Source organism: Lethenteron reissneri, chromosome 25 (genome assembly GCF_015708825.2).
Source record: "Lethenteron reissneri isolate LAM-NWPU_2019-01 chromosome 25, ASM1570882v1, whole genome shotgun sequence".
Lineage (NCBI taxonomy): Eukaryota > Metazoa > Chordata > Hyperoartia > Petromyzontiformes > Petromyzontidae > Lethenteron > Lethenteron reissneri.
In genome coordinates this window covers 10,141,420-10,285,598 of record NC_083803.1, presented here as the reverse complement: position 1 = coordinate 10,285,598, position 144,179 = coordinate 10,141,420, and the positions used below count along the sequence as shown (strand labels likewise).

The window sequence follows — 144,179 nt, the reverse complement described above, 5'->3', positions numbered from 1 at the left end:
AGCGTCATTCTGAACAAAAAAACACAATTCAACGCGGTTGCAAATCGCCAAAGCAATTATTGCTGTTTATGAAAAAGTCAGTCAAGGGTTATTTCTATCTGGTGATGTAAATGTAGCCAAATGCAAGGAGATATTACCCAAAAAGTGTCTGATTTTATTTTTTAAAACATTGTTTATTGCATAGTCTTAACATTTGACTTAGAGAAGATTTTCACAACAAAAGTGTTGAAAGTCAAATGTCTGTCTTTATGGCTCATTTCCTGAGTCTCTGCTGCACGGCTGACTATTGATGCAACTAATTAATTCAATATCCGTAACTCAGTCTGCATGCTGATTTCCCTGTTCCCCTTCACAAATGCAAATCAATGTAATAAAGCAGATCCTATATTTTTGCATTCAGTAAAGCACGAGCATACAGGTAAAGACGCAGCCCTACAATGTATTCATCACACTACTGCTGGTTGAATTGCCTCCACTCGAGCAGGTTCTGAAGAACCCCCTCTTGTGGGTATTTTTGGCCTACTCTTTCATATTGGCCAGTACTTCTTGGAAGAGGTGGAGATTACCTGCACTGTACCCCACCACACACAACCTGCCGCGACGACAGAGGTGGGGGTGGCAATTTAAGAAACTTGGCCATTGTTTCAATTGCCGCTCCGGCAAATGAAATCGAACCGGTGATATGTGTTTGCTAACTATCCAGTGTGCTAACCATAATTACCATGGCAGCATAGAATATATAATTATACAGCATTCACATTTTATTGTAGTTCACTTGAATAATACAAGTTATTCATTTATCTAGAAAATGCTTACTTATTCTCAAGACCCATTGTTAACAACGTGCGTCTTTGGGATGTTTAGTCAACTCATTGTAATAATCTTTTTTGCACATAGCCATGAATATCACTTATGTACACGCTGGTGACACCGCGTTACCACAGCAACATCATTCCACGTGGGGGTTACCCTGAATGATTCCTCGGTAGACTATTTGTGCGTCTATGTGCATTTATGTGCATATGGGAGCACCGCAGTGTAGATGTGTTTATGATCACTATGCAAGACATTCTCGCAAATGTGCACATTTCACAAATGTGGAATTTTAACACGATTGTGTGGATATTTATGAACCGGAAAAAATAACATTTGAATTAAAATAATGCTTTAACTTCAAATATTGTGTTAGTTTTCATAAACTCGTCCATGCTATTGTGCCTGAGAATTGTTATGATGAGATTGCTTGTAAAATCTGTATGGGTTTTTTTTATTTGTTAAGAATTGATTTCGAATTCGTAAGGGATTTATTTAATTTCCATATATATTCATGCATATGTATATTAAAATAGGCTCTTCTCAGATTCCTATGCTATTGGCCTTAGATATTGGTGTCTTGTTATTTAATACGAGCACTATAATTTTGAGACATAAAAATTTGTCTATGATGTATGATAAAGAGTAGTATGTAGAGAATTGTGACTAAGAGATTTAACACTTAAAAGTCATCACTTCAAGTGCCTAATGCAGTCTTTGGATGCTTTTATGTAGATAAGTACTGAACAAACGACCAGGTAGTAGGTTATAAGATATTAATACACCCTTGTTTTGGTTTACATTTAAATGTAAATTACACCTCTGGGGAGCGTATATGTGTATACAAAGCAAATCGATTTGCTTGCAAAAGTTTACGATGGAAAATGCAAGAGGGGAAGATCAGTTTTTATTTGAGATTCTTATGCTCGGCAAGAGCAGACCTTGACGAAAACACAATCACAATTCATGTTTTTTGAAATGAAATGGATAGCATCAGCCAAATCCTTTCATGCGGTACCAGTTGCCAAATCTACCATCAGACGCAACAAGGTTTCGCAAGGAATTTCACGCGCTTGCAGGTTGATCCGAAACTATGCTAATAAAAATACCATAATAATTATGACCATTCGCCAAGCAAAAGCAATTAACGATTTCTGCAAATATATAAAGATCTGTTTACCCATAAATGAGTTTTTTTGGATTAGATGTGTCGTTAAACCCACCACCACCCGACACATCCAATTAGTAAGGTTCGTTGCGTAAATGAAACATGCTAATTCGTTACATTACAAAACATGAAAAATCAATGTTTTTTGTCTTCTTTTTCCGTTTCGTTTGTATATTTTCGAATTTATTTTGCATCCTTTTTATTGTTTGGTCCACTCGCGTACATTTAATTAATTTTCGGGGGGGGGGGTGGAATCATTGAAGCAGCGGTTCGTGCGTTGTGCACTGAACCCCATGCGACTTGAGTTACATTTATGGCTACGAACAACATCATCAGCGGCGAATGATAACTGAACGATTTTTCGACCTTCCCCTACCTTCAACAATCCACACTGACCAGTGTGGTGAAGTATGGCAAATGAACCCCCGTGACTGACACTGTGTGCGGAGGCCTTCATCAAGCAGTGGTTTTGTCAAGGGTTTTTAATCATCATAATTTAATAATTGTATATTCCTACGTGTGACATTTGATGCAGTAATGGTAAGCATTATAATCACCATTAATTCATTAATCGATGCACTGTTTACTGGCCTAGAATATGGTGCTTATAAAAAAAGATGCAAATGTAAACGATCGATAGCAGGCAATGCTTGCTCGTTTGGAAGGCAGTAATGACGTGTGTTGTCTTATTATTCTCTGGGAAGAGTGCGCCTCCATAACCCATGGGGGGGGGGAGGGGGGCACTGAGCCCACAGAGGCAAAACACTCCTCCTTGACTCACGCATGCACTTTGCTTGGGTTGTGCGTAAACGCACGGCAGTGACTCAGCGCGTAAGGGGGAATGCGTATATAGAGTTTGCCTAAGCAACTGACAGATAATTGGCGATATTAATTTTAACGTTTCTGCCCATTAGTGGCTGCTGAGGTGACAGTGTGTGACATTCTAATGTGAAGTCACTTTAAAAAGAGGCATCATAGCGTCCCACGATTGTTTGACCGTATTACATTAAAAAAAACATTGCGGTATTAAAAGTGTCGAATATTAAAATAGCGAGACTAATTCTCGCAAGACGAACATCTTACTTTTGCACCAATAAGCTAACATTAAGAGGCAGCTTTACATCTTGAGTAATTATGTAGTCTGATTAATGCATCAATTTATTATATTATCATTTATTATTTAGAAAGAGCCGCTACTCTTGAGATAGTGTTAACTTCGCGGCGAGGCCATCCATGAGACGCACCTCGCTTTTACCAATTTGTGCCTTGCATTTTAACAAACACGCTGTCGTCTGCCCAAGCGAGGGCTCCTGTGGAATAGCAATCTGCCGAGTTCACAACTTTCATCTCTGAATTGCTGATGTTCTTATGCATAGCAATACCTTGTTTGAATATCATCAATATTCCTCGTCTTTCCTGACATTTATCAAAGAGACAGTCTGGCATTTCGTTTCTGAAATTAGTCTTACATAAATTAATCAAATACTTTAGCATGCTAGGAGAGACAATTTGACAATTTTTTTTTGGTCTCCGTCACCTGTTTCTCTTGTAATAGCGCATTGGGAATGGCCGTCTTGATGGAATTTGGCACTGACCAATGACTGCTGGCAATTAATTGCCAATTTCCATGCATATGCGGTTCACCCACCGTGCATAAGGACCACCAAGCGATGCATTGCAACATAGTACCGTTGATTAGAACACAGCGGTGTAAATCTCGCGCATTTGTGGCATCACAGCCGCGTCACTCAGCATGATACTGCATTAATGTAAAAAAAGGCATTGTTGAATTCAACAATTATTGAGCCAGAGGATTACATGCTGTTGAATACATATTGGGTCAATTTGGTGTTGAATGATAATAATAACTATACTCTCTGTTTGTAATATAATTTGAATGAGAGACACATTTTTTATAGTGATGGTCATAAAAACACAAGTACATTTATGGCGTCTTTAAAAGGCAAAAATTATGGATATTAAACTATCGAAGCTTAATTAGCCTAAGTGGCAAATTACATTATTTTTTATATATATACAAATTGTGAAGTATTAATTGCTAAAATCGGAAATTATATACTATGCATACAGCTTTTGCAATGACAAATAAGCTACTAAAAACTTGGTGGTTAAACATGTTAGCTGGACGTGGAAGGAATAATTCACTGTGTAACACGATGTTTGTTCCAGGGTAGTGTTATTTTCGAATTGCTTATGCCTACAAAGTATATAAAATGGCTATTATTCCCCACAAACTTTGCTTTTGTGACCAGGACTTTATGTAAAGGAATAACACAAATGCACACCACGTTTTCTCATTGAAAATAGGTCAATTTTTAAATATCACTGTCCTGGTCACAAAAGCAAAGTTTGTGGGGAATAATAGCCATTTCTGTACTTTTGAGGCATACGCAATTAGAAAATAACACTTACTACCCAGGAACATTTTTTTTTAGACAGTGTAATTAATGTATCAATGAATATTGACTAAAGTTCATGATACATGCAATAAATCACGTGTAATAATTGATGCCTTGATTCATATGTTATTTGTAATTGGGTCACGTCACTTTTGCAGTCACTAGAGGCTGCTACATTCACCAATATACATAAATGGAATGACATCGGTTTACTAATTAGTATTTTCAGCAACAAGAACAGGTACAGGACAATGTAGGACTGGTTACACGGTATCTAAACGACCACCACAAACGTGCCTAAGAATAGAAGGCCCCTAGTTATGATTTAGGGAACAGCAGAACAGCAAGAGATAGGAGAGGGGAAAATATGGAAGGACAGAGGGAGACGGGGAAAGAAAGGGAAATGTCAAGGGTGATGTCAGAATATTTAAGGTCAGGTCAAAGGGATTGATCCTCGATTCGAATAGTGACCCTGAATCACAAACGTTCATGGAACTGTTGACCCCTATTGTTATCTGTCTGCAAACTAACGCTGCAGAAAAAAACTTAGAGCTTGTGACAATGCAAACAATATGATGTTGTCAGTTTAACACGGAGGCTTTCACGACCAATATTATCCATAATAGAGGTTTTTAGGTTAGCCCGCGTAAATATGTATTATATATTGAAACATATTACGTATATTTTAATACATATTTAAATATAACCTCTATTATGGATAATATTTGTCGCGAAAGCTTGTGTTAAACTGAAAATATGATGTAGTGCTGACATTTCACTTACAGTGAACATTTCTTCTAAAATATTTCACACGGTGGTCGTTCATCCAAGCACTATCCAGGCTCAACCCCTGGCTTACCTTCACAAACCCGCACTAATCGGTGTGGTGAAGTATGGTGAAATAACTCCCATGACCAGCACTGCGTGAAGAGTCCCTCCTCATGTAGCAGTGGATTGAACAGTGAGCTGTACATGTATGTTTGAGAATAGCCAGTGGCATGTATTGTAAACAAACGAAGGTCAGTGTCGCTTCTTCTTGGTTCTTTCGGTAAAGTCACGTAGAAGGGAAATAATAAAATAATAAAAATTTAACATAATAAAATACAATTCTCACGACGTTTCGACCACAACGCAAGCAGCCGTCCTCAGGTGAAGAGCATGTCTGTCGGAAAGACAGCGTTCTTCACCTGAGGACGGCTGCTTGCGTTGTGGCCGAAACGTCGTGAGAATTGTATTTTATCGTTTTATTTTATTTTATTATTTCCCTTCTACGTGACTTTACCGAAAGAACCAAGAAGATGAATCCCTGCAGTCACGAAAGCTTTAAATCGAAATCAGTGTTGCTTGTTATGTATGTAGTGATACGCATGTCAATATATATAAAAAAAACTATTATGTATTTAATACATGACATTTTATTTTAAATAGGGTATTGTGCAGACTGGCATGCTAACAGCTGAATGGCATTTTTGGTGGCATGTGCTTGGCGAGTGTTTATTGATTAAATTGTCACCAAAAGTGGGTCACTCGGTTGTTGTCGGGACATTGTGAGATTCCGGTGATGAACTGCCACGGGCCATAACAAAGAATATACTTTATGTTTCAAGGAAAAGTAATATTTTACGCTGCAAAGTACGGGAATGAACATTCTTGAGACTGACATTAAAATTACATTGCCTCATAGAGTATTTAATATATAACATCCCGTCCAAGTCTAATATAAATACACTCAATCTCAAATAGGTGCAGTGCTCGAGAAGTGGTTCGCACACTGCATTCTAAACTCGGTGACTTTGAGTTGATTCTCAGGCTAACATCAGCGGTGAGCGATATCTGAATCAGTCCTGGGCTTCTCCATTTTTAAATCCTTTATATTAAGTTCGCATGCTTGCTTGCTTGCGTGCTTGCGTGCTTGCTTGCTCGCTTACGACCATGCAAATCTTTCGGTCGTTTTTTAACCCACTTCCCGTGATCCAATCGAGCTGACATTTTGCACACAGACTCGTTGTGCGAGACAATTAATGTTCGTGAAATTTTTTTCCCAAAATTTTACACTGTTTAGGGAAAACAAATTAAATATTTAATTACCAATTGCTTAATACTGGCAGACAATCATCTGACCCATAGGTGGCAGCCATCTCAAGCCAGAGGACGAGAGGACTCTAGCCGCCACGCATATAAAGGATTTATAGTGAAAAACTTTGTTTTTACGGGTTATACTTATTACCAACTCGCTCTGATCAGAGTCATGAAGTATGGTAACACAACCCCATTACTGACATGGTGTCGGGAGGCCAATTAATTGACAAACGCTGTCTCTTTCACCTCCCTCCTCCTCCTCATGGCTGATACTGGTGCAGAGGAACAGCAATACATTTGTTGAGTGGTGAATGACGACTCGGAGGCAGGTTTGCAGGTCAGGGCTTGCGCCGGTTTGTTAACACAAGGGAGCACCAACTGCACCAGAGGTTTGTGCCCCATACACTGGGCCCTTCACGGGGACCTCGGGCTCTATCTGCTGCTAGCCCGGCTATCTCTGGCTCTCTCACTCGGGTCGGGATGTTGGCTTAACCAACACCGCCCGACCGAGGAGAGCAGCGCTCAACCTGAACCTAGCTGGCTCTTGCAGACTTCTCCTAGCCTTACCTCCTGGCTATCTCTTCAAAACCTCTCCATCTCGGGCTCCCACAACGACCTTTTCGTCACGGGGGGCCCCCCTTAAGTACCCCCAGGTGACATGACGTCATCGCACCTCACAGCGCGTATGACGTCACGTATCCATACTACTCCTCTACACAGTTACATTGAGGTGGTTGAGCCGGATAATTGCGTCATGAGTAACGGAGTGGTGCATTGCTGCAGTGATTCCTCCTCCTTGGTGTTTGTGAATCGGGCATTGAGTCGGTCTATGTTCAGCGGTCTATTCTGGGTGACCACAGTCGCACACCGGAGTTTGTAATTTTCCATTTGTGCATCATCGTGTCCGCATCTTTTGCTGCCAAGGTTTTCGCCAATTCGGTTTAGGGGTGATGGCCCAGAAGATTTGCAAAAATTTGAAGCCAGGGATCATCTGCGTCGGTACCGTCATGAGGTGTTTGTGACTTCTTATGAACTCTACTCGACTTTCCAAACACCATCAAGGTTGACGTTTATTTGTTGGAGGTTAAGCAAGAACCTCTGCAAGATGTTGCCCATATCAGTGTTCAAACAATTCAGTCTGGTTCAACGTAGTTAGTAAACACTGGGCATGGCTGATCTTAGCAAACGTATAAAAAACAGACCAAAGCACATCTCTTATGAACGCAGGATCTGGTATTAACTTTGCATGCACGGGTTCACATTGTTCTCTATATCCAGGTGCAGGCAGTTTCTGTTCTTACAAAGCTCTGTACATTATGCAAAGAATTGTAGAAGTCAATTTTAAAGTTCCTCTTTCCCCTCACTAATTTTTGTTTTAAAAACTCGATCTGGCATTCAACATTATATTTTTTCAAAGGGCAACTTTATTTCTGGAAATTGTTAGCATACATACTGCAGTTCATCTCGGATTTGCTATTCAGTAAGTGCTAACACTGGTCTATTTTTACAGTTATACACGTTTAAACATATAGGCATTCCTAATGTATGCATGCCTGAATAAACCGGAACGTACAACGTGTTACATAAAAAAGTACTTATATCACGATTATGTGATCGTGTTATTACGTTTTTTATCTTATCTGGAATCATATCAATGACGTCTCTTTTGCCTCGAACACAGTATTGTCTTTAATTTGACACGGAAAAACATAACAGCTGGGCCACCGCGAGAACGCTCGTACCGTCTCCCACTCATCAACCAAGATCACAACAACGCATCTCGCAGTCGACTTGAGTCTCGATCCCCCTTTTGGCATTGCGCGGCTGTCACCATGTCACCATCCTAAATTCTCTCCCAGATCTGGAAGAACGCTGGCAAACAGAGCAGAACAGATCGGAACGTCCAGAATAAACACCTCGTTGTAGACCCAAGCATCAACGCACCTCCTGGCTTTTGACATTCATCCTCCCCGAAGACATTGGTTTAACCATCAATAGAAAACTATAAACAAGCCACAGTGCAACTGTGGCCACACAGTCCAGACTAGGGACCATATAGCAAAACTACACAACATCTCTCCTTAAGCCCTCTCATGGCAAGGAGACCTTGACATTGGAATTTAACTCCTGAACATGTTGCCATACACAAGAATACATTTCTTTACTGTTAATAGTAGTTACTATATTGTAATTACCATAATACATTAGTGTTACAATTCATACTACTTGTATTATAGAAGATAGTTTCGATAGGTAGGTCACGTCTGCTGGTGTAAAGGGTGAGTATTCTCACCTCCTCCAAGATGTCTAGCCAGCGTGGAAGAGTAGGCCAAATACCCACAGTAGCGTGAGAAAAAAAATTCAGGGTTCAACCTTTACATTGTACCTATTCATCTACTTGGTTCTTTCGGTAAAGTCACGTAGAAGGGAAATAATAAAACAATAAAAATAAAACATGATAAAATACAATTCTCACGACGTTTCGGCCACAACGCAAGCAGCCGTCCTCAGGTGAAGAACAGGGCTGTCGGAAAGACAGCGTCTGAATGACCTATTTATAAACAGATTGGTATGAACCCTTCTTGCTGTACTGCTTTGTAATAGGTTACATAATAGGTGTGTCTTTTTTGGTATATTAATCGCGATTCATTCACAAAATATTGTTTTACACCAAACATCTTAATAGGGTTATCCAATGCGCACGGTCAATACTTATTATCGAGTCATTACGGGTGTCTCCACTACTGCGTCTGAATTGTCATGCAGCTGCTGCTTTCGTTGGCAACACAGATCAATGTAAAACGAAGGAGCTGCAGACAAGACGGTTTGCTCTGGCGGGATGAAATGTTGAACAAACCTGGTTAACTGTCTGATCCAGTAATGGATGTGCTTTGATCCATATTTCCACCCTAAGGTTATCGAAGTCTGTAGATGTATTATGCTAAGCCTATTTCTGAGTTGCTTCCCCCGCATCGAGAATGCGTGTTGCTCTCTACTTTTCTGCGGAAAGTCATTGCAAGCTGCTTCCGTGACGTAATGAGAGTTTATTTCTTCCAATAAGGCTGCATTTTTCTGAATACGTTTTTAAGGTATATATATAAAAAAAATCATACTCCTAAAAAATATTGTAAATTCGTTTTCTCCACGCCAGGTGTTGCTGGAGGTAGTTCCAGCGGATTGGGTATTAGACCTTTACTCTGCAGTGGATTGACCATGGCTGATGATGATGGTGAATGATTGTTAATGGATGTCCATGATGAGGCCATTTGACTGCCTCTGAGCCTTTACTTTGTCGCCCGTTGTTTTGAGCTGCAACAGCACGGAGTGGTATTGTTGTAGCCGCTGTTGTCGACACTTGCCTCACGGTATGCGGGTGTGAGTCCTTAGAAAGGAAGCGAGTGCGAGCAGTTACTGTGACCGCAAACAATTGTTTCTGGGTGGCATTTCCAATCCTTGATATTGTCCAACTGTAGAATGCTTTAATACTTAATTTCCACAATAAGTGGGGGGAGGGGGAAGCAATGTGTGTTAGCACAGTGCGTGGCTGGGTCAGAGAGCCCTCGTCTCCACGGAAAGCCTGCCCTGGCCACACCAATTCCATGGAGTCCCAGAACTGGGTTTCCAAATTCCCCGAAATCCCTTCTCATACTGAACCATACACACACTTAATAACTATAATAATTAAAATGGAAAAAGCGACCTTAAGCAATCGTTCTCAGGGCACTCAGATCTGGGTCGACCCCTGAACCAGTCACATCGCAATGCGTAAATGAGATGCGTGTGTCGTGGTGTCACGCTCTGGGGCTAAATTCTCAGCCACGTTCGTATTCAAACCGCAATGAAATATATTTCAAATTTAAATGGTCCAACATATTCAACATCTGCATTGGAAGTTGTAAAATAGTAGTCTCGAATTGTCTATTTCTAGATACCCCACTTAAATAAGAGGGATAATTTTCAGTGTGGAATATATATATATTTTAGAACACATTGCTCCCACCAATCCCAATACACTCATTAAATATTTGAACACTCCTCTGCAAGAAAAATTACCATCACTTTTGCTATCCAATCACCTGTTGAGAAGAGAGTCAGAGGGTCATTAGAAATTAGTGGGGTATGTATAAATGGATCACCCTGGATTAAAAGGAAAAATACTTCCTGACATCTGCCCCCTGGCCACGAGAGACAGGAGGAGAGAGGGGTTGGGTGGATGTGCCTAGAGTTTCACGCCTCATTGAACATTATCGAAACTGGGCTGCTATTCCATGACCAGTGCTGGGTCATTTCTTGGCCAGAATAACTCAGATCTTCGAGGTTCGATGTCCAACTGTGAGATCTCTCTGTGGAGACATACGACTGCATCACTGGCAGCAATAGCCATAATAGCTCCTTTAACACATTCCTCCTGCGGAGGGAGCTGGTAAGAACGTTGGGTTGCTCGGTCAATGGCCAGGGTCAACGGCAGCGTGGTGTATTCCGCAAATATGCCCGACTGTGAGGGCGGGCACAAGCCGGTGTGAGTAGGTTAAACGTTGAGTTTTATAAGGGCACCACGGGGTGACCAGCCCCTCCCCACCCAGCCCCACCCCTCCCACCCCCCACCCGGCCCCACCCTCCCCACCCAGCCCCTCCCCTCCCCACCCTCCCCACCCTCCCCTTCCCACCCAGCCCCTCCCTCCCTCCCCACCCAGCCCCTCCCTGCACGACGAACACAATAATCCCCTGTGGGCTGGTGTAATCAGGAGGTTTCTACCAGTATTATTACCGTTTCATCACCATCATCGGTCGTCGTCAATGCTTTGAAGGACTCGATACCTTTCCAAGCCAAAGCATGTCTTGCTCTCCTGCGATGTGATAATGGCAGTTCCCCTTGCGTTTAATTTGTAAATAATATACAGTGCAACTGTCAAGAGTTGTAGGAGCATTACAATACAAGGGATGAAACGCTTTTTAAAAATGGCTTTTCCATATAAATTAACAACTGCTTTCGGAGCTGTATTCTGACACGTTCAAATTAATTTCAAAAATCACTTCCAAAAGAAGCTGCCTCAGATATATGTAAAGCCTTGCGCACACATATCACATTTGTAACCTGTCAGCGAAACTGTTTGATTCAAACTCTCAAGTGGTTAATAATTTCACACTAAATTATATCGAAATTACTGTAGAGGAGTGTGAGCATGAAAACGTAACATCAAATGCAACGAAGAAAGTGTATTTTTATTCCAAAATGTTGAATGTGACACGCCATCATGACACAACTGTAAAATACAATACTCTGAGACAAAAATGCACGTCTCATCATAAGAGAAATACGCCTACGAGTGATTAAAATGTCCACTGAATGACAATTAGGACAAAGATGATGCAATAGCTTTAGCATCCATTCAGCCATAGCACTCAACTGATTGGTGCCAGAAGTTACGGGCTATAAGCTCGCAAATATATTTAATAATTAAAAATAATATAAGCCTTTTGTCAACGTATTTCTGTGCCACTGATCCCCTGATTCTGGCACTCATCAGCAGATAGATACTGTTCATTATGTTTTTACTGATTGCCATTATAATGTGTAGGCATGCATGATTATTAAGATCCATGCCCACACAAAAGGCTTTAACTGCCTCATGTGTGTGGAACTTGTTGCTTTACTCCCTGCCCCCGTTACTTGGCCATGCTAAGAGAATACATTCCTGTTATTTGGCTATTATCACTCACCTGGGGGAAGCGGTGGCACAGTGGATTGCACATTGCACTTTGGTGAACAGAGTCTGATTACCGGCCACTGCTAACATCAGTTGTGAGTGATATCAGAACCGGTCCTGGGTTGCCGCCTTCATTAACACAGACTGGCCAGTGCAGTGAAGTATGGTCAAACAAATCCCATGACTGACATGGCGTGTGGAGGCCTTTATCCAGTAGTGGATTGACAAAGGGGTATAAATTGTTACAATAACTGTTATCAATATCCTCGTTATTTTAGTCTTGGTTCTCGAAAAACAAGGCACATTTTTTGCCCCCCCCCCCCCCGTATCTTTAAGTGTTGGTCAAACATTGCATGTCAAATTCTTGAGCTATATGGATATTTCTGGGGTTAAAATTGTGAGCGCACAGCACAAAATTTGCACCTCCCATGTAAACCAGATGCCGTTCTTGGGACGGCACTAGCCAACAACACTGGGAGCTCTCATTTACAATTGGAAAACATCCAAGCGCCAGATCTATCAGATCTTGGAAAATGAGCGAGGTTGAGCATGGGTAGTGCTTTGGTGAGGAACCACCATGCAGAACAGGTTGCTCTAGGCTGTGGGCCTGCATTGGGACCAGCAAAATCCATTTTTGTACTATATCTTCTAGACCTCCTAGATGATGCTTAGCTTCACCAACCTACAGTGGCCAGGGAGGTGAAGTATGATCAAATAACCCCCCCCCCCCACCAGCATGGCACGAGAAGACCCACATCCAACAGTGGAGTGGCAAAAATGGGCATACAAAAATAATAACAAATTACATTCATAAAGCGCCTTTGAATGTTATGTACTCAAGGTGCTGTATATCAGGATGTTTTTGAATCATAGGCCAAGGTGAGGAAAAACTAAGAAAACAGAGAGAAACCAATTCAGAGAACCAGAAGCAAGAGAGATCTAAATCACGTGTTGACGCGAGGTTTCAACACCACTGCGATCTTCGAATCACAAACAACCCTGGACAGTGGCGAATGGGCGCTCGTTCCACGTCCCGGGAAGCGGTGCAGCAGAGGGCAAGTTGGGGTCAAGTTGCACCTCCCCATTTGTAAGGAGGAGCTGCGTCCGAGGAACCCACCGGGGGCACTGGCCATCGAAGAACTGAAGCCTTCAGCATGGCCACACTTATGGGGGTCAATACATCTGTGAGATAATTTGGTTGCCCCACTGTTGAGAGCCGTATAGGTTGGGATGTACATGTAAATAAGATGCGTGCACTTTTTAAACCAGCCACAAAATGAGAGGCCACCCAAATAAGAAAGCTGTATTTAGATTGGGGGAAAACGGATGAGCTATGAGCCTCTTTTTCACAGATGTCCAGGAGGCGTGGGTCATAAAGGTATAACAACAAACGTAAAAAAAGACTATAGGAGTGCAAAATATAGGAACCGTAAGAGAGTCACTAAAATAAATAAATAAAATTTGAGAAAAAATAAATAAAGGATACAAATTTATCAAATAGATAAATTCCTGTCGATTTTTGAACACTAAATGCAAATGAGAGATCGTAAGTTATTTATACTACATTTAACCACAGATAGATGCAGATGACAACACTCAATGCTTTGCACAGTCGGTCATGTGCTTGCAGTACACACATCACACACAACTTAAGTAAACATTCATTTTTTTCATTTTACCAGGGAAGGCCCACTGAGCTATTTATCTATTTTTCAGAAGCGACCTGGCCACATATCAACGAAGTGGCTTACTCTGAACGCATGTTTCTAATGTGGAGGGAAATACCGGAGGACTTGGATAAAAATCCACGCGACCACGGGGAGAACATGCAAACTCCAAATATACAGGCATCAGAGTCGGGATCAAACCCACGTATACCAGGTGAACCTCACCTGGTATGCAAGAGGTCGTGGGTTTGAATGTTGGCTGGGGGGAATGTGGCCTAAAAATCTAAGCACTGCGTATTTGTCAGCATGAAGTCTAACATTAATGGCAGCTTCTTCTTGACGAACTGAATTCATTCAGCAGTGGATTGAACCGGATTTAGTTCCTGAAGAAGCTCCCAGCACGAGGAGCGAAAAGTCGGACATGCTGAGCAACACGTGGTGCAACCTGACAATAGAGCAGAAAGATATCCAGCACAAGCCACACAAAAAACATGCACAATATAACATGTTTTATAAAACACTTTGAGAAGTGATATTTATGATTTTTTATTTAATTGTATTATGTTGGAAGGTATCAGTGAGGCATGTTTAATATTGGAGTCAGAAAATGTGTTTGCAAGTGGAACACTGCACAGAGTTTACTTTGGGGTTCTTTTTAATTCAACAATTCTCCTCTTCAATCTAAATTCCAATGGGAATATAAGTATTCTACGTACTTGCACACTAATTTTGTTTCATTTTTCAACAAGGTCTTATATTAAATAGATAAGTATAACGATTTTAAAAAGTGTTGAATCAGCCCAATAATTTTCCAAAATATGCATTGAGTTAGTTCTACAGGGAAATTTAGGCCTACATTTTAGCATATGCATACAGCAATAATCTCCTTTGGGTCAAAGCTTTGTCAGCGAGAGTACAATTCAACTAATACAATTTTTAAAAATGTACGGAAATATGAAGTATGAAAAATAATGTGATAACGTTGCTAGGACCATTTACAATAACGTAGTTACATTGAATGAGTCGCTGTAGCGCGTGCAGCAGCTGGGAGATTGTTAGACAACAGAATTATGGGTAGCAGCGCGTTCTACCAGTTGGACCTGTGGGCAAGGTACGGAGCCCTCTGAAGGATCCAGAGGGGGGCGTGACCGAGGGCGGAGCCTGGGCCACGCTGTTCAGGGTATAAGGCGAGCTCCGACTCGCAGTCGGGGTGGTTGCGATCTGGAGTGGAATTCGTTGTGCCGTCGTTGTCGTGATCTTCGTCCTCTTCAAGCTGTGGATCTGGCACAGCATGTTGGCTGTCCCGACCCGGTGTGTAGTTATTCCCCTAAGGCTGTGAAGGCTGGAATAAAAGAGAGTACCTCCTACTAGTGTCTGTGAATTAGTACGCTACAATAAGATAAATAGCAATAATTGGAGGTGTGTGGTGCAACATTTTGGCACTATATATAATAAGTCACAAAACAGTTGTGCTTATTTTTTCTCTCCAAAAGATGAATTTCATCATATCAGGCAGGTTTGCTTGCATTTTCCATTCGATTTTCTTCGCAAAAGCTTAGTTGAAAAATCTATTGTCGGTAGCATTGATATAGTGTTACTTACCAATCTGCCTCGGGTCAATTCACCTGGAATGTGTCCAATTTCAACAGATCTTGGAAGCTAAGCGGGGGTTGAGCCTGGGTAGTGCTTGAATGGGTAGCCACCGTTGATGACAGGTGCTATAGGCTGTTGTGGGGGGCTACGAGGTTGACGGCAGACGGCAGTGTGGAAAAATCCATCGGTCTGTATTTCTGTGCTCCCACGTCGATGGTCCACATCTTCAACTCGTACTGACCAACGAGGTATTAGCACGGTTGGCTATGTACGGTGAGAAAAAAGTTGAACATGCATACATACGAAATATAATCGGATAATCCTCAAAATGCACATGGCATGGGGGAGCCCTCATCCAGCAGAAGATTGTCAAAGTGCTGAATATGTTTTTGCCTGTTTTCTATTCAAATGTATTGGCCAAAAAAAACCCGATTTGAGTCTTGTGTTAATTAGAATGGGTCATTAAAAGGATGTGATGATAGGAAATAATGTATTTTCCTAAAGAAAATCAAGGTTTTATTAGGCTTACTCTGCGCTATCAATAACGGTGAGGTTTATACTTGAATCGGTATGGAGTACTTTAATCGGCTAAATATTTGATTGCTATAAGAATGTAATGGGAATTATGTTGTCAAGGTAACGCCAGGGGCTCGATTACAAATGGATTTTATTTGCTTGTTGGGGTTTTTCGTTCTTTGAATAATTTCCCAAATAAATGTCATTAAATAACGCAGAGTATACAATCGCTTTATGTCATCCTAAAAATAAAAGCAGAACATCACCCGTAATTTATGTAACCGTCTAATAGGTTACATGTACGGGAATGCTCTTGCCAACCGCTAAAATATGCGAGCACATTGCAGCGTTTTGATGAAAGTAATCTTGGTTCCAATTAGTGCACCCTGCTCGTAAAGTATAAGGGTAATTATAAAAAAACACTGGCACACACCTGTGTGCTCTTAAAGACCAGCACATGCGAGTCCACATTGTACAATGGGGCCATCTTGACTGTTTTGTTGGTTCCAGATTACGAAAGTAATGGACGCTGTAACTCGCCACCAGAGAAAAAATAGGTTTTTAAACCGTCAAACACCAGTCTTGTTACGTATTGTTACGTGACGTTATGATATATAGCATAAGGAAATGCAATTTTCAGTAGAAATCACGATGTTTGGTAAGTCATGCCGTCTTGCAGGGGTAAATGAAGTTGGTAATTTTAACGTCAATTTCTTGCTTTCCTAGTTTAACCCTTTGTGAAATTTCTAACCATCGTTTTGAGATCAAAGGAGAGAATCGTGGAAATAGAGAGGAAAATATAAATACATAGTGGCCAAGGATAGGAAATGTTTTCTCCAGACCTTGGCCACTGCCCACGATTGCATTTATTTCAGGGTTGCTGAGCCAGGCATTAATTTTGTCATTTTATATCGGCTGTGGTGGAATAATTCTGTTTGGGCCAGGGACACATCCAGTCTCAGTGACTGCATTCAACTCATTCAATCATAATTCAAACGGACGGAGGAAGGCATTTTAATACTCGTTTGTGACATTTCTATAATATTAAAACGACTGAGTCTCGGATCCACGTATAAAATCATTGTGAAAATTGTATCGGTTTATTTTGTTACAATCATTGTGTGCAGTCAGCAGTAATGAACTGAAAATAACACTGCGGGGTGAAAGGATGAAATTGTGGTCCTGGTGTTTTACAGCTACACATGGTTTGCTCTTTGCTCTTGCACAATTACATGTGGCAGCTTTGTCATTTCAGTTCCTCGTGGTCAAAACACATGGTATCCCCAGAGTTTCAGGAAATTGCATTTAAAATACCACCAATGTGGCAATGGACATTTCTTGTTCTTGCCTATGCTGAATTAAATATATATTGTAGTCATTCTGGAGAAATGAGAAAAAATAAACTTGACACAACCTACAGATGAACGGTCATCTATGTGTTCGATTGGTATGATGTTGAATTATTGTAACGAAGATTGTGCAACTCCTTGCATATTAGATATATGTAATTCGGTGACTGACAGCATGTCCATGCACAATACACCACTTTTAAAATGGGTACATTGTGTAAGTCAGTTTTAGTTGAACTCAGGATTGAATCAAGACCGTGTCACAGAATGTTTTTTTGTGACTGTCAAAAGATTTAATGTGCGCTGTCTCGATCACCTGTTCGACCTGCCCACACCTGCATCCATGTTGGAATACAGTACATTGTGCAAGTGATTGAGCCGTTTGATTGGTTGTCTTGTCTCTGATACAGTACATGGATGCGGTGTGTGATTGTTGTTTGATTTTTCACACTAAAAATGACTGACCGGTAAAAATAGAACAACAAAATATCGCAAATTCATCGGTGACTTATATTTGTGCATTCATTTTACTCGGTGTCGCTTAGCCATTGTTTTTTTTTTAATTTACATCTGCAGGGTGTACATGTGTTTTAGTTTAAATCGCTCAACGTTACTTTTTAGCCAACTGAATCAAACAAAACTCAGTTGTACAATCAAGTGGACAGCCAGGTGGTTCAGTGGTAGAGTGAGCAGCTCATCTGAGCTCGCCACCGTGGTGACCACCTCACCTGGTATGCTGGAGGTCGTGGGTTTGATCCCGACTCAGATGCCTGCATATATGGAGTTTGAATGTTCTCCCCGTAGCCGCGTAGATTTTTCTCCGAATAATCCGGGTTTTCCCTCCATTAGAAACACGTGTTTAGAGTATTTGGCTGCTATAAATGTCCACGTGATAAGCCACTTCGTTGAGGTGTTATTTGTGGCCAGGTCGCTTCTGAAAAATAGCAAAATAGCTCGGTGGGCCTTACCTGTTAAAAAATAAAATACAAATATAATGTTTACTTGTGTGATGTGTGTACTGCAAGCACATCTCAAGAGCTGTTGTGTATATATTGGATGTAAATCAAAGGGAGAATTAGTTTTTTAACAGTGGATAATAACACCAAGTTTAGAGCTACCGACCAGATGTACAGACACTTGTAGTTCATTGATCGGCAGCCATATATGTAATGTTTGTTACCTGTCTTACATGTAGGTCATGCGAAAGTAGCATCTGCCAGGGCGTAGCCCATCCCTAATGATGAAAACATGCCACAAGTTCATGTGCTGAATTTACAAAATGTTGCACAGCTTGTTTACTCTTTATACTTGCAATTGGTTGAACCGAAATGCCAGGCCGAAACTTGTATTCATTTAACACATTCCTGCGGAGGGAGCTGGTAGGAACGTTGGGTTGTTCGGTCAATGGGCAGGGTCAACGGCGGCATGGTGTATTCTGCAAATATGGCCGACTGTGAGGGCGGGCACAAGCCGGCGTGAGTAGGTTAAACGTTGAGTTTTATAAGGGCACCACGGGGTGACCAGCCACTCCCGACCCAGCCCCACCCCTCCCACCCCCCACCCAGCCCCACCCTCCCCTCCCCACCCAGCCCCTACCCACCCTCCCCTCTCCACCCAGCCCCACCCCTCCCATTTTTGGATGCACGACGGACGGACGGACACAATAATCCCCTGTGGGCTGTTGAAACCAGGTGGTTCCTACCAGTATCATACATGATATACATATATATGAAGTGTTTTCATTAGGCATGAAGGCAGCAATCTGTTTAAGATTGTAAGATTTCACAGCTGCCACCCCCGTCGCAAACGACGGAGGTGGCAGCTGAGCGACGGAATGCGTCTGAGAGGACATCGACTGAAGGGATAGTGAAGTTAAAATCTGGTGGGCAGGAGCTGCGGTGAATTATTATTGCATTGCAGGATCATGATGCGTTGCAGGATCATGAGACATGGCGACGGCTGAGGGTGGCCTTCATCCAGCAGTGGATTGATCATGTCTGATGAAGATGACAATTTGATGATTTCATAATGGAAAACACTCGTCGAGTCGATATGAAGACTGGATATTCAGTTTGCCATAATGTTACCTTTCAAGTGCAGCTATGCCTTGCAATCGCCGACCACAAAGACGCAAGTGTCAGAGCTGGGAGTTGACATCGTTGAGCCGCAAATTTGGAGGAGATAGTGTTGCCTCTGATTCAGCTCTGCTGTTCCATCGTAAATAATGTTTGCTTTAAGGCCCTCTTACGTTGTGATGTCTTTTATCCAAGGGGGAATAAAAAAATGGTTGTGCAGACAACTTTAAAGCCTGTGGTCGTGATGATTCCACATAAGAATTCTATGATAGAATTCTAATGCAGCACATTTAAGTACTGTAACCCGTTTTTTATTTACTATCCTGTTCTTCTCGGCTCGTCGAAGGGGATGTTTTGACAGACATTCTGACAGTCGGAAAAGGGGACTGCCTCGCCAGGAAAGACGTCAAAGAATTAATCGACCAAAAGTGACAGCTTTCACAACAATATGGTCTGGCATAGATAAATATTAATGATTTGTTAGTTCACTTTTTTCCCTCCCCAGGTCACACATGGGTCGTGCTGTCCATCTGTCATGAGGGACCGACGCTTCAAAAATGTAGACGAATGGTTTCAAACTCATAGATGTAACAACATCTTGGTACATCTTGATACAATGGCAAATATAAAAAACCCACAACATAATAAGTTTAAATTAATGTGTATAGGAAACATGTATAATGTAGCAGTATACATATACAGTACAATTATACACTTTTCAATTTACAGTTTGGTGAAGGCCTCTTCATGTCACGTCATTCATGAGGTCTGTTTTTTTTAAATCTTTTATATTAAGTTCACTTGCTTGCTTGCGCGCTTACGACCGTGCAAATCTTTCGGTCGTTTTTTAACCCACTTCCCGTTATCCAATCGAGCTGACATTTTGGACACAGACTCGTTGTGCGTGACAATTTATTTTCGTGAATTTTTTTCCATAACTTTACATTTTTAAGATGTTTTATATATTTAATTACCAATTGCTTAATGGTGGCAGCCAATCATCTGACCCATAGGTGGCAGCCATCTCAAGCCAGAGGACGAAAGGACTCTAGCCGTCACGCATATAAAGGATTTATAGTGAAAAACTTTGTTTTTACGGGTTAATTTTTAGTACCATACTTCACAATGCTGGCTAGTGGAGCAGGTGTATTGTTGGCCCATGACCAATTCAGCTATCGCTCGCTGCTGAAGTTACCACGGAGGGGAATTGAACTCGAGTCACCGGGATGATCGCACAGCGAGCAAACTGCTGCTCCGACGCTCTCCCGCCTCGAGGCAAGAGGCGTCGGTGTTTGAGGCTGGGTGCTTGAAGAAAGCGAGGAACTCATGATTGATGATACCAGATTTGCTGTTGGTCTGGCAAAATGTTTTGGCATCGGAAGCATGTGTGCAGGTATGAAGTTGTTTACCCTTATTCGCTTGCCTACACCCAGCAGCTTAATCGCACTTAATTATGAAAATTATGCTTGATTGAAATTTTAAAAGAATAAGCCCCCTAATTAATGAAATTACGAGTTTTATTTGTAATTAAATAATTCATTGGCATGACCTCTATAGTAAACGCGTTCATCAGCAATTGATAATTATGTAGTTAGCCACATTGAAAATATTAAAACTCTTCTGCACAAAATGTGAGTCAATTAAATGCAGAGCCTTAGATGACTGGCAAAAATTTACTTCCGAACCTATTTGTGCTTAATTAGCTCCAGTACCGAAGTTACTGATCCATGCAGATCACCGTTTTTCAGACAAGGTCCCTTTTAGAATCCCATTATACCATCATGCTTCGAAAAGCCCATCAATATTTAGGTCCATGTTAATAAGTAAACAAAATGCTGTCTGACATCGCAACACCATGTCCCTCCCTCCTTCCATCACCCTGGTCATTTATTCTCAATCGACTGTTCAATCAGGAAATCTCATTGCCGATGTGTCCACCTCGGGGTTGTGTGTGGTGGCGACAATTCGTCTTAGTCTCCAATTATGCTTCATTCCATGACTCCATCTCCCATTCTCTCTCAATCGTTCATTGTGTCCCTTATTTGGCTTCTGATTTTCATTTTACATCCAAATATTTAACATTTTAAACTTTTGTTTAACAGTGGATGTGGTTTTTATCCCCTAAGTCATGTTTATTAAATTGTTGGTTAGTGCTGCACAAACGTCAGATTTCTGAAAAATATTTACTTTTGAATTATCTTAACTTAATTATGACTTTTAATTTTGAGATCTGTCAATACATTTTAATCTCGGGGAAAGGCAGTGCCATAAATGATCAAGATTTCACGCTACACATGTAAGGATAAAACTTATGTCTTTGTGCAAAAGTTGTATCTAAATCTGTTTGACATAATCCATTTAATGTATTATAGGCCTATTGATATGAAGTGCTTGAATTACAGCATACTCACGTTGGTATTATATATATGTCAAAAAACAGTATTGTATTTGTTTATGGACAAAGTGATCATTTATTACAAAATCGGTAACCGTTTGATTTCCCAGTGTATTATTTCTTATGACACGTGTCTTTCCATTATCTTCTATCGATCGTGACAATTTTTTTTTTAATATAACGAAAATCGATGACCTGGAAAGCATTACATGCAACTCTTAGCTATCTAATCTCCTCTTGTTTTTGCCCGGCCTCTATGAAATTGTGTGCGATAATTGTACATGCCATTAGACCCCGGCTGCAATTTATTCTCCAACGAGCATCGCTGGTGGCGCCTAATTGCCAGTCTTGTGCTCCTGTAATGGCGTGATGCGTGGCTGCAGACTCTGTGCACTGGTGCAGCAGTGTACAATATTGGCTGCTCATCACAAAAAAAACAGGCTGCAGTCAGCAACGCTGCTTGCTGTGCAGTTTTTATGTCTGAGTTTCCTTTTTGTAACCCCCCCCCCCTCTCTCCGCCCCACATTAAGTTAAGTGACGCTGCACAGTAAATAAAGATTTCATCCATTATGCACCGCACCATGTTTGCAGTCACAGGCTCTCTTTCATATGCCGTTGACTTCAAACCTGGTACGTAAATGCAGTGCTATTGTTCATTGGATGATTTTTTTTTAAAGCAAGCATTCCAAAAAGTTAATAGAGATTGAAGAGGGTGTGAGAATTTAATGGACATTGATTATTATTTCTTGTGAGATGAACAAAGGCAATCCTTGATTTGGCGTAAACCACAATCAGTATAGAGTTTCTGGTAGCACCAAAACTAATAATGGCTATGCAAGTATGCACTACACACAAACATTGTATTAGTAGCGTATACACTTAAAACAAATAATCCCCAATTAGATCATGTGCCTTACATATTTGTTTTTCGAATGATTCCAAGTTTCCAATAAGGATATAACTTGCAGCCAGAATATGTGCTCGCAACATTCACTGGTTCTTGACCAACAATTTACAACGTTTCTACGGTGTACTGGACACTGATTGTTAAACGTATTGGTTTGCGTTGTTTTGTGTTTTGCCTTTGCAGAAACAGGTCTTGATTCCATAATCACCATTTTTTTTTAGCAAAACAAATTTCGGAAAAGCCTTTCAGGAAAGGAAAGGGACGCTTAAACAGGTATTGTTCTCTGCACCACAGGTCTTATCATTCTCTTTCACGAGGGTGCCTTTTGTTAAAAAAATATAAACGGTATCTCTAAATCTGATCAACACTAAAGGGAGTTACTCTATTCTTATTTTTCTCCTGCTATTCTGATGGCCTTCAATGCTAACCAGGATTTCTGGAGCCAGGATGCATTGCGTGAGAAATGCATGATAAGTGTTGATGCCCATACCCCATATCAGATTGTCCATGCTGAGAGGAGCTTTCCTCCTTCACTCTCTCACGTGGCATCAATTATCGGTCTCACCATCACCTGATGCTACAATGAGTCAACTCTTTTTTTCTACAGTTGATACTATGTTTTAACAGCCAGGAAATCTCCAATGGGCATTAAGATAATCAGAAAGGTCTCGTTTAGAATTACGTTTATTTACGAGTAAAGAAACTGGAGTTTCTGTTGAAAACTCACACGTAATTATATATCAGAGATGAAGACGACACAGATGTAGATGCCTTTACTTGCTTTGAAGCAGCTGTTCTCTGTGATGTGAGCTCAGCTACTGTCGTCCCCCTAGCATTTGCTATTTTAAACTTCCTCATTAGGTTTAAATATAGAGAATATTTAAAACACCAGCCAACTTCAGTTTAACACGTCGGCTTTCGCGACCAATTATGGACCAGCCAACTTGCTGACTATGTGGATTCATTTCGTTTTGCAGCATGGGTAATGCAGTTTGCAGAAAAATAGCAGACTCCTAATGGTGGATTCATGCTGTCTGTCGAATGGCAACACCCCGAAACAACCAACATCCCCTTCAGCCGACTCTCATGCCACAATCTCAACTCTTACACAGGTATCTGCCCTGTTAATATAAATATCGTTATTTGCTGTGGACACCATTGTTCTACGGCTGGGTGCATCACGACGGCTCGGCATCTTTACGCTGCACTAATGATTTCCCCACGTTGCAGGGCTACAGTAAGGCCTACGAATCGCTATCAAACTCAGCTATAGCTTTGGCATTCAGCTTTCACCAAGAGCCAGGCACTGATTGAAATGGTGTACGATCAGAAAAAAGCACGATCAAAAGAGCCATTTCTATGCTGAACCCGTGTTTTAGCAATGGACTGTGTGGACAAGGTGCCAGCAGTTTCACAAACGCTTGTCAGTTTAGCCATTCATAAGATTTAAATTGGCACGGAAAATTGTGCTTAATGCGCAAATCTGTCTCGCCACCAATCGGTCAGTGAATGGTAATGGGAAACATTAAAACCGCATAGAATTATCATTCAAGTTGACGGTGGCTTTCATGAATTTTACTCTGATTTCAAGTTGAGTTGTCATGAACAAAGAAATGTTTTTATTAAAAAAAAACGTTTTTTGGAGAGTAATCCTTCATGGGGCTCTCTACGCTTTTGCAAAAGGAACATTGTAAACCAGAAGCTGAACATGTAACTAAGTAGCCATCCATAACGTGGTGGACCTCAGACAATGATGAATGGCAATGAGTGCAAGGAAGCTTGTGCACCCTTCTTGAGCACAAGGTAGATGCACAGAAAGATATGTGCGTGTGTAGAGGGAGGAGGCATGGGGTTGTGGAGAGGAGGGTTGTGGGATGAATGGATAACAAATGAGAACATTCGGGAGCTTTTAAGGCGATGAAGTATTTTAGGAAGCCAAGTCATGCTTGATTAAGTCAATGCACATCTCCGTTTGTCTGGAAAATACAAGAACGAAATTGCAATGCTTTTAAAATGTGAGGATTGGTACAGCGTGAAAGATTACACATGTGTAAATTATTTCGTGATACGTTAAAATAGTTCTTGTAAGCTGTTAAACTCTGGTTTTGAAATGTGGTGCTACACTGTGCAGCATTATTTAAGGGTATGTAAAAACACAATGCGATCATTATTTGATTATAACATCATTTGGTTACAACTATTTAATTTGTTGTGTATGATTATTTAAAAACATATATACTATGACATATTACATTATGCACGAAATGCATCGCTATTGCAACTTTATTTCATTGGCTTGAACATTGAAGAGTACTTATAATACAAGACTAAAAGATATTCATGCTGGTGTAATTTTCCGTCACTATGGTTTCGGTATACTACACACATGTTCTTGTCAGTGTCTAGTTGATTATTTCTGGTTTATCAAACTTGTCAAACTTCAAAATACTGTATTCAACAACTCAAAACAGCACAATCCTTGCAAACTTTCTAGTCCATTACATTTGCACATTGATTAATAACTCACGTTTTTAATGTACAATGCGCATGTTTTCACGAGAAACACAAATCTGAATACAGTCACGTGTGGCTGTATCTGTTAAAGGATGCTTAGAAACATATATTTTTTTCCCCCGTAGGCTTGTGCAGAGAAGGTTGAGTAAGTGTGGTCCTGTGACCTCATCAGGAAGACGGAGCTGGCCAAGTCGCTTATTCTTATCAAGCAGCCAAGGCAGATATTTCACCAAGATACTACGTATGCACATTACTTTTTAAAAAGGGTCCTTGCATTCATGAATATAAAATGACTTGCTGCATGTCTAACTGGAATTTTTAAATGACTGACACTGTACTCCTCTTCTTATAGGTCAACTCATGGCAGGGCCTTCGGTTAGCCTCTGTTTTGTAAAAAAAAATCCCCCGAACTCTAATTACATTCATTTCAAATGTAAAGTGTCACAACGGTCATTGTTCTTTATTTAACCAGGAGATGACATTTAACCCTTTGAGATACATGAAATGTTGCCCAGAGTGACCTAGGTTACATCAAGACATGTTACATATACAGAATAGTGTATTTAAAAAAAAAATTATATTAACACTTTCTCGACTAAATGTTTACATTATTTGGTGATGCTGCATTGTCAGTTTATTATGTGTACAATTAATGAGGGCCATTGCCCAAAACGGCACCTTTTACATATTTATCGTTTAAGGCCGTGTTATGGACATATGTGTTTGTTGTCCTTCCCCACACATGTGATTAGCACGGCTGGCTAACACACAGTCTTAAAGAAGTTTAACATATATACAAATATGTTACTTTTTTTTACTAAATTTGACAACAATTTTAAATTATACGTCTAAGTAAAGAAGGTGAACTGCGCTTATTTTTGTTACGTATAATATAAAACATATTGAGAAAGCAATTGACAAGAATGGTCATGTAGAGGCCATGATATGATTGTATGCAAACATTCTGACTTAAAACTGCCAGAACACATAAAAACAACCACGGTCTAATCAATGGTGACATTAATTATATGCCTGTTATTAAAAATATATGTTTCAGTTTCATATTTCTTGGGTTATGTATCGAATTTTGTCCTGTCATTTCTAAAAATAATATTTGTTTATCATTTACAGCCAGTTGTCAATCCACTGCTAGATGAAGGCCTTCCAACTCTGTCGGTCACGGCACATGTTTGACTAGCATCGTGAATCACGGTAAACCAACCGCCATGACTGATAGAGTAGGAAGGCTATGCCAGTCATTCGACCATACTTCACCACGCTCGGCAGTGTAGTTTGGTGTGAGATGGGGACAGGCGGACAAGACTGGTACAGGAATCACTAGCCACTCATGTTAACACTCGATTCACCAGGTTCATATCATAGCAGGCTAATCAAAGTGCCAACACTTTGCTGTTTATATCTATTAATGCTTGAATTGTTAATATTGATTTCCAATAGAGCATTATTTGTTACAAACAAACAATTTGTTGTTATTCTGAAAGCACGACCGTGTTCACACAGTGTAATTGTGAAATCATATTTGTTGTGAAATATAATGTTGTATTGCAGTGGTGAACATTTTTCACTTTGAATCTGGTGACCAGACTTCCATCCAGTCATAATTAACATATTGAGCCATATCTGAATCAGTCCTTAGCCTACCCCTCACTAAGCCTGGACAGGCTTGGTGCAAGCAATCGCCTTGCCCAACATGGCATCGCAGAGACCCTCATAAGGTAATGGCTTGACACAGGATTGGAAATTGTTATTATTATTATTACAACCATGTGTTTTTTTTGCATTCATTATTGTATCCTGAGTCTAAACAGCAAAACAATGTTAATTTGATTTGTTTTGAGCATTCGCAGAGATTATGTAGATCACATTGCAGTGCATGTATCCGATTAGGATATCTTGGGAGCACAACAATATATTGTGAATTTAGCTTATACCACTGGACCCTCCATAGCATTTCACATTTTGGATGCTTCTCTATTATTTATTCAACTGATGCTTGACAATATATGCAATGAAGTGTTTCCCTTGAAGTAAAGAGGCTTTGATACTTTATAGAAATACTGGAATGTGGTGCATTTTTCAATGTGAGCATGTACATTCGTAGCTGTGTAAACACAAATATGTTTAAAACATATGCAATATATTTAGTATAGCATTGTATTGTATCGCCTAATTGACAAAAAAAAATAAAATCAGCGCTCAGAATTGCAATAGTAATCGAAATTCGTACAAAGTTTTAAAATTGAGTGATACATTATATGGAATGAGTGACCTTGAGTGAGATTTATCTCTTGGAATTGCGGTATTTGTTGAGCCTATTTTCATGGCCAGAAGACGGTGAAAGGAAAACATACCGGCTTGTTTTTAACATTATCTACGTTCCCCGACCCGGCATTTCTATTGCATCGATAAATTCCGCTGAAGACGTGGTATTTGAGGAATGTGACTCTCCCCTCAGAATGAGTTGTTGTGGACGATCACAATTACTGCCACAACCTCCATCTGCCTCGAGAGATATCACCAAGCCAGTTAGCAACAGGCACCTCCTATTCAAGCATTTAAATTAGTCGCACGGTGAAAAGACTATTTACCACAATGTTCAGGCAAGTAGTTATTTTGTTCTGCATTTCAGTAAGTGACTTGATACGATTTTAATGGGTTTTGGTTCCTTTAAACAGTGCAATTGTTAGCTATGGTTAGAGATCAAATGAAACAATCTCGTTCAAGCCTTTAACTTCAGTGAATGCTCTAAATATAATTTCTTTATTCAGGGCAGCTTGAGTCTCAGGACTTTTTTAGAAGGGTCCTGCAATGTGTAATGTTTGGTCAATGCTATTGAAAGTCCTCTTGTGTGGGGGTACTAAGAGAAATCCCACTATAGATACGAGAGGATAGCTCTCAAATCTTCTCACAAAAGAGTTCATGAACCCACTGGATGCACAACCACATTTCAGCTACCTCGCAAATAAAACTTGCAGTGGGAAGTAAAAAGGATACGTCAAAATGACTTCTACATAGTGTACTCTTCAGAGGGGTACAACGAGGTCAATGGCACATTGGGATCTACGGATGAAATGCTCTTAAGAAATGTAAACTATTATACTGGTAGGAACCTCCTGGTTACACCAGTCCACAGGGGATTATTGTGTCCGTCCATCGTGCAACCAAAAATGGGAGGGGTGGGGCTGGGTGGAGAGGGGAAGGTGGGGTGGGGCTGGGTGGGGCTGGGTGGGGAGGGTGGGGTGGGGCTGGGTGGGGAGGGTGGGGCTGGGTGGGGGGTGGGGCTGGGTGAGGAGGGGCTGGTCACCCCGTGGTGCCCTTATAAAACTCAACGTTTAACCTACTCACGCCGGCTTGTGCCTGCCCTCACAGTCGGGCATATTTGCGGAATACACCACGCCGCCGTTGACCCTGGCCATTGACCGAGCAACCCAACGTTCCTACCAGCTCCCTCCGCAGGAATGCGTTTATTAAGTCGACTCTGCTTACATTGAGTGATGATTGAAATAAAACGAGCAGCTCTAAAACAATTGTGTCCCGAAGGTGGCCTTTTTGGAGTTTGGCAATGAGAACTCTATTGATGTCATTCTTTCCCTTTTCGTCCTTTCTCCATACTAATGGTCTATGGAGTAACCTTCTAGCAGAGAAAAGTATTTCACCTTTTCTTTAAAAAATTCCAGATATAAAAATGTTCTTTCCCCCTTTAAAACTTGCTATATCTATGTTATTCCCGATCCTTGCCCCTAGAGGCCGTCCATAAATGACGTCACGCGATTTTTGACGATTTTTGAGCCCCCCTCGTCACAAAAAGTCAGACCCCCCCTCAAATATGACGTCACAAAGCTCTGCCTCCCCCCCCCAAACTATATTTCCATTTTGAAAATACTACATGCTTCAAATCGCTTTAAACTATTGTCATTGTAGTGCGTATTTAATGTGGCGCTGCACTCTGATGTTGTAGGAGAAAACATTTATTTAAAAGTTTATCTAATTAAGTAGAACGCGTTGTATATATTGATTTTAAGTTACGCATTTTTATGTCACGTCACATTTATCACCCCCCCCCATCGTCACACATCGTCACAAATGTCTGACCGCCCCCCCCCCTCCTAGGTGCGTGACGTCATTTATGGACGGCCCCCTACTGTGGTAGAGCAGTGAGCCCAAGTGCCTCCAATCGGCCTTTCATATGAGGGTATATTCCTCTGGGTTCATTACAGGCTCGTGACCTGTGTTTCCCTCGTTGATGTCTGTGTTTTGGGTTCTTGAATAGATGTTGTTGTTATTGCTTTACGTCCTTTTTTATGCTGGAGAATTCAAGCGGAGATCAAAAATACCATTGTCAATGGCTCTGAAGCACAGTGAAAAATGATGCGTTTGTGGATCCACACTTAAAACGTTGGACAAATATTGAAGATATTTGACCACTTGGGAGTTGCGTATGCCAGACGATTGTCCCATATGACTGCGGAGTTGAGCGAGCCAATATTCTGGAAAGTCGCTGAGCAGAGAGTGACTCCGCAGGTCGCCCTCCAACTCGTGGAGAGGACACGTGACATTACTATTGGTTAATCTGATCCTTAATGACGAGTGAGTGACAAAAGCCATGACATTAGGAGAAGGAATGTAACAATGCATCCTATCATTGATTAAAATCAATTTTTGCATGCACGATTATCGTATCGAATTGAGCGTTTGAGAATGTATTATTTTCTATGTGTAGACGTGTGTGTTGGGTTAACGTGATTCCTGCGGTCACTGGAAATGCTACGTTCACCACAGCGTAAAATATATGAACGATTTTTCGATTACTCTTTGGTTTTTTTGGTAAAGTCACAGATTTTTCGATTGCTGTGACTCCAACACCTGTCCACGAATAGTGAAAATCATAGAATTGTTTGGGCGGCACATGTTAACGTGACAATAAGGAACATAAGTGATTACAAATGATGAGATGAAGAGGTCATGATTTTGCTGGAAAGAGGGGAAGCTAGAGGTGCTTTCGAGGTTGAGATAACTGTGTCATGAGCAGGAACATGACTTGGCAAGGAGGAGCCATGCCGACCCATAATACCACGAGTAGAAGATTTGCTACCCCCACTCCACCAGTTTCCTCTGCTTCTCAACTCATGTTCCACAGCCAGTTACTCACAGGCATTAATCTCGGCTGTCAATCACTCTCACAAGTTAGTAAGCGAAAAATGTGCATTTTTATTCTCATGATTTTAGCCAGATGCATTTTTTCATCACGAGATCGTGATGGATTGTGAAGTCTCTCGCCGTGGATGGATCGTAGCTGATGGTGATGATGATTAAAATAGAGGTTTTGGCCACATTACCAGAAATTATTCGGCATATTTGTGCAACCCTATTGGTAAATGTTCCATGATGAATTTATACATAACCATTCTCTGGAAAATATTAACAAAAGCAAAACAGCATTTGCTCCATGCAATGTAGACTGGGCAAATGTCTTTTTTAGACCTTTAAGAAGAAAATCATTGAAGCTGAATGCTGCTAGACTTGTTCGAGCACAGAAGTGCTGGCAGGCAGAGCCCCTGTGATATGTCAATTACATTGTGGCAAGTACTCGGACTGAAGCATCTGACAAGTGTAGCCTATTGGTGCATCTGCTCCAGTTATCAAAAGCATCCCCCTGAAGTTTCCGCGGAGCAAGGTTGAAATATTAGCTTAGATTTTGCTACCATGCCCAAGCGCATGCTTCCGAACACACTGGCTTTGTAAAATATAAGGTGAAGTCTGTGTGTGAGACTTTATACATTATAGCGAATAAATCATCTAAAGATATGCCTCCTCTCCCAAAGATTCAACGAATTATCAATATTCAGGGCTGTGATTTGTTTAAATAAATTTAGTTTTAATCCAGTTATTTTTTTATAATCCCAGTTGTCTAGTTTCAAATGTTTTGTCTTGTTTGTGCAGTTTTGTTCATTGTTACTCCACATGCAAAATCAGTATATAATTTGTACAAGATTTGCATAGATTGAATGTAATCAATTCTCCCGTGAAGGATTTGATGTGTGCATTGCGAGCAGACGAATATTAATTAATTGACTATGTCTATGCATCGTTACGTGCCTAATGGAAACGGAGGAAAGACCAATTAATTTACCTCTTGTAGTTGCATGTCCGGCCTTGTTTAACAAAACGACTTGGCAACACGCATACATGTGTGAATCAAAGCACAGCATCTCCAATATCAACCGAGAATCAATTAATTAAAGGATAAATAGATTTAATTAGCTGGTATGCATTAATTTTTTAGCACACTACTTGTTTTGCAAACGTAATGAGATTATAATGCACACATCCTTGGCCATTTACCGGAAGATGTATGCCTATTATAGAAACGTAATGGCAACGGGGCAGAACTAGCATTGCAACCAGTGCATGGGGGACAGTTGTATCCTCTTTATAAAATGTTTTATACTGGTAGGAACGAAGTGGACCAGACCACCAATAGATTAATGTGTCCGTCCGTCCGTCCGTCCGTCCGTCCATCCGTCCGTCCGTGGGAGAGGTGGTGTTGAGGGTGGTGTTGGAAATGAAAGACTACGAGTCTTTAAATCTCACAGCGTTTCTTGTCAAAACAAACACTTTTAATTAACGTTACACTAGAATACAGTAATTTTTTCTTTAACTCCTCTATACCTGGTCGATATCTCTGTACCGGTACTAAGTATTATTCCTACCAGCCCACTCCGCAGGGTCCTGTTATAAAAGTCACCGCAGGGATTTAATGAAAAGCTTTCGGTGTTGGCATGTATACATCGTGTGTTTTGGGGATTTTTATTTATGAAAAAAATGTCGGGATTTAAGGTTAATCTTGAATGGTTTATGATTATTCACACTATATCGGGGAAATGGAAAAAGTTTAGACCATATTTTGCAATAAAGCCCAGCCGCACACCACTTGAAAAGGAATTACGAAAAACAAGGACCAGAATAATAATCATATCATTAAGAGTTTCTCTCATCTGGCGCTTGTGCAATTTAATACAAAACAAGGAACATTGTTGATTGATGAGAGTTTTTTTTACTTTGTTTAGTTGGGAAACACAAAGCGTTTTCTTCGGAAGAAATGCTTACAAACAAGGGACAAAATACCACATTCCAATGTTTCTTTGTGCAATGTTAGCATTGCCATTTGCATTGCAGGGAGCAGCAACATCAACGTAAGCATCCCTTCTGATATAAATAAATGGTCCCTTGTATTTTAAACATTACCATTCGGATATCGAAGAGGAAGAGCGTGTAGCCTGCAATTGGAAGATTGTGAGTTTAAATCCCGATTAGGGGGTTCACTTACACCTTCATCTCTCTGGGGTGCATATAATAAGCACCGATTTGTGAGAAAGTTAGCATCAAGTATCCTATGGACATCATTGTCCGTGTCATAGGAATGTCGACTTTCCTTAACTGGCTCGTGACTGTAAAGTGGAGATGAGCATTCCATTCATTGGCTACCACATTCTGATGAGCTCCCCCCCCTCTCCTCCCCCCTCAACTCGCTTTTAAGGGATTACATCTTGAATCATTGCCTCACTTGATGCAGCTAATCTGGCTGTGACGGTCCCACCTGATGACGGAGGCTTGTGTTGCCTCCGAAACGTCGTGATCTTTATTTTATTTTATTTTTTATTAATTTTGAAGTTTTACCTACGTGACTTTACCGAAAAAACCTAAGAGTATGGAGATGAGCACTGAGCCATCCTGAATGTGAGCAAGAAACCACGTTGACGTGAGACTTATGTTGAGTTACACATTCCACAGTTGTCACTTATGCCAAAGCCTTTGCTCATTGTTAATTCCACATATTATTATTCCAGAATAATTTTGTTGCTGCTAAATAATGTCTAAGCAGGTGTTGCATTTGTGATATAAACACCTGCCAGGACATGTTAATCATTTACGTTAAACTAAACACAATTGGGACTTGATTAATTAGAATATAGAGCAAATAGTATAGAATGCCAGATGTCGTTTTGCTATTTAGAAAAAAAATTGCTGGCAATCCATATAGAATAGATATGCACTTGCGATTACGAGAGTATTGGATCACTTAAATCTTCACAGCACAGTGACAAAGTTAGCTGTTGGCGTGCATACTAATATTAAAAGTGCTTGGCCAATTGCATGTACAGTATTTCATTTAATTACAATATTTTAGGTGAATTGCTCTACTACTCTACATAAATGATTACTGATCAACACCCGCAACGAGTTTTGTTTTAATTGAGTAGATTCTACACAAAAAATATTAGAAGCTTAACAACAGTACAAGTATGTTCAGAGTATTTACCATAATAATATATAAAATGTCAGTGTGCAGTAAACTGAAGAATCCTGTAGCTCCAAAAAAAAATCAATAAACTGCCATTTTTGGCTCTGTCAATGTAAAAAAGGTTGCAGACTATTGCAGCGCACCTTTATTTGCTATGATTGTAAATTACTAAATGCACATGCAGCACCAGCGCTGCAAATTGCTGCCAAGGAGAGAGGTGAGAGCACGGCGCGCGCGTATAAGTCATCCGAGATAACGATACGGCTGGGAGCTGTTTGTGTTCGCGTGGCCCCGGCACTGCTGCGTGGCCGGAATACTGAAGCGTGCACAGAACCTCCAGGCCAGTAATGTATCCACATCGAAATGAACGATGGAACAACTGGAACATTTTCACTTGCTCTAATTTTTCCTGGAGTATTGACCACGGATAGCGAAAAGTGGAAATGCGCGTGAAAAAAAAGGTCATACAATTTAAAAGAAAACAGCGTTTAATATTTTACCTTAAAATGTAACTTCAAAATACATGGATTTTAATGCCCGCGTAGAGATGAATGTTTCGATTGTTTGTAATAAAACTTGAGGTAAGTGCACGTTTGATCATTTTAACTTCCCAGACGTCTTTGCGGAAATGGATGTTGCAACCATTTATTAAAATGATCTAATATTATTGGAGTTACGTATATATACCCTGCATGTTGGTGGCATATCCTTCATTTACAAATAAACATTTATTTCCAATGATCATCGTTTAAATAGTTTGGCTGCAGTTAAAACAATTGCCACATACGACTTTGGTACATACACAGAGAAATGAATACTTTCAATAATTATATTTGCTCAATTTCCCTTCAATGACAACAGTCACAGTACAGTGTCATCGTTGTACCTGAAATTGCAATAAAAATGCCTCATAATATATACGAAAGAAATATATTTCACGTGACAAATGAACAAAATACGGACACCACTGCTCTGCTCCATTGTTCAGGCATAATCCTGTAATTATTTTGAAGCCAAGAGCATAACTTTTTACGGAAGATAAAACACAAATGATGCCATATCCTAAAAACTACTCATTAAAATTCCATTATATGAACGCATTATCATAAAGCAATTTGTGACGTAAAAAACCCAGCAGAAGGGTGTCGAGACGGATTTAGAATTTTGTGTCCACTTCTGACAAGCTCATTGTACGGTAACCAGGAATAAAGACGATCAATATTTTTCCATTTGAAAATGTTTTAGGAAAATACGACTTCATGTTTTTGCGAGAACCTAACTACCGTATTTTCAGATTTATAGCCCATTAAAAATTCGTAGAATCCTCAAAACACATATATAATTATGTATGTTTGGCATGAAATATGGGTTTTTTTGTTGCGCAAGTTTCCTTTAAAAACCGTCCAGTTTGCACTTGCGATGCCTTTTTCACAATTCCAACTTCCTTGAACATAGACAATGTTGAGAGCAGTGCGGTGTGATTATTGGCTACTCACGTTATGTTGCTGAATCCATGAAAAGACTGCATTGAAATGGTTGCTCAAATTTTGGTATGATTGGTATGCTATGTACTCTGACAAATTACAGAAATTTGGATTTTGTTATTGTAGTTCTAAATGTATTAACACATTCCTGCGGAGGGAGCTGGTAGGAACGTTGGGTTGCTCGGTCAATGGCCAGGGTCAATGGCGGCGTTGTGTATTCCGCAAATATGCCCGACTGTGAGGGCGTGCACAAGCCGGCGTGAGTAGGTTAAACGTTGACTTTTATAAGGCACCACGGGGTGACCAGCCCCTCCCCACCCAGCTCCACCCCTCCCACCCCCCACCCAGCCCTACCCTCCCCACCCAGCCCCACCCAGCCCCTCCCCACCCTCCCCTCCCCACCCAGCCCCTCCCTTCACGACGGACGGACACAATAATCCCCTGTGGGCTGGTGGAACCAGTGGGTTCCTACCAGTATAATTCCTTGCGAATCTCTTTGAATCTGAGTTTAGATACTTTTTAATACTGAAATATTTGTCATAATAATGATGCTCACTATGAGAGACTAGGTCTATATTTTGCTGTCTGAACAGCAGAGTCAGATAAGCATCCTCTCTATAGCTTCGGTGCAACAATTCACACTGACAAATGAACTAATTGTCACAATTTGGTCCCGCAATTCAGTTCAAATATCGAAATTTTTTTCATGGTTGTAAACGTATCAGCCTCTCGTCGGTAGAGTGGGGGGATGATTCACGTGAACCCATTTTGTACAACATATATGAACTGAAAAGCATTGCATCTTACGAGGTTTGCTGGATGCATCCTGAGCTGAATAATGAGTATTCATCGATGTACTGTCACGCACCTACTCTGTAGGCCTCGTCACAAGCCTGGATAGGTATCCGACTCAATAACCTGCTCCAGCCATTGCAACGTCAACTGTTTATATCTCTGTGCTCCGCCACTCGTGATCCAAGTGTGATCTGGAGGGTTCGGCAATGTGTTGAGCATTTCTTTTTCATGCTTTCGCCACACACCTACTGCTGGGATCTTCAGAAGCTGACGATGGAGTTGAAGATGACGATGCCACTGACGATACCCGGCAGTAGTGTGTGCCTGTGTGGCGAAAGTTTTAGAGAATAAATGCTCAACACATGTGGTCGAGCACGGATGGTCAGAACGTGTGTTTCTGTGTTAATTTTGTGTCACAGGCATCTCGGCTCCATTCGGCGAATAAAAGTACATTTATGAGACAGACTGGCAAGCAGGGCCACAATGAAATGTGTTGTAGCTTAACACATCTGATCAAACAGAATAATACATTAAAATAGTTTTATTATGACAACTCGGTGGATGGATATCTACCTTTTAAGCGGAAATTCAGCTACTACACTATTGTGCATTCACAAACATCGGTGTGAATGTGGGCATGATTAAAATGTACACTCTATGCAGTAAAACTCATCTTATTCAAGATCTCATGATATCTGTACCCGTAATTGACCTGTGGAAATTCCCGTTAGCCATACATTGATTCTTCCTTTTCCCATTCTCCACGGATAATAAGAGGAGTCACATGGAAGTGGAGGTAGCTTCATCCTGTTATATCGGCATTAAATGTTGGATGGGTCACCCAGATGCGGTCTTGTGGAAGTGCTAAAGCCATCTTGTCTGTCTGCATATCTCTGCTGATAAAAGAGGAGTTATGAAAAAAGTGGCAGAAAAATGTAGTCCTATTATCCGCATTTATCCACAGGTAACTGCGTGGCGTGCATACTAATATGGACAAATGCAGATTACACTATCCAATTCATACACCACTACTTGAAAGAGGAGTTTCACCATTTAGACAGAAATCACATTTCAGAAAATGTATATTTTACTTTACATTTCAGTTTACCTCATGTGCTGTTGAAGAGTTAACAGACCTGCTTTTGCCTCGAACAATTGGTTGCTATACAATTGATTCCGCATTTACATTTGCTAGAGGCTAACAATGTAAAACATTTCCTGTGTGCCAATACTCATTTTTCACCATTTCCCTTTTAGTCGTTTCATCATTAGTCACGTTTAACCAGTTGTGATGGGGCATCTGAGCCAAATTGATGCAATCCTGCAGGCCAGAAAATATGCCAACATATGAATGTGATAAATGGGATACGACATTAAACCAAGATGCACCCATCTCTATATTACCATATTATGGCAAGAAAATATGCAGGTATACATTCCACAAATTGGCAATAATGAAAAAAACATGTTTTTAAATTGTGGATTATTTATTTAAACGTGCTTGTTTTAGAATGTATTAAACACCAAATACCAAAAATACGAGGTGTTCTTGAAAATACATTATGAATATAATTAATTTACCTTGTAATAATTTGATTCTTTAGAATTTTTTAATTCTTTATTTCCCCCCTAAAGCATGTGTCATCACTGAGTGTCCTGGAACTGGATAGCTTAGGACTCCTCTGCTTTAAGTGAATTTTAAAGCTTGTCAATTCTAGCATTCTCAATGGGTCTCCACGCACTGAATTGTGGGTGTTACATCTGAACTTTACACATCATTTTGTAAAAAAGGTAAGGTTTGCTGTATCATCAGTTTATTTGTGGGTATCAAATATCTCGTGGCCTCCCTGGGCAAAGCCAGGTCATGGTGTACCTGTGTCATGGCCACATTGACCACTTACTGCTCTGATATTTCTGCTTTCTTGTAAACAACATACACTGTGCAATCTCACAGAGTGTGGCCTGAGGCATATTTTCAAATAAAAACAAAGAAGCTTCCTCAAAGTATAAGAATAAAGAATGTTCCTGATTACATTTACCATATTTAGAAAGGCATTATAAAATCAGAACAGGTGATTGCAATATTTGAAGGTATACACAGTTGTATAAATTATATGATTACAAACGCAGATGGGGTTTTCTTTGGAGTATGGGCATTTTTTCTCTCTCCAAAGGACAGAAGATTACATTCAATATTTGTTCATGTAAAATACCCTTTTGTTTATTTTGTCTTATTGTTCTTTACGGTTTTAATCACGAACGTATTAAAACCCATCGATATTTGCTTAGAATGTTTAGAGTGACTTAGAATGTTTTCTTAGAGCAGTGTGTATGGTGGGGTGGGGGTGGAATTTTCAACTCCAATTTGGTCCTTAAGTAAAGGATATAGTCCACATTTCAGGTTAAGAAGCACTTCCCTTTTATGTGGGAATTTAACTGAAGGTTCTGACCCAAGCATTAAAATGCTTTACCTGCCCAAACCCCCTTATCACCACGAACCCTAAGCGATGGTCGTGCTCATACACCACTTGTTTTGTATAAGGCGCGTATTGTTGCTGTATCAAGTTGATACATCCAAGGACACCGCTCTCTTATCCGTATTTTTGTAATAATTAGGAAGGTTTTATTTATAACAATCCAGAGAGCATTATTATGCAACCAGATGTACATTGTCTGAATGCGCTGTATTACACAAGGATGAATGAACTATTCTTGAAATGTAATGCTTTTATATGTACCTCACGTTTCCCTTCATAATGGCGTTACTGTAATTACCAACGTTAATGCACACTGATGGCATAAATATATGTTTTTCGTACAATGTTGTGCGTGGCACACCTTCCACTTTAAGCACTTTCTTGAGTGCCGTTGTTCATCTACAGCACCTGTAATTAATCACGCGTATAGTTGGTGCACTCTGCTAAAAGCTACGGGTAGCTTATTATTGCTGCTATTACTATTTAAGAAAAGGCAATGGTGATCAGGGCTTGGACCCTGAGCCCCGCCTCCACAGTCGACTTGGGCTGACTTCGCACTGAGGAATTGAGCTGCTGTGTTGCGACGTGGAGGGTGTTTCTGAGCACTTATTGCAGATGCGCAATCGCCCTTGTGAGGAACACTTTGACATAAAGTTTCGCCGTTTCACCAAACCCCCCTGGTCCTCAGCTGTTGTGGAAGTCGCCCACTTGTCCAGAGGACAGACCACAACGCAGAGTTACCTACTCATCGTCTCCGAACGTTATCATGTTGCATTGTTGTCGTCGTCGTCGTCTATTTAGCCGACGTGTCTCCCCCTCATTTTGATTCATGACGGGAGGAGACGGGAGACAGTGCAGACCGGCAACACTGCCTCTCTCTCTCTGGTGTTTGTAGCTTCTCCCCCCTGTTTGGATGGGTCTACTCTGGGTTCTCCACTTTCCTCCCATAGGTAAAACAAAAAAAAAACATTGACTCGTTTTGGCCAAACATCCCAACGCTGAAAAAAGGAGCTGCTAAACACTCGATTGGGATTACGCACGCGGCAACATTTCCCACTTCTGCAAACAAATAAACACTTGGCAGGAACCTCCTGAAGCAATAGGCTTGAGACTCGGCGAAGCTATCCTGGCCAAACAATAATAATAATAATTTAAATTCTGACCCTAAGGGAAAGTATTGATTATGAGCTATGTAAGACTTATAACCTTTGGCCTAGGATAAATAAAATCGATTTGATGAGGTCAAAAGTGAACGGGCGGTTGTGGGTGAAGCGTAACAAGGTTTCACGACATTCAGGCAACGAGCCTTTATATAACGCTGTAAACATGACACATTATCGCGCAATAATGATACATTTTTCGCTGATTTAAATGTAGGCGTGTTCAGCTAACGTTGTATAATATTATTTTATTTCACGTGGACAGGCAAAAAGCATAGCACTTTGGAATTAGGTTGTAATTACGGCATTAAGGCCAGAGTAGCGACACTCCAGTGCTAAGCGATTGATTGACGATGTAATTCCGTGCTGAGTTATCAATTTTGATTGCGCCTTGCGATATTCTGCACGGCTACAGTGTTTATTGGTGGCTACCAATGCAGCCGAATGATAATTTATGTTTTTGACGCAGCTTATTGTCAGCGGTGCCTGCAAAACTTCTGCTTTACGTTGCAAAATGTACAATTAAAGGAGGCAACAGGCGGGGCATAGGAGATGGATGCGTTAGCAGAGGTGGCGAGTTGAGTTGCTGCATGATGAGGCACGGGGAGGCGGTAATGACAGGGGAGAGCTGAGGAGAGAGCGAGAGAGAGAGAGGCAGCAGTAAAAGGGACCGGCGTACTTATGGTTGGGTGATTGGGTGTGGGTAGGAGAAGGTTTAGGTTTATTGGATTCTGAACGCTTTGTGGAGGTGAGCACAGTGGGGGAGGGGGAATGTGTATGGTGTTTGAGAAATGGGGAGAGCAGACACATGGTCATATAACTAATGCAGCATAACTGGTTGGTTAGAATGTCTATAATGACACGTAGCTTAGCCAGGCTTGTTCGAGATTGGCGGTCTGCAGAGCACATCGATAACGTCTAGGACACCGATGGCATGCGGACATGATCGTACACTTGCAGTGTAAACAGCCTCCTCGTAAGAGGCAATGGTTTATTTGTTAGGGCTTCTACGCCATCGTTGTAATTCAACCAATTATGTAATATATCAGCAAATGAGCTTCTTTCTAGCAGAGATTGTGTTGTTTCTGAATTTGAATAAAAGTGTAAGATCCAACTAAACTATTACATTATGGTCACTTATTAATCTGATATATATTTATTATAAATGTATGTGGTTTATACTCTTAGGTTTTTTCGGCAAAGTCACGTAGGTAAAAAATAATAATAACAAAAGAAAATAATAATAATTGAAAATAACTAAATTAAATCACGACATTTCAGAGGCAACACAAGTCTCCGTCTACAGATGGGACCGTCATAGCCAAATTTACAGAGACTTGTGTTGCCTCCGAAACGTCGTGATTTAATTTAGTTATTTTCATTTATTATTATTTTATTATAATACATTTTTACCTACGTGACTTAACCGAAAAAAACCTAAGAGTATGAATCATTGCAGTCACGAAAGCTTCAAATCTAGAATGTATGTGGTTTATTCATTCCCCCTCCCTCATTCAACCAAAAATCCTCTCGGACTAATCAGGTACGAGAGGGGCAAATGTTTTCTGTTATAAACACCGTGTTTCTAATTGTCTCCTCCAGCTCCTCACATCCCACTGCCGTCTCTTTGCACCATCCTGAAGTTGTCTCCCTTGGAAGTCCTACAACCCTCCCCTAATGTCTCTTGGCTGTCTGCGCAGGCTTCCTTAGAAACCACCGAGCTCCATCTTCCCGCCCCCACAGTCCCAAATCCATCCGTGCCCTCGTGTAACAGTGAGAGTGTTAGTCACAGTACAAAAAATGAGTAGGACGCTTGTGAGATTTGGCGAAGAGATAGATAGACATATGCACAGAGCATATTCCCTAAACCTATCATTACAATCAGCCAGGATCAATCCACTGCTGGATGAAGGTCCCCCCCAAAGCTGCCCTCGTCACTCATGACCTTGCGATGTAATAATCCATCCATCTAGTACCTGCACATAAGTTGATTTTATCACTCCATCTCTCCGGTGAATGGACTCTCGGTTGCCTTTCATCCCTTGGCTGCCACTCTCTAAGACTTACAATAAAATATTACGCAAACAAGGAATCGAATGCATTTTAAACAGCAAACCCGTATTCCATGGCAAAATTGTGGCAAAATTGTGACAAATGGCAGCGGTTTTGGGAGGGCTTCATTCGGCGCTGGTTTGAGCATGACTGATGATGATGATGAGTTTCTTTCTATGGTTAGGGCACTGTTTACGTTATTGCGCACATCTTCCGCTCGTGTGTGCATCTGCGTGTATAAGTCGTGTGCAATGCACTCTCTTGTGGTGGTGCTCATTAGAGTGCTGTGAGCATCCTGAAAATTCATTCTGCTGCTGCAACAAGCAAAGGCTCAGGGATGGAAGCAGCCAATGCTGAGGACAATAGCCACGACTGATTTTTAACCTGCATTATTTGCCCGCTGTGTTATGGTACATGCTTAATATCCACTTTGGGATTATTCTGTCGTGTCTCTGGCGTTGCTTAATTGAATCTGCGTGACTATCTCACTAATGGTATTAGCCTTTAAAAATCTCATCAACATATTATTTTGGTCTTTCGGTAAAGTCACGTAGATAGGTTCAAAGAAAATAACAAAAAATAACAAAAAACTACGACGTTTCGATAGGGCCAATACCTCGGCCGTGGCTGATCATTGTTTTAATGCGGTGGGCTCACGTGAAATGTATTCCTCTAAGACGAAGGTACTTTGCAAACCCACTGGCTATCAACAAAGATTTGTTCATGAAGCCATCCATATATATAGACACAAACACAATTTCAATCGAGAAGATGGGTATAAACTGAGGATTCATTGGAAGGACGTTATCAACCAGTTTAAGTCATAACTGGCTGTGATTTTCCCATCCTACCACCTTCCGACGTTAGTTGTTATTTTTGGCTCTCTGATTTTACATTAACCGGTAAAAATTCATCACCCTAACACAGCCACCGTGCTCATCGAGTTCGAGGTTTTTTTGCTTTGCAATCTCCCATCAACATGCTAATCTCTCACATGAACATGCTAATCTCTCAAATTAACATAGCCACCTCAGGGCGCTCGCTGTGGAGGCCGCTCAACGATCTTACATTATCATGCTAATTTTTACTGGGCAGCCCTTTGATTGGTGGGCAAACCCATCACCGTCGCTGCCCACCACTTACATTTACATTGGCTGCTGACATTTGGGCGACGCCCATTTCAAACCTTTATAAACAGTTTACCTTTAGAAGCTAACCCCCTCTTCCTGATGACGAACGCTTGTGTTGCGATCGAAACGTCGTAGTTTTTTGTTACTTTTTGTTATTTTCTTTGAACCTATCTACGTGACTTTACCGAAAGACCCATAGAATATGAATTCCTGCAGTCACGAAAGCTTTAAGTCAAGAATCTCATCAACATTGAAAGTGAAACTCCCCAATGCAACCAGCACAAGTCTGATATAATAATAATGTACAGCCCTTTGCCAATCCACTGCTGGATGAACGCCTTCCCACACTATCGACATTCCTCATGGCCCAGTGCTATTCAACCATACTTCGCCATGCTGGTCAGTGCAAGTTAGCAAATTGCTGTATAACACATTTAAAAAAGACTGACAATACTGCTTGTCTTGATAAACTGCGCTAATAAATAAAACGAATTATTTTGTTTGAAGGGGGTCGGGGGGGGGGGTTACGTTACAACTAACTTATTAATGCACATTGATGTTTTAAGATAGGCCAGCATGCACCATTCATATTTCATTAAAATTCATGGTCTAAGTAACTCAGCAGATATGTTACTTTGCTTCCATGTGCTCACATTTTTGCACTTTGCGAGAGCTCTTCGTCTCGGCAGAGAAGTTATCAACATACCCCAGCGTTTGGTGAAACGTTTGAACACCGAGCGTAATATCTCAGGCACAATTATGTAAAGCTGCTTGAAGTGCGTGGGATGTAACAGGCAGGCAAACGATACGTAAAATAACAGCCATCACTGCTGCAAACCCTTTTCTCAGTGCGCAGCAGTAGTTGCCGTAATTATGCATATCATAAACAGCCCTTTTGTCAATGCACTACCTTCCCCGTGTCTTGTCGGTCAGGGGGATTGTTTGACCATACTTCACCATGCTGGTGAGTGTGCCTTGCTGAAGGCAGGGTGGTAAGGACCCATTCCGATGTTAGCCGTGGCTTGGAGTCAGAAGTAGGGTTGTCTGGTTCATAACGAAGTGTGCTAACCACTGCTCCACCACTCCACCTCCATCAACTAGATGCGCGATTTCATACGCGTGCTTTAAAGCACGTGTTTCCAGCACGGAGGCGTTTGTATCGGTGCATCTTGTGCTGTATTGCTTTTGGCTCTTGTGCTGTATAAGCAGCTCTCTAAATACGTTGTCGCGTTGTACCGCTCGTGCGTTGTTTGGGAAAACAAAGAAGCTCTCAGCGCACGGAGCAAAACATCGGACACCATGTCGAACAAGAACGAGAGTTCAGCGGATAAAAAAAACCCACCACATCGGAAAACTATCCGTGTGCAGCAACGCTCACAACCTCTCAATCCAGCTGTCTGCCTGGGGTGGTCTTCACCATCGGCTTTCTGTGGGGGTCCACAAAGCCGAGCCCCCCCCCCCACCGAGCGATGCACTGGGCGTTGATTTATTATAAGCAATTTATTTACAGTTACTGTTGCTTGTAATTTACGAGCATTGCTGAATTGGTAGCAATATAGCGTGTGTGCACCGTGCAGTGTGTATATGTGTAGCTGAGGTCTCCATCGGCGGCTCCCACTGGGAACCTCCTCAGAAAACCCTGAGTCACTCCGGCAGTCCGAGGCAACGCGCTGCCAAAACGTGGGCTGTAAAATGCTCTCCTGTTCATTCCGGCCAAGAGCCCGACAGAATCTTGTAGCTGAATGCATTCATTTAAAACGACAACATTTCGAATGGTCAGTTATTAGGCATGTAACAATGCATCTATTTATTAATTAATGATAATTGCTACGTTCATGATACATGCACGAGAATAAATGTTGTATGGTCGATACGCAATGTCTCCAAATATTACAATTAGGGAATTGGACTGGAGGAAGCTGCCATGAACTTGCTATATTTTTTCACCTGATGACGATTGCTTGTGTTGCGATCGAAACGTCGTGATTTTTTATTTTATTTTTCTACCTACATAACTTTACCGAAAGACACAAAGAGTATGAATTTCTGTAGTCACGAAATTTTTCAGTCAAGATTTATACAAATATGTTGTTCATATCAAATAATCTTTACAATAGTTATTATGCTTTCCCGTTACAGGCAGACAAACCGATCGACACAGAGCTCGTGCACGAATGATTTCAACCTTCGTTGGAGAGAATTGAACATGAAAAACCTAATGAAGCAAAAACATTTTTTTCAGGGCTCCACATAGAGCCCCATCTACTTATTTGCATTGTGGTTCTTTGTAACATACTGTATTACTTCAAGTAAAGGCAGATGGTGTGCATGCCATTTCAGTGCATTGTAAGTGTACATTTTGTATAATGTATATGCTGTATTTTAAATGCAATTTTGCTTTAATGACAAAACAGCTGTTTAACGCACAAACAGAATGTGAATTGGTATAGTAAATAAATTAAGCATAACAATTTAATCTCCAGAAAATGAAAACAGTCCAAATCATGTCTTTTATATTTAGAAAATATTACATTGTAAAAGCCAGTATTGTTATCCTGTTACACATTGATATCAACAGATGCGCTCTTTTCAAATAGCTGTGTATAAACGACAACAGAGGCCAAATTCAACACAGCACCATAAGGGGGAATCTTGGATTGCATTGGGGTAATTATGGCCACTTTCACAGTGGCAAAGAGGCCTGCTGGTTCAGGGTGGGGTCAGAGTGGATTATTGAGGAGGTAATGTAAAAACATGTAATTATCTTAAATCTTCTCATTTTATAAAATGTGGGAAAAAATTATTACAGTAAATATTGTGAACTCTGGAGTTCCGCTATGTGAACTAGCCGGACGGTCGTGGCGCACGCCTGTAACCCAGCAATTCGGAGGAGAGGGTTGGTGGATTGCACAATTGTTGCAAAACTCCCTTCCCGTGGCCGTTGAGATCTCATTCCCTGGTTCGTTCCGTCTGTATGGTATAGAGCGTCCCCCCCTAATATGCGTGGGTTTTCTCCAAGTGCTCTGGTTTCCTCCTACATGTAAACACTCATTAATTGGCTGATAACAAATTTTGACTTGAAAATTTCGTGACTGCAGGAATTCATATTCTTGGTTCTTTCAGTAAAGTCACGTAGAAAGAAATAAAATAATAAAAAAAATGTAAAATAATAAAAGCAAAAAACCCCACAATAAAAATAAAAAATAGTAAAATAAAATGAAAATGAAAAATAAATTGATAATAATGAAAGCAAAAAACCCACGACGTTATGATCACAACACAAACGGTCTTCATCAGGCGGAGAGAAAAGAGGGGGCAATCCCCCAAATGCAACTGCTTATAAGGTTTCCAAAGTGAGTGGGCGGGGGAAAGAGCTGTGCAATGATTGGCCCCGGGTTATCGTGTGACTACGTAGTTGCTTGTTCACATCTCTAAGATAGGGGTTGTTCGGTGGTGCCTGCGGCGCCCCTCACAACCATTTATGGCCTTCGGCCAGGAAAGTCACCAAAAAAATCGCACACGAACGACGCATTCACGCAAGCACCCGATGCTCTGTTTAAAAGTTTGAAAATGAAACATCTTTGAATTGCATTATGTTTTGAATGAGATAATTGTATTTCTTCATTAAAAGCTTACTTCATTTTACATCTGGAGTAGATGGCCTTGCTGGGGGTTCGGTTCGATGCGGACTTTCACCTGTTTGGGATTGTGGGATCGAATAAGGTGACATAGAGCTGCTGGCCGTGCGAGAAAACCGCCATCTGCAGATCGATTCCAACGTAATTGAACGTCTGTCTCTGTGCCTCCTTCGTTCATGTAGGGGGCACGTATGTTTGCAGCGCCCCCTGCATGAAAACGATAGAAAGTGCAGCATTCATCACAGTTAGATAAAGTTGTGCGCTTATATAAGAGTATGAGAGTGAGCAGATACTTTATGGCATGTTACAAGTTGAAATTAGGATTATTATTCCGTTTAACACGTAGGCTTTCGCGACCAATATTATTCATAATAAAGGTTTTTGGGTTCGATCGCGTAAGTATATATGTGTCGTAACCATCCACCACCCGACACAGCCAGTGAGGTTTGTCAAATAAACAATGTACCAATTAGTTACTACTTCAGCCCACCGGTGTGTTGGAGAGTAAATTCACAACATTTACAATTTGAATACGCAAGAATTAAGATTTCAGTGTCGATCAACATTGCCTCTACAATAAGTAAATAAATAAGCATTCCTGGACAAAGCCAGTATGTGCACTTACCTTTCATATTTTTCAGCTCTCAGGTTACAACAACAACACAGCAAACATTTTCAGGTAGAGTAGTGAATGACTGCATCAGCTTTCCACTGAATCAAACGGATTTTCATTGTCTATAAAAGCCAAGCATAATGGTGTTTTATGTTCATTAGATTTTTTTCGAGGCTGATGCATAGCACAATTGTCATCAAGAGTGAAATGTTCATTATTCGTTCTCTAAGGTGTTTGTGAACAATTTATACACGAGTGATCGGAGGCTAATGCGTTTATGATTCTTCAAATCAGTTTTGTTTTCCTTTTTCATCGTGAGAGATGGTATTGTTGTGGTGGGTGGCCTTCATCCAGCAGTGGATAGGTCATGGCGGCAGTAATAGTATAAGTCAATCTTGGCACAGCCACCCTATGAATGTTTACCAGGGCAGGGAGATGATGCTCGTGGGAATAATATCTCCTATATAGCCACTTATCATTGATTGGGAAACAAAGTACATATTGGAAAAAAAACTGAATTTATTCATTGAGAGATCGCTCGTGAGCTGGCTGTCCACATTTTTAAAATATACATTTCAATCAGCTATGATGAGGCACGATTCAGCTGAAATGCTGATTATGTTGTATCCATCTTTTCCACCGGGGACAATTCTTAAAGGTACCGGTACACTTTTTTACACAAGAATAAAAAAAATCATACTGTACTGTATTATGAAAGCATGTAATGATCATAATGTGGTGGAATGTAGGAATGTCATCTGGTATCTGTTTATTTGTAATCAGTCCATTAAGTAATTCCTCTTGTTCTGCTGCAGCTATGTGACGTACAAGAAACATGTTTAACTGTCGCTTTCTCTGGGGGTACAATACAGATTATGTAAGATACTTGCATTGGTGACGGTGCGTTTACAGAACACCAATTTCAATTATAAGGTTGTGAGTTCAAATCACTGGTTGGGGGGGTCAATTTAGCCCAACATCTCTCCAGGGATTTTAATATGAGTACCACATTGAGTGAAGTTGGCAGCTCATAGTCTTTGAAGTGACTCTCCACGTTATTGGAAAGAGGAATTTCCATCACTGGCTATAAAATATGTTAAACCAATAGGTGCGGACAGCACCATGTTTATTTGGGGCAAGGCAACTATTTGACTTTGTAAGTATAATTTCTATATAAAGATGATAAAAAAAATGTAGTACGCTCTATGTAAAAAAGTAAATACTGCAGCCAAAATCTGAAGAGTCTCAATATGTGCGTGATGACATTGACTTCTGTGCGCAATTCTCTTGGCGAAGATTATCACACGAGTTTTATTCAGTTAATATTTCACAAAGGCCAATTAATGTTACAAATTATCTTGACAATCAGAATTCCTTACATGGAACGCTTTAACCTTAGAATTTAATTATAAAATGTGTATAACATTACTCGAAGATTACAAAATTCTTACCTTTGCTGATGGTTTCAGATAATCAGAATATACAAGGATGCTCATCTTTGGAGCAATCACAAGGCTATGCCGATAAAGAAAATGCTAAAATGCTATCATTTAATTGCGCCATAATCAAAATGTCATAATTACCAGAAATGCTTAGATTTCACGAAAATATGGAAAGCATTCTTATCCAAGATTCCATTATCATTTCTCATCTCATCATGTGCCGGTTCAAAATGAAATTGTTAAATAAAAAATTAAATATCAAATATGATAAAGTTTTTTGCGTGCATTGTTAAAACTTTTAAATTCTAATTTAAGTTTCCTATTTAATAGCGCTTTGTTATTCCAATATTGGAAGAAAGCCTCCTTATGTCATGTTGGTCATCACATTTTGTTGTTGGCCATGGTTGTTGAACGGGGGCCCAGAAACTGGCTCCGATATTGTTCACTACTAGTGTTGCCGTGGCAGGGAATTGAAGTTAAGTCACCAGGTTCATAGTGCAGAATTCCAACCACTAAACCTCCAAATTATACTATACTTTACAGTAATCTGGTTCAAAATGTTGTTTGAATTCTCATAATGTAATACTATCAGTAATGTACAAGACTTTGAAATAATTTAGTTCAGACCCAAGGCCAGTGATATTATAATGAACAGGGAACTAATTTGTAGTTAATGGACAAGTTTAGGGAATTATAGACATTTTACGTATTTTTCATATGCTGTACCAAAAACACGTAACTGATTCGCTACGGGGTTAATAGTCACCAGTAAAAATACATTTGATGGGGTTTAGTTTTAAAGATAATTGATGGTTTCAGTTGGTACCCAGATAATATTTACGTGTTTTTTTCATGTAAGAGCTAGGAACAGGAGCGTGAACCAGAGATACCCAGTGGTGGAAAAAGAACAAGAGTAATATAAATAATTGGAACGCTTATTTAAACAGGAAAGCCTTACTCTCTTTAAAGGAGAACTCTGCAAAGATGTAAAAGTCAAGGCAACGATTTCTCTGTATTTCCCATTTATTTGCGAGTAACTTAAATTTTTTTGGGCAAGTTTGGACTATGATGTCTGGCACACAATGTCCTACTCTACTTTGAAGGACGTTGTGGGATCTTTAACGTCCACCACAATGCAGACAGTGCGAATTTTATGGTTAAATCGCCCACAGTATTAACCAGGGCGACCTTCCTTTCCAGAACTGGAAATTTCTGCAACATGCGGTGCGACTCTACTGGTGGGCTATGACACAGAATGATCGCCATAATTTTCTTTTATCCCATTGTTTACCAGCACCTCCTTGCACAGGTGTGTGTTTTAACTGTGCCTGTCTGCGTAACTACCATGTGAGTAATGTACACGTGTGTAGATTGAGTGTGTGTTAGCATGTTATATACTAGTACTGGTAGGAACTCCTGGTTACACCAGCCCACAGGCGATTATTGTGTCCGTCCGTCGTGCAGGGAGGGGCTGGGTGGGGAGGGAGGGTGGGGAGGGTGGGGCTGGGTGGGGAGGGGAGGATGGGGAGGGGCTGGGTGGGGAGGTTGGGGAGGGGCTGGGTGGGGAGGGTGGGGCTGGGTGGGGGGTGGGAGGGGTGGGGCTGGGTGGGGAGGGGCTGGTCACCCCGTGGTGCCCTTATAAAACTCAAAGTTTAACCTACTCACGCCGGCTTGTGCCCGCCCTCACAGTCGGGCATATTTGCGGAATACACCACGCCGCCGTTGACCCTGGCCATTGACCAAGAGCAACCCAACGTTCCTACCAGCTCCCTCTACAGGAATGTGTTTAGTGTTGACCCCTTGGCACTTGCCGGTTTTTTTCAGGTACGCCAATTTTTCCCCACATGTATAAACATTCATTCATTGAGTTGGCCAACTGTTCTAATGAAGGACCAGCGAGCTTGGGAAATTGCAAGTTCTAGCAGCCGTCCCGCTCACCTTTGTATGAAATATATTTTGTGTTACAAACTATGCAGTGGTTTGAGATGTAGTTTGCATAATTGGCGCTTTATTAACAATATTATTAGGAATGCGAATTATTATACTGATATATATACTTGGTGAATTATTAGAATGTAGTACACAAATCATTAGCATTACCGTTTTGGAAAAGTGAAGCATTAGAGAGTATATTGGTAAACTTGCATCGTGTAACAAACTTGACAAATCATTTCTTATGTGTCCAAGGTGTTGGCTGGATCATTCTCACTGAAATATGTTTTTGAAAAGAAAACATCCGTGATTTGCAGAAACTAGCTTACCTACATTTGGAAGACTGAGTGACGATGGTGCGCAGCAGTTGGCGGCCATCTGATTAATAAAAAAAAATACAATTTACGCGAAACGAGAACGCATTTCACTAATACGATTTACATCGTACAAGTCCTGATCCTGTCCTCGTACTGTGACCTCTTAAAATAATTCACCAGGTCACGTGATTGCTTTCTGCCGTTTTAATATTTTTTTAATGTTTTTGCATACCAATTTGTACGTGGCATATAATTAATGGGAAGGGGGTATTTCCTCATCTTACATTGACAGAATCGTGATAGTTAGCACATTTAAGTACCCATAATTAAAATGCCCCTGGCAATTATAAGTGAAAATTAACAAGCCCTGTCCAGGAATGGCAGTTTACACTTAAAAAGAACCGTGGGGACAGCGCAGATCAACTCATTCTGGATTGCTCTCAGACATCTGTCTTGATATGTTGGTTAATGTTTTGTTTTGATGCCTTTTTACCATTCATTTAGAGGTACATTCAATTTGCCGTTGGAGATTCAGACATGAAAGCAAATTCATGATTGAGCATTGCCTAACAAATGACATTGAAACATTGCAGACTGCAAGAGCCTAACAGGCAACAAACACACGTGTAGTTTTTTCGATGTTCTGTGTTGCACACGGTGGTAGTGAATGTGCAAAAGAGGACAGAGCAATATTTATTGAGCCTGGCATCTTACACCAAGTATCCGTGCAGCATTGGCAATGATACTCTACTGTACTTTATTGTACCTATTTTCAGGAGAATCAAGGGGTAGGATTTGTAAAACAATTTGTCATACGAGACGTGGCACTTATCGAAATGGCAAGTCCAGTGTGTCTGTAATGAATACGTGAGTATGTAGATAAGTGGGCGTGTGAGTCACTGCTTGCATTCGGACATGGATTGTCTACCGTATAAAAGGGTACTACTATGTTGTTTCAATTGCTTTCGCCTGTAAAAGCAACCTGAAAATGAACCCAATGCTTTCCTGATGTTAATGCCTAGGTGCTGACAAAGGCTTAAATGATGCACAACAAAAGACTTGTGGACAGATGTCAGGTGCCGTTTCATTCCCTATGGAGACGGATCAATAACGGCGAAGTATTTGAGTTGAGTATTAAGATATGCTCAACACATTTGTAGTGCACACATTAACATATCAATATACTCGTGCTGCAAAGAAATATAAGTTAGTATAATATCAAATTGCATATTTATTATCATTTTGTATACACAGTGCATTGTGGAACCATGTATTTAATAGGTAGTACAGTAACTGTAAAACGCCATAATCGTACATTCCAATTAGATCCATTTAGATCCATTTATCAGCAGTCAGGGTCAATCCACTGCTGGATGAAGACATCCCAAAGCTGCATCCATTTCTCACGGTGCTGCGATGTAATACTCCATCCAACACCCGCAAACGAGCTGCATTCATCGCTCCATCTCCATGGCATCTTCTCCCAAGGGACGCATTCCATTGTTTGGCTGCCACTCCGTCATTTTCCTCCACCACTGAGCATTATCCCTTCTAGCGACGCGTTCTGCCCAGGTCCACTTTTTATTATCAATCAAAATTCCATCGTGAATCTATGTACCCCCGATTAGCGCGATTGGCTACATACGGTGCGAAAGAAGTGAAACATGTAGTGATGTTAAATTGATTGATCACGACAGCGCGTAGCGTCAAGTGCCGTTGAAACAGGCGCAGAGGCTAACACACCGTGCAGTACCGTTCAGTGGGCCACTAGGGGCATGGTACTGGGTGCGAGCAGGATGAGTCCTACCGACACAGTGGGGGATTGCACCCTCCACCAGCGCCGCAGGGAATCACCACAGAGCGGGCCACTGGGAGAGTGTGGTGGGGGGCGGCTGGTGATAGGGGCCATGTGAGGACGAGTCACCCCGGCACCGGGTTAAGCACGTGATGGGCCGGGGTGAGTAATGTGGGCCAAACGTGAACGAGGGGGCACGGCGGGAGTAGCTGAGAACGTCTAGAGAGTTCCCGGAAGAGGCGTGGTTAAGGGCGGAGCCAGAGAGGGAACAGGTGCGGTGTAGCCTGGGGCCGTCGGGAACATTCTGGACGGAGGGCGCGGCCGAGGGTGGAGCCAGGCCGCGCCGAGAGAGATAAAAGGGAAGCCCCGATCACAGATCCGGGCTGTCTGCAGGTGAAGGGGAACCCAAGTGCTACGTCTACGTCTTCGACATCGTGGGTCAGGCAGCATGTTGGCTGCTCTGACCCGATTATAGTTATCCCGTATGCAAGAGAAATAGGTGTATTGTGGTCCTATGCGTAACAAGAGTGAGAATAGGTGTATTTAGTCCCGTGTGTAATGGTGTTGCATAAAGTGTAGAATAAACGTTGTTTGCCTCCTAAATAGTGTATCTGAATGACTCACTACACATACATACATACGCGTGTTATTTGATCCATGTGTTCCTCTTTTTGTCTCTAAATGTAATCCCAATCATGCAGCTTTCAATGTTTCTTTGTTACGTCTTATTTGTCAGGGCCTAACGTCAGTAGCTAGTGATATCTGAATCGGTTCTAGCGCTCCCCACTTCACGAACTCGTACTCACCTGTGTGGTGAAGTATGGCCTAGAAACACACATGCCCGACATGGCATGGGGATTTTTCATCAGCAATTAATGGATAAAATTGGTCAAATAATTTTTAGCTCTGAGCCAGTATTTCGCTTTGCTTCTGATGTGAAAGGAATCAGGCTGTAAAGGAAAAACGTGTTTGAGATAATTGAGTAACCACGATGAAACTAACCCATTGACACGGTGTTTAGTTGATGTCAGAAAGTACTTTAATTACAAGATAATAACTAGCCACTGACCTACAACCCCATTCATAATTTAAGCCATTTGGTGTAAGATAACAGTTAATTTCCTGTCACAAATGGCTTTTTATTTTATTTGATTGTTAATGTATTTCCAAACTAATTTTCATGTGTTATATGTGAAAAATGTGGGGAGAAATGTACGCAATTGCCAGAGGATTTACCCTAGTTTTACTTAAAACAAGTGCGCTATTTATTGCTCTAGCCAATGTAAATATGTACTCTTACTCCAAGGTGCTCTCATTTTAAATTGGTGTAGATTACTGTAGCTGCTAGGCCAGGGGTCGGCAACCAAAATAACAAGAAGACCCATTTCTTTCCAATTCGGTACAAAATTCAGTATTTCAAGAGCCGCAATGCATCTGAGTACATACTGTACATACGTACATATCGTCAAGAAGCAGCCCGTAAAGAGCCGCATGCGGCTCCGGAGCCGTAGGTTGCCGACCCCTGTGCTAGGCCATGGATCAAAAACATGGATAATAACAAAAAATTTAAGACAGCTAAAGAGTGTGTAAAAAAGCAATGGGAGGTGCATGCTTGGAACGATCTACACTGAGAAAGAGAGTAACAGGAACATATGTATGTATGTTGAACTTCTTTCGCACTGTATATAGCCAACCATGCTAATCAGAGGTGCGGGGAAAGGACAACAAACTCAACACAAAATACATTCAATCTAGATATAAAGTGGTTTAGAAACACATGCAAGTTAGAAACATGCCAACGACTTAAGAAAATAAGTGGACTTTGGTAGGACACATCGTCAGAAGGAAGGACGACTGCTGGTCAAGACTAAAGCTGGAGTGGAAAGTAGTAGAGGGAACACGCACAAGAGTACCTGTGTGGGAGTTATGTAAGTAGATTGTTGGATGTTATGCGATACTTTGAGGGATGGCGATGGCTCTGATAGGCTTTCATCCAGCATTGGGCAGATCATGACCGTTGAAGATTATCAGTGAATACATCACTTATTCCAGTTTAAATAATAGGAATGCGTACCTGCGATACTAATTGTTCAACCTTTTCATTAGCAAGGTCGAATCAACTGGGCGAGGTGGCTGCTATTGTACCCTTTGTTCTCCAGTGGTGTCGATGTCTGGGGTTGCTGCTAGTACGCTTCAAGTGCAGTGCTGTATTGTAGTGGACCACATTTAAGGCAGTGTTAAAGTTAGAGTAACACATTTACTACTATAATGAACCAAGAATGTATGTGTGTCGCGTGCGTGACGTCACCCCACGTCGACCAGCCCCCCTCACTAATAATCATGAACAGGTTACGTCCTCCACATGGACCCCCCCCCCCCACATTGATAATCATGAGCAGGTGACGTCCTCCAAATGGACACCCCCCCCTCACCCACATTCATAATAATTAGCAGGTGACGTCACTCCACATGGGGGGCCAAGGCGCCTCCTCCCCCCTCCTCCCCCCTCCTCGGCGTCAACTCACAACCCTCACTACAAAGGCAGAACCCTCACGTCACGTGATCTCCGTAACGCTGTTGAGACATCAAAGTAAAAAGGACGTCATGGTGAACAAGGGATTATGACCTTAAAATTAAATAAGTCTGTGTCACCGCGGCCTTACAAATTGTACACGAATGGATGCAATGAATATAACGTCACGGTCTGCTTTTCGCTTGCAAGTTTCAGATTTACTGCAATACACCCGTCCTTGGACGGGCAAAAGGCTAGTATATCAATATTTACTGTATAATAGAGACGCAACTCCATTACTCGGGTGCCAGATACGTTATGCATATTAGAGTATCATGTCGGCAACGTGTCCTCTTTTTTACTGCTATAACACTGCACAAAGAAGCACGTGCTCCCTGAGACACCCGTCATTGTGACGGGCATCAAGAGATTTATGAAGCGACAGCGTAGCAATATGATCCATACCGGGGAGTGGTAGTGAATTCTTACTTCAAAAAAAAAACTCTGGAAAAATATAAATTGCTTCTTCGTGACGGTGGATTTCTTTTGGTGAAATATTTCTTCACGTGCTTTCGATTGCATCATTGAAACAGCGTTAGTGTTAAAGCTGTCATTATTCAACGAGTTGCCATCGGTAGGAACTAAAACAAGTGCGTTGACGTCATATTTTATTAGCGTGCATGGTTAAAGGCATTAACAATGGGACCGTGCATGCTGATCGATGTTTGAGAGGGCACATTTCTTTACGCAGGCTGAATTCGTAGAGTTAGCACGCCTTTTATAGTCGTCTGTTGTATCCCCCCAAACAAAAGTTCGTGCCACTTCCAGGGCTGTGACCATCAGACACAATGTGCCGTGACAGGCTTGAGTGTTGCGCTGCCTGTGGGTTGCCAGGTCGTTGTGCGTGTGGGACAAATGGTGGACAAACGAAGATTGCTTCGACGGTTGTAAAAATTGCACCTCGGCATTTCACGAAACCCGAAACAAAAATCTCTTTGTTATTTTTGGGGATAAAATGAACATGAAACAAAATTGGGTAACTACACGATCAGCTCAGGGGGTACAGCAATCGGTTCAGGTGGGATCCCAATATTTCATTTGTCTTGCATGGTCGCACCTAGGCTATTTATCGTGGCTCCTCTTGCCGAATCACATCATTACTCATAATAAAGGTTTTTAGGTTAGATCGCGTTATATATAAATGTGTCGCAACCCTCCACCACCCGACATGGCCAATCAGTAAAAAATGTGTCACGTTGACAAAAGACAAATAGTTCACTACTTTAGCCCAACGGTGTGTTGAAGAGTGGATCTATAACATTTACAATTTGAGTAGGACGTTTCGCTGGAAATTACATCCAGCATTTTCGGGCGATTTGCCAGAATAGTGAGGCCATCCACCTGCTTCCGGTCTTAAATTGTGCAGGATGACGTCATCATTTTTGGGGGTGTATGTAATTATGTAATAGATCAGTAATCAGCCACTTAGCATGTGACTCACCTGTAAGGAATTGCAATATGTGTTGTGTATTACTTAATAATACGCTTCCAGGCTGCACTGAGTCTATAGCTATCACAGCGATTAAAACTATTTGAATTCTTCTCAATTTAAATTGATTCTCTAACTAATCTTGGCCAGTCATAATTAGTTCTGCATAACACTTCAACGTGATCAAAATCAATTGAATGTCCTTTTTGGCAAGCATGCTCTGCCACTGCTGACAGCTGTGTTTGGGAGAATTTAATGTTCCTTTGGTGTTCTTTTAGTCTTACGCTAATGTTACGTCCCGTCTGTCCAATATAACACTTACCACATAAGCAATTGATCCGATATACACCTTCTGTTGATCACTTCGGTAATTCATCTTTTGTACAAGACACTATATTCTATGTTCTTTCGGTAAAGTCACAAAATATTATTTCCCTTCTCCGTGACTTTACCGAAAGAACCAAGAATATGAATCCCTGCAGTCACGAAAGCTTTAAATCGAAAAATGCAAGACACTAGTTTTAGAATTTTGTGTACCGTACCAAATCTCACTCTAATGTTTTTCTTTTGCAAAACATGGGCTAATTTGTCAGTAACTCCCGAGATATATGGTATTTTAATTGTTTTGATAATCTGATCACTTTCAGTTGCATTGTTGTTCAATCTTGATTTTGCATTCAATGCTCTGTTAATTTGAGCCTTATTGTTACCATTCAGTCTTAGTGCTTCTTTAACATGTTTAATATCTTTCCCTAAAAGCCTACGTGTTAAACACATCTTTACACTCACGGTCTCGAACATTCAATGCTGTAGGGGGGCTCCGTTTTTGCAAAATATGTTTGTTGTTCTTTTACACTGTTGTTGAAAACACATCTCATGGTGGTTGTCAAGGGGCCCACACTCATAGCTTTGGTCACCAGGGGTGGGGGGGGGTGGCAGGCATCCCCTGTCCCCACGCTAGTTAAGCTACTGACAGAAACGCTAATAAAAAAGCCTTTATTGCACAAATATAACAAGATTAGAGCACCTTCTTGTTTTGACAAATTAATGCATTTTTTGTAAAAGTGTTTCATTAATTGATCTGGGCTTTAACATAACCATATCTGTGTGTCAATATCTTGCTTTCAGAATGGCGGAACTGGCTTTGTTATGAATAAGGGGAAGGTGTCCGACATGTCGCATGTTATATTTTCACTTTGAGAGGAGGAGTGCTTTTGATGCACATGCTGAGTTTTTTGTTGTTGTTTGTGATTGTGCATCATTGCCAATGCAGGTATTACACAAAAACAAGTCTAAATAGGGCTTGGGGGGAAAAAATCACCTTTCCCCTATTGATTCCTTTCAAGAACGTTACAATGGTGATGAAATGTAGTGGCCATGAGCGGCTGAGATGTGAGAGCTGCTTGAGTGACAAATGAAGCCGTTATGAAGAGCAGTGGTTCCCCGAAATCTTCTAAACCCAATGTCAACTCGCACCATTTTCACAAACTACCTAAGCCCAAGTTTTTTTTTCTCCAAATTGAAGCGACTGCTCTCAATGGTGGTTTCTGCACAATTTCTGTGGACCACTTCCCGCGGCTTTGAGGACCACACATTGGGAACCACTTAAAGTAGCCTCAAAGTGCACCTCGCATGGCACAGGCGCCGTGGTGATTACAAAGCCACTCAGTGGCAAATGGAGGTTGCTGTTATTGTTATACGTATATGTGTATAACGGTGTGTATATGTAACCTGGTGGTATTTTCCTTTTACTGGCTTATAATTGTATACCACCACCACCACAATGCAACAGTCGACTGACAGGTCATGTGTGATGGGATAAGATGTTGGCATTCTAACATTTTCCAAGATGTTTGGCCAACATGGAAGAGTAGGCCAAATAACCTTTACAGGGGCCCTCTAAATCTGCCTAAAGTGGGGGCCCTTCTGCTATCAGTGGCATGAGTTAGGAATTGCAATACTATAATTCTACTTTTTTTTATTTGGGTTGCGTTGAGTCACACATTTTAGATATAGGCTTATTTTGAATTGCAGAAATGTATTTTGTAGAAACTGGTGTCAGATTTCTTAGGATTACTACTTTTGATCTTTGACAAATTGGATAGATTACAAACATCAACTATCTGCAAAAAGGGCTAACTAAATACATGTAATCTTGAATTGAAGCTTTCGTGACTGCAGGAATCCATAGTCTTTGGTTCTTTAGGTAAAGTCACGTAGATAAAAAACGCTTGTGTGGCGATCGAAACGATCGTGATCTATTATTATTTTTTCTACGTGACTGTAAAGAAATAATCAAAGAGTATAAATACATGTATATAATAAAACATACACCGAATGAGTTTTTCATTTAGAGATTAAATGAGTTTTCAATTTAGTGATCTCAGCCTGACAAATGGTTTTATCCAAACAGAGATGAGACAAAAGATGTTAACGTACATTCTATTCTTACATGTGCTAATATGCTGAGGTATGACCAAAGGGCTTCAGGAGAGCCTTTGTCTAGTTTTGCTATTCCTCCTCCAATGAAGAAGCCTAGACAATAGTGGTTTACTAAATGGTCCATAATTTGGGTTTCATAGCCACATACATTTGACAATGAGAACTTAAACAATGGCTCAAATATAATGTAGGGCGTATTTCTAAAGATCTACATTTATGCATTGAGGGAGTTGAGCGGCAGCGGTTGACACATTGCGCTAACCACTCCAACCCGAGTTTCATTCCCGGCCATGGATAGCATCAGTGATGAGTGATAGGTGATTGCTAAACCAGTTATGGCCTTCCTCGCCCATCCTATATCAAGCCGCAATTGACTATGGTGGTGAACTATGGTCAAGTGAACCCCCATGGACTGACACGGCAAGAGAGAGGCCTTTGGCCTTCATCCAGCAAAGGGCTGTAAATGAAGGGGATGCAAATTATTGTTTTGTTTGTAAAGCTCGTTGTAAAATACATAAACATGTTTGGAGAGGTTGCTGTTGGAAAAATATGTAATGAGTGTTCATGAGTAAAATATGTTTATGTTCCACGAACAAAATACTTTTGCTACCGATGGTAAATAGGGAAACATGACTCTGGCTTTTTGTAAACAAATGTTTTTTTTCTGCAGGAATGCAAATTCTATTTTTTATAAATAAAATGTTCATTCATTTATATCCAAATAAGCCTAATATTAATTACCTGTGAATTTATTTCTGAACGTCATGCTCCATTGCATCATATAATACTGCACATCTTATAATAATTTCTGAAGACATTATGTATCTTATGACATTGCTCACACGGCCAGACCAATGTACTGACAGTGTAATAGGCAAATTTGTAGAATTGCTCTCAATTATTAAAACAACTACCAGACCTCTCCTTTCTTGAATGCTTTTTGGGGCATAAAGGATTATATGCTGCCCTATTTGCATAAAAATCCAGCTCTGTAATCGAACTCTCCATGCATTGCATTCGTGATTGATGTCTTCTGTTAGAATGTATGCTCAAACTTCAATACACTTAGTCAAAACGTGTTAACATTCATTGCATTTTCCATTCATTTACATCCACACTGTGCTAGTCACGGTGCTACCAGAGTATTCAGTATTTTGACAACACAAATTATAATGTCACAAGCGTGTGCAGGACACCTAGCATCATGCAATGTACGTGTCAAATCATGAAAGAAACAGAAGTGGTTATCTCTGAATTGCCAAATGAAAAATGGCTTGCGTGAGAGTAATTCTTCAAACAGCTATCTCGCAGAGTTGTCAATTTTAGCACCTGCTTCATGTTTATTGTGAGTTTTAATTTGTATTTATTTTGCTCAAGGAGTACATTTCACTCAAGGCTAGAGTATACAATTGAGCTACCCAATAGTGTATGTGAGAAAAAAAAAGCATATTGGACTATTATTAAGAATATAATAATGGATATAATAATGGAGCAATTAAACGATTAATTTTGGCTTTTAGTGAAACTGATTTCCTGCTCACATGAGCATCGAGGAAGTGTTTATCTCACGTTTACATCCAGTGGTGGAACTTCTACAATCCCTTGGTGGGGTGAGTCTGCCCATAGGGAAACCACTGTTGACTTGCCCACAAAGCGGTCGTAATTTTATTAACCCCAGATAAATGTCAACCCCCCAAACAGGATTTCAACTCACAGCATTTCGATTGCGAGCCGCTCATTCTACTGCTGAGCCACCCGGCCTGTTTGTAAGGCTCACAATAACACCAACAATATCCAGCGGCTGCACACCGGCCATGTAGACAATGTGATGGATGTTGATGTAAATTTTTCCTTTTCAATGACACCTGGTTCACTTCCAACCATTGGGCAAAATCTCTGTAAAATCCTTTTGATTAACAAAATGCTGCAGTGTTTAAACCTTTGGTGGAATTTTTTTTCGTCTTCATTAAATATGACCTCAATTTAACGGCCATTGCAGAAAACAGTGAAGTTACATTTGGCTTCCACTTAAAATTGTCTGACTCCTTTTATATGTTTTTCTCTGTTCCTTTGTAATATTTTAATATATTTTGTACTAACCAAAGCTATATGAATAAAATATGTATTGATTTATATATATATCACATCGACAATTAATTTATTACTGTAAATTATGTTTTTTTATTGTGTTTCTTGGTTTTATCAAACAATATTTCCTGAACTCTGCATAAAACATTGCACTTATTTTGTTGGATTGAAACGAAACCACAGTTAAATATCCTTATTTATAAAGGACATTTCAACAATCTCCTATTAATGTGCATCATTCTTTTTCATCATCATTATCAGCAGCAATCATGTTCAATCCAACACCCAGTATCTCTTTTGGAGGTCACCGAATGTATACATTTTGTTGTCATTGCTGAATACTTTTATAATACCTGAATATTTATCTTTTGCAAAGATATCATGAAATCATTATAAGAACAATAACATGTCCTTTTATCAACAGCAGAGAGCAAGGCAAGCATTATTCTAGTGCAGTATAACTCTATCACAGATGGTGGTGAATCATGCTCGGCCTGAGTCAATAATTGGTAAAAAAAAATTACCATTTTAAATAATTCAGGAAAATGAAAACATTCCACTCCTCTTTAAAATGTATTCATTTTTGACCACGCTCATGAGAAGTTATTGTATTGATTGTTAACGTACACTTTTTCTTCAGTTACGAATATATATCTTGAGCAGAGATAACCTTACAGCAGAGATAACCTCATGCTTGAATGTTAATACTGATGATGTTAGAATAATTATGTTTTCTAGTTAATTACTTTCCAAAAAGTAACGACTTCTGAGATCATGTCAGCGATTTTCAGACATCATTCCAGCTTATATTATCAGAAGACAGACATGAACATAGGTCTCCATTTATGGAAATGTAACTTTGGTGCATGTTCAACGTAGGGCAAAATGCATTATTGTACTGTACTTATATGAGAGGTCGCAACCGGGTACCCGATACCCATACCCCACCCGATACCCGGTACCCGGCCGGGTACGGATACGGGTAGCCGTTTGCGACCCTGGTGCGGCCGGGTACGGGTAGGCCGTGAGTCACTGGTGAGTCACCGTTTGTTACTCATTTCGGGTAGGGTACGGGTACCCATTTGCGACCCTGGTACGGCCGGGTACGGGTACGGGTAAGGAATCAAAACCCGTTTGCGACCTCTGACTTATATGCAACTGCATCCATGCTCTCCGTCCTTCGCTAACCCATACCGACCAGACCAGCGTGGTGAAGAATGATCAAATAGCCTGCAAGTTGTATGGAGGGCCCTCCACCGGCAGTGGAGTGGCAAAGGGCAATGGAGAGCTATTTATAGTGTGAAATTGGTTATATGGTGCTACGTTCTTAATGATTGCCCATACAAATCTTTAATGTCTTTTTTTCAGCAGAAATGTACTCGACCTAACACCAGATATACCATGCACTGTGTGGCTTTCATTTTCTAGTACAGTATAATTTTTTGTAATCTATATTTACACACAGTGTGTGCTTTTTGTACATCAGGTAGAGACAATTTTCTGAAAAGACACACTTTGACCATAACTCGATTTATGCCCACACAGTATCTTGTTTGAATTGTAACAAGATATCTGCGGATTGCTTAGTTGGCCAAAAAATCCTCCCCGTGCATTTTTTGGACTGCACATACCTTAAGACACGTTTATCAGAGCAAAACACACGCATTCTACACTCAGCACCATATCAGGAATGAGAACTCTACCAAAAAGGGGCATTTTATACCTGGCAACATTACAATGTGTCTCTTTTTCAGCCTTGCCCACCAAAGAGATTGCATTTTGTGACCCATAGGTCGTGTCAGCCTTGAATCTAGATCTGAGTCTCATCTTCCATTTTAAATGGCCGAGCAGAGCCTGTGAACCATGGGTCCTAAGCGTGTCCTTTAAAAGGCTTTGTATTCCAGCAGTCACTAAGAAGCCTGGTTGCACCCTATCAGTTCAGAAAGCATGGTCAAGACCCCTTTCATTGCAGCAACTCGCTGGTTTTAACAAAAATGTTTCTCTGAGCATTTGCTGTCAGCCGTTGCTGTAACCCTTCACAAACCCTGGGTGGCTAAGGGTTATGGATGTGGATGCCATGGGTGATTTGGCGCCTAGGCCAACACATCTCGTTATCGTAATTTGTTGCCCATGGCAGTGCCCGCAGGCTTCGTGGTGATGTTTGCGTTGGTAGAAATGCTATTTGGTGCAAGATTTAGATTGAGAAGAATTGGTAACCTTGGCCCTGCAAGAAGATACCAGAGCGTTTTTTTGTGCGTGTGTGTGTGTGCATATGGTTGCATGTGTGCATATCGTCCAAATCCATAAAGGTTAATTCATTATTGGGTGGAGCTCGTATCTGATAGCAAATAAATGACGGTTGACGTCCTCACAAAAAAATAAAATGACTTTCCACTCGCAGATGTGTTTGTTAATACGAATTTTATAGGACACCCAAGTGGCAAATGTATTACAGTGATATAGGTTGTTGCTGAAAAGAGGATGCGGGATAGCCATTACACAGAATGTATGGTTTGGAGGTAAATCCAAAAATTATAATTTTGCTTTGATCACGCATTGCTGCCTTTAGAAGTGGCATAGTATTTCATATAAATTAAACATGGGTAGATTATTGATAGGTATGGTAATGATTGAAACAAAATGTATAATATTTTATGGCCATACAAGTTCTTCGTGTGACATTTGTCCATTCGGAGTAAAGGTCAGCCCTGTGCACAGCATTTGCACGTCTGCAAATAGGGGTACCTATCATTTTTTAAAGGGAGTTTAATGTACTCTTTAATGATGGTCAGACGTGATGGAAGAGATAAGAGTACTCCCCATAAAAGGGCCCATCACAATTGGCTGGAAATATTTCTGTTAGGAGATTGTTGAATTGCTTGTTTCTTTATGCTGATGCAGTTGTAGCCGATCATCTTTTTTTAACTTATCATTAAATTTATCACCAAGCCTCTAAAGGCTTCGGGGGATTCTCTGTACGAGAATGTGGACTCAGTGTGCTCTGATCAATCGTGTGCCCTATTTGTTTGGTTAAAATGCAGCAACTGTGGGTAATGGATGAAGGTACTGTCCGTAATGGAAGCATTGTAGAGCGCATGCCGGGAGATTTGCATGGAAACACGCATTGAATTTGTCCGTTCGGAGGTCACACAATGTTCAGGTTTTGGGTACGCACCAAAATCGTTGGTTTATTTTCATCAAGTATATTTTTTAATATACCACCTCATATTATCCAATTAAAAGTTTGCCTCCATTTTATATATATGTTCATTATTTTAATACAGCTATCTAGTGGTAGTGGTTTATCGGCAGTTTGTACGCTGAGCTATGAACCTGGTCACTTGTGTTCAATTCCCGATTATTGGCAAAAATAAATTTCGTGGAAAGTGATATCTGCACCGGTCCTTCTCGTCCAGCCCCACCCATGACCAACTTGCGCTGACCAGTGTGGAGAAGTATGGTCAAGCCAATCCCATGACCAACTCAGCTAAAGGAGGCCTTCTCTAGTGGATTGACAATCGCTATAAACATTAGCATGAAGCCACATTCAGTCTGGCGTAATTTATTTCAAAACACGTGCAAAAAAACTCATACACTACATGTGCAACAGACGCATATGAATCAAGATTGAAAATTGAATGGTCCCATGTGCCTGAGATCCTAATATCTGCTGTCGACCCCCTTGATTGGTGATGCACATTTGCCTGGCCCTTATATTTTAAACACGTCGATTTTAAGCACCATATTATTGATGCCATATTATTGACATTTTGCAGTCGTACATTTTTCAACGAGCTACTAAAGCCCAAATATGAGGGCTCCAGCTGACCCCTATGAATTTTGGATGCATTTTGACCCCTTTGTGTGTGCAGGAGAAATGTTTGAAAAGGCTTCAGTGTATCGCCTTATTTGGTAAACACCAGTGCTCAGCCGTTACCCCTCTTAAAATATGTATACGTACAGTGTGGGTTACAAAACGAAAATTAAATTAGATTGCGAGGTGGTTGAATTTCTAAAAGCTAATACTCACATCGGGTGGAGCCGTGGTGCAGTGGTTCACACACTGTGCGTTGAACCTGGCCACCCTGACTTAGAGATCCGTAGTAAGTGAAATCTGTACTCACCCTTTCACCGCACTGATCATCGTAGCGAATTATGAGCAAACAAAACGAAGGCATACAAGCCCATGGGGTTTGTTTGACTGTACCTTTTATACATATACGACACATTTATATTCACGTGATTTAACCCAAAAAAAACTATATTTTGCTTGACTGTACCTGACCGTGCTGGTCAATGCCTTGTGGTGAAATAAGGTAAAAAATATTCACGAACGGCAAAGTATAGGAAGGCCTTCATCCAGTAATAGATGTTAACTACCTCCCCTGGTATACAGGAGGTCCTGGATTTTATCCCAACCCTGATTCCTGTATATTTGGAGTTTGCATGTTCTCCCCGTGGTCGCATGGATTTTTCTCCGGGTCCTCCAGTTTTTCCTCTCCACATTTAGAAACATGCGTTTCGAGTATTTGGCTGCTATCAATTTCCACTTGATAAGCCACTTCGATGCGTTACCATTTCTGGCCAGGTCGCTTCTGAAAAGGGAGCTCCTATATAGCTCAGTGAACCTTACGTGGTAAAATTAAAGATAGTTGAATAGTTTTTAGATTGACAAAGGGGCTATAATAATCGTGATTGGCACTGTGCCAGCAGTGATGGTTTCAAAAGTTCAGATTTGGATGTTGCCACCCACGGCTGGCCTTGTGCCTGCATCAGAAAAAAATCTTGTGAAAAGATGGCAACTTGCCACATAAACAGAATGCCAGAATTGTATTATTATGGGGGAACTAAGGAACATTTTCCATTATAAGGTGGGATTTCTTCTTGGTGAAAGGGCAGCCCATCACAATTCTGACAGGAGACCAATACTCAATGAAATATAAAAATTTACAATAAACCGAATGGTTAAATTACACAGTTTACCATTGTTGGGCGCATACAAATGGACACGTTACATTTTTTTACCTGGTAATTGGGGACGATCTTAATGCTCATTCATAAAATCATGAACATCCACATATGAGGTTTGAGCCTAAAGTTAAATGCTAGCTGTAATGTCACCACACAAACCTGCCTGAAGGATCCATCACAAAGCCTCAGCATTCAATAGCTTTAACCTTTCAAGCATCTCTGAAGCAGAGGCTGTACATGTATACTTCGTGTTAAATGTTTTCATTGAAAGGTATAGCATTTCACTCTGCCATCTGTCTAAAATGTATCCTGTGTGATCGGGGCCATAATGTTTGAAATTTCGGAACAAAGGTGTGGGGATATTTTGCTTTATACATTACCTTCCATTATACAATGGATATTCCTGTTTCTATTTTCAACAACAGAACTGAACCCCATTTATATACACGTGATCACAAAGTGGCAGATTTTTTGACCGATCGTAAAAATTAACAAGGATCACGAAAAATGAAATTCATAATTTATTTTTGAGTCATATCACTGTGTGCGTGACAAAACGTCAGCAGCTACGCTTGATTTCAGTGTTAAATATGATGCAAAGTATATTGTACACTACATACGACAACTTATACAATGAAAATACGGCACGTACATAAATCACACCATGCAGAGTCTTCAAGATTGGAATGGTAAATACGGTACAGTAAATACAGTAACTTTTTGAGGAGGAAATTAGTTGTTGTCTATTTTTTTGTTTAATTATGATAATTTCACATAGTAAAGAGATTTTAAACACAAAACCGCCCATATAACAACACCTAAAAACATTGTCATTCAAGAATGTGCAATAAGTATAACCCGTAAAAACAAAGTTTTTCACTATAAATCCTTTATATGCGTGGCGGCTAGAGTCTTCTCGTCCTCTGGCTTGAGATGGCTGCCACCTATGGGTTAGATGATTGTCTGCCAGTATTAAGCAATTGGTAATTAAATCTTTAATTTGTTTTCCCTAAACAGTGTAAAATTTTGGGAATTTTTTTTCACGAACATTAATTGTCTCGCACAACGAGTCTGTGTGGAAAATGTCAGCTCGATTGGATCACAGGAAGTGGGTTAAAAAACGACCGAACGATTTGCACGGTCGTAAGCAAGCAAGCATGCAAGCAAGCAAGCACGCAAGCAAGCAAGCGAACTTAATATAAAGGATTTAAAAATAAGCTGTTTTAAATAATGATCTGATTATCTGGCGTTTTTGACACAGCACATTTATAAAGTTGTCACATTAACAAACGTGATACCTTTTTACTCTTTCAGCAAACCGGTGTTTGGAGAACAATTCACAATATTTAATTCACAACAACCAACACACAGGTGATGCTGAAGTAGTAATTAATTGGCACATTTGTTCACGTGACAACTTTATTAATTGGCTGTGTCAGGTGGAGGAGGATGTACAACACACATTTTGCGTACGCGATCTGATCCAAAAATCTGTTATGAATCATAATATTGGTCGTGAACGCCTACTTAATGTCAAATAAAAATGATACTTTTATAATATATGTTTTAGCAGTATTTTGCAACAGTACAAAATAACAATAAATGTTAAATATTTTGAGAAATTACAAACTAAAACAGCAATAACCAAAATGGATGCATGTAAAATCAATTGTCCTGCATGTATAATATGCACATTACTTCTAATATGTATGTTGTCATCGGAACAAATATCCATATTCTTTATATGTTTATAAAAAAAATATATAAAGGAAATTGAAAAGTCATTGTGTGAATAGAGGCAATAAAAATTACTCACTTTTCTTACAGTGAGAAATCCATTAACACATGCCAGCTGCACACGTGGAGCTCAACTGTTTTATCCACGCGTGATGGATTGTAGCAATATTTTACATTAGCTAAATGGAAACCGTAAGATTGAACCTTTGATTTGGAAACAGCTTTGCTACATAGACATCAAAGGCATTAATATCCAGCAGCCTTGGTGGAGACAATGAGAGTCACATTCACGCGTCCCTGAGACACCATCGACCGGGAATACACGTTGATACACGCAGCCAAACGCCCCCCGTATTAGAATTCAACATTGCTATGCTGAAATTTTTGAAACGTCTTCTTACAAAGAGCCACATGTTTAAATAGTTTATAAGTCCACATCGCAAACATTAATGTGCTCCCAGTTCACATGCTGTACATGATACAGTATCCTTGTTTGCCTTGTAAAGAACAGTAAAACTACAGTTTCTTGTTTTATTTGTAATACTGTACTGACTACATCATATAACCTGTGGTCATTTGTGTGCTCCAATTCAAGCCTACTTTTGTCTCTATAATGGATGAGTCAATTCTAATGAAAAGCATTTAAGGATTATGTTAATTTCCAATTGGGAAGATATCTCATCAATGCTTGACAATTGCTGTCTAATCTCATTTAGGTCATTGCAGGCATTACCTGTAAAGTTTAAACTCTTAAACTATATATTTTTTATTTTACCAGGTAAGGCCCATTGAACTATATGGCTCTTTTTTAGAAGCGACTTGGCCACAAATGATAGCTCAAATAAATGGCTTATCATGTGGAAATGTATAGCAGCCAAATGCTTTAAATGCATGTTTATAAATGCGGGGGGGGGGGGGGGAACCGGAGGACCTGGAGAAAAATCTATGTGCCCACAGGGAGAGAGACATGCAAACTCCAAATATACAGGTGTCAGGGTCATGGATCGAACCCATAACCTCCTTAATACCAGGCGAGGTAGCTTACATCTCGCCACCGCAGTGTCCAGTTGTGAGTTCTTCGTCCCTTGGCATGCTAACTTCACTAAAACTGAGAAGGGGTTTGTTTATTTTTTTATATCCGCAAGGACAATGTAAAACGAGTTTGTCTCTAAATTGAACATATTTGACAAAGCTCCGTTGACAGTGGTGTACGGGCACAATTAACAAGAACCCACGCGTCTGTCAGTAAAACTCTGTCCTTAAAAGGAAAATGTGTGGAATTTGTAGGCAATGTTCCTTCTTCATAGCACATAAATAGAGAAGTCGGAGAGTCAGATTTAATAATTAACATGCCAATTTAAAAATTGGTCAGCAGAATTTTATTTTTATTTCTCATCAGTCCCCACGGTGTGAACAAGTGCTGTCTCCAGCTCTTGTTCACTCGATCTCTCTGGCCTCTCTATGTGCTATGAATAAGGTCCATTGCCCGAAACATCACCTGCTATATATATTTTCTTTTAAGGCCACAGTGTTATTGACGAATGTGTTGAGTTTTTTGTTAATTGGTCTCAAACTCGTAATACCCCATTGCCAAAGGTGAGCACACTTTGTGATCTATTGAGACAATTTTTTCTTAGTACAATAAAGGTCACAATTTAAACGCAAAAGGGAAAGCATGTATCAACCCATCAATGAAAGGTGGAGCTCTTGTCTCCACAACCTATAACCCTTGCACTGCATCATGTGGCTTTTTTTTTCCTGCTGGCCAGATTCAGGATACCGGCATGATGTCACTCTCCTCTCTCGCCACGCACCGGGCCTTCTAGAAGGCAAATAGATAAGTGGAGCCCTGTAAATTCACGCTCAAGCCACTGCTTGTAGAAGCTGTCTCCACTCGAGGGTGTTTGACCTCCTCTTCGATCCTGACCAGATTTATTTGAGAAAGAGGTTGGCGTACCCACACTTTACCCCACCAGATGCAAACTGCTGCTGGACTGACTGTGGTGAACCAATTTATACTGCTAGGTGAACAAAGTCGGAGTGTGGAGCAGAGGTCGCAAACGGGTTTTGATTCCTTACCCGTACCCGGCCGCACCAGGGTCGCAAATGGGTACCCGTACCCGTACCCAGTCGGGTACGGGTACCCGTTCCCTACCCGTACCCTACCCGAAATGAGTGACAAACGGTTACTCACCAGTGACTCACGGCCTACCCGTACCCGGCCGCACCAGGGTCGCAAACAGGTACCGGTACCTGGCCGGGTACGGGTAGCCGGGTTTCGAGTAGGGTACGGGTATCGGGTACCCGGTTGCGACCTCTGGTGTGGAGGGTTCAGAAACTTGCCCATCGTTGTCCTGGGAGACCAGCGGGCCTCGGGATTGAACCACATGACCTGAATGCCTCTAACAATGCTGCTACCCCTCTCACATGCAATCTGCGTCACGCTTTGTTCACCAGTATACCGATATTTATGTAAAATAGCGAGAAACGTCAACTTTTGTAACAAAAACAATATATTTATACTTAATTACCACTTCATAAAACGACTCCGCAACTTGTCATTTCTCTAAGCCATTGTCCCTTGTTGATCCAGACCACCATCGCAAAAAAAGTGTTGTCATCTTAATTGGTTTTCACCTGGTATAATGGGATCTTTATTATATTGTTTTCACCATGGACTGTTAAGCAGTAGAGCCGTTCAGCGTGATGCACTCCTGGGGTGTCGGCTGGCCAACGCACTTATCGCTGTACAATTATTTCCTAGTCAAATGTACAAATGAAAAAGTAAGCCTGATACTTGTTAGTACAATACCCTTTATACGATTGAACAATTATTTGGTAATTGAGCAATGATTGTTGTACACAGATATGACACTTGGCCCTACATTTCTTCAATTTGAACGTATTGATGTTTTGATCGACGTATATTTTACCAGCTGAGCATCCAGCGAGAGGTATTTTGTTCTCTCACAGTTCAAGGCTGATTTGAGGTAAACATTAATGGTGAATGTCAATGTTAAACATTCAACCATAACGACCAATAACATATTACAATAAAGCAGAATACAAAATGGCAATAAAATTATTGGAAACAATAACCAGAAGCAATTGAACTCAAATTTAGTGATGTTTAATCCACTGTTGGATGACGGCCTCCCTCCCCATGTCATCGCTTTTCATGGTCCCCACAACCTATCTGGCCCCCGCACACACGCTCCATCTCCGCCGTGGTTCCCTTCCTGGGAGCAATGACATCCCACAGCTGCTATTCCGTCACCAGTCTCATCCATCAGCCTTGATCTCTTAAGCCCACTTTGCTACATACTGATTTGTGCCATTCCCTGCACACATCACTCCATGCTTTTTGTGTACTTTCCAAAAAATGTAAATATATATTTATCAATGTCCATGTTATTGATCCATGCCATAGCAGGCAATACTCATTGATTGAAAACTTTACTCCGTAAGTAAATTGGTATGTTCGGTTTTTATGATTTCCAAATGAACTTCAACCCGACTCTCGCTCATTTTATTCCTGATACGCCTTTAATATTTGCCCCATATATACACATTCGTATTATGTGTACTCAATATTTGTTGTATTTTTTTGTATTTCATATTTTTTGAAGAACATTCTGTTGTATGAAGGAGATGGAGTTAATCAAACACCGCAGTGTTGGAGCACACTATTTTCGTAAAAAATTTGTGGATCTAAGACAAAAGCATTGATTGATACTTGACATTGTTAAATAAATGGGTCTCAGAAGAGAATTTGGTGGTTAGGGTAAAGAAAATCTCCTCTAACAAGTGTCCAGTGGGCTGCAGTTTTTGCGGTATGATTTAGGAGACAATTGGGTTTCTGTCAAACATTGTAACCTGTGACAAAATGTTGGCTTATCATTGCACAGCAGATTGAAAATACTTTTAGAATGCATTTGAATTGCACGCAGTTCTCACAACCGAACATTTCAATGGACATCAATCTGCAGCCAGAGTGGTGGTGTCTGTTTTGGATGTGCTGAAGAAAACTGAATTGTAACTATCTGTTTCCATACTCTGAGCGATGTGTGTGCATACTTGGTATGGCAACCGCATTTGGAATGCTGCATTTTGAAAGAAAAACATCCGACACAACACATACAAAAGGAACACTATGGGGAAGAGAAAATACTTTTCTTCTTTGTAAAGAAATGCTATTTTGCATGATGATGTAATTCCAACATGGCCCATTTGATGACAGCTGTGCTGTCGGACATGCCCTGGTGGGATTTCACACATGCTTCCGATAAACAGATTATACTCACAGTGACTTATATCCACGTGTACAAATGCTATGCACACCGACATGGGGTGGATTTGTTGAGATGATAAGCATTTGCAACAAGGGCACAAACACTGGTTATCCTTACCATCCAGTTATGCTGTGCTTATACATGTGATTTTAATACTCAATAAAAATTTACAGAATGTTTAAAATCAAACAAATATTCACGGGCCTGCATTGGCAGTGCTGAACAAGTGGAAACCTAAAAAAACTAACCACAACTGTTAATGAACTTCTACTCCGAAGAAGGGACGTGACCTGAAATATCACATTATTGTAAATTATTCTGCATAAAGGCAATGTAATCGATAAATGTTGTAAAGTAATTTTGTTTGTCTATATTTTCCCTCACTATATTTACAAGAGGATGAAATCGCTGGATGTGGCTATCATCACATTTAATGTATACATCAGAGCTTTTATTGCAAGTGCTTTTGGCTGCCACAGCAAAACTAATTTTACGTTTTCTTATGCATGCTTCGAAATGTGGCATACCATTCACATGTGGGCAAGCACGTGCTCTTTATATCTGTTTTGTAAGAGTATTAAAAATACCCATATACATAACCCCTCATCAATCTAATTGCAAACTAATTGTGTTTTGGATTAGCTAAATGTTATGAGCACAGGCCACAGATTTTAAGTAGTTTTTGAAATTATTAGGAGTAACTGAACTTGTTTTCTATCACTGAAATTTGAGAACGCAAGTTATAAATCGGCGAGGGAACTGACTGCAATCTGTTCGGTACTGGGTGTTCACAATATTGTCAGGGGAACAACATGGAGGATGAGACGAGCGTACCTTGAATTTGAATCCAATAGCAGTAGGCCGATAGATGGGCCAGGATATAGGTCCCTCATATCTGTTCTGAAAATCCCCCTTACCTTCTCCTATGCCAAGTGAATAAACAAATGTGGAAAGATGATAAAAAAGACAAGTGTATTTATTTCTGAATACTGGTTCATTTTATAACGAAGCAGCAGAAATTGACTTTTAAAGCGAATTAACTAATTTATAATAAAAATGCTTTAGAGGATAACAGTATAGTTACTTACCCAGCCAGGGATGTTATTAAACAATTAACATTAAAGGTCAAATAGAAGTGGATTGAGGTGTCAGTGTCATATTTGCCTAAATAGTTGATAGTTTTATTTCGATAGATTGATGCTGGTAAATAATCTCCTCCCGTTTGATAAGCCAAATTGTAAGATGGCAATAGATTCTAATTAACATTTATAATGTGCTGTATTGGTGCACAGATCAGAGGGGACAGTGGCTACACCACAGAGGACTCTTCTCAAAGCTGTTGGCTGATATGATTATGTAGCTGAATTGCGTTTTCACTCATTCACCAAATGAACTGACTAAATATCTGTTGTTGTGGTTGTCACTGATATCAAATACAACTCCAATGATTTGATTTTAGTTTTCATTGTGGAGAATGCTGTGTTACCAGAAGATTAAACACACTGCAATTAAAATCAAACTATACACAATAGACACTGGTAATTACTTTCACTTTTTAGTAGAGATGCATTTATCTATTCTCATTCTGCAAAAAAATATGAATGGTGCATTTGGAAAAGGAAAACACAGGGATCAAAGGATAAGCTGTGATACAATTATTCATAAATAAAACTAGGCTTAGTGAAGTCTGCTATTGTTTACAGATCACGTATTTTTTTTTACATCATATGGTTGTAAATTATTAACTGACCTTGCGTGCCCACGTGTGTGCGTGCGTGCCATGTGGTAGCATAAGTTGTCTGTCCCACTGAACCAGGTTAAATTTGTGGCCATACAAAATCACAAGTGGCAGTAAGTATGTGAACCTGGCCTGGCTGCTTCCTGATCATTTAATCTGGAAATTAGAAAATGGTGGCTCCTCCACCTCCCTCATGTGGCACAGTCTTATTCAACTTCTAGCGTATGGCAAGTATCTGAAAAATCACACGTCCAAGTTTAAGTCTGTGAGCCATGCGATAGCTTCGGGAGTAGTGCGACTGAGAGCACGTGTCGGAGGCAGTTGTTCGTGATATGGTCCATTGTCTGGTTCAGGTGGTCACAGTCACACTGTGGGTTGTATTTCGATTTGAGGACGGCTGCTTGCGTTGTGGCCGAAACGTCGTGAGAATTATTTAATTTTATTATATTTTGTTTTTATTATTTTATTACTTTCCTTCTACGTGACTTTACCGAAAGAACCAAGAAGACTGTGGGTTGTCTTTAAGTCTCCACTTGTGGAAGAGGTGTGTGCAGTGACCAGTTGCTGTTCTGACCAATATAGTTTTCTTGGCAGATTAAAGCCATGCGGAGAAATGGTGGGATCGTCGATGATGCTTTTATTTGGAACCTCTGCAGAACCGCACAGTTAGTTTAACACGCAGGCTTTCACGACCAAATCATCCATAATATACATTTTTTTGGTTTTGAGCGCAGAAATGTAAATGTGTCGTTAAACTCGCCACCACCCGACAGCCAATTAGTAAGGTTTGTTACGTAAACAGAACTTGCCAATTCGTTACTAGTAGAGCACACCGGTGATGTTGGAGAGAAAATCCACAACATTCACTATGTTTTATATTTACGTGATCTAACCCAAGAAAAACTGTATTATAAAACGCCACAGTGTTTGCCAGCTGTCTTCAGTTGACCCCACTTCATCCAATTTTCTCACGCGCTCTCAGATTGGTTTTCCGGAATCTCAAACGGGTTCGTGGAGGGTTGAGCAGGTCTTGGTTTAACGGTAGATGTACACTTCCTCGGATTTTTCCCAGTTGGTTTGACGTTACGGCATCCCGGCGGAGGTGCGCCACAGTAATTCAAATAGATGTGCCCTGTGATAGCACTTTCCCTAACAGTCTATAAACATACATGTGTTCATCATTTTTAAATATCTGCCAACACTGTAAACCAATCAAAACAATCTGCATCCACCTACATACCACTATGATTTGATATGACCATCACAATATTATTGAATGGTTCTTGTATATTTTTTGCAAATATACATTTAAAGCACTTAATAACATAACAGATTTGCTCTGGTCATGTAACAAAGCATCTATTCTTTCTTTATATAAAACATATATTCATGTTTTAATTAAAATCATGACACGGCATGGAATTGCGAGGGGCGTTAATTGCTACAGGTCTACATGATGATATACAGTATAGCTTATGCAGTAATGATTGATGTGCCATACATTATTTTGTTATGGGACTAATCATATATCATTCTAATACTGGATATGAAGGATATCCATGTAAACAACTTTAATCGGCACATGGGGCTTGAAGGCACTCATAAAAGTGGTTAAAGATAAAGGAAATCTCTTTTATTAGTCAATTCTTACACCCTAACTGCTGACGGCTCAGCCGCATTCCTTACATTTTAAAGCTTCATTTTATGAATAGGCTGTCTGTAATAGTTAGAAGGGGCTGGAGAATACAAAAAATTAGGACAATTAAGCAATTTGTCTCACAGTTTAGCCGGTGAGAGCTAGAGCGGAATTCACGGTCGACAAAAGTAGATCTAATGATTTAAATTACATATATGTTTGTTTAACATTGACGCTGTTGTGCCTATCCCCTGGGATTTGTGTATGCCCCTCTTCAAACAAGGTCACGCTATGGAGCTGGATACGTACATCTAAACACATGTGTTTGAATCTGTTATATTTGATTCGTGCAAATTTCGTGCAAGTGTTCCCCTTAGGCTAATGAGCTGAATGAATGAGATAGAACAATTGTGACCGTGCAAAACAGATGGACAGTACAAATAGTACTGGTACAAATCAGACTAAGAGTCCAGACAAGAAAGATCAGATGAGAAAACGACACGGATAGCACAGGAGACACACAAAACAGAACAGCTAAGACAGACACTATAGATAAAATTGTATATAAATTACAAAAATAAATCAATAAATACTACGACATAGCTGTTGTGGCTGTGCTGCTGTGTTTTCTAGCTGTGTCGTGTGCTGTTTGGCATGATGCCTGGCGTTTCATTTGATTTTGTGGGATTTCCTTCAGCAACTGAATTAAGTGCTGGGAGTGAAACATCGGACATCGCGCCGAACAACACAATCAGAAAACACATCGGAGAGCAAATCAATAAGGTATTTAAATGAAACCATGACTATATATCGTGGGAGTTCATAAAATTGCACGGGTGGGATGGCGGGTCAGTTATGTTCCTATTAGGCTAACAAGTAGCTCAATATAAAATAATTACATAAATAAATTACGTGTCGTAGGGAAATAAAATGAGGAAAATGCGCTGGGAGGAATTTTATGTTGTAGCTGCTTCTCTTGTATTTTTCTGTGCTGTAATAGTTTTCATGCACGATGGCGAAGCTGCAACCTGCTTTAAAATTAGTTATAAAAAAAATATGTAATGAAATTCAAAACTTGCTTTTACAACCGGATAAAATATAGTTCAGTATTAGCTGAAAGAATGAATTTAGCTTTTTGTTTCGTCATCATAATGTTTATTCCATTTTTCACAAAATTCTAAGAGATAGGAATGGATTGGGCATTGAAGCCTAATTCGTTGTATGGGGGGTTCGCTAAAATCAATAAGTTCCTTTATTTAGAATAAGGTGAAATCCAATTGTGATACCATATTTTTGGAAAGGGAATTGGGGCACACATTCCTCAATGCGATTACTCTTTCAGCCTTGCGTTTTATTTTCCAAATTGGAACCACTACCACCCAACATTGCCGTAGATTTATTGAGTGCTACTCTTTTTAGTTTTCTCTATTTTCCACCCCATCTCACAATGCTGTGTGTGTGTTCAGGGCAGTAAACAATGACTATTTAAAAAAAATCATACTATTGTAAAGAAAAAGCGATGGTACAGTACATGGTCCCTGCCAGAATTCAATATGTGAAAAAGCTGGGTGTATGCACTTTCAATTGACACAGTGGCAATGTCACAAGTGCTGACGTACCAAAAAGCAAAAATGGAACTTGCTAATTGGAATGTGTTGAACATAAACTTGAGAAAACATTGAAAATCCCAACACCATTGTAATCAGATCTAGCCAAATGAATTACGAGACCCCCGGGAATGTAATTGTGAGATCGGTTGTAATAATTCTCACGATTGCCTTATTGTTTCTATGGAAACTTTTCGCGGCACTGTTCTTAATTTTCACGTAACTTTAAAGGACATCTCAAGTTTCGTATGAAGGGATAGGGGGGGAGATCATAGCAGGTAAATATTTTCATATAATTTTAATTGATTAACACTTAAAAAGGCAAGCAATGGATACTTGTTATTATTATCATCATGGCATGTAACATTTATTGTGTTTCCTAGAATTCAAAAAAATAATATGGCCATTAGTAAATATGTGATGAATATAACTTAAATGTTTATGGACGATGCCACAGTGATATTTACTTGGTTTGGCGAACCTGTCCAGATCTTCTCTCATCGAGAGTAGCACAACTTAATGCAGCTCATTACTCCAAATAAACATACACGCAGCTGTTTCGTATGTAAATAGAGCCAAGTCTTCCGTGAAATTGCGGGTGCCGTGTTTAAACTAGCTACTGTACTTCTGAGAGATATACTCGTACATTTAGTTTATTTTTGTATGGTGGTAATGCAGTGTTAATGATGACAGTTATGAGTATTTTATTTCTATACGAACTCCCCCCCCCCCACCACACACACACATATATTATTTAGTGTCCAGGTCACAAGGCTGCAAAATAAGTGGCAGTATGTCTTAAGCTTTAACTTTTGTTTTCAAAAGCACTGCAACCTGCTGTTATCCATGTCTTTTTATTTCATTTTATAGCATTATTCTCAGTCGACTTTCAATAAATGCTTGTTGGAAGCCTTAATCCAGCAGTAGTTATTTAATGGCGGCTGCTACTAATGTTGACAGTTTTAACTGCTTCACGTATTCGGATGGCCTCACTTCAGACGAGAGCCACATTTTATCACTTTTACAATTGCTGCTCTCAGCAGGATAGTATACTCTCGGTTATTTTCTCATGATTTGATGGGAAAAAAAACAAGTGTTTGAAGCAACAGTAAAGTCAGTCTTCACTTGCGAGTCCAAAGTGGGGAAAAAAGAAAGAGAGGTTACCAATTGCTTTCCACCTTCCAGGCAATTGATAACAATTAAAACAATGACTACTAAACTATGCAACATGGTATATTTGTTGTTTGTTCATACGAGAGGCATTCACCTCCACCATCCGGTCTGAAAAATTCACAGATTTGTTTTCATGCATCAATGTCACAATAATTCTACACCTTTACATTGTCTAATAAATATACTGCACAAAATTGTTAAACAATTATGACCGTATGTGCTTAGCTTGTGTAACTTTTTAAGCTCGTCTGGCAATGTAATTATCCACGACAGCACTATGCACAACCAATTAAGATGTATAGCAGCAGTGAGGCACAATGGGGAATTTATCCTCCCTCTCTTAAAAAACCCACACACGCACTCACAATTGCGTTTAGCTACACTGTGTTTTATCCATTTATGGAAAATTAGAAAATTTTGGGGACATTATGTGCAATATGTAGCTTTTATTAACGTGTCCTTGACTTAAATGTGGGGCATAAGTGCCATCGACCTGATCTTATGTCATCAGTTATCAAGATTTGGTATAATACCTTAACTTAAAGGGGTTAACTAGTCGGTTATTGAAAAGGTAGTTTCTGTTCATATTCAGTGGAAAAGTAGCTACGTTTATAAACAAAATTCTGCAATTTTCTTAAACTTATACAAAGGACAGGAAAGCAATTTGCTTCTGTGCATACATCAAGCCTTTTAGTCTTGAGTTTGAGCTCTCAGCGATGGTTAAACATTTTAAAATATAAAACATAACCATGAACATATCTCGATTTAAAGCTTTCGTGACTGCAGGGATTCATCTTCTTGGTTCTTTCGGTAAAGTCACGTAGAAGGGAAATAAAAAAAATTATATTATATTATTATATTATTTTATTATCTTTTATTTTTATTATTTTATTATTTCCCTTCTACGTGACTTTACCGAAAGAACCAAGAACATGAACATGTCTTTAAACGTAGTAGTGAGTTCTCACCCAGTATGAGTTAGAGTTTAGTCGATATTTATTCATGATGGGTAATGTTTTTTGCAGTCTCAATGAGTGACCGATTGTGACAAAGTTATGACTTTGTTGTTGGATTTTAAAGCTTGTTTGTTTTTAACACCGCACAGTGTAAATGCTAGTCAAGATGAGCACTTCCGTTTGCAAAAACATTTTTGTTTTAATAATTACATACGTGTAATTGTGCTCGGTATGTAAATTCTACGAACATGTATTTAATAATATTTGCAATTTAAATGAACAAATATACAAAATCTCTGCCCTAAAGAGGAAACTTTTCAATCAGTAGCATGTTACATGCGATGGTATAGGATTGGGCATTGACAACGAAAACGGAACAAAAGCTACAGGAATAGATAGTCAAGGAGACAGGAAGAGTAACTCAAGGATGAAAACAAATGCTAATTGGAGACATCACATTGACTTGATAAGAATGATGGCCAGTGCACAAGACTTGTGATATGAATGGCATCCAAATGTCAAAAAAGGATAACCATTGCACAGATAAACAGGAGCGAGACGCATTCTGGCATCACAGTTTCATGAGGGATGACTGCATTGTGGGGAGGTCTTCATCCAGCAGTGAATCGATCATGGATGATGATGAAGTACACTGTACACTTATTACACTTAATCCTTTTTTAGAAAACCAAGCGCACGCGATATTTCACCTTCAGAGTGCTCCGTGATACCGTGGTATTTGCAGGTGAAAATAACAAAAAAATTCAAATTAAAAGTACAACTGCAGTATTTACTGCAAGTAATATACTCTATATATGCATTATACTATTCCATATAGTCTCCGAGTGCAAATCACGTGAGGCCATAATTGCAGGCTTTATTATTACAGGTTATTCTTGAGGTCATTCAGGTGAGGTCAATGTTTTGTGTGCTGACAAATAGGTGCATTTCCCAAGAGTTTAAGCAATGAAGGCTTCAGACAATTTCCGGTGCTGGACTCAAATGGTGAAGCGTGTATATGCTTAAGGCATACCAAAGGGCACTTGTGTTTATTCAGGCTTCAGTTTCGTTTTGTTTCGTCCTCCTTCATCATCATCATCAACATGAGCCATGGTCAATCTACTGCTGGATGAAGGCTCCCCAATCCACCGCCATCTCAACATGATCCTGCGAAATAATGATCCATCCAGTTCCTGCAATTTAACCTGCATCCTTTGCTGACTCTTCTCCGTGGATATTATGTCAGGAAGTGTTTTGTCCCTTGTAATTCATCTTGGCCATCCATGTTTAGTTAGGCATAATGTAAACACACACGTTTATTGGATATTACGTTCTTAATTAGAGCATAAAACTGCGTTTTAAAATACAGTGTACACAAACATCAATTCCCCCGCAAAAAATATTTGATTTCAATGTATATTACAAATTTACCCTTGAGTCATTTCAAATAAAATTGGTGCTGCATCATCTGGCTGTACAATTGTTGAAACATTATGAAACAATACAGCAAATAAACACATATCTACTTTGCATTCAATGGACTGTCATTTGAAAAGAGCGCTTTTTAAAAACATTAATCAAAATTGTGGAAGCTGTCAAAATATTAGAGGCAAGAGATGTGTTTTTTTACTTAAGTAATTCAGTTTTTAATGGAAATGGATTAGATATCCAAGGGGTGAATACACAAACTTCTCTCCATGTTAAAGTAGGAGCAGTAGGACAGCGGTGATTTAAAAATAACCTTTTCCATGCACTCCATTGACCCCTCAGCCTGACTTAGCAGGCCTTGCCGAGGGAATTAATGTTGTTTTCCTCTGTTTTCATTATGACCCGTGTTCGATTGAAAGCGATCAAAACTATTTGTCATCTTTGCCCTTCCTTCCACCTTTCAGCGAGATCCTTAAACAATCCTTGTCTCGTGCTTGTCTTCTGCAGACAGCATGAAGAAGACCTAATTGGCGACAACAGGCTACACGGAGAGCCACTGTGACACTCCACTGCTGGTTAAGGGCCACCTCATGCTGTTTGGGTACAGGTATGGTGGGTGAAGAGGGGCAGAGATACAGAGATATTGCAAACTGACAATGTTATCCGCGGATAACCGATGGGTTAGCTTCGGCAGGAAAGTGAAATCTAGTATATTTCGGGTTCATAGTCCATCGCACGACCTGATGTACCACTGCTCTATCCCTCAGAACGGAGTAGTTAGATGATAAAGTGGACTGCCATAACAGATATATATATTTTCAATGGCATTTCCATGCAGTCGCTAACATAACACGTACTTTCAGGAAAGAAATGTGTCAAATATTAGTATGCATTGTGGTTTCACGGCAGTGCCTACTTCTGTTATTTAAATGTACGTGCAATGCTGTGGTAAGTATTTTAACATGTATTGAGGAAACAATACTGCAATTGCATTTTAATAAGTCAATACAAGTAAACTCAATGCAATACATTCATGGTGTAATTTTTTTTGGTAAAATCAGTTGGGACACCAAGTACGGAGCCATGTGCTGAGTGTGATACTCGTTATTTTAAATTTGATTAACTCGCTTGTAATTGATTCGGCTCTCAGTCAAATGTCAGTGGATTGCACGATCCATATTATTTTCAGCAAAGTTAAGTACGAGGAATCCACCCTTGGCCATGCATCCATGCAAGAAGGTTATAGATCACAAGGGTCATTGAAACCCAGTGTTAATTACATGATGGGCAACACGTAACACAACTTTTATAGCTAAAATGAGGCACTTAAATACACTGGCCAGTAAAAAAGATGCAAGTTTCAGCTGGTAAAAGTTCCCTTACAAGCTGGTAATCAGCACATCCATGTGTCATAAAACTGCAGTCAGTAGTCTTAACTCTTTGGGCTATGTACAGGAATTATGTCTGTAAGTACCTTACGATAAACACACACATCAGTCAATTAAATAATTAATCGAATTAATGAATCCCTCCACATTAAAATTATAGTAATAACCGAATATTAATTATTTCTGAAATTGGTGTGCATTTCATACGTTAATTTGGGTCCGATAAATTCATAACGAACATTGCACTCATTATTATAGCCATTATTATATATTTTGTGATCAATAATCAATATTGGTAGAACACAGTTACAGTTTGTTCAGACAAATAGTGTGTAACATGGTATGCTGTTTCCATTACAATTTTGAGCATAAGAGCTGTTTGGACATTTAATGATTGTTACAAGACCGGGGGAAAATTAACCATGTTTAGTAGTCATCTTTGACATTTACTTTTGGGTAATTATTTAATTCCAAACGTGAATACGTAAAAAAGTAACTTTTCTTTATTTTGCTTACTGTGCAGTATAAGGAGAGAGAGAGAGAGAGTGCCTCGCTGTCTCTTTGTGTTTTTCTTTCAATTCCCAATTCCAGAGAATAGACGATCAAATAATTGACACGTGACTTACGGCGGTGGGACAATGCACGTGACAATGGGTTAAGATTAGGGCCTGGCAGAGGGGAAAAGTGAAGGTCAGGCAAACAATAAATGATGGAAAAAAAATCACACAAACGCATCACCGGGAAAATCCAGGGTACCCAGAATACACAAGGGTAGGAGGAGGTGCGTAAATCTGTCAAAAACGACTTTGAGCCATCGTAAATATCATAAGCAGGCACATGCACAGCATTAATAATAAGCTTTAATATTTACAGTGAAATGTATTCTATAACAGAATGCATTTCCCCTGACTGTTATGCCTTCCTGTGGCATTCCAATGTCTTGAATGTATGCAGAAGTGGAGTACGAATTTGGCAACGGTTGTGCAATAGTTGTGATGGAACGTTTCGAATCTTCTTTTTACCTTGAATTATAACCTGTGAAAACCAATTTTCAGCTAATATTGCATTCATAAATTCTATTTCTATGAAAGTAAATGTGGTGCCGCTATATAAAAACAGCCGAATTATTAAATAAATAAATGGTTAAATCTAGACGTGGCCTTGGAGTTGTGACAGTGAGTGGGGGAACTGGCTGCATGGTTTATTTGCCGGCCCCTAATTGAGGTCATCTGAGTGTAAAAACGACCAGACAACATGCGTACTAACTCCTGGCTGTAGAAAAGTGTAATATTTTACTATCGTGTATGTCACACAGATAACATTGTGCAATGCAATTTCAAGAGCCTTGAAATGTAATCACGTTAACAAAAAAAAGATTACATGAACTTTACAATGGGATTACTGCTGCATATACTCTGCTCTGCATATAATGCACATGCATGTGCCGTGTGCACCATATTTCGTTTTTACAGCCTAATGAACAAGGCCCCTCGTCACCATATCGCTCACGTGGTTTTTTTTGCCCACCCTGATCATTGATGATGATATCAGTGCATGGAATTGTCAGACAAACAGATTGGAGTATATGCAAGTCTAAATAGTGTCATCCTCGTAACCAAGGGTTGATGCTCATGACAGATGTTTTCCATCTTTTGCGAACTTCAGTGTCTCTCTCATGTAGAGCCCGTTCCAGCTGCTCATATTGTCTCACAATTTCCTTCCTCTTCCCCTCTTCCCTTCACATATTACCTGACAGAATTATCCTTCAGCGTGGACGTACTCAATACGAAAATTAACAAGGGTGTTGAATACAATGATCTGGTAATTGATTGAGCAATACGGTGCTACATTTAGAGCCATCATGAATAAAATTTGTTATCAAGGGTGCATTGTTGGTTTTAAATGAAATCAGATCTTTGTGAGAGCGAGACAAAAAAACTCCCCATTTCAATTTGAGTGGAAAATTGGAATGCACCTGCATAGATTAGGTAACACATATTGAATTTCAAAACTTTCTTATACATCTGATAAACACATGAAAAACGATACTTACAACAAGTCATAAATATAAGAATGTTCTATATGGATCCAGCCAGGTAGTTTAGTGATGGAGCAAGTGGCTTGGAATCGGAAGGATGCAAGTTCAAATCCTAGTTAGGGGTTGACCGAGCCCATCATCCGTCCAGATTCGATAAATTGAGTACCACTTTGTGGGGAAGCTATGTTGAGACTCGCCATGTCTATATCACTACCACCACCACAAGCTTAGGACTGTAAAGAGGGGGTGATTCCTCCTCCTCCTACCCCTTCCCCTCACCCTCCTGATGATGATGGATTTTTACTTCATACAGCAGTGCCTAATGTGTGAGGATTCTTGACCAACTGCGGCGAGGAGTCGGGTCTGGCAGCTGGCAGTGTTTATGTACAAGACCCACCACGCTGGTCAACGTGTGGCACGCACAGACCTCCTGAGCGCTGTGTGAACTAATTCAGGCTCAATTGAAAGCCCTGCAACCCAGCCGACTCGATAGCGTCGTTGCTGTCCAGGTGGCAAGATATTAATTACTTCATATAATTAGGTTTACCTTAATCAGGGCTGTTTTTACTGTGTGTGCCACACGAGTACATTTTAACACGTTAATTATTAGCCAAGAGCCAAGCGATTAACCCCAAGTACAAGTAGTTGCAATTTTGCAACACGAGGGGTATTGCGGCAAGGAAATGAAAACTTTTTTGTAAGTATTTTTCTCACTTTGATTTTGTTTTCTCATTGTAGATAATATCAGGAGCGGGGAGTGGCGGTGAAGTGGTTAGCGCAATGCGCTATGAACTAAACTATTATATAACTATTATCATTTTTATTTACCAGGTAAGGCCCACTGAGCTATATAGCTCTTTTCATAAGCGACCTGGCCACAAATGATAGCTCAACGAAGTGGCTTATCTTGTGGACATTTATAGCAGCCACATACTCTAAACGCATGTTTCTAAATGTGGAGGGAAAAACCGAAGGACCTGGAGAAAAATCCACGCGACTACGGGGAGAACATGCAAATTCCAAATATACATGGGTCAGGGTCGGGATTGAACCCACGACCAGGTGAGGTAGTTAACATCTCGCCACTGCAGCGCCCACTGACCCAAGTTTGATTGCCAGCCATGGCTAACATCATCAGTGGCAAGTAAAATTTGAACTGGTCCTGGGTTCCCCCATTCACCAATCAACAGCATTATGAAGTATGGCTAAACAACACCCACAACCCACATTGTATGGGGAGGCCCTCATTCAGGAAGTTATTTTTAGACGAGTACTGCAAGATCCGACCATGTCTATTCAGAGCTCGCTGAACTGCATTGGCATCCAGTTGCCGACTGAATACATTATAAGATCGCGCTCATTACACGCAAAGTGCTCACTACAAATGAAACACAATACCTTGCTGATCTCGTCAAGGAGCATTAACCATCACACAAACTCCGGTCATCCTCACAGCGGCTTTTGGATATCCATCGAACTAAGACAGTTACTACATAGCACGCTTTCAGATGCAGTTCTGTGGCTGTCTGCAACGTTATTAGGCAGCCACTGAAGATATGCACTTTGAAACCTCGATTGAAAACGTATTTCTTTAGAACTATTTTTTGGGTTTAGTTTGTTGTCCTTCCCCCGTACATCCGATTAGCATGGTTGGCTACGTATGGTGCAAAAGAAGTTCAGCATCCATACAAAGCATTGACAAATGGCTATATCCCTATATTGTTGTCATTATTATTAATATTGCTGCAGAATAATCACACAAATTGAGTGTTTATATCTCAAATGCAATGTATTAAAGGATTTCATATAAAACATGTTCTGGCCTCACACCCCTCTGCCCTCTGTATCTTAGACTTGCCACACCTCCTGCCTCCCATCCAACCTCCACCCCTTTGAGATGCAGTTTCGTATAAAGTTACCGTGTTAACAGCACATGCAATTTTAAAACTGCAAATGCATTTCCAAATGTCAGTTTTGTCATGTAAAATATCAAAAATTAAAGTTTAAAATGGAGCACAATACACCATTGGAACCTCATTTGCCAGTAAAAAATATGATAATTGTTATTTTACCCTTTAATCTGGCAACAAAACTGACACCTTTTTTTTACAAGGAGTCATGTTTGCATAGACAACAATACCTGCAGTCATAATGCCTTTTGGCGTCATCTTGTCCAACACCATGTGAGACTAGGCTCTAAGGAAAGCTGTCTCAATTTCAAGGACAGTGCATACAATATCAGAGTTATGTTTGTGGTCTATGCAAACATGACTCCTTGTAAAAAAGGTATCAGTTTTGTTGCCAGACAAAAGGGTAAAAAAACAATTATCATGGAGCACAATGTTTTGCTTATGCTGATAAATCGTCTACCTGCTACTCCAGTCGACTTTGTGTGTGTGCAATCATTTGTTATTATCCGTCTTGCCTTGCCAATGTCCGATGATGGAATATAAAGCATTTTAATCCACGTTGACACAGTCATAACTTTGAAAAAAATACCGTGTTACTTTTTACATAAAGTCTTTAACTCTTACATCAGCCCATATCAGATCATTCTACATCAGGTTCCACCTGTATTAATGGTAATGCTTATTTGGTATTAATTAAAAACTATCGTGCCATTGTTAAATATAGCATGTGCACTTTCTGCCTTTAAAGTACAGAAATAGAACCGTGCCAAATGTGATCAGCATTACGAGAATATGCAAGGGACTTGGAGGCTACAGAGGATGCACACGCACAGTGACAGCCTGAGACAATGAAGACAAAAAAGATCGCGTGGAAAACAGGAGAGCTTTGGCCCATGAAGAATACACAAACAATTTGCAAACTGATTTCTTCTAAGTATTTGGCTTTGCATATTCTCACGCCTTTTGACAGGTATTATTCTGCTCTGCTTGGTCGGTTGGCAACTGGATGCTGAAATGTTGTTCGAGAACCATCTTTCATGGGTTTTATGAGCGCACTAGCAGCCGCGTAGGTCTTGCACAGCTAATGTGGCTTTGTGAGATAATACTTTCGAAATGAACGTATTTCGTGATAATGTTTCAGAGCTTTAAAAAAAATGTTCACAGCATCATACTTTCTGGATCTCAGACACCACAATGTAAAGCAATTTAGGAGTCTTGTAGCGCCTCGTTTTAAACGAATTTACTACCTGTAATGGTTTTCCAAAATGTTCGTTATGTTATCACCATTATTAAAAAATAGGGTCATTATTTATTTTTAAAAGTTTCACTATATAACTTGAGGAATACAGGTATTATGATGATGTATCCTATCATCTGTTATCGGTTATATCAAGGCACCCCCGAGTAATCAATGGTAGATGTGGATTTACCAAAGTGAGCTGAAAAATTGGCAGATTCTTGCGTGGTTTTTTTAGATTGATTAGATGGCTTTTAGAAAATCGCCTTCAATTTCGGCAAATGCTGTTTGCATTATTTATAGGTGAGTGAATATTTAATCTGGATATCTTGGTAATGATCAAGAATCTGTTGGAAAAATGGATCTTTATTTCCCCTAAGCACAGCATATCCGTGGAGCTCAGACCTTATTTACAATAAATTTCAGATATTTATTTTAGCTTCTGGCTCAATATATGGTAAACTTCCAATAGATACAACCCCACTAAGATCCCAGCTAATTCATGCCGTCTGACTGCATAATGCAAATGAGTAACAAGAACTTGCTAACTCTCAAGAGGCAGAATATATTTTCCAAAAAGTAAATGTTCCCTCAAATGTTTTCTTGCATTCTCACTGGATGCTGAGCTGCCTTTAGATTTTCTCATGCTCATGTATTCATTGAATCAGGCTTCTCACTATATCTATAGATATAAAACACACATACTTCTTTGGCAGGGGCCAATCTTTCCCGAGGACAACCGCTGTTGACCTTCCCCGACACTGGAGGCGCAATTGACTGAGTTGACCTTTGGCTGAATGTTGAAACAATGCAACGTTGCTTTGTCAGTCAAACACTCTCACCACAACCCCACCTAGGCAGCTATAATATTAAAAAGCCAGAAATTAACCAATAATAAGGGATTGAAATTGTCAAAACGACCTCACATTGTTAAAATTACTCCAAAGTTTTTTTTGTCCCTATATTATGAATGTGTTTAAAAGTTTGCTAAACATAATTTGTGGAAATTTCTAAGTAAGTTTTGTTTGTTTAACTTTTCAAAAGGCAACTTTTGGACCATAACCCTGCTTTAAGTTGATGTTCCTGTGTTTTGCTGCATGGTGTACCACATGCTCTGAATGGCTTTTGATCTCTTCACAGCCACATTTTATACCACAAAACACCTCTGTCTATTTTGCTCTATAAATACATTTTATCAGCAACTGTGATGTTCAAAAGCAAGTTAAGGAAACCTTTCATGCTTAAGCTGTTTATTCAAAGTCTATGGAAAGGTGAATTATGGCAGACCCCCCCCCCCCCCAACACAACCATTAGGATTCCAGTCACCACACAAAATGTTGGTTTTAATGAAAACGTGAGTCAATAAGAGACTCAAGTCATTGCAAAGGTGTATATATAATGGTGACATTTTCCAGCCGTGTAATTATTTGAGGATATAGATTTTAGCAATAGTAAGCCAACGCAGTACAGTATTTGTAAATATCTTGCTTGCAGGGATGCACATCGTAAGTACATACATATTTCTGCTAAGCACACGACACATGCGCACATCTCAAAATAAGATACATCTAAAATGATTGCAGCTTATATGGCTGTGATGCTGCGATAGGAACGGATTTTGTTACAAATGACCTTCAATGTCCCGGCAGCAAGTATGTTGCAGTCCAGGCCTGAAATGTCCTTTCTTTAACTCCTACCCTCTTTTTCTCCTCCCCATAAATCTTGATTTTGTGACACTTGTCCCTTTTGCTGTGGGTGCTGCTGTTTTATTTATATGCCTCCTTGCTGTTTTTTTTCTTCTTGCTGCCAGTTACACTGCTCGTCAGCAGATGTGTTAACAGGTTCAAATTTCCACATTGATTGCCAAGTCTTCCGCAGGGAATGGCTGTAGGGGGGCCCTTTGCTCGATGTAGTCCCACTGTTCGCCCCCCCCCGACCCCGGTCTCCGCGAGCCACGAGGACTGCTGGAGTGTGCGGCATGCCACAATTTTAACCCCGTGTGGTCTGGCTCGGTGGCCATCCTCTGCGTCATCCTCCAAGAAACCATCTGCTCATCCCAGAGATTTATGAACGCTTCAATAATCACAGTGGCCGCTCTACCAATAACGATTACCGCTCGAGTACGCGCATCCCTGCTCGCTGTGCTCGCGAGGATTAAAGAGCCGTGTTATTGATACCACTTGTGTTGACCACTGCTGCTTTTTCATGAAAATATTCAAACGAATCTATAATCCATTATGTTCTTAATGTCTCTTTTTGTGCTCGTGGGTGCTGCCATATGGCGAAATGTTATTATTTTTTTCCAGCTTTGGAAGGTAGTACGATCTGGTGAAACGTATCTTTTAACATTTTACAACCCTCGTGGGCGGCAATAATGCTGTGCCCATGTTTTATCTTCTTTCGTGGCCGGGATTGTGGCGTAGTTTATCTAAATACTATTATAAAATATAATACTCCCCAACGTTAGTTTGAATTCTAATTGCAAGTGGCCGAGTGGCTCAGTGGTCGGAGTACTGAGCTTGGCACCGCTGAGACCCTGCACTAGAATCCAGGATTTGGCCACCGACACTCAACTTGGGTTCTCAAATGTAGTGAGTTGTCCGTCTCAGTCGTGTCAACAATGACTGCGCACACACAATAGTCTGATTAAAATATATTCTTTAGGTTCAAAGAAAATAACGAGGACGTTTCGATCGCCCCCGCCCTTTTCCTGATGACCACCGCTTGTGTTGCGATCGAAACGTCGTAGTTTTTTGTTACTTTGTTATTTTCTTTGAACCTATCTACGTGACTTTACCGAAAGACCCAAAGAATATGAATTCCTGCAGTCACGAAAGCTCTAAGTCATGGCTAAAATATGTTTAACTTAATTTGCCGAAAATTCCAGCTCTGAGAATGACAATAAATGATCACATCAGACTGCCTTGTGACACGTGTCCGTCTCCACAAGGATGTGTGGGATAGTACACCGCTTGCGTCTGGAGAGGAATCTGTGCTCGCTGAGCTGCATCGGCTTCCGGTTGCCGTATGCATTATAAGGTTGCACTAATTACACACAAAGTGCTTGCCACAAATTAGCCGCAATTCCTTGATGATATCGTCAATGGGCATAAACCGTCACAAACTCTGGTCATCCTCGCAGCGGCTTTTGGATAACTACCTAGCAAAGACGGTCACTACTTCACACACTTTCTGATACGCTTCTGCGGCCGTCTGGAACGTTCTTCCTTCTAATATTAGGAAGCCACCGGAGCTATGCACTTTTAAATCTAAATTGAAAACTAATTTCTTTAGAATTGCTTTTTGTGTTTAGTTTGTTGTCCTTCCCCTGGACCTCTGATTAGTACGGTTGGCTACGTACGGTGTGAAAGAAATTAAACATATGCTTGGATAAAAAAATATATAATTTGTAGGGATCTCAGAAATAGTTGTGTGATATCTACTTCATCAAATGGATAATTTGTATCATGTTGTTGAAAGCACATTTGAAATAAAATTGGGAAAAGACAGTATTAATGGTTTGAAATAATGTGCACTGAATCCTACTTTAATGAGGCCGATATTGGCACATCCAATAAAGATTGATTTATTGAAATAGCACTTTTACATAAAAACAGAATTATTAATTACACCACTGTTACACCCATTAAAAGATATATTTTTAATGTAATCTGGCATATTAAGTAGACTTTAACAATTGTATTTTAGAAAACCTCTGCAATCATATTGATAACCATGATGCTTAAGATGGTATTACAGTGATTGATTAATGTAAATATTGTTTCACCTGTTTAAAAAAGAGTGTTGCCGTTTAAAAAATATATATTGATGTACAGTGCAATACATTATAGCATACGTATATTTATTAAATTTCAATTTCACAAAATTACAACTCTCATCATAAGCTATAGTTTTTTTTCTCCCCTGTAATGTTCTAATCTTGAAACAAGAATCCATTACAGATCAGGCCTCTCTTTCATTCCACATTGCCATCACAGCAACAATTCCGAGCACAGAAGGACTCCAGGAAAACACAGCTGGATCCCGCTTGATGTATATTCAGTAGATTTCCATTACCTATCCCTGGTAGGCACTTTGTGTGCAAGGAGATAGTCTGCTGTCTTATACAGTTTTAACTTCATTCTCTGAGCTGCGTGAGGCTGTAGAAAGTTCACATATTGGACCAATTTTATATTTAAAAAAATTATTCTCTCCATTGCTCAGCAATACTTAAAAAAACATTCCCTGGACTTGAACTGTGCATTTGAGAGACGCTGGCTCAGCTCACATAAACGTTAGCGCCCCCCCCCCCCCCCATGATTCACGTCACTACCCTCAGGCACAAGTTTGTTCCAGTGCGTTGAGTACACTTTTAGAATTCTAGAAACCACTGCGCAAAAAAACGGTTATACAACGATGGCAAGATGGCATCATATAGCAAGCCCTCACGGGACACAATTACATTTGGCCACATGCAGGGTGACGTATGCATGTTGTAAGCGTGAAAAAATGTTGTGAAATGAAAAAAAATGTTTATGTACATTTTATTAGGGTTTATGTTCTGATGTTGTTTCTTTTACTTTCAGTAGATGCATATAGAATATTCATATGTTTTGGTTATTCCGACTGTGGTGGATGCAATATATACAGTATATAAATAGTTGTCAGGGTTTTGAATGACTGTAGAGCTTTGTAATACGTGCATCTTAACATTAAACGTATTCTGAATATATAAAATGTAGAGTGAATTAGTCAATCGTCAGATCGTGTGTGGTGGGGTAAAGTGTGGGTACTCCCTCCTCTTCCAAGGCGTCTGTGGAAAAGTAGGCCAAATACCATCTAGAGGGCTCTATAGAGAGCTTCCCTCTAAGTGACGTCAGGAGGCAAATCCAGAGCTGCACATTCGCCAGCTTTGACTTTACTACTCAATATATGTTGAAAGATGTCACAATGTGTCATGCTGTTTTATGGTCCATATTTGCTTCATTACGATACTGGGCCTTACTAAAAATGTTACACAACAATGTTGGTATGGAATAACCAATGACAACCAAAAATTATCTTTTCAAACAGATCTTTCTGACTTAATTACATTATGAATATTCAACAGATAAAGTACAACAGATAAAGAACAGAGGTGAGTTTTTTTTAAAAGTGTTCTTGTGTGGCACTGACAACACACTCCCTTAATTATTTTGTGCAATGCATTCCAAATGCTTACCAAAGATTGTATTTTTATATCAGCCGTGACGTTAATTGGTCATGTTTGATGCAATGTATGTTTTGAGTAATCTTATTTCTCCTCTTTTCTAGCCAGTAATAAGTATGTCGGCTGCACAAATTGTTACATATGAGAACAACCATTTAATAATTGTGTAGACGCATTATTCTACTAAATAGTTTATTTGTCCTAATAGGGGTTTCCCCTTTTTTCTGGCAACAAAACTGACACCTTTTTACAAGGAATTATGTTTACATTAACCACAATACTTGCAGTCAAAATGTAAACAAAAAGCAATACTCTGATAATTTATGCATTGTTCTTGAAACGCATTGATCCACACCAGAGACAGCTAGACTCATATGGTGTTCGACCAGATGACACCAAAAGGCGCACAGTTCAAAGACAACGCACCATCCGAGCAATGAGAGCTCGGGGTAAGCATCTACATCATGAGGCCTCCTTTGCAGGTACCAAAATATACTAATAGGGGTTTTCCCCTTTTTTCTGGCAACAAAACGGACACCTTTTGACAAGGAATCATGTTTCCATTAACCACAATACTTGCAGTCAATGAGTTTCAAGAACAATGCATAAATTAGCAGAGTATTGTTTTTTTGTTTACATTTTGACTGCAAGTATTGTGGTTAATGTAAACATGATTCTTTGTAAAAGGTGTCAGTTTTGGTGCCAGAAAAAAGGGGAAAAACCCTATTAGTATATTTTGGTACTGGCAAAGGAGGCCTCATGATGTAAATGTATTTGTCCTTATCTTTAACAAGTGGTACTATATTGACTTAGAGCGTGTTTGTTACATATTTTGGAAGATTCGAATGTGATGATATGCCTTATACATATATATATGTGTGTAGATTGAAATGCATTTCCACGTAAAAGTTTAGAATGCTTTTATCATTAGAGGGAATATCTTTGGCGAGGAATGGAAAATATATAGAATTGTGAAACCAATTTCCCGTGTATGCATTTAAGTGACATTCATTTTGTGTTTTTTCCCAACAACTATTCTAAACCCGCAAAGTGTGCAGCATAAATTGTTCCTTTAATGACTGCAACAAAGGTACCACAGAGCAGACTGGATACAGATTTCCAGGCTGAAACCCCACAGAAAACTAGATTGGCTTTCCCTTATCTTAGCCAGACACCAGAGTTATTCTGTGTGTGTGTGGGCGTTGAGCTCCTGAGGATGATGGGGTTGTCATGCTTACTGGTTGTCCAGCAAAGAATGTTTATTCAGCGATGCACAAAACTAATTACTTTAGTAATTTGTTGAATAATGTAGCCATTCATGGCTCCGTTGCAAATGCACGCCAAGTTCTTCATGCTAACTGCAGTGCACTTATATTTCCTTCAATGTATCTAATTCAGATATGGCCAATATGTGGCCCGAAATGTGGAAATATTCAAAAGCATTTTTATTCACATGTTAAATAGGTTGCAGATGCTTTATGTGCGATAAAGGGTTTAATTTAGATATTGTCTTCCATGGTAACCTAGAGGGCAGTGTTTGCATACTGAAAGTGTATTTATTTTAAAAGCTGTAATGTAGCAAATTGCATGTGAATTTGATTGACTCATGGAGAGCCTCATTTCTTTGCTCACTGATTGTAAAGTATCTACAAAATATACGCTATTGTACTAAAACCTCCATAAAATTTGTATTGGCGAGAAATTATATTTTCTTTTTAAACCTTTCAACGCTTAAGCCCAATGCTTTACACTGTATTACAATATTCCAAACACATGAAGCCATTTTGCCTGAAATCAAAATGTAATTGGTGTGAGCTGTGTTATTATAAGACATTTAGGATGATTAAACGTTGTGCTACTCATGAAGCCCATTGCCATCCTGAAAGAACAGTAAATCTGCATCCACGCGTGGTCTTCACAACATAATTTAGTGTACAGTTCTGGGACTAGACAAGTATTAATTTGGAAACATATCTCGACAGAAGCGGTATCGATCATCGATTGTGCATGTAATCCTAATCACGGGCAGGATCTCCTATCAAACACAACCGGATAGGGATAATTAGTTGCAACGTTGCATGGCCTCTTACAGCTTTCCATTGGCTGAATGAGCATGCGGCCGCGTGGAGTTGTTGGAGGAAGAAAGAGAGGGGGGGTGTGGCCCGGTTGGTGGCATCTTGTGTCCGACGTGCGTGCTTGCGTTTGGAATATATAAAAAAAAACACACAACGGCATCGTGGCTCCGCTGCATTCATCCTGCAAAGCGCCCTGTGCCGTTGAAGACGTGACGCCTTTTACACTTGCAGCGCAACCACCGCACGGGGGCCGCTGTGCCGCGCCGTGCGAGGCCGTGGAGCTGAAGCATCGGGGCCCCCCACCACCCCACCCTGAAGCACCGGGGCCCCCCACCCCACCCCCATTGGCCGCCGCCGCATCTGGGGCGGGCAGGGCGAGGCGAGAGAGAGAGAGAGGGGGCGAGGCGGTGATCGCTGCGCAGATTTGCGCTCTCTCACCCACCCACCCACCCCCCCTTCTCGATCGCCCTGCCGTTTCTCCACTCGCCGAGGTTTGCCGGAGCTGTTGTGGTGACGGGAGAAAAACAGCAGCAATTCCCCCCCCCCCCCACACTCTTCCCAACCCCCCTTCCTATTCCTTTCTCTCTACACTAACCTCTCTTACCATCTCCATCTCCACCCCCGACTTCTCACAGTTTTGTGTGTGTGCGTACGCGCGCTCTCGCACAAGCGTAAGCACCAACATGTGGGGACACGCCGATGCGGTTAAACAATTTGCGCCTCGAAGGTAAAAGCTGATAACGAAATTGGGAAATGCTGAAGACTGCGGCGGCGACGACGGGAACGCTGGTGGTACTGTGGACAGCGGCAGCAAGAGCCGAGTGAAGGAGGTTTGAGAAGCCCCTCGCGTGAAGACGGCAAAAGCATCTCTCCGTGTCACTCTCCTACCCCCTGTTGTCGCAGACTTTGTGCTGACTGTGGTAGTAGTGGTCTGCTGTCGGATTCTCTGCTGCTGCTTCTGCTGCTGCTTCTGCAAGCCTGCTGGGGCTGTCGTGTCGCGCTCGTCTCTCGCTGCGCTCGGCGGAGTGGCGCGCGAACCGATGGGAAATTCTCGTGCGTAAAGGACCCAAACATCCGCAACCACCGCCAGCTCGCTGATCTCAACCCAGCCTCAATGTTCCTCTACACAGGTAAATAATGTATCTTGTCTGCATCTTCGCCGCCAATGCAGCAGCAGCATCATTATAACTGGCACGATTTCAATGCCCAAAATGTATTTTTCCCATGGAAAATAATGTTCACGCATGTACATTATTTTTTTTGTCGAGATGATTGCGTGTGTTTTTCGAATGTATATATTGACTTGGAAGAAAAATGTTTGCATTCAGTTTGTGTTTGTTTTGTGGTGGAGCATGGAAATGTTTCAGTTTTCTTAAAGTACCCGCATAAATTGTAAAAAAAAAAATATATTGTCACGTGTGGATATGTTTGGGAAATATGGCCTAATCATTGGTCATGGAAAATATGTTTTTAATTCTAAAATAAATAGAAAGATGGCTGCATATTTTACAAAGGCTTCTATTTACGTATTCAATGTCAAATAGGTCAATACATGCAACTATGAATGATAATCCTGAAAATGGCTGGTGCACTTTGCTTCAATTGCAAATGCAAAGCATAGACCGATAAAGCCCTTTTGGGAAAAGCAAGATTTTGTGATCGCAACATACGGCCGTGCCGTAGTCCTCCGAGAAATTAATTGCAAATGGATGTTTTTTTTCCAGGGATGTTTCTGTCAACACAGTTGTGTTTTCAAATAAACAGAAAAAAATTATCTCCAAATGAGATCATTGTGCTTAAGCGCTTACGAAGACCACATTGAGCAGGGGTTAATATATCGGCCGAATACAAATCTGCAGACCATTATCACATGAAATATCAATAAACTGAAATTTACATATTGTGGTGTTGCTTGCATGTGGTTAAACATGGTTCTGATTTAAATTATAAAAAAAATTGTCACAAATTACCCCACAACTCAAAACGGCCACTTATTTATTAAACTTGTGCATGATCCGTTCATCAATGTTTGTCAAAAATAGCACATTTCCCCCTTAAATTGTGTTGGTAATGAATGCTTTTAGCTTTTGTGCCTGGGGTTATAAATCCTAAGATGGCATGTTCATAAGTTTAAGTGAATACAATATAGCTTTTGGTTGTTTAAGATAGTTAATTTGCCCATTGAATATAAGCTGATAATCTTTTTTATTGTTAACACTATTTATAGTGACCTTCCCATGATCGTTTAGGATGAGGAAGACAATTAGCTTGGCAAAGTGCGTTGATCCATACTTAATTGGCTACATATGATTGTATTTACACTTTCAGGAATTCTAGATACTGTACCTGGATCCACTAAAATTCCATATTCCACCACGCAACATACTCATAATAATGCATACTACAATTTCAACAAAATTTAATTCGATAATACTCCACACAATGTGCATATCCTTGTAACCCATTGCATACGTGCCAGATTAGTGTATGGACAATCACATGCTGAGCACCAAGGAAGATTTTGGGTCATCTCTTGAATATAATCTGTCTCTGTCCTTGCTGCATCCCAACCCCTTCTCTCCCTCGTATATCATTCGTACTCCTATGAAATAACGTATGATACTCGATGTTTGGTTTATGCTTTACTTTCATGGAAAAAAAAATAAACAAGCAATGTATGTTAGCTATGCATATAATGCTGACATCTACATTTAGAGTGGTGGCACAGTAGTTAGCACACTGCTATCAACCTGACAATTCCCAGCCATGTAGTCCATCAGACCAGCCAAGATATATCATTTGTCGATGCCCCTTGAGCCCTAAGGTGGCGTAAACTTTAGCCGTTCCAATTCCTTTATATGTGGCCAACAACAGTGAATTATGCGGTAACCATTTGAAATGCGTGGGTTATCAAATAATTCACTCGCATTGGCCACATATATAAATCGTTGCTGCTCACGTTTTGCTACCTTTTATACGTCATAGACTGCCAATATGCCCACCAGCTTACAAACCAGGCTACAGTCTACATTATAGACTGCCAGTACACTCACCGAGGTTAAGAACCAGGCTACAGTCTACATCATAGACTGCCAATATGCCCACCAGCTTAAAAACCAGGCTACAGTCTACATTATAGACTGCCAGTACACTCACCGAGGTTAAGAACCAGGCTACAGTCTACATCATAGACTGCCAGTACACTCACCAATGTTAAGAACCAGGCTACAGTCTACATCATAGACTGCCAATATGCCCACCAGCTTAAAAACCAGGCTACAGTCTACATTATAGACTGCCAGTACACTCACCGAGGTTAAGAACCAGGCTACAGTCTACATCATAGACTGCCAGTACGCTCACCAATGTTAAGAACCAGGCTACAGTCTACATTAGTGTTTTTTTTGTTGTTTCTTATTTTTTTTATTAACTTTATTTGATTATTATTTTTCTATCTACGTGACTTTACCGAAAGAACCAAAGAATACCTTTATGCGATACCGATTTCTGCTCTTGTCCATGGACTAATGTCTAACACCGGTGACGAGTGATATTATGAACCGGTCTTGAGAATCTGTCTTCATCAAACCGCACTGACTAGCATCGTGAAGAATGATCAAACAACCATGACTGCAATGCACCGGGAGGCCTTCATCCAGCAGTGGATTGATAAAGGGCTGCAGATGTTGACATATGTGACCAGTTTTTCTGACGTCTAAACTGTTGATAGTGTTTGTTCAGTTATCAGCCATAATTATAGTAATTAGTAAGACATCTATAAATCCATTTCATTAAAATGTTGCAATCACATGTGGTCAATTTCAACTCTAATTTACATTGATGGGGGCACTATAGAGAGATTGTAGAATGTTGGGGGTAATTGTTCTCACTCATACACTGACAGCAGAAATGTACCTCCGTCAAAATGTAATGCGTATATGCGCACAAGAAAAGCGTGTATACGCCACCCTTTAGATTTCTTCAGACGGTCACGTTTTTCAATCATTTTTGATAACAAGCTGTAAGATCACGTTGTCAGTTACAGGATGACCGTATACATTTCATTTCACATTACTCTGGAGGCGACCCACGCAAATCAATATATCACAGCACCCTAAGTAGGATGCAGCAGCTCTTGAATATGTAGTCGATTGTGTCTGGCTCGACAGTAACGACCACAGCTCGTGGTGTTACTTCATCGATGATGCGTCGGTGTACAGTATCTTGCTCCTCTTCTTAACTGGCACTCTGGGGGTCACGTCTTTGTTAAGGCTCATGACAGTAGCTATTTATCAGCACGGGGACCTTCAAGTGCGCTAAAAAGAAAGAGACAAAACAAGAAAAGAAAACAAGGCTGGTCATTTGTCAGCTAGACTGCTCAATCTTACAGGGGCTTTGTGTGTGATGGGTGGACAAGCGTAAAAGATTCATTGCCTTTCTCCCCCTCACTCCCGCTCCCCAACATCAACAGAATATGGTGGATACTCGGCCTCTCCTGCTATGATTCATGGGTGAAGCCTTGTTTCTTTCCTTCCAAATATCCGAAGGACAGTCGAACATTATTGTCACGGCAGTGTACCTTTGTAGCTTAATTATGCAAATTTCTTCCCACATTGGAACAAAGCTTCACATTCTCCTTATAGGTAAAGGTGCAGTCCTTCACTTGTGTGCTTACGCCACCACTGGTGGAAGGGTCTCCACTAGAGGGCGCTCTAGAGAGCCCCCCTAAAGGGCATTTTGGCCTACTCTTTCACCATGGCCAGATGGCTTGAGGAGGTGACAGTACCCACACTTTGCTGCACCACACATGACCCTCTTCTTGGTTCTTTCGGTAAAGTCACGTAGAAGGGAAGTAATAAAATAATAAAAATAAAACATAATAAAACAATTCTCACGACGTTTCGGCTACAACGCAAGCAGCCGCCTTCCCAGTTGAACGACTAACCCAATTATACCACTGGGTGGACAGGATGATTTAATTGAAGTACCATTTTTTGCAGAAAAATATTAATCGTTTATTTCTAAATAGCTTTCAGCTTGATATAATAAAGTGGAAATTGGCGTGGGATTTTTTTTGTAATTGTATTACTACATATATTAATACGCCTATGGGTCTCTATGTAGGTCTATATCATGTACGTGTATGTAGGTGAGTCTCTATATGTGAGTCCGAGTCTGTAAGGATAGAGAAGAGATACAAAAATAACCAAATGGAAAAATACAACACGATCAGCAATGGGACTAATGGCTCAGAATAAGATGGAAACTTATGAATGACTAGCGATATGGATTTAGTGCATTTTAAAGTTTGCCTGATTGTGAAATTGTATAGATGGTTGACGAGTACGGCCTCATATTGGAGGACCCATGAGGGCAGCCATTTCTCCAAAGGCTTTAGTAAACAAAAGTAATTGCCATCTGAGTTTCATTTTGCTGCCCACCACAGTCAGGCCAATGCCTCCGATATTAACACCATAGCAAGAGAAAGACAAAACAAAAGTTTAAAATAATTGTAAACCTTTTTTTGCCTGCTCACAATGTATTATGTAAAGAAAGAATGACTGCTTTAAGGATTTACCAGGTTGAAGGCGTTCAGCAAATAAGTATTGAATTCATTGAATTATATACAGAGTACAATATTATACAAGATAATGGCATGCTAAGCAGTGTGCAGTAATTTTTGGAGTAAATATGTCTTCTTCCATTTAAAATGTGTTAATATTTGTACATTAATTAAACAGCAAATCTGCATGATTTATATAGTTTCCATATGCACCTTTACACCAAGGATCACATTTGTATGGAGGAACGGTAGCTAAAACAGTTTGAGAATAAAAATTAGTTTTCATACGACGCAATAACACATTCCAGCTGGCTACATAAACACAGCTGCTTTCATTTGAATTACACGTGTTTTATTTGTAGACTTGTAAATGCAATGCATTGTGAAGTGTGATTTGTGGGTGTTAAAGATAAAACTGGCTGTATTCATTCTGGTGATGTGGAAGAACAGTTTTTTCACAGTGCTGCGAGTGCTTCACATTCAGTGACAGGTTAAATTAACAAGTTCGTACGTATATAGAGTACTAAAAATATACATTGTTATATTTTTTAAATCACAAGGACTTAAACAACATTATGGATGCTGCGTGGTAATAGCACACTTGAGTTGCAATCCAGAGGTCGCAGGATTGATTCGTTATCCCAGCACCTCCTTAATAGAGGCCCTTCTGCCGGCAAGGAGTAAGCAAGCAATTTCAGTGCTGCATCCTGTACCTTTTACCACACCTCTACCACAGACAGCGAAATAGATGTCAATGTGTTATTTCACAATCTTTCCCAACCAGAGGGGCTCTTTCGAGCTCCATCTAGACGAAGCCCTTCCACCAGTGGTGGCACGAGCAATAAATTGCAGGGCTCGACAATTACCTTTTAAAATGGCATTGCAATGTAATATGGAGCTGATGTTTGAAGTCAATACTGACCTGAGTTGGATAGTTTGAAGTAGAGATTTAATTGCATAAGTGCATGGGAAAGAACAATGTTCTTATGCAAATGATCAAAGGGAAAAACAAACCGACTAAGCAACTATTTTTACTTCACGTAATGAAACCAATACAACCAATTGTCTGGTTTGTCTTGTAAACAAACATGGGATTTAATATGACAGATCAATATAGGAGCAGTTCCACTTCTAAAAGATTGATTTTTGTAGTGAAAATTTCACTTGTCATTGAAAACAACCCCTTTGAAAATACCAGTGACAGTGAAAGAAAATGTTTTTTGGAATGGTGTGGGGACCATGTAAGGGGAAACCATGATTTGTGAATAATAACAATACATATCACAAACTGGTTAAATAATTAATGGTAAGTACTGAATGAAGTTTGTGAAGTTTTGCAAGTGGCCCTTTCCATATAACCATGAGCAGTGGACAGCATGAGGCCCAAGAAAGAAAAGCAAAAGCCCAAGGCCCCAAGTAGATTAAGGGGTTCCAGATTTATGAGAGAAATGTGTCCAAAAATATGATCTCAAATTCAAATCCTAATAAACGTAACATGCTAATTAACAATTAGCATATTGATGATATATAATCTCATGTCTATCTCTTCTCTTATCTCACTACATCTATATTGTCGTCTACATTTCTTTTGCCTCACTGAATCGACAGGGTGGCCCAAAAATCAGGAAATGTCGGTGTAGTATATTTACTTCAACAAATCACAGGGTTATTTCTTTTTTTTACAATTCAAACTGACTTTCATTAACATTAATGCGTGCATACTATTTTATTTTTAAATTAATTCAGGACTTTTTTGTTTAAATTACAGCTGCCTTCTTTAGTATACGAAAAAAGTAATTGAACTTGGTAATTTTTAGTCAGTTTTCTTTCCATTTTTAAATGTCATCTTAAAAGAAAGAAGAAAATGTTATATTAATAATGATTATAGATCAAATATTAACTTAAAGAATACACGATTATGTTTTAATGCCATTGTTAAAATAAACAAAATAACCCCATGTGTCTTGTCTTTTTGTCCTGTCAACATCTCTCCTGTCATATCACTGGGATTTTATAAATTAAAAAGGTGTGGGGGGGGGGGGGGCGCAATCGGCTATCACCACCACGTCTCTGGGTCTCTCCCCCCAATGTCTGATTACGCCAAACGCTGCTGGGTACCAATACCAATCTTAGTGGCCTGTCATGTTGTTATCTTTGCATGCTCGACATTAGTGTAAAATGATGCATCCATCTGGCAACAATCCTAAAGGAATACATTCAGGCAAACAGAGAATATGTCTCCCATTATTTTGGTTCATTACTGCTGTTATCAATGTTAGCGCTCATCGGAAGGAGTTTGCTAGATCACCTCTGCTGCCCTGCTTATCTGGAACGCCCTTCCCCCCAGCCATCCGTGGTGTCAACTCCTTGCCTTTGTTTAAGTCAAGGCTGAAAACCATTATTTTCCTCTGCCTATGAGCGACTCTTTCTCCCGTAATTAAATACGCATTTTATCCCCAGGACACCCATGTTCTTTGCAGCATCTTGAGATAGTTGAATTTAGATGCTATATACATACAAATCATATGGATAATTATATTGTATGCATCTGTCACTGTATAATACATTCTCAACGTGCATGTTAAATACAATATGTAAATTAAATACAGTAGTCGAGAGCACGTCTATCGGCTGAATGAAACCTAATGAATACCTTGTATATCATGGGACCTCCTTTGCCAGTACCAAAAAATTATCAGAGTATTGTTTTTTGTTTGCATTTGACTGCAAGTATTGTGATTAATGTAAGCATGATTCCTTGCAAAAGGTGTCAGTTTTGTTGCCAGAAAAAAGGGGAAAACCCCTATTAGAATACCTTGTATAGTTGGTATTATTTTAGCATTTTAAAATGTATCAACCATGGTAATTCCACTACTGGATGAAGGCCTTCCCAACGCGTTATCATCTCAGTGCCTCACAATGTGACAATACCGACTATAATTACCTAGGAATGCCCTTAATGCTCGTGACGTCACTCCACGTCGACCAGCCCCCTTCATTAATATTCATGAGCCGGTGACGTCCTCCAAATGGACACCCTCCCACACCTCATTAATAGTCATGAGCGGGTGACGTCACTGTACTCTTCCCCCCTTCACTAATACTCATGAGCAAGTGACTTTACTCCACATTGAACAGCCCCCCTCATTAATAATCATGAGCAGGTGACGTCCTCCAAATGGTCCCCCCCCCATTATTACCTACCATAATGAGCCAAGAATGTCAGTGTGCATCGCTCGTGACGTCACTCCACGTCGACCAGCCCCCCTCATTAATTATCATGAACAGGTGACGTCCTCCACATGGACCCCCCCCCCTCCATTCAAAATAATTAGCGGGTGACGTCACTCCACATGGGGGGGGGCCGAGGCGCCTCCTCCCCCCTCCTCAGCGTCAACTCACAACCCTCACTACAAAGGCAGAACCCTGACGTCACGCGGTCTCCGTAACGCTCTTGAGACCTCAAAGTAAAAAGGACATCATGATGAACAAGGGATTATAACCTTTAAATTAAATAGGTCTGTGTCACTGCACCCTTACAAATTGCACACGCGTTAATGCAATGAATATAACGTCGCAGGTCTGCTTTTCACTTGCAAGTTTCAGATTTACTGCAATACACCCGTACTTGGACGGGCAAAAGGCTAGTCCTTCTGCACCAGAACTCTGTCTCAACACTGGACAGGCATTTGGCTGCCACTCTGGCATTAGCTTTAAGCTAAACTGAAACGACTCTATTTTTATTTGATCAGGTAAGGCCCACTGAGCTATGTAGCTCTTTGTCAGTAGCGAGCTGGCCACACATGATAGATGCTCAACGATGTAGCTTATCATGTGGAAATTTAAAGCAGCCAAATACTCTAAACAAATTTTTCGAAATGTGAAGGGAAAAACCGAAGGACCTGGAGAAAAATCCACGCGACCACAGGGAGAGCATGCAAACTCCAAATATACAGGCATCACAGTCGGAATCGAACCCACGACCTCCTGTATACCAGGCGAGGTAATTAACATTTCACGACCGTGGCGCCCCAACTTTACTTCAACGACCAGCCATTGTCCCTTGCCCACATACTTATCTTAAAGGTGATGTCTCTAATCCACGTCTTTCTCCTTGTGTTTCTGTAGTTCTAACTATGCACATTTCTATTCTTCTTTGCACACTTTTCAGATGTTCCATTTTCTTTGTCGATGTGAATGTTTTGGATCCATGTGTTGTTAACATGTAATACACTCTGATTAAAAATGTTCTTTCGACATTGGTGTCTTGAATTTTATTACAAAGTGCAGTCTTCCAAATTTGAAGATATTTGTCACAGGAACACAAGTGTAAAACACGCCGGAGTATGTATACATAGGACAGTTATTGAAGGCTGGTTGGGATCAAAATAGTGAAGTAAAAATGTGGACGAGACTAGGTATGAGTGCTTTTGGAAACTTCAAACTCATTATTCTTGGTTCTTTCGGTAAAGTTACGAAGAAAGGAAATAATAAAATAATAAAAATAAAATAAAATTCTCACGACGTTTCGGCCACAACGCAAGCAGCCGTCGTCGGGTGAAGAAACAAAGCTGCGTTGTGGCCAAAACGTCGTGAGAATTTTCTTTTATTATGTTTAATTTTTATTTATTTATTATTTCCCTTCTACCTGACTTTACCGAAAGAACCAAGAATATGAATCCCTGCAGTCACGAAAGCTTTAAATCTAAATTCTAACTCATTATTCACTTATAAATGATGTTGATCCCTGCCCCTTCTGGACATCTGTGAAACAAATCTTCATAGCTCATCAGATTCTTACAATCTAAAAGATTCTGATATGCATATCTGTAGGTTTGGCATCAAATGAAAATCATGCTTATCATTTAATTTAAAGTTTATGTTCTTTACTATCGTATCTTACAGATAGAGGTATCTTGTCACATTTGAACATGTAAACATGTTACGATTGTATAGTAAAAATGTGACCAATCATACATGACATGCTTTTTTCAAGACATGTTATCCCCCAATTTAATGTTTAGCAAATACATCGGAATACAGTAGGGCACTGTGGGAAGATTATTTTACCCCGCGGTGTATCTGCATAAATAGCTCCTCCCATCCATGCAAACAAGCATGGTTACATTTTGATCTAAAGCTTTCGTGACTGCAGGGATTCATAGTCTTGGTTCTTTCGGTAAAGTCACGTGACTTTACCGAAAGAACCAAGAACAAGCATGGTGAAATGCAGGCAATTTTGTGAACTTACCCCTATTGATGGGTAATTCCTGTTATCTGTGCTTGAGTGTGGATAATAGTGTGAATTACTCTTAGGTTCTTTCGGTAAAGTCACGTATAAAGATAAAATAATAAATTAAATAATAGCATACTACGACGTTTCGATTGCAACACAAGCAATCATCATCAGGTATAAAAGAAAGAAATAGCAACAACAATCTAACCAGAAAACTATAGACAAACATATAAGCAGACAGATATCACAAAGATACACAGAGAGAGGACACGCATCTTTATACGTGACTTTACCGAAAGAACCAAAGAGTAATTCCTGCAGTCACGAAAGCTTCAAATTAAGATTGAATAGTGTGAATATAGCACCGATTGTGATCACTTCAAGATGTTGCCTTCCTGTTCATGTATTGACGTTAATATCGTTCATTTAGTGCAGTGGCGACAACATCATGACGTTTCAGTGACAGCGTGATGATGATGGTCATAAGTCATTTTACTTCCTGTCCTCATCACGACCATCACCTCACCACCATCATAATCAACAGCAGAACCATCATAATCATAAATCATTAACAACATGCCTGCCATATTTTTTTTATGTCATGCCAAATGTAACCTTGTAGATCTGCTCTGCAATCTGTGTTTTCATGGACTGATCGAGTCCTCTTAGGGGCACTTTGGTGCAGATTCTAGGATGAATGTACTGCCACCACCAGGTGACTCCTGATCTTTGTGTCGATAACGGGAGTCACTTCCTGGAGAATGGATAAAAAGGAATATGCTTTAGTGTGGACAAGAGGAATTATCGACACGATGATAATACGAGTTTGCATATGTTGAGCTGGCATTGCTGATGCCTGAGTTTGCATCCAGACAGCCGCATTAAACAGGGTCCTACAGTATGAAAAATAAGAATAGGTTTTGGAAATAAAACAGGCGGTAAGATGTTCAAACAACAATAGGTACCTTTTGCAAGGAATAAAGTCTGCACTGCTTGTGGAAAAAAACGTTCAAGCAAACATGCTCTATTAATATATGCATTGTCTTTGAAATTGATTGGCCTACAGCAGCCTTCTTTGGTGAGACAAAGCTACAATGTCAGACCAGAGAATGCCACAAGGGGAACAGTAGAAAACCAATGCACGTATCAGGGCATTTATAGCTCGGCTTGAGCAGTTATATCTACGGCACCTTTTTTCCAGGATCAAAGTATGAAAAATAAGAATAGGTTTGTATCCTTTCTGGTAATAAAACAGCAAGTTGATGGTCTCAGCCAAGTCACCAATGACTGCACAATACATCACCTGACACTATTGTATGTACTGTATGACTATGAATTACACACGCACACGAAGAACATCATATTTTCTTTACATTTTGCGTAGCAGAAAAAATGTTTTAAATAAAAAAAAATACTGTGCTCGTACATGATGTATAAATAACCACTGCAGATAATGCATCTACTTTTTAGGTAAGAGATTGCTGTTATATACGTGGCAATGCAATTAAATTATGAATGATATGTTTTAATATCGTAAAGCTAAAGGAGAACAAGTTGATAAAGCTAAATTAGGTATTTTTATTTGAACTCAAATTGTTCTGTCATCACCTATTAATGCAATGTTGATGTGTGATTTATTCAAATTAAAACTATATTACAAAATGTGCATTATTAATTTCTAGCTTGTTTGCCCGTCCTAGGACGGAAGCTGTAATATTTACGAAAAAAATGCAATTGTATCTTGTCTAAATTTTATGGCAGTGAATCTTGCACGAAAGAATGCCATCCAACACTTCACTGCAAGTTAACTGTAGCACTGTATTAATGGCAGTGATTATTGCACAAAACTACGTCATAAAACACCACTTCATGTCACTGTAGCACTGTATATAACTGACCTTCAATTTGTTCAAATTCACTGCTCTGGTACTTTGTTCTCTTATGCTTTCGGTCACTGGGCTTGAAATAAATTGGAATTCGATAAAATATCTGGCAAATCACCGAGAAATGTCGATTTTACCATAATGTAGAAGCATAAATTAGACTTGCCTTTTTGTCTCAAGTGCTGAAGAAACAAAGACACCAAATCCACTTTGTTGCTGCGTAGAATTATTTATTAGATTCACTTTCAATAAAGAAACGTCAAACTTAAAGCGAATTTGCGAAAAAAAAGTATTTCCGATCGACCTTCTGCTTGAGTGTAAAAATCCACCCACTCATGAATATTAATGACGGGGGGTGGGAGGGGTGCGGCATGTGGAGTGACGTCACGCGTTACACACAAACCGACATTCTTGGCTCATTTATAGTAGTAATATGCAGACCAATTATAAATGTGTTATTTGACTTGTCCTGTGCAATTATAAATTGTGCCCATGATGCCTGTCCATGAGTGTTAAAGTCACTTGCCTACTGGATTCATATAGCAAGTAAAAACTAGGACGTAAACACTACATTTTTTTTGCAGTTAAAACCAAAAATACCTGTTGGTTTTCGTGCATTTGTTCATCTTGGTAAACTAAGCTGAGCTGCGACATATGGACAACTAACTACATTTATTTCAAACAAGATAGTTATTATTGTACTTATTTGATGTTTCATTATAAAACACAATTAAGACAATTAATGATTGTTAACGATTGTCATTGATTGTAACACGCATCACAATACAAATCACCAGCTGAGACGTGTGAAATAAAAATACAAATCTCCAGACACTGAGATATTATTATTGTTTCACTATTTAACAACCAGTTACCCAATCCCACAGTGGGTTGTAATCCAAATAGCTCATTGTCCTTGACCAAATATTTATGTTTCTACCTCCTGCCACAGCAAAAAAGGAATTTGTTTACAAAAAAAAAATCACAATTCAAAATGGTGGTAATTTACTCTTTTGAACAAATTTTATTAGACACAAACTGGTTCAACTGACAATTTGACAACGCATGTCATGGCCATGGAAAGATTTTCAGAGGCCCAGAAAAAAATGTCAACCGAGGTCCTCTCAGTCGTATGTGAGTTGCCGTCTTATTCTCTCCCGATCTCTCTCTTTGACCCTGACTCGTATGGTACCAATGTCTGTTCTGTCTAATGAACCTATATTATTTTGACTTTTTATCTGCCAATAATAATGTGGTTTAAGTCTAGGATCAGAAAATATCTATATTCTTACATGCGTATGCTATTGAGTCCATAAAAAAGCAAAGCCTTCTGTTGTTTTGGGATATCATATGAATGCAACTAAAAGACTAAATGTTCTTAAAGGTTATTTGAAAAATATTTTTTATATCACTATACTGATTGTGACAATTTTTTGGCAAATTCATAAGAAAGGGCCTCACCAAACGGCATCCATTATTACACCTCCCCAATCAGATGACCTGACTTTGTCTCTGTGTACCAGCAAGGAGATAACAGCAGCTATCCTTATCGTCTTGTACGACATTCATTAACTGAAATACAATGCCAGAGATCTCTGATAAGTGAGTTATTGCTGGAACTATATCTGCTGTGGCACCTTGTATAGATCCTGTGTGCCAGTGTTAACCTGTTAAAGCTGCTCTTTAGACATTCAGTTTCTGCATGCACTTTTGGAAATTCACAAGAGCCGATCTGGAATATGTAGGACCTGTCATACATATTTGCTGTAACTACCATTTAAAAACAAGATTCACAAGAACACAAGAGAGTTGATTGGAGAAAAATCACAGAGTTGGCATTCATGCTTAACTCTGGGCATGCACATTACATCCCCTTTGTCAACCCACTGCTGGGTGAAAGCCTCCATACGTATGCCTTCTAGGTCATGGGGGGTGGGGGTTGGGGACTGATTAGGGGTGGAGAGGGGGCTGGACCAGTACTGATATCACTTGCCACTCATGTTAGCCACGTCCAATAATTATCAAACTCGGATTGATGGATTCATAGTGAAGTGTGCTAATCACTGTTCCCTCCAAGAACATCGCTGATATTATTACGATTTACTGTACATAAATGGACATTTAGAGGTTTTAAGATATGTTGTCATGTTTTATTTTTAAAACTATTTCGTTTTGTGGAATCTTTCCGATTATATATATGTACGTGACTAATGCACATTTATTAACTCTGTGTTTTTCATTGTGTTCACACAGATTTTCTCACCTGATAAACAATGGAAACTGCCCAGCTCTGTTTCTTGGTTATTGGGCTGGTGGCCGCGTCCCTCGGATGCCCGACGCATTGCATCTGCCAGAACCTGTCACCGTCTTTGAGCACTGTTTGTGCTAAAATTGGGCTCCTCTTTGTCCCACACAATATCGACAGACGGACGGTTGAGCTGCGCCTGGGGGACAACTTCATCACGAGCGTGCGGAGGCAAGACTTTGGCAACATGACTCTCATGGTGGATTTGACTCTCTCCCGAAACACTATCAGCCAAATAGCCCCTTATGCATTTGCAGACCTGAGCAGTTTAACCTTCTTGCACTTTGACTACAACCGTTTGACCCACATTGGAAACAAAAGCTTTAAAGGCCTTTCCAACCTCAGGCACCTGATTATAAGCAACAACCAGCTTAGTGACATATCCGTTGGAGCCTTCGATGATTTTCTGATGTCCCTGGAAGACCTCGATTTGGCCTACAACAACTTAGAGAAAGTTCCCTGGGAAGCTATTCAAAAAATGACATCGCTGCACACACTGAGCCTTGATCACAATATGATTGATTATATTGAAGCCGGCACATTTTCACATCTTCACAAGCTCGCCAGATTGGATATGACATCAAATAAGCTTCAAAAGCTTCCCCCAGATCCACTTTTTACTCGCCTGCAGCTGTTTGCGAATAAGGGCATTCATCACACACCTCCGCTGGTTCTCAACTTCGGGGGCAATCCGCTGCACTGCAACTGCGAGCTGCTGTGGCTGCGCCGACTGACACGAGAGGATGACCTGGAGACCTGTGCTTCTCCACAGGCCTTGGTAGGCAAGTACTTTTGGTCCATCCCAGAAGAGGAGTTTGTTTGTGAGCCGCCACTGATAACTCGCCACACTCATCGCCTTCTAGTATTGGAAGGCCAGAGAGCGACGCTCAAGTGCAAGGCTATTGGTGACCCAGATCCCTGGGTCCACTGGATCTCACCTGATGAAAAGGTTATCTCCAACACCACCAGAACAGTCGTCCATGACAATGGCACCCTGGAGATTCTAGTTACAACTACGAAGGATGATGGAACCTTCACGTGTATCGCGTCGAATCCTGCTGGTGAATCCACAACCTTTGTGGAGCTTAGCATAATTCACCTTCCTCACCTGAGCAATATTACTCACAATGTTCACCCTGAGCCAGATCCAGGCTCTTCTGATATCACTGGCTCCACTAAGCCTGCAGCTAATGCGGCAAATAATGCCTCTGACACAAAGGGTTTTCAGAATCGGAGAGTGGCAGCATTGGATGTCACATCCAACTCCGCTGTGATCAAATGGTCTGCCAGCAAAATGCTTCCCAGTGTACGGATGTACCAAATACAGTACAACAGTTCATCTGATGATACCTTGATGTACAGGTATGAATCTTCTATCATTTTGCATGAGATTAGTCCGTTGCCGCAGTTTTCATTGTGACATGAGATGCATCACACAAAGAAGTACAAGTTCACTCTTGAGCATGGTGGTTATTTGAGATAATTTAATATATTGGTACATTGCTTGCTTTAATGCAGTTTCTCAGGTTCACTTTAAAACAAGTCAAAACATTAAACGCTTGCAATTACTGCACGTAAAAAGACTGATGATATGTATCACAATCAATAATATAATACAGTGTAACAAGTTAAAGAGCTAAAGGTTATTAAATTATTATCATTAGCAGCCATGGTCAGTCTGCTGCTGGAATAAGGATTCCCAAAGTCACTACCATCTCTCATGATCCTGCGATGTGATTAATTGCAAAAAAATAAATATTTTTGCAACATTGTATTCATTTTAGGATAGCTTGAGTAAATTAACCAGATTCATAATAAAGGTCTTTGGGTTAGATCGCGTAAGTATAAATGTGTCGTAACCTTCCATCACCCGACACAGTCAATCAGTAAGGGATTTGTCACATAAACAAAATGCGTCAATTCACAACATTTACAATTTGTACTCAAATTGTGAATTTTGTGGATTTACTCCCCAACATACCGGTGGGCTGATGTAACTTTTTGGCGCATGTTGTTTATGTGACATCCCTTACTGATTGTAGGGTTACGACACATTATACGTGCTCGATCAAACCCAAAAACCTTTATTCTCAATAATATTGGTTGTGAATGCCTACGTGTAAAAAAAAAACTACTCCAAATGAAATTGACTGGCTAACTGTTGCTGCAGAAATGGTCACAAATAATGCTCATATATACCATTAATATGTTAAATCACAACACAAATCAAATGCCAATGTGATTTTGTTGTGAATATTTTGAAAATATCTTGTCCAAATATTTTGGAATTGTTTTATCGATTGAAAATGTAGCAGAAAAGTGATGATTAATCATTCCTCCTCACGTATTTCTCTCCCGATATCTTTGCAAGTTCAAGTGAATCCTAATGGATGGTATTTTGGTGGAAAAGAGTACAAATTAAGGTTTCAAGGGGTCTTTTAATGGGAATGAGTATCGGTTTTAAAATCAGTGTACTTTCATTTCGCCATTTTCATGAATGGAAATGGGCCACCAAGGGGAAATGCTCACTGGGCATTTAAATTATGCAATTGAAATAACTATTCTCTTAGTATCACCGAAGCTCTTTTCAGTCAGCAGTTGGAATGCTATATTACAATATTCCATTTAATCGTCTGGATATTATTGAATTACTTCTGCATATAACTCATAACTGGTTTTACTTTTAAAAATACATATTTCAAACGTTTTTTTTTAATCCATAATCCCTTTTATTTTCACACTGTTTTTTTTTTATCTCATGCATCCACTTACATTCCTTATCACAGCACTGAGCAGGGCATTAGCTCATGCACTGGGCCACTTTTAATCCCAGATGCTTTAAAGCATGTCGCAATGTGTAATTATTAATGAGTCCAACATGATTGTTTTACCATACAGCTGATGTATGTGCAGTTTAGTAAGTGATGCAAAGGGAAAACATCACAACTAGATTTTGATGGGAAATATGGCTTCATGCATTGATCACCATTTTATACAATCATATAATTGAGGTTAAGCATGTTATTAATTTAAACAAATTTGGCCTCATATCTGCCTCCACCTGATGTATTATATACATTTGATAACTTACTGCCCGCGCCTTCACAGGGTTATTTAGCTGGACGTCTATGTGCCCCATCACAAATGGCATTGCTGCCAGAAAAACAGTTGACTGCATTTTTTTCAGAACCACTACGGAATATGTACTGCAATATACTACATTGGGAAATAAGCTTTTTTGACAGGTTGCCATAGCATTCTGTTATATATTGTAGCAATCATTTTGTGGTTTGGTGTTATCCATTGCAATCAATGGACTGACAGAAAACCATATAGCGAGGTTTACTGCTGTATTTTCTGAAGAATTGGCCACAAGACTAATACAGCTAGATGTTACGTTTTTATTCTGCCATATAACAGGCGTATGAAGCAGGCTATGCGAATAAACTGCAAAGGAAAAAAAAACACCTGGCATGACTCCATATTTCGTTACTATAGAGCTGCTGATTAGGCCATTTTCACTGAAAGGACCTCCTGAGGGTTAGACCCTTTTGCCTTTGGCACATAGGCAAGTCAAGATGTCGATCGTGTGACGTAGCACCAAGTGACCTAGAAGCCTTGTTCGAGGCCGTATGGTGCCAACTTTAAAACATATAATTTTTTACAGTCAAGCATTTCCCATGAAAGCATGTTATTGTTATTTTGAGTACAAATTTGTTGTATTTCTTCATATAACTAACCCATTCAAATGAGGTCACTCCAGTCAGTGGCCTAGCATGGTTGGCATGGGTCCTGGCACAAGAAATAAAATTAAGGGGAGTCTCTTGTCCAATTTCCCCCCCCCCCCATCTCCTGGGCCTGGCGCCTGGGCCCCGATGCAGTTGCACCATCTGCATGCTCCATAGCGACTACACCCCATAGTTGCACTTCATAGCTGTAGTCCGTAACCCAATTCCTAGTGAGTACGAATAATGTTGCATTATGCAACACAGCAGTGGTAAAAGTGCAAGTGCTCATAATGAGTGTGTAGTCCATGTTTGTCCTTTTATAATCAATAAGTTGGGAAATGCCACTTGGTAAGAAAGGTGGTGATGGGTGGTATAAAGACAGGGTTGGTGGGAGCAACATGGATTTGCTCAAGGCTTCGTATCCATCCACTTTGCTCGTGTGACATGGAACAAGTGGTGGCTCATTGCAATAAAAAAATGAATAAGGCCGACCAGTCGTATTAGATTTTGATCAAATGCATTACACTATTAATGTATAGTATGGGAGATCTTATGTGCAGGGCGTGCGAGACCAAGTCAAAACGCATGACCTTGTTCTCCGATTTTAAGAAGTAAGATATTTAATAACATATTTAGTTGAAACAAATAACTCTTACAGTATTACATAGCTTTGACCCGAAACTTTTTTTTTTGAGAAATTGAAATTCACATTTGTTTCTAAAAGTTTTCTTTTTATATTAATTAACCAACAATTGTTGAATTATACTGGATTTAATGGCATTTGGAATGGGATTTTACATCTATTTTAAGGAGTTATTTTATGGCATCGTTCACGTGGTTCAAAGGTCAGAGCCGAGTTGGCAATGTTGAGACTTTTGCCTCAAACACAGGCTTCAGCCGCCTGTCATTAAACCAAGTTCTCAAGTGTCGTGAGTTGATGGTTTCAGCCCATATTCTTAGGTTTTTTTTCGGTAAAGTCACGTAGGTAAAAAAATTAAATTAATAAAAGTAAAATAAAATTAAAAAAAACACGACGTTTCGGAGGCAACACAAGCTTCCGTCTTCAGGTGGAACCGTCACGAATTACTGCATAAATAAAACTCCCATCACATAATTTTGGTTCTGCACTTAACTTGAATGCATTCCGGCTGAGAGAATTAAATATTAGTAATGCGATGAACACTGCTCTCAAATGCGGAGTGGGTCAGGAACGTGCTGCCATCTGCTGTGTGGACCACCTGTCAATTGATGGAAGATCACAGGTAGCTCGGTGATGTGCGCTGCTCTGGGCCGTTATTTAACAGAAAGACATACACTGTTCTTATTCTTTGGTTTTTTCGGTAAAGTCACGTACAAAGATAAAATAATCAATTAAATAATAGCATATGACGTTTCGATTGCAACACAAGCAATCATCATCAGGTATAATGAAATAGCGACATTATACCTGATGATGATTGCTTGTGTTGCAATCGAAACGTCGTATGCTGTTATTTAATTTATTATTTTATCTTTATACGTGACTTTACCGAAAAAAACAAAGAATAATTCCTGCAGTCACGAAAGCTCCAAAATTAAGACATACACTGTCCTTTGGGAAATCCAGTTTGATACTTAATCTCATGACACGATGCCAATAGCACAATTGGTGGGAAATAAATGGTAAAACTACTCTACTTTAAACTACTTTGTTCAAAAGAGGAGTTTTCGTAGTATTTTTTTTTTACGTGGCAAAGAGGATGCTATAATTCAATGTAACACAAACATTATTCAACCTCCGTCTCTTTTCCCTTTCAAACACTATGAACAATTCAAAAACATACTTTTATAATATAATTTATACGTTCATTTCTTTTCTTTTGGGCTTGCACACTTCAAATTTTACGTTCAACAATGTCATAGGCATTATACATTTAACATTATTGTCAAATGAATTATTCAATTTGTAGACATTCTAACTCAATCTAGCTCATGTGATCTTTATTAATAATTTAGATTTTTTTTTATCGGCAGTGTTCGTTCGACTATAAGTATGGAGTAATTAGAACATGATATTTGAATGTCACAAGTTGAGTACATTTTTTTTATATATTTTTTCAAATTTAAGAAAATTAAGAAAGTGATATTACTGCATGATACCAAACTGTTGAATACTGTGACATACATTAATTTTAGTGTTATGTACTAATTGATATATGGTCATATAGAACGACCCCATTACAAGTAAGGAAATCCTGCATAATAATTTTTCATTCTCTCTTGATAAGGTTACCAACGGTAATGCCATACAATAATTCCTTTATAATGTACAACAAGATGATTCTAATTATAGAGTACATCCTTTTTATTGTGCATAAATATTGTTTTTCAACACGAGCATCCAAGTGACATTACAGTTGTGCTGTTGTGCGTGTAACATTACAATTGCAATGTAGGTATGACACAGACAGAAATCTATAGACAATGCACTGCAGAATACTGTGCATTCATTTCAGGAACAATATTTATAATAGGTCTCTTCCCAAATGATGATTTACTGCAATGACAAGTTCCAGCAAATGGGACTTTGCTCCATTGGTACAATAATGCTGAGCGTCATGTAGGTGTGGACGCATTTTCCTGACTAGGCACATTTATTGTCTCTGACATACGGATTTGCATTTTGTAATTGTGTAAACTGTGATGCCCCACTTTTATATTTACGGGATTGGATATATTAAATACGTGTAAAATAATCAAATAGTGTTTAACAATCGTGATGTCCTGCTCTAATGAGCAGTGATGTCCTGCTTAAATGAGTGTCGATGCAGTGCTCACTTCCTGGATAGAGTGATGGAAATTCCACATTCCTATCGCGGGGGTGGTGAGTCCATCCATAGGATAACAACTTTTTATATCCCCCCCCCCATTTAGAATATCCATTTATACATTTTATTGACCCCGAAAGGATGATGATGGGCCCTCAACCAGGATTTCAACTGATAATGCTTCCAGTTGTTGAGCCCTTTGCTCTTCTGATGACCCATCTAGCCGGCAAAACAATAACTCGCAAAAATTTGAACCTGCAGTTTTCACTCAAAACGTTTTAGGTTATCTTTGTAAAAACGCGGGGGGGGGGGGGGGTGGGGGGGGGGTAAAGACGTCATAACTATAACTACAATTACCTAAAACTTCCATTACTGATCTCTACATAGTGCAGTGTAATTACCACGGCCTTGTTCAACTATTATAAGGATTATACTTTATATCAAAAAACACGTATGAGTAGGAAAGGAAATGTGAATGTGTGAAATCTCAGAGAAACATGTTTTTTAATCAAAAACAATAGCTGTTATGTTTATATTTTAAAATGTTTTTTAATTAGCCTCGGCAATAGTAAATAGTGGAATGTATCCTAATCATTTTAATAAACGCAATGATATACAGATGATTTTCACGTGGTATTCCATAGAACACTGCCATTAACGGTTGTGTTTATGTATTATACAAAAATTAATGCGCATTTTACATCAGCCAGGAAGAATACGGGTTGGTTAATTATTTCGGTATTCATTTTTGGTTTCATATTCTGCAAAAAATACTGTTTACCCTCCATACCATCTGTGTGACAAAAATGCAAATCCATGCGATTAAACTCATTTTATCTTCAGAGCTGAATTTTCTCTGCTGGAGGTAATTTATCTTGCCAAAACTCCTGAAAGATGTATTTATTGCCACCATTATCTTGTTTCTGACAATTGTGATTAACTGTTACTAAATCTCAGCCTCGTGTGGATCATACTGTACAAAGTTTAGGTTGACAACGGTGCCACAGTATTAATTAATAAAACAACCTTATTAGGCCTAATATTGTAATTAAGTGATAAACAATAATAATTTGGTCGGGATGGAACGCTGTATTGAATAAACAATTAATTAATTATGTTCAACTAATACGTTTTCAATATATCTAACGAATGCTATAAGGATTGATGGAATGCAACTCATAAGCTTTGTATGTAATTGGTGAAATTCTCCATGGCACCGATTAGAGATGCCACCATTTACCGCAGTGGTAAGAAAATAATATATTCTTGAAGCGAATTGTGATTGTGAATCATGACAATTCATCACATCGCCACAGCAGTGAATCATCCTACTTCTGATGTTGATATTTTCATGCACTTTAAAAACATACATTTGTTTACAAGTACAACAGGAGCATTATACATTGTTTAGCAAATAGTTTTGCTAGTTGATATAATTGTGTCATTTGACCCTTTTGAAACATTATTTAGTTAGTCTATGATTTATACTTTGAAGATGGATTTTCTTGTCATGATAAAATGTTTAAGGTATAAGAGATGCAATTCTCCCAGCCGCCATGGCCCCTTTCTGGGTTGTGCTGGAATTGCAGGACGCCCTAATGGTCCTTATCTTTTAAAGTGCCAATCAAGTGATGGCAGAAATACATCTGGTTATTGGCTGAATTAGCTAAAAATATTGTCATTGCAGTAATAAAGAATGCTAGTTGCACACACACCCTTATCATTAGCAATTCATTCCCGGATGTAGTATTTCCTGGAATGTGTAGGTTTAAGTATCACATTTTCAGGCCTAATGTGAGCTTAATTGCGTTATGTGCTGTGTGCCAGACAGATTGTGCACTTCAGTGGAGGTCGGGTTGCAGGATTGTTTAAATATTCAGTGGCCACTGGCTTTATTTAAAAAAAATATTATTACTGTATTATTATTAGTGCGGATTATGTTACGTAATGGGGATTATTTTATTTTTATAAATTCGCTAGAAGCTGCAGGGTGAAATATAAAACACTGGGACATTTCCTAAACATGGCCTCCAGCCTTGCACAATCCATTTGTGCCAGATTGCAGGAGCGCCTTTTGCTTGTCCCAGAAATCATTAATATTTCAGACCTGCTATTCATTATTTTAGTATTTTGCAAAATCAGCACTTGGCACTTAATCGTAAAACACAACAAGAAATGTGGCAATATAAACATGGAATTACAATTAAACCATCTGTACCATTTCGAATTTAACAACATTTTATAATTGTTGACATTTTGCACTTTGTTGAATTTTACATTTTAATTAATGTATGTCCATGATATTGCGAAGTTTGATGCTGATTTCATGGTTGTCTTGCGATGTTCTCAAATACTAAGGTAAAAAATGATTGCCATAAAAATACTGCAACTGTCATAAAATGCCATTGCATTCTGCTTTTGTCTTTTAGAATGCTGCCATCTTCAAGTAAGTCCTTTGTGCTCAACAACTTGCTTTCTGGTGCCATGTATGATGTCTGCGTCATGGCTATATACGATGACGTCAGTACATCTTTGACAGCCACCAGGCTTTTGGGTTGCATCGACTTCATCACTGAAGAAGAGTACATCCAGTGCTCCTCCATGCCAAGCCAGTTCATCGGGGGAACCATGATAATCGTCATCGGTGGTATCATCGTGGCCTCCTTGCTCGTGTTTATCATTATCCTCATGATACGCTACAAGGTGTGTGCCAATCCATCTGCCGGAAAGATCCCCGAGGTGCGCAGCGTATATGCGCCCACCCGAGAGATTCAGGGTTTCCAGGGAGAGCAGCAGCACCAGTTCAGCTGCAAGCTTATGGTGCAGGAGGAAGGGCAGCCTTCAAGCAGCGACTCCACACGAAGCCAGTCATCTGCCTCATGTCAGCCTGCCCCTGAGGGACAGGATTCTAATGCGCCAGCCCCGCAAAGCAATGTCGACGAGCCGGCCGCCCACAAGCGCAGGCGACGCACGAAGTGCAGACCCAAGCGAGATCCGCTGGGAAACGTTCAGCGCGACAAGCCAGACAACGTGAGCCACTCTAAGCACGCCAGCCTTGTTCTTCAGACAAAGCAGGCGCTGCTCTTGCATGGCTGGCCAGAGATTGCTCTAAACAAACTGGCCCGCACTCCGGCAATTTCTGGACCTAAACGTAGCTTGTCTCTGGATATCGGCATGTTCGCTCACACTGGGAAACCGGGCACTCGACCGAAGAGAAGCATCTCCATCAATGGCCTGGTTTTGCTATTTCAGGAGCTGGATTCTATCAAAAATGCACAGGATCAGCCTGAATGGATGCCAGAAAGCTCCGTCTGATGGCTGTCAGGCCAGAAACTGAAAATGCCCACAACATGCTTTGTGACAGCTTAGATGTCCTGAGTTTTCCTGCAAGCGATTATGTTCTTAAAGGTGTTTTTAAAGAAATCTATTGTAAGCTCTGATGGTCAGAGACTTAACACATGTAAACATTGTCTATTGAAATTTATCTTTGTACAATAATTTTACGTATTGTACGGAACTATTGGTGTAAAGCAATGCATCGTATTGAGTGCATTTGATGTGTACATATAAATGTGATCATTAATTACAAAAATCCCATTAAAGTGGTCAAACAAAATGGAACGCATATTGCACATTAACTTTCATTTTTGACTAATCTGTAATAAAGACAATTCTAAACATTAATTATCTGTCTGCTTTGTATTCAGCACTGTAGCAATGGTAGACCGGGATAAGGCACCCTTCAGACAGTGGTGGAGTTACTGCCAAGCCTTATTAAACTTTCAACTGGCGGCGCCGACATGCTTGTGATTAAATTTTCCAGTTTCCAGCTTGCTCTAGGCCTGATCCATATTTGGGTATGTTCAGTGGTTTGCTATTCGGGTTGGTGGTTCCCATTGTAAATGTGACCGATAGCTCGTCAGTAACTACAACAACATGCTGGCACATCTCTGGTGACCACGCTTGTGGTGAATTTTAACGAAACCTACATCAGATCAACAGACTTCAGAAAATGGGCATATAACCCAAAAATATTTCCATTATACACTAAAAATAGTGCTGTATAATCTCTCCATCAAATATTCAAATTGTGTTTGATTAAACACTTATCTGGATTTGGAGGTTAAACGAATTCAACTGGTCTAAGCTCTGCGTCAATGTATGGGGGAGCAAAATTGTTGTTGTCATATCAATATCGGTGCATTTGGTACAATGGGGATAAGTAATGTTGTTCTCAGAATCGCTGTGGTGTTTTACTATTGAATTGGGCAGCTTTTTTAATATATATAGACTCCTTTGTGAAGCTGATCTTTTTAAGGAAATCAATCACAGGCACAAGCAGAACAATTTACTACCATACCTGTACACCTGTCTCTACGATACATTGCAATGGCACAAGATTGAACAATGAAGAGCTGCTTAACTGAAAGAAGGGAAAAATACAATTTGTAAATTAGTGGAGCTGTCTTCTCCTATTGGACCGATTGCCTTCGGCCTGGCAGATGCTGACATTTCCTTTTTTCGGTATTGAATCCGGAACTCCGTGTCTGTACTTCCTGTCTGCGCACATCACCCGTGGTGTGAATATTTGGATAAAACTATCCTTTAAATGATGGAAGCAAAGAACATATTTGATGAATTACAATGAATGGTTGCAGCACTATTTTTAAGTAACAAAAACATTTGTTGATTTCGTTTGTGTGTCTGGTATTGAATGTTAATAATAAAGCAGATAAACACTTTGTATGTAAACTCCCCCAGGAGCTATGTGTGTGCTTTTTTTCTATGATTGGTTTAGGTGATCTTTATGATAAAAAAAAATATCACGTAACATATCGTCATTGTGGCATTGATACTGTCATATCGATGTGGATTTGAGGACCTAAAATGGTTGACGTGAGGATATTCTAGTAATATCTTATATGGAAGCAAATGTTGTTTGGGTTCGCATGTTGCGCTATGAACATCGTGGCCCGCGTTTAATTTCGAGTCACGGCTAATATCAGTGGTGAGTGATATCTGAACTGGTCCTGGGCTTCCCCCCCCCTCATCAACCCGCATTGACCATTTTGGTGAAGTATGTTCAAACAACGCCCATGACGGGAATTGCAGGGAGAGGCCTCCATCAGAGGATTGACAGACGCTTTTAAATATTCCGAGTAATTTAAAACGGAAATTAAGTTTATTTGGTTGATTACATGGATGATTCCATTCAGCCACTTGCCTAGCACTTCACCAGCCCCACACTGAGCAATGTGGTGAAGTATGATCAAACAATCCTCGCAAAACAAAACAACGTTTTAGGAAGGAGGACTTCATCCAGCTGTCAATTTTATTGAGGGATGAACATTTATGTACATCTTCTTGGTTCTTTCGGTAAAGTCACGTAGAATGGAAATAATAAAATAATAAAAATTAAAATAATAAAAGTATGATATTATATTATTTTATTATGTTTTATATTTATTATTTTATTATTTCCATTCTACGTGACTTTACCGAAATAACCAAAAAGATTAATCCCTGCAGTCACGAAAGCTTTAAATCGAAATTTATGTACATGTTTTCCATGTATAGAGTATAATTTTAGTTGAACAATGTTTTAATTGCTTTCCATTGTGATGTATTGTCTTGAGATTTTTGTTTATATATATACACAGACTTTTCCCTCCAGTTTAATTATACAGCTAGGACACTGGACTATGGGATGTAACAGCCTATTGATCTGGCATACCTCATGAGATTTACAAGTCTTTTTAAGATTTAGTTAACAGCTGATAAGCGAGGGTGTTTTTGTGTCGGGTAATTTAAAATTGACTTGGTTGAGCTCCTAAAAAGTTCACACACTTGCAATGAATCGGATTCAGGAAGAGCTTGCATCGCAGGCCCATCAGCAAGATTCTGTGCAGCAGGTATAGGCTTGGAGTACTTGAGATGTTTTTTTAAAAGTCCAAGAATAGCATTCTTCCAAGACAGCATAAAATAATACGTGAATGCTGGGGGTTATTGCACAGTGCAGATGTGGAGGAACTGTAGAGGAAAGTGTTATTTATTGATTTATTAAATTACATTGTATAAGCTGCGTTGGAAAACAAATGTGACAAATTGTTGACAAAAGCTAATTTAAACATGACCAGGGAGAGGAAAAAAAATACGTTTTAGTTCGTGTTAATAACTGTCAGGGAATGCACACTCTATTAAAAAAAAGTTTTAATTAATTGATAATTCTGGAAATGATTTAATTACCTGCAAATGTATTAGTTTTCTCCTCATGACAACAAAGAAAGAGCTTCACTTTCACGTCACAGACAATATTTATAGGCGCTTTTGAAAATTATATTCAGAACTCATGCGTAGTGTTAAATATATCTGCTGGTTAAAAGAGTAAATAATGGATCTTCTTGGTTCTTTCGGTAAAGTCACGTAGAAGGGAAGTAATAAAATAATAAAAATAAAACATAATGGAGGAGCGAAGAGCGTCTTGACATCCCAGCATAAATAATCGATCCAAGCCTGGAGCGTGCCATTCAGACTCTGTCTACTTGACGGACCTGTTCTCCACCTGAGGACGGCTGCTTGCGTTGTGGCCGAAACGTCGTGAGAATTATTTTATTATGTTTTATTTTTATTATTTTATTACTTCCCTTCTACGTGACTTTACCGAAAGAACCAAGAAGATGAATCCCTGCAGTCACGAAAGCTTTAAATCGAAATTTTATTAAGTTTTATTTTTATTATTTTATTATTTCCCTTCTACGTGACTTTACCGAAAGAACTAATAAGATGAATCCCTGCTGCAGTCACGAAAGAAGCTTTAAATCGAAAAGTAAATAATGCATTTCCAGGACAATCTGATCTTAAGTTTGTTATTAACTATTTCCTGATTGTTTTAAAATCTAAAATTCTTCCTGTTTCACTAACTGGTAAACCAAAAATTAAGCGAGTGTTTTGACTGACAGTTCTTTAACCAGGATTCTGGCTTTAGGGCCTATTGTGTGAGGTTTGCCAACTAATTCAGTCTTTTGTCAGAAAATATTGATTCTCTGTGTTGTGCTATTCAAAATGCTGATGCATCAAGTGAAGCCTCGGTAGAGAGACTGACTGCAATAATTAACTTTTTTTCTCATACACATTGGGAGGTGCTTCTAGAAAACGAAAGTACCTGAAATTGGTTTTGGTTCCATGGGGCAGCACGGATATTACACGGTGCTTCTATGTAATCAAGTTGATTTAAGCTTAGGACCCAGCAGCCCCTGAGGCCCACAAATAACCTTTCCTATTGTTCTGGTCAAATCGCTTGACTCACAACCGGAAGGTTGAGATATCAAATGATAGTCGATGGTGGACTCTGACGATTATCCTCGTCAGCTTTCAATCCAATAGAATGTGCACATCTTTCTGGGAAATCCAACAGCGGTACACCTGTGGATGCACTGGTCTTTGCCATGGGAATGTGGAATCGCTGGATTATCTCAAAGAAGACCTGCCATTCAAAACAAGTATGTATGGCAAAGACAAAACCTGTGAGTATGACATGTATCTGCTCATCATGTGTGTACCAGTTCAATACTCTGCAGCTTCGTGGTAGTAAAAGTGTTGCTGTAAGTCTGTAAAACGGTAACATTCTAAGAACTTGTAAGCATTCAAAGGTGGTTATGAAATGCTAATTTACAAAAAAACGGGCTGCCCTTTAAAATAATATGTTCAAATTTCATGCCTGACATTTCACGAAATTATCGCATATAAAATGCGGTTTAGCTCGTTTAAACATTGTTTCATTCGAGCTATTGGCGAGAGGCAGGGGTCTATATTGCTCTGGTTTACCATTCCTCTAATTTGTAGCACTTGAGATCAATTATAAAAAGCCACGTGATGTTTTTGGTATGATTGTGCACGTACGTTTACAAATTGATGTGGATGTGCAAACTCAGAAATCGTGCAGGATATTTTTAATAGCCTGCTACTATGTGAATGTAGCTGCTAATTACAATTATGACCCAGATTTAATCGTTAGAGTCATGTGATGTATTTTACAGCAGGTCTTTGCTTGCTGGTGTACCTCACGGCATTGCCACGAAGGCGTCAATTACAAATGTGTTTATTTTTAATTGAAATGTTATCATTGTAAACTGTACTACAAAAATATTACAAAAAGTAATATCAATCATACTCTTTAAGTTCTACTGTACACAAGATATAACACAAATCAAGAGGCTTATTCATCTTTCACGAGTTTTGAAAAAAAACCTACCCTATAAATCGTACGAAGTTGGTAGATCGGCAGATCTCGTGTAGTGAGGTAAAGTGTGGGTACTTACACCTATTATAATGTCTGTCCAGCATGGAAGAATAGGCCAAATTACCCCCAAGAGGGACTCAAGAGCTCCATCTCGTCAAGGTCTTTCTGCGAGCAATGATGTGAGCAAGAAAATTGTGGGACTGCAGCTTAACCTTTAACCCCACCTACCACAGCCAGCGAAATAAATGTGAATGTGTGTTTTGTCACAACCTTTCCACAATGATATTTATTGCAAGTACCGAATATCGAAAATAATTAAGATAGTGTTTATTGGGGGTTCCTTTTTGCAGTATTTGATTGTGTGATGGGTAGAACTGAGATTTAATCTACTCTGAGCTCATGCAAGCAGGTGATAATTGGTGGCAGGTAAATTGCCTGATAATGGATGGGTAAATTTAGCCTTGGGTAAATTAGCAGTACAAATACAGTTCGCCATCAATTTAGCAATTGGACTAACATGGCTGGAGTTGAGCTGCAAAACAATTCAGCAGAGCACATAGCTGTCTTTACATGGACATCTTGATGAGGTAAATATTGGCCTGGATATTTGGCTTGAGAAAATATTTACACATTGACCTGCTAAAGTAAACTGAATCTTTGTCTCCTGAAATTGGAATTTTGTGCCACCACTGCAATTCAGAGTACCTTACAAGGCGACATCGATTGTAAATGTATTTTACTATGTTGGGTAATTTTATCAGGTTGAGAGGGCTGTTTTTCTTTTTTTACAAGTTGGGCTATAGTTTTTTTTCTTTAAATACAGTTGTTGAAGACATTTTCGGGAAAAAAGAACGTTTTGTAGTTGTGATGTCGGCATGTAATTTGTCTGTCGAAAACAATGAGAAGAGCGCGGAGCAACGGATAGTGACAACCAAATATGATTGGAAGGCCAGCAGAGGGGGCTGCATGGAGACCAGGGTGACGCGGTGGTAGATTCATGGCTGCTCTACTTTAGGACTGTCATTTATCTCCTGCATGGTCTGTTTCGTTTTGACCTCGTAAATAATCTCTCCTATCTACCCCACAGAAGCCATCAACGACTTTGCTCAACCAACAACGCATCCTGGCACTGCACTGTGGTTCATGGTAATCGAGTTGTGTTTTGTCGTTTGATTCTAAGAGTGCATGGCAATTGGGTTATATGAAGATATGTATGGTTCGTACGCATCCGTAATTGTAGGCTGGGAACTTCTGTTCGTAAATGACTTGCACAGTTTGGGGAATTGTGCGCATGTGTTTTAATTGAGAGAAGAAGTGGAGGCGATTCTCTTGGATGAATTTTTGATGCATCACTTTGGTAAGCTAGAATTTTATTTTATCTGGTGACTTTTAGAATCCTGTAAACATTGATGATCTTTATTTGTTACTGGCACGAATATATATCTACGTGTTGAATTCCAATTACAGTTAAAGCATAAATATTTCTCATAATGAAACATTGTTTTAATGAATAATGGATTAATACATTAATATTTTTTGTAAATCATGGTTTATTAAATTGGTTACAGCTTATAAAAGGAACAGTTTTTTTTTTTATAATGAGAACAATATAAAGTAATTAAATACGAATGCTGTAATCATCTTAAACTGACTGATTACACCGAAAAATAAATGGCAGTTATAAGGGACATTTAATATCCTCTCTGCAAATGTTTTGATTGTTATCTTGGACAGTAAATATGCTATTAAAACAAACAAAATCCTTGCCCTGACAAAATATTTTTGTTTTGTTTTCAAAATAGTTTCCATTGGGATGATAAACGGACATACCTGAAACATTAACAACATGCACACTTTCAAAGCTCCTGTCAGATTTTTTTTAAAGCCTCATTTCAAAAATGTTTTCTGGGAGTGGGGATATGGATAAAATGTTTGAGATCTGAAACTAAAAATATGTCTGATTCACAAATTGGACCATATTAATCTACACAGGTGATCCTTGACATTGGTGAGTTTTTAACAAGCAGTTTAACAGGGATATGTACTATTCGCATTTCTAAAAATGGGTATCCTTTTATGCTAACAAAATATAAATTTAACTCAAAGCAAGGATATACTTACAGCATAAATAGGCAATGCCAGCTTAGTATGTAATATGAATACAGTAATAAATATAAAAACTACTTTCAGAATTGTATCACTTCGGTATAAGTGGTGATTTTCATTTTCGTAGGTATCTCATGATATTCTTATCTTGTCATTTAACTTGGCAAATTTATATTTCACTGAAGTAGATTATAGTAGTGAAATTGAACATTTTCCTAGACCACTTGTACATGAGGAAACTCGGCATAACATTGTTTATGGACATGTCAAAGTTGAAGAGAATACATTTCGATTTATAGCTTTCGTGACTGCAGGGATTCATCTTCTTGGTTTTTTCGGTAAAGTCACGTAGAATGGAAATAATAAAATAATAAAAATAAAACATTAAATAATTCTCACGACGTTTCGGCCACAATGCATGAGAATTATTTTATTATGTTTTATTTTTATAATTTTATTATTTCCATTCTACGTGACTTTACCGAAAGAACCAAGAAGATTTAAGAGAATAGTTTCAACATTCAAATTTTCATCATCAAGTTACCTCCATCAGGCTTTTGTTTTACTTTTACAATTAAAACAATTGTCAGATATTACATGCTTGTAAAATTAAGTTGCGTGACATTTCTAGTCTTGTAGTGTAGTATGTGCAAGTGTTTGCATGATGACTTGACAATCATATATTTTTTATTTTGTAATGGAGCAGTGGTCCAGTTGTTAGTGTTGTTTAGCGCACTCTGATACGAATTCAGTGACCCAAATAAAATTTCTGGCCACGGGCTAGCATCAGTGGTGAATGATACTGGAATTGTTTCTAGGATTCTCCCAACTTCACCAACCTGCACTGACCATTTTGGTGAAATATGTTCAAACAATGCCCCTGACTGACATTGCAGGGGAGGCGTTCAACAGTAAATTGACAAATGATTTAAACCTAAATTAAGTTCAAGTTTGTCTTATTTGTTGCACACATGATCCAGTTTAGCCAGTTTCCTGGCTATCTTACAAGGGGCATTTGTGGTACATGAGCACAGCATTGCGATCTATGGATAAAATGCACTTTATAAATGTAAATGATCATTATTATTTAAAAACAGAATTATTGCAGAGGACGACTACAGGGTGCTTAAAAATGTAGATAAACATTTTGTGCTAAAATGCTTGTGATAAGCTATAATATGACGTTTTCCTGTGAGGTTTATGATTTTGTGCTTTATACATTGCACAAAATAATAATTCATATCGTTGTGAAGAATATAAATAACAAAATAGATAGGCAGACAATATATATCCTTCATATACCTGTCTCTCCATATAACAACAAAAGTATTTCTTTCTCAACCCGTTGGCTCAACAGCTTTCTGGGAGTGCAACATCTCAACAGCATCGATTCAAGACAGTGCGCGCAATCTATGCACTGGTTCGAACATTCAAAGTCTCATCAGTCAGGCTCTCGCTTGAACTAATTCTGCTGAACTGCTAGATGGTATAGGCAATGATACTCTCCTGAATATATGGGTCTAGAATGGCAATTTCCTTTTCCCTGGAAATGTACACGCCAATGCAAACCCTTGTTGAACGATTCACAGGGAAGACATTTTTTTATCACTAAAAACAGCCATAACGAAGTGCACGTAGACAGGTAATCTGATAGTAAACGAATCACATTGTTCGGACTGAAGCTATTAAATCCACTGTGCTATTCAGATGGGTTGCCATGCATGTGTCGTGTTGTGTTATTTTTTTCTTATTTCCCACTTGGCTGAGCACATTTTACAAGTAGTCAAAATATTTTTCCTGTAATTTTCACCCAACATTGTAATTTACACCTCGATGCATATTAACGATCAATAAACCTTGTTTCAAAATCTCACCATTTCTAATATACTGTACAAATAACACGCCTATCCCACAGATTCATATACAGAACTGTTTTGGCTCATTATGAATGCTCTTGCTCATGAATAGTCGACATCAGTAAAAATCAGGCAGTCACAACTTGCACGGATATCCAGAGACATGAGCAGAAGGCCTGGGAAGTCTGGCAAGATGAATAGTCTTCATCTTTGCGTGACGAGGTTATGATGTTTTTTTCGTGTACCGAAGCCTGAAAGCGAAAATACTGATGTGCCCAGACGAGCATGGGAGTTTCCATTTCTCATGCCCCTCGTACGCCTCGTTGAGCCAATAACATGTGCAAGTCTAGCTCGTGATGAACTCCAGTAAAACAGAGGTGAAACCCGAGTTGAAGGTAGAAAGTGGTAGAGACTGCCATTTCACTCCTTGATGGCAAACGGGTTGACACGCATCACGGAATAAATCGACTCCAGCCAATGGATGAAGGCCTCTCATACTGTGTCGATTAGTCTTTTTTTGCATACTTCACCACACTGGTCGGTGTGGGTCGGTGATATCGGGGAAGGATGAGATCGGTTCTCATATCACTTGCCGCTGATGCTAGCTTGCCGCTGAATTCCGGGGAATCGAACTCGGGTCACTGGGTGAATATTACAGAGCACTAAGAATGATTTGAAAATATGATTTTCTTGCACACATCATACACCTACCAGAAAAATATATAATGAAGATGCCGTTAATTAAGAAAAATATGCGATATTGATGTATTTGTTTGTTTGTAGACTAGCAGTGCTTTTGTGTGCCCTGTCGGCACGTACAGCAAAAGGATGTGCAATGCCAGTGATTGTCTGAGATTCAAGGTCACCTCTGCTGCCAATGCATCTCTGATTACCGCTGATATCGGATGTATATACTGTAACCTGAGCAAAATAGATGTTTTTAATTCTCAAAAGCCTCAATGATTTCATACAATTTTCTTTCCATTAAGAAAAACATCGCATTTAATCACAAAAATGATCATATTCAGTATATACGTGGAATCATATTTTATGAATGTCCTGTATGCAATCGTAAAGCTTTTGGCAATATAAAATGGCTACATTTGTTTATATTCATGAAATACATTAATGGGCCAAATCAATTTTGAAGTTTATTTGGCAATTATCTTTTAAGTTAATTATTTAAATTATTAAAAGCAGAAAGTAAAGTCAACATGATTCATATGGAGTGACGGCGTTATACAGAGGAAATATACAACATATATGTTCATACATATATATATGTGTTGCCCTGTATTGTGAAGTTTCATTATCACTTCTAACGCTCGGATTTGCCGTCATTCATAACGTGGACAACTGTGACACTGTCCTAGAGCCTGGCCAAGTCACACTCTTTCAACATTGCTCAAGATGTAACGAATTAAACCCGGTAGATTTATCACATAGTGGGCATTACACTTTCAGCCGACCGACCCCTTACGGCAAGGGGCTTGAAATTCAATGTCGCCACTGTTATCTAATTTGTCTAGATGTAAAGCGTAGCCTTGGCACTGGGCACTTGGCAGGATTAAAGGTGTCGTGGTGGTTCTCTGAGCAGCTTCCTCTACTTTTTGGCGGTCATCTCTATAACATCAATCACCTCCAATTTTTTAATCGGCGTTATCCTTGCTGCTGGGCATTCCTCATCCAAAGCGGACAATTTGTTGAAAAAAGGGTCCCAAAGATATGGACAATATATTGAACGAAATGTGACACTCTGCCAATACAATTTTTATTTCGTTTGCTGTAAAGGCAGAAAAAGAGGAATAGAATGAACCCAAATAATAATTCTTATAATAATGCTTATAATTCCTTATAAATTTCGATTTAAAGCTTTCGTGACTGCAGGGATTCATATTCTTGGTTCTTTCGGTAAAGTCACGTAGAAGAAAAATAATAAAATAATTTGCTATTGTATTATTTCCCTTCTACGTGACTTGACATACGTTGGGAATTAATGGTATTGGTGGGATCTGTCCTGCATCTAATAGGCATCAGTAGTTTAGGATCTGTGTCGTTGACTAGACCACTATGACTATGCCAATCTCGATTTGAAGCTTTCGTGACTGCAGGAATCCATACTCTTTGGTTCTTTCGGTAACATCACGTAGGTAGAAAAATAATAGATCACGACGTTTCGATCGCAACACAAGCAATCGTCATCAGGTGGGACAACCACAGCAAGTAAAAACAGCTGAAGTAGGCGAGAGATCTGCCGTGGCACGAGGTTATATAGGCCTCGGCAGCAGGGGGGAGAGAGAAGGGGGGCAGGAAAGAAGGCGGGGCAGAAAGTGGACCCCGCAGCTGCACCCGGCAGAGGTCGCAAATTGGGTTTTGATTCCTTACCCGTACCCGGCCGCACCAGGGTCGCAAATGGGTACCCGTACCCGGCTGGGTACGGGTACCCGTTCCCTACCCGTACCCTACCCGAAATGAGTGACAAACGTTTACTCACCAGTGACTCACGGCTTACCCGTACCCGTACCCGGCCGCTCCAGGGTCGCAAACGCGTATCCGGTAGGGTACGGGTATCGGGTACCCGATTGCGACCTCTGGTACCCGGGTCACTGGAGTAAAGTGGGCCACCGCGGCAGCACTGGAGACGTCGGCTGCAGCGGGGGAGAGAGAAGGGGGAGGAGCAGGGCAGAAACTGGAGAGATCGGCAGCAGTTTTTCTTGCTGTGGTTGTCCCACCTGATGACGATTGCTTGTGTTGCGATCGAAACGTCGTGATCTATTATTTCTCTACCTACGTGACTTTACCGAAAGAACCAAAGAGTATGCCAATCTCGTCGGATCTTTTGAGCTAAGCAGAGTTGAGCCAGGTTACCACTTGGATGGGTACCACGGAAGCTTGCCAGATGCCACAGGGATGGAGCTGTGCCGGTGGTTAGTCGTATGTCGTGTCACCCTCTCGTATGTGCGAATTTACTCCGGGTTCTCCAGTTTCCACCCTCATGAAGCCAAACACTGGTTAGCGTAGCGATGGCTAAACATATCAATGCAGGACCCTCCTGAAAAACAGTCACGAGGCTTTTCTGGGAAAATAATTGTCATTATTATCAGACCATATGCTCTAAATGCATGTTATTTAAGAGTGGAATATAAGGTTGTGGATGGCCGCTGCTAGCGTGGTTCGGATGCCATTTCCTTTCCCGAGCATACACAATGCAGCAGCAGGTACATATTTATAGGAGGACTTTCCTGGTCGATATCCTTGTAAAGCTTTCTAGCACTGCGGCACTTTTCCATCACTCGAAATTAATTAGTGAAGATTACATACACCAATGGCTATAGCTAAATAATGCTGAATGTCCCTAATGTTGTCAGATTTCTGGTTGGGCCTGGATGGTGCTTGGATGCGTGACCACCATGTACAGTAGGCTGTGAAGGCCTTTGTGGTGAGAGGCGGAGGGCAATGCAACAACGTCCATTGTTGCATTGCGCTTCTTTGTGCCCCAACTTCACCGACTCGCACTCACCCAGTGTGGGGAAGCACGGTCAAATAATCACCCACGACACGCATTGACATAGGGAGGCCCTCATCCAGGTGAGGATTGACAAAATGACTCCAGTAGAACCCCTCTTAACGACGGTAATTGGTTCCACGAAACCGGTCGTTAAGCGAGTATAGGAAATACATATTAAAGGCTTAATTCGTTCTGATAGCATTGAAAGTTACCCCCTTTCACCCAAAAAAGTGCTTTATAATATTTAAACAATGGATATTATACATAAAGATACTAACAATATTATAAAGCCATAATATTAAAATAAACGCGGTTAATGCATTAATTCATATTTACTGTATTTACTAGAAGGGTTCTAAGAGTAATGATATATTTTTGTTCCCTTTCCTAAAATTGTCATTAAATACTCGCCAAAAAAAATCCTAAAATACACGAAGCAAAGGAATTTCATCACGGAATAATGTTCGCCTGTAATTGTTAATCTAAAATTTTAACGAAATTATACGTCGGTGCAAGACGAGAACATGTAACACTGTTTTCCATTTGCATTGAACGTACGCAGATAAAAGTATATTTTTTCCACTTCCGTCAATGTTACAATATCGATCTGAAGGCGCTGACAGGGAGGGAAGTGCGTGTGGTAGATGGATCGTGGTCCCCTGGAGCTTTCAGGGCCCGCTACTGATGGGCTCTGGATGGTGAAGCAGTTACCTATAAATAATCTGACGAAGAGCCCGGAAGAATTTTTAATCTCAGCAGCTTACAGTGTATGTTGAAATTAAATCACGCGTTATCCTTGGTGGAGAAGGAAAACCAAAAGTTTACTCAGGAACGAAAGTTTTTCTACACCTGTATATTCAATGTGACATTCGCTTAATAAAACGATGCAAATCAGCAAGGTCTAAATGTCATGCAACCTTAGTACTGTATGTACAAAATGTATCGCGCATCTCTGTACATGGTGACTTTTCTTTTGTACAACAAAGATTTATGTCAATGTGTTTACTTTTTCCGAGTCAGAGAGGTGGATGGACGGAGCAGCGGTTCCCTGCACTGCGCTCTGAAACTGGGTGACCCTCAGTTTGGTCCCTGCACACGGCTAACGCCAATAGCAAGAAAGATATCTGAACTGGTCCCTGGCTGCCGCTTCACCATACTGCATGAACCAACATGGTGAAGCATAGTCAAACAACCAACTGACGAAACTCATTATAATGTTAATCATTTCCATTATGATACCACCATAATTAATGCAAAAAATATAAATCACGCATCTAAGCTGCATACTATGTTTAACATAACTTCCACTTCCAATATTGATCTGTGTGCATGCGTTTTTTTTATTCAGATACATGGCGCTAGTCTTTCAACATGTTTAAAAATAAGTAATATTTTCCCTATCCTGAAATTGAATAAATGCTTACAAAATTAGTTTTTAATTCCCCCCCCCCTTCACGATTTCCATTACAGCCGTAATTAAGTATTTGCACGAGAAAATAAACTATTGTTAATTTACACTATGAGACCTCTTTTACCAGTGGCAAAATATAGTGATAGGTTTTTACCCTTTCAACTGGTACAAAAACTGACACCTTTATACAAGGCATCATGTTTGCAATAACCACAACACAAGCAGTCAAAATGCAAACAAAAAGACAAAAGGTGTTAGTTTTTGTATCAGTTGAAAGGGTAAAAACCTATCACTATATTTTGCCACTGGTAAAGGAGGTCTCATAGTGTAAATGCTTACGCTGAGCTCTCAATACTCTGATAGTGCGCTGTTTTTGAGTTGTACGCCTTTTGGCGTCATCTGGTCCAACACCAATGGAGACTAGGCTCTAAGAAAAGCTTCAAGGACAGTGCATATCATTATCATTATCAGAGTTGTTTCTTTTTGTTTGCATTTTGACTGCTTGTGTTGTGGTTATTGCAAACATGATGCCTTGTATAAAGGTGTCAGTTTTTGTACCAGTTGAAAGGGTAAAAACCTATCACTATTGTAAATTTTTCACTTGAAGTGCCTAAAGAGAAAAAAGGCAATCATTATAAATACGACTTGCGCATATAAGAAGCGCATAAACATTTGTCAATTTTCTTTACAAATGTATATTCTGAAAAACAATACACAAGGTAAAGCAGACATTACTGCATTCAGAAATATTGCCAATGTATTCGTTAAATAATAATAATTCACCCAGAGAAAAGCATCAGCAATTAAATGAAAGGTCATGCTTGCACATGTTATTAAGCAGTAAATGTTCCAGGAATTGTACAGATGTGCACACAGCAGAAATTAAATACAAATTATACACAGTCCTCGAATGATTCACCTAATTTATTTTGAATGGTCACAATGTGACTAATTTCAAATTATTAAAGGGTATACGTAGATAGGTTATGATAAAGGTTTAAAGAAGCATTTTTCATCCGCTTTGACTGCTGCTTTAACATAAGTGAGCTGCACGTATAAAAACAGGTGCCCCGAGCATCTGGAATCAATGCCAACTCGATGGTAATGGTTAAGTAATAACTGCAACGTGTTTTTTTCATAGCATAAATGGCCCAGGGCACCGTTATGCTGCGGTCAGGTGTACGTCCCAAAATAGTCCACACAAAGACGTCACTTGCTGGAGAAATGAACACTGATGCCAATGGTCATCTTCACTTTGAATTAATAATAATATCACTTTGAATTAATAATAATAACAATGCAGCCATCAAATACACTTTGTCTTGACATGACCTTGGGTCTTCTGCCTGCTGCCAACAATGACTCAGATGCTATAACACAGGTGACATCGTCTGACTGTCGTAGTTATTGTATTTAATTGTATTTCTTTGTAAATAATGTTTTTGGTACGTATGTTTGCAAAGCATAGGACATAATATATACACTATTCATGATTGTTTTCCTTTTAAGGCATTATTGTTATTGCCCTATACAAGTAGATATTGTTATTTTAGCATGTTTTCTAAATGTTATTTGGCCTAAAATGTTTAACAATGCAGAGGCAGTTAATTGCACGAATTGCGTTCACGAAATCACTATGTTAAGCGATGCTTTAGACGTTTTCCACTGGTGATAGATGCTGAATTAAATGTATTCTTCAATAATGTTCACAGTCGAGTTTTCTCAGTCAACACAATATTATGCAACCATTCATTTCTATCTCTTGATATTGCTTCCTAACGTTATAAGGCAACTGTTTATATTCTAAAAGCATGATTCATTACTTTACCACAAATGGAAATGCCACTTTGTGAAAAAATGTTATGGTAATATGTTTTTCATATGATATTTTGTAAATGATTACTCTTCTCATGGCGCCATTGTGTCGAGATGTTAACTACCTCACCTGGTATACAGGAGGGTCGTGGGTTCGACCCCGACCCTGACGCCTGCTGCGTATTTGGAGTGTGCATGCGGTTACGTGGATTTTCCTCTGCTATTTTTCTCCACATTTAGAAACATGCGTTTAGAGTATTTGGCTGCTATACATTTCCACATGATAAGTCACTTCGTTGTGCTATCATTTGTGTGGACAGGTCGCTTCTGAAAGAGAGTGAATAGCTCAGTGGGCTTTACCTGGTAAAATAAAATAAAAATTAGTTTTCGATTCAAGCTGTCGTCAGGCTCTGATGAAGATGCCTGGTCACTCGCTCACTCTCGTGCCACAATTCTGCAGCATCAACCCCCAAGCATATTGAGAACTGTGATGACATAGGATTTAACTTATCAGTGAGAAATGTCAAGGAAAAGCTACTGGTCACATTTTCCAGTGGCTTAATTACGTTATATTTGCAAAGTTTTTTATAGTAGCACATTTAGAAATGAATGCTATCGTATATGCCGTACGGACACAATTTCTTGCACTGTAAGGTGGAAAATGTAATGCATTAAAGATGAGAATTGATGTTTTTCTCAATTAAATGTAGTGGAATTGTTTATAAAATTATACATATGACAATGTGATATATCATTGTCATCAATAATTGTTGTCATTGCTCCGCGGAAAAAACATTGTGATTGCTTAAATTACTATACACGTAATAATATTATAATACATTTTTACTTATTTTTTAAAGTGTGTTCGAGTAGAGGAAAAATATCCCAAAATAATAGATTTCTGGTGTTCATCGCATACATTTTAATACACTTGCCCCTTGAATACATAATATACTGTACAATGTAGATCTCATACAAGGCATATCTTATACAAAATTACCTCTTCACGTTCCAGTGCTTCCATAATCAATTATTTTTTAAACACCACTGGGAGAAATTAGAGCAAAGATTTTGACTTTATCATGACTTTGATTGCAGTTACAGTGAGGTCTACTTAAAGATAATTTCCAAACAAGCATTGAGAAATTACTTTCCCCCCCCTCCACCACATATTAATTGCATAGTGCTTATGATGGAGAATACAGATATTTTTGGAATATCACCTCTGTGGACCATTTAGATAATTCAACATTTAGTTTGCACACGCACCATATACATCTCATAACCTTGACACGGAACGACAAACACCAAAGTGCACCATGTGGCCCTGCTGATGGTGCACTTTGCAGTTTTTAATATTCACTTTGTTAACATTGAAGAGTGAGATTCAAAAATACTGGAGAAATAATAGCGACGATTAACAGTACATTTCATTCGACTCAAGATGACCAGATGGCCGAGTGGCATGACAAATGAGCTGCCGCACCTGACATCCTCGATCCCAATGCAGGTTCATCAGCTATCCGTGATAAAAACAGGATTTTTCGATGTAAAGCTTTCGTGACTGCAGGGATTCATCTTCTTGGTTCTTTCGGTAAAGTCACGTAGAAGGGAAGTAATAAAATAATAAAAATAAAACTTAATAAAATTTCGATTTAAAGCTTTCGTGACTGCAGGGATTAATCTTCATGGTTCTTTCGGTAAAGTCACGTAGAAGGGAAGTAATAAAATAATAAAAATAAAACATAATAAAATAATTCTCACGACGTTTCGGCCACAACGCAAGCAGCCGTCCTCAGGTGAAACCAGGTCTGTCGAGGCGACAGCGTCTGAATGAAACAGCACGCGTGCTTGGAGCATATATATAAGCTGGGTTGGAAGGGGGGGGGGGAAGGGCGCCTTGACAAAATAATTTGCATATCAAGAGGAATTTTGCATATTTATGGATTCTCAAACAGGGTGAGCTGGTCGTCTTAGCTCGCTTACCAAGGCTTACACAAACATACCCTCATCAAATACAATTTAATTCTGAACTTAATTTGACCATTCCACTCTTGTGTGTGGCAATATATTCAGGAGCTTCATTCAAGTGTCGAGATCTGCTAGCCATGGCGAGAGGGCGTCAGCACAGAGCTCATGTAGTTTTGTTATTCCGCCTTTGAAGGAGCATAGACCACAGTGGTTTACCATATGGTCCAGAGTTTGGGTTGCATGGCGCCGATCGTACTTCTGTGTCTTATGTCAATATTTTTCCATTTATCAAGGAGATGTGTGCATCGGCCTCCTGTTGATGCTCTGATGTGGTCGATGGTTACACTGGTGTCTTTGAGGAGGAACATCAAAGCCCGGAGATGCGACGATGTTTGGGTCGAGAATTAGGTGTTTATTCTGGACGTCCACGTTGTTCAACTCTATTTGCCAGTGTTCTTCCGGATCTGGGTGGGATTCTAGGATAGTGATCGATGGGGAACAGTGACTTGAATCAGTGGCACGGTACATTGATGAGGTTATGGTTGATGGGTAGGTTGTCGTTAGCAGGAAAAATGTGTAAACTCCCTTGCAGTTTTCACTTGGATATTTTATGGCAGATGTTCACCAGAACAGGGAGCCAGGATATTGGTGTTGGTTTCCGTGTCCTGGTTATGATGCACATTGCATTATTTAATTGTGTATTTAGCAGTCTTGTGTACGAGCTCTCGGATTAGGGTTGGAGCTCAATTATCTGCCACTGAGTAGATCAGTGATAGGGTGGCAATTCGCAGTTCAACAGCTGAGGCACCCCTGGTAATTTCTGCAAATATCTGTAGCAGGACAGTTCTTGATTTGGTATTTTCACAGTTTTCTTTTATGTGGGGCTTGAAGGTTAGACTCTTTCCCTGATAACCCCCCCCCCCCCTATACCTTGGAGTGGGTTCATAGCATATTGGGCAACCACAAAAGAACAGGTGGAAAACCCTTGGCGGTTTTGGAAGTATGTATTCAGTCTCCAGTGATGGAAATATGCCTCCAATAAAATGTCCTTACTTGTTAGAGTACTGTATTAGCAATGGTCTCAAGGTATGTCGTCTGCACATATGAACTTGCGAGATGATGTACATGGCAGGCCACTTATATATGTTAAATGGTGCCACTTAGTTCTGAGCCTTGATGGAGGTCATTATTCATAATTCTCGGGCGGTTGTGTTTACCGGTGAGTTGTACCCTGAAAGAATGGTGTCTGGGCATCGCATCGATTAGGTGTACAGCAGAACGATATCGACTGATTTTGGCTAACTTCAGTGGCAGCCTATGACGCCACACAGGCAGCAGAGAGGTAAAATCAATGCTGTGCCAGTTTTGATGAGGGTGGTGAAGGCAGCAGGTGAGGCCAGTTTGAAATCCGGCTTTTTCAGGAGCCATTTGGGGGTTGATCGTGGGGGAAAGTCTGGCAAGCATGGCACGTTCTATCAGCTCAGAGGTGAAGGAAAAGAGGAATATTGGCCTGTAGCTGGAGGGATTTCTGGCTTTCAGAATGGCAATGAATTTGGCTTGCTTCCATTCTTTCGGGATTTTGTATGTCCTGTTTATGACAGTGAAGAGGTTTGCAAGCCATTGTTGTCTAAACTGTCCGATGTTATTTAGGAACTCGGGACACATGCCATCGTATCCCTTTGCCTTGTTTGACTCTGTGGACCTGCTTGGCCACTTCCACTTCAGCGACAGTGTACGGTCTTGGTTAGATGTATTGCACAAGGTGGTAGTTGACGCAAGGTGATGGTGAGTTATTTCCGGACAGCTTGTTTGGTGAGCTTGTCGATTAGTGCCTCTGAACAAGACAACATGTGGGAAGTTATGACATTCACTGTGGTTGTTGGTGGTCTGTGCTCTGTTGATTTTGAGGCATCTAGATTGTGGAGGAGCTGCCAGGCTTCACAGCTGGAGTGAGGAAATTCACAGATGTCCATTACTGGACATCTGTGAACACTACTGGACATCTGTGAAAAAGAGCTTCATAGCTCATCGGATTCCTCCAGTATAAATACATATTCTGGTTCTGATTTTGATTCAAAGCTAGCAGTGACTATATCACAGCTACGACCATTAAGCATAATGGTTAGACAGATATGTAGCAATCTCAGAGCAGTGTGTCATGGGAAAGTGTGACCCCTGCTTTTAATGGATACACAAGCCACGTGTAATAGATACAAGGGCCATTTGGAAGAACGGCCTTGTAGAAGTCAAATTAAAATTCTCTTCTGCAGCCATTCTCTTGGTGCCTTGCTCTGTTATATTTTCGAACGGATTCTAAGTCTCAAGAAAAAATGTTAATTGCACGATTGGAATAACATTGGGTGGGGAGGGGAGGAGACAGATTAACGGTCAATTATATTGAACTGAGACTTTGTTTGGCCAATGAATGATACTAATCTGACAGGCCATCTTAAAAAAGACAATTTGTTCCAATGAGCTCTCACTTGATTTAAAGTTTTCTTACCGACCTATAAGGACCAGATTTGAAGCCTTGCTTAGTTTTGAGGCAACTTAAAATGATCGCTGTTGACAGATTGTGCAATATAACTGTACATTTTCCATGGGTTTCATGTCAAACTGCCCATTTCCATTTTGTCCCATTATGCATTTATTCATTATATTAAATTGATTGTTTAGTAAACAAATAATTTTCACATTGCACCTAGATGACTCTGACAGTTAACTCATTTGAACATACTTTCAGTGGCTGACCTGCTATTATGTCACTTGTCTACTGAACAATCCAAGAAATATTACTTCTGCCTGTCTCCGTTGGGAAGTTTCACAATTCTAAATTTAACTTTAATACTTTAATGTTTCCCTGAACACTTTTGCTTCTATTGCTTTTGCCTGCCTCAAACTATCAGACATTTTCTAACTTCTTTTTTGCTGTTGTCAGGGTTACATGCCTGTCAGTCAGACGGCATGGAATACAATTATTTGTTCATGGAAATAATATCTTTACTGCTATTTTGAAAATAATACATTCAGCCGTTTGTCAATGCATTGCTGAATAAAGGCATCCCCATGTCATACCAGCCACAGGGGTATACTGACCATACTTCACCATGTTGGTCAATTCGAGTTGTGGTTGAGAATCAAACTCAGGTCCCCAGTTTCGTCGCGTCGTGCGGTAACCACTGCACCACTACCCTAGTGCTGCTGTACAACACTTCTACACATACAGCAGTGGTGGCCATGATGCTATGGCACAAATGCAATTACATGGCAACAACCTAGTGCTTACTGCACACATAATCAGATTTTACGTTTCTATAGGTGAAATATGGATGGAATGCTGTGACATGGAGATATGATTATCAAATGTTTCATCAACAATGTTGCATTGCCTAATTTAATTAAAATTCTTTATTCATAGATGTATACATATTTTCAAATATGGGCATTTTTATGATTTACAAAGATTCTTTAGGACTAGTATGTGTGTTGAAATTCTTACGCAATGTACGTAGCCAACCGTGTTAATTGGAGGTGCGGGGGAAAGACAACAAACGAATTACAAAGACAACAAACTAAACACAATATACTTAATGGGAACATATCCTGAACTCATGTCCACTGCGAGTGATCTCCGAGGGCACACTTGATGTTCACTCATTGTCCTCCAAACCCAGAAGCTGGATTTAAAATAAAGACATCGAATTATAGTTGCTACTCAATTCATATCCGTATGAAAGAGAGCACACTTAAGAGTTACACATAGACATGACATTAACTTGCTAATCCCCCTAATCTCTCTGCTTAATCTCTCCCATCAACATAGTGCCAATCTCCCATTAACACTGCTGTTGTGCGCAAATGCTGGGATGATACTCTCCCTAATTTATCTCCCTAATCTCCCCATTAACAGAACTGACGTGCTTGCGTGCGGGGATGGATTCCTTTCCAGCTCAGACCCCGCCTGCTTGCCCTTCGCCACGTATATAACCTCTTGTTGTAACAGCTCTCTCGCTGTCTTCTTCCTGGTTCATGTTCACGGACACGGCCCGAGACATGTCGCTTAGTTTCCCCAATGCAACTGCTAACGCAGACACAGCCCAGCTTGCAGACGAATCCTATGCACTGTGTTAAATGAGATGTTAAAAACAATGCCACCTCCTCAGACATTCATTAACTGTATCAAAACAGCACTGATTTGATTATGACAAAGTAAAAAAAGGTTGCATTTAACATTTTTCAAATGCTTTAATTTCCCTTTGATAACAAGAAACTGTCACGTCTTAATCATGTACATGTTGTTGAGCAATTGCATTTTTGGGTCATATTTTGCAAGCATAGGAATCTACTGAAGCATTCAATACTGTTTAATTAAATGTTGAAAACACAGCACTTGATATCATGAAAAGTTTCATTTTCCTAAAAATATCAAAAACACCATGTGTGTACTGAATGGCACGATATGCCATTAAATACACAACTAAAACGTGGTACCAATTGTAAGGCACACATGTTTTAATCGACAGCATCAATTTGACATTTTAAAGAGCCACGTTAACTCACAAGATGTATCATAGAAGGGAAGAAAATGTTAAATAAAATGTTGGAGACAACACTTTGATCTGCCTTATCAAAAACATCATGGCCAATTGCTATCGTATTGCAATTATTTTCCTCATTATTTTGTCGAATTATTTAACTGATGATCAAATCAGCATGAATGTCCCGGATCTTGTCGAACATTGGAAGTTAAGCCTTGTTATAATTTTGGTGGCACCGTTAGGCTTGGGTTGTGAGGTAGGCCGGTAGATGGAAAAACAGCAATGGAATAATTAATCTATATGTTGAGCCTTGAGTGTTTTCTTACAAGCATGCATTTGTTGTTTAATTTCCACAAAACAAACATCTCATTTAGCCAAACATCCCCACACAGGATACTAGAAAAAAGCATATTAAAAGAAGCATAGAGGCTTTCTAGATATCAGACAAAACAGTTTATTTTGAATTACAACTTAAACTGTGAGTGTTTCAAATAGTTGGCAAAATATAATCCACAAAAATAAACTTTGGACATGCAATTGAATTCGACGTTAAATGACATAGAGGGTTAGCACTTAAGTCCTGTTTTTTTATATAACTAATTGGAGCTTTGTGTTTAAAATGTTTAACAAGACAAATGCCATGCCGTTTCCTATTGAAATTCTGCATGGGCCTTATAAATGTGCAAGTAAAAATAATAATTCTGGAAGAAAATTTAAGTCTGCATTATCACGTGAGCAATAATCATCTGAACAAACGTAGGTACGGAAAAGTCCTGACTCTAAAGTAATGCTGAAATAATAAAATGATAAAAAAAAATGTTTGTTTTGTGAAATAAAGAGGCAATAGCCCAACACATTATAATTATTTCACGTATTATATATATATATAGATATATATATAGATATATATGATCTTTATCGTTTTTTTTTAACCCTGAGACCAATACCAGACGGAAATACATCAGTTTTTATTTATTTACTTTACACCCGAAGTTTTTACATTTTCAAAAGTCCGCTTCAGGCTAATCATAAGCAATAACTGCAATGAGGTGGTTCCTTACAAAGGCCAGTCATCAGACAACTTAGTTATTCTCTCCACTCGTCCTTATCAACAAGCCCTCATGGGCACCAAAGTAATCTTTGAGATCTTGGCACAGATCCTGTAAGAAGTTTCTCCCAACGTCTTTGCGTTTTTGTGACCCAATGCATTGCTAGCACTCGTGTCTCCATTGCCAGCGTTCGTAGAATAAAAGCGTTATCCATGATCTAGGGCATAAAAAAGCTTTCCGTCAACGACAATACGTGGTATGATCTTCTCTGAAGTGTCTGGGGGCTCTGCTGGTAAGCATGGCTCATCGCAAGGTAACAAACAGCATTGGTGGTATTCTTGGTTCTTTCGGTAAAGTCATGTAGATAAAAAACAAAAATCTAAATTAAAAGCAAACCCACGACATAGTGATAGGTTTTTACCCTTTGAACTGGTACAAAAACTGACACCTTTATACAAGGCATCATGTTTGCTATAACCACAACACAAGCAGTCAAAATGCAAACAAAAAGAAACAAATCTGATGATGATAATGATATGCACTGTCCTTGAAGTTGATTGGTCCACACCCGCGACAGCTTTTCTTAGAGCCTAGTCTCCATTGGTGTTGGACCAGATGACGCCAAAAGGCGTACAACTCAAAGACAGTGTACAAACCCACGACGTTTAGGTCGCAACACAAGCGGTCTTCTTCAGGTGGAGAAAAAAGAGGGGACAAGCCTCCAAATGTAGCTGCTTATAAGGGCTTCAGAGTGAGTGGGTGGGGGAAAGGGGGGGGGGGGCTGCGCGAGAGGCAGGGGGAGAGAGAGGGGGGTGGGGCAGAGATAGGAAATGGGCTGCGCGAGATAGGGGGGATGGGTAGAGATGGGAGTGGGGGGATTGCACCTCGCTACGCCCATCCACACAGCTGATGGTGGAGGTTGACAAGGAAACACAAATTCAAATCATGACCCAAAGTGGTTGATGACATCTTTCCAATGATTGCTGAGTTTAAAACCGTCGTCTCGGTTGAATTTGTGTTTGTGTCTGTATATATGGATGGCTTCGTGAACGAATCTTTGTTGATAGCCAGTCGGCTTGCAAAGTACCATCGTCCTAGAGAAATTAATTTCACGTGAGCCAGCCGCATTAAAGTAATGATCAGCTACGGCAGAAGTATTGGTCCTGCCGTGTTTCAGATCTGCCTTGTGTTCACGAACACGGTCCGAGACATGTTGTTTGATTTCCCCAATGTAACTGCTGCCACAGGTACAGCTTAGTTTGTTGACAACGGAATGTTGCATGTCAGGAATCTTGTCCTTCACAGATGGGATCAGGTCACGAATTTTGTGCACTGTGTTAAATCGGACCTGGATCTTGCGTTTGTTAAAGATTTTGGAAATAGTTTTGGTTATCCCTGCTATGTAAGGTAAGGTGACGGGTTTGATTGGATCTTCAGATGGCTCCTTCCTCACGGTTGAGTTGATGGCTTTGCGAATTGTGTAGTCAGAGTATCAATTTGCCTTGAGAGTCTGGTGTACGTGTTTGAGTTCATTGATCAGATGTTTATGGTCAGATATACATTGAGCTCTGTGGTGTCGAGTTTTGATGAGGGAATTATTCTGGGATGGATGGTGGTGGGAGTCAGGTTTTAGGTAGGCATCCGTATGGGTGGCTTTCTTGAAGACAGAGTGTCCCATTGAGCCATCTGGTCTCTTTTCGATTAAGACATCCAAGAAGGGTAGCATGTCATCCGTTTCTACCTCCATGGTGAATTTGATTGCTGGGTGAATGGAATTGATGTGGTTGAGAAATTGTTTCAGAGCTGGTCGGCTATGTGGCCAGATGACAAACGTGTCATCTACGTACCGCTTCCACAAGGATGGACGTAAAGTGGA

At 39.8% G+C, this 144,179-nt stretch overlaps 1 protein-coding gene across 1 annotated transcript; it reads left to right on the top strand.

The window, feature by feature from the left end:
• The first annotated feature begins 94,842 nt into the window (after positions 1-94,842).
• On the top strand, positions 94,843-120,566 carry LOC133347181 (leucine-rich repeat and fibronectin type-III domain-containing protein 5-like). Its single transcript, XM_061559236.1, has 3 exons — positions 94,843-95,418; positions 109,224-110,637; positions 118,240-120,566. The coding sequence occupies exons 2-3, from the start codon at positions 109,244-109,246 to the stop codon at positions 119,123-119,125; spliced, it is 2,280 nt and encodes a 759-aa protein (XP_061415220.1). The 5' UTR covers positions 94,843-95,418; positions 109,224-109,243; the 3' UTR covers positions 119,126-120,566.
• The last annotated feature ends 23,613 nt before the right edge of the window (positions 120,567-144,179 follow it).

Coding starts and splice junctions, on each gene's coding strand:
- LOC133347181 (XM_061559236.1), top strand. CDS start 109,244: ATGGAAACTGCCCAGCTCTGTTTCTTGGTTATTGGGCTGGTGGCCGCG. Junction 110,638..118,239: donor GATGATACCTTGATGTACAG/GTATGAATCTTC, acceptor TTTGTCTTTTAG/AATGCTGCCATCTTCAAGTA.